The sequence below is a fragment of the Lichenostomus cassidix genome, chromosome 3 (assembly GCF_008360975.1).
Source record: "Lichenostomus cassidix isolate B80296 chromosome 3, HeHo_3.0, whole genome shotgun sequence".
NCBI lineage: Eukaryota > Metazoa > Chordata > Aves > Passeriformes > Meliphagidae > Lichenostomus > Lichenostomus cassidix.
The window spans coordinates 80,827,066-80,971,244 of record NC_139483.1 but is presented as its reverse complement, the minus strand read 5'-3'; the positions used below and the strand labels follow the sequence as shown (position 1 = coordinate 80,971,244).

Sequence of the window (144,179 nt, the reverse complement as noted above, 5' to 3'; positions counted from 1 at the left end):
AGATGTCTACTGTTTTGTCAATATGTGCTGCTTTGGGATCCTTCTCTCTCACAACAGCAAACTGAGCAGATTTCTTTCTATGTGATTAGAAACTTCCACAATTCTGCATGCTCCTTCATCTCCTCCATTAAAGCATGTGCTGTTTTGCTGAAAACTTCTCCCTCCTCTAGCCATCTCACCAACAGTTTCCTCCAGGCTGCAATCTCCTTGTTTCACCTTTCAGCTATATCTTTGATTTTTTTTTCTTCCTCATTGGCTTTTTGGCAGTCACACTATTGCTTTCAGAAAAAGTCTCCTTGGCACATGTGTAGGGTGTTCTTGAACTTTGCATCCTCTCATGTCACTGCATCATTCCTCTCCCTGTTCTTCCATCTGCACATTCAGAAATCAATCAGCACCGATTACCTACTACATCTACAGGGGGTTCAGAGCTGCAGTTTTGAAAGAAAAATTGTGGAGTTCAGACTTCAAAGGGGGTCTCATTCTGTTGGATCAATTTGCACTGAGAACATTGGAGTAACTTACTATTCACTGAAATGAATGCTCCCACCAGTCAATAGCTGAATAACTCAAACCTTGCACGACACATTTCATTTCAAACCAGAAAAATGCCTACTTTGACCTTTCTGGAAAAAGCTAAATGGTATCAGCAAAAGCAAGGGAAGGCTGTTAATTTTATTATCATCATTGCTGGCAAATAAAGCACTGGAGAAATCTAAAGGTTTGTGTTCACAATCTGGCATATTCAAATAATGCAGATGCTATCACAGAAAATTATTTAAATGCCTAATCAGCCTATAGCCCCAAAATAATAAGATACTAAGCCAAGGAATCTTTGGGGTCACATTGATTTGTTTAATAGTTGATGCATTTCATATAATCACAGCAAGCAAACAGAATTGATTTAGAGCTGCTATTTATGGAGATCAGCTCACTAGGAGTTGTAACCATTCAGTCTCCTGGAGGACTGTCTCACGCTGTATTACTAACATGCCATCTAAACTTCTGTGATTACGTACCCTGTTTGTGGCACCAAAAGATCCCTACCACTGTGCTTTTATGATCCTCTTCTGTGCTTACTGTCAGCAGATCATAAAGAGTTTCATATTGTGGGAAGTCCTGCTTGAATAAGAAGAAATCAAAATTCAGGGGGTGAGGGAACTTAGGAAAGCAAATTTTGAGAAGAGTGAAAGTTTGCAGAGATGAAAGCAGACCACTAGAACATGTTGTTCTTAGCACATACCTAATGCTTAGGAACTCAAACACCACTAATAACAGACATATTTAAAAAGAAATGCAAATTTCCAGTGCTTGGATCTCTCAGATGATTTTGGAGCATTGTTGAAAGTTATGGAAATTGACTTACCATTAAAACAAATATGAAACACAGAATTTTATAAACAACAGAAAAGGTGTGTCTGGTATATTGTATTATGTTGCCTTTGAAACCCAGCCATAGGGGAGATATTGTAATGGATAGGATGTACTGCTTGTTTAGCTTGGGAAAAGGATAATGTGCACTTGTTCTTGTAAGTTGTGTGCTACACCAGAAAATGCTAAAACATCCAGTAGAAGCATTTAAAAAAACACATTCTTTGAACTGCAGTTTGCAAAAACAACAGTTGGTGGCACTTTGAAACAATTTTTATTTCTAAATGCATTTGCTTATTGTAGATATGTAGAAGATTACATTAAAATATTAAATCACTAGTCTACAGTGATTCAGATCACGGTAACGATTCAGAACATATCAGCTGTCTCTGCATGGCACACAGACAGCTTGTTAAAACTGAATCTGAAGATCTGCATTTGTAAAGACAAGGGAAGATATTCAGGCAGATTAATTCCTCTTAAAAAAAAGTCATAGAGAAATCACCAGAAGACAAATAATGGCAAACAGAGAACACGAAGTCACTGCAAACAGCATGGGTTGCTCTGGTGTGCAGAGGCACCACGGCTTGAAGCTGTATCACATGTTTCTGTGGGCAGTTTGCTTTCACTGAGTTTACATTTTGAATTGTTTTTTGCCATGGCATTGATGTGCATGGTATGTAATGTGTATAGATTTCTGTTTTAACCAGCACCCACTAAGTAAATAGGCATTTCCCAGGATTTTAATCTCCAGAAAATGTGAGTGTGAAGAACAGAGAGAGACTGACATGGCCATTCCAGAAGAATCAAGCATTTATCTGTGGTGATCCTATCAGCCAAGTGAAATCACACCACCTGCACAGGAACTGCAATGTTTGATATCATGGATGGAAACCTGGGTATTACTGGAGGAAACTGATGGTTTGAAAGATATTCTCTCTCTGTTATCACACACCTTGTCTGAATACACGACATTTAAGGTAGTTGACAAGCAAAACCTCTTTCTCTAGGGATTATGTAGGAGCCTTTCATTCACCAGCCAGTTTCTTTTGAACTATTTCAATTCCAAAAGGGGCACATCACCAGTTGGTCACAAAAAGCCCTAAATACCAGGATGACTTGCTGTATTAGCTGTGGCCATTTGTTCAAAGGACAGAAAGACCAGAGCACAGCTGGTACTTGGCAATCTTTACTTGGCCAAAGGCATTTCAGTGCCTTCTGTTTTGTCTCCAGTTTTGCATATTGGAAATGAGAAGTCTCTGTCAACAGAGGGTAAGAAAACTGGAACCACTGCTGTTGCAAATGATTCCTGTTTGCCGTCTTGGCCCTGAATATGTTGATCTTGACAGTATAATCCATAAGTGATTCTTACTTAGCTTACTAAATGACATGTTTCCCAGTTATTAGCCAGTTTGGGTTCTGTGGCAAAATGTTTCTATCAGCTTCAGACACGTTGCTTGGTGTATTTACAAATATGGTCTTTCCTGGGAATATTTTGCTGCTTTTCCATTTGATTCCACAGGGCTCTTTGCACTGAGGGGAGAGCTTGCAATATCCAGTATGCTAAGGCAAACCTCCTTGTTGTGAACAGTAATGCTGCCTGGCATTCTAAATTTTCCATAATGTGCTGCTAGATTGGGTGTGTGTGCTAAATACTGATTTGAAGTGTGTTGGCTTCCATATACTTCCAAGTACCTCAGCTTTTGCAATGTTCTTGCTTCAGCTATATTCACATGGTGCTAAGGCAGCCCAGCAATGCCTGATCATAAAAAGTTTTGTGCCTTAGTAACTTTCTGAATCCTTGATACCCCTGTGTTCCCCTGCCTGCAGCAGCATACTTCTTTCAGTCTGAGAGCACAGCTCTGCTTCAGTCTGATATAATGTTTTGAAGCTTTTCAAAACAATTCTCTCCAGTGCCTAATCCAGGAATCTGTACCTGGACTCAAAAAAGGTGCTTTGCTAATGCTAATGTGCTGATGCTGATGCTGTTCTCTTCTATGCCTGATCTTGTGCTTGCAGAGGGCTCAGGAATCTTTGTTTAGGTATTTTGTATACCTGCCTGCATAGCTGATAAATTTTCACACACCAGTGCTTTCAGTTCAGGTGGGAATGCAGAAAATACCTATTTCCTGACTTCTACCTGCAGATAGACTTATGACCCACTGTTTACCTTGGCTGCTAACCAAGGTAGTAATTTTGGGCTCAGCAGTTGCTATCCTTCCATTACATTTCTGACCTGCAGGCTTGATTGTTTTTATTATGCTAGATATAATTCTTTTGGTCACATTCTCTCTTTGAGCAGCTGTATCAGTTGTACAATTGTGTATCTGTTATTAATACTGTCTCTGAAGTGCCTGTAGATGTAAATCAGTGTCCCCTCCAGGGCTTTCTGTCATTATATTAAATGAAGTGGATCACGTTCATCCTCCTTTATCCCTTCCTTCTCTTTGTCCTTTCTTCTCGTTCCTTCCTCCCTAGGCCAGGTGCCAAAAATGCTGGCAAGGCAGTATCTCAGCTATCAGCTTAAATTGTCAAACTGACATCCACTTCTTTCATTTCAGGGAGCACTGTGATTGAAATTCCTTTTATTTTAGGCAGTGCTAGTATTTTAAACTCACAACTATCTAAAGAATTGGCGATAACACTGAACTGCTTTGCTGTGAAGGGGTGGTTACAGACCAAGTGAGGAAATGTTTGCATAAATACTATGTAGGCAGATTCCCACCTAGAAAAAGCTGCTGTTTCTGCCAAAATATTCAGAATCTCTCTGGCATCCACCACAAGACAATTGTCAGACTTTATTGGTCTGATCAGGAAAGGCTTTTGCTTTCATTTGATGCCAGCATATTTCCCTGACAGTGATGTGAGAGGTGACCAGATGTGTTTGTTGACCATGGAGATGCCTGTGCAGGGATTCTCTTTCCTTCTTCTTCGGCAGAGGTGAGTGGAAGTCTGCTGTTGCTCCCAAGGAGAATGGGTTGACAGTGTGCTCAGCTTTTATGAATTCTCCAGGCTGCATGTGCTGTCATTAGTGCTTAAGCATTGCAGGTGGCAGAATGGGTGAGTCCAGGTTTTGCTCTAGAGCCAGAGCTCTGAGATGAGAACCCTGTGCTGTGTCCCAGCTGGGAAGGCTCACCTTGAGCTATGCTTTGTGCCACATTCATCTTTTTTTATCAACAAGGCTAAAAATCAGGAATTCCAGGGATGCAGGGGTCCAAAATTCCTGCTTAGCATTTTGTTAAGTAGGTGACAAGTAAAACTCTGACTCTTCACTTACTGAATTAGAGAAACTATTAACTTGCTGCACACTTCTGATTTGCCAGGCATCAGGGATTAATAGCAGGAGAGAGGAAAGAATACAGATTTTAACATTTCTGTATGGACCTGGCTGTGCTTGTTCATGGCTAACTTCCAGATGTGAATGTTCAGACTGTGGGACTGCAGTGGGAGATGTGCTTGGTTTTGTTCTAAAGGCAGAGTATTATAAAGAAAGTAGGAGTCCAATGACACATGCTTTAGTCTGTAGAATGTTTTTCTTTTTCAATTGTTATCAACTAATCAAGAATATTCAGAAGCCTAAGGATGAGGGCAAAAGGCTGACTGGACACAAAGATGGGACTGGTTTCCCTCAGATAACCTAGGTGATGGTCTGCAGTCTGAGTTATTGGCAAGGAGAGCAATCAAGCACAATGTTATCTAGAAAGGCTAAGGGAAGAGTTTTCTGAAGGCTGACTGTGGCATTGCTGGCCTTAACAAAGAGGGTTTTCTTATAGCATACTAAATGTGTAAATTGAAATTTATTGGACAACAAAAAGTGAAATGTGATATCTTTTGATTTGTTTATGGGGAATTGCTGCACAGTATGTCTCATAAGCAGTATAGCAAGCGTCACAAAGTACTGTGAATGAGAGGGAAAGCAGAACTGTCCTTTGGGAGATGGAGCAACTGAGCAACTCAGCATTTCTCATATGGGAAACCTTTTGCACAGAGTCAGCATTGATTGGTATGTTTGGTTTCAGTGTGAAAGGATTTTTTGAACATTTACATGTTTCAAAGAACTGATACTTAGTTTCTCAGCCGACTCCTAAACTGCTGTGTTCTCTGTCTGAAAGTATCTATTTAAACTCTTTGTTGCACCCTGCCAACAATCTTTTCTGAGGCTTATCTCCCTGCCTAGGTGATAACAGAGGTGTGTCTGGCTTTTGCAGATCCTAGAATGAAATATAAAGTTCTTTTTCCATTTCATCACAAATTCAGCTGCCAAGGCCAGCATCTTCATTATCCGACTTTAGCACACATGAATGCTAAATCCATTATTTATAGGCAAATTTCTGACGATGACTATTTGTATGTCATTGGTGGAAATTTGCTTATGTACTCCCTCAGAAACAGAGTGGCATTATAGAATCTCACCTAACCAGGTATAATACTATCAGTACATATATGCAGTGCAGCTCAAAAATAAATGAAAACATTTGTATGGAACATTTATTTTCAGGTAGCAGCATATGTTATGGTTGTGAGTCTGAAAGTGTTAAGAGCTGACTTACGAGGTGATATGTTTTTATCACTTACTGTTTGGGATCCAGTCTTAATTGTCTGTTAATGTGAAGAAAACAAGGCACTAATGATGTTCCAGTAAAACAACACAGATATAATAGCTGATTCCTGTAGGTGGTCGTACATTAAAAAAACTATGAACAGCTTCTTCCAGAACAGAAAACTGTACAGAATGTGCAGACCTAGCATTAGAAAACATGCTCACAGGTCCTATTGTCTCACCTGCAAAGGATTTCCTACCTGGGGTGGCAGTGGCCCTGTCACTGAGGGCTGCTCACACAAGTGAAGGGGTGAGTGATATCCAGTTGTCTCATGTCTATCTAAAACCCAAACAAGCAAACAAACAAGTTATTTGCATAGAAGAAGGCTCTTAAAAAAACACAATTAAACAAACAAAAACCCCACACACATGTGAACAATATTATATCTGTTGAGCCCAAAAGGTCAACAATAAAAACCCTAAAAAAGCTTCTGATGTCTCTCAAAAAACACAGGCTTTTGCAGACACTGTCAGATTTTTCATTTCACTTGTCTACCTGGGTGAGACAGTCACTCAAAAATGGGATCAATGACTTTCATCAATACCTCACCCAATATTGTGAAAGGTCATCTATCATTGTCACCCAGTGCTAGGGTAATTTGCAAACAGACATTCCTTGTGTTGGAGTCGTGCCCAGAGGGTTTTAGCAGGAAGAGAATACCTCTCTGTTGGTCAGACACAAAATAAAATAGTCCACACTTACTGCTGAAACAGGAACGAGCTGTGACAGGAGTAAAACAGGCACCAAAGGCTTGTGAGGGAAGGGGTCAGTGAAAATAATGGCAGAGAAATGGCAGAGTAAGGCACAGCCTTTGAACTGCTGTTCCCTGGGGCTGAGAAATGTCTGTAAGGGGCAGCTCATTTGAAGACCAAAGCTGTTTCCAGCACCTAAAGCAATAAGTAGATTTTTTAGAGGATGGTGCGTGAATATTTCTGAAAATCTCCTCATAGCATGACTGTGGGAGCCAAAAGCTCCTGAATGCTACTGAAAACTTGGCTTTTGCTTAGCTGTTGACATGGAAGCTAAGCCCACCCAAAAGTCTCTGTTTTGGTAAGGCTGTTTGCAGTCTGACTTAGTATATATTCCTCCTCCAGGTCCAATGCCTGACTCTGTTGTGTCCTAAATGTGGGAATTACTGATGTTGTCAAAGGTTAATAACTAAAGAAATAATTTCATTTGTAAGTATCCCCAGCTGACAAGCTGTTAATGATATCCCAGGAGAGCTTGCCAGCTTGCATTTTTGAGGATGCAAGGAAATGTTATTGCCTAGTATTTTTTTTATATCACTGTGTAATGAGAATGGGTGTATTAGTATTTTATATAGTGTTCAGATATGAAATATAGCAGTGCCTCTCTTGAAGTGTTACTCTGGTTTGGTACAAATTTCAGGAAAATGGCATAAATTTATTATAGGCTATACATACAGAAAGCTCTGATCTTTGATCAGGTTATTAAATTGGCTCATGTGCCAAGGGAAAACAAAATGCTTGCAGATGAAAATAAAAAATGAAATTAAATTGAGATTCACAGGATGGGATGGATTTCAGGGCTGGGAAATCAGATCTTAAAATTAATCATTACATCCTGAATATTATATTAATAATTATAATTGCTTTAAGTATAGCATATCTGGCATAATGGTATTGTTGTTTTGCTTTAGGACCATATTTAATTTCTCAATTGTCTCTTGATAAACATTTTCAGTGAAGTCAACATGAGAATATCATCAGGAAGGAATCTAAAATAATGCAATCCCTTTCATCAAATGTCATGAAATGTTTATTACCTGTACTTTGTAGAAGTACATTCACCTGACTGTCACCAGGATGCAGATACACCACAGGATAGATAATGAAATTGAGTTGTCTCTTTTTTTAAAAAATTCTCGTTAAACATTTCTTCTTTTATGGAGAAATCTTCTGTAAAACTGGAGAAATTTTCTGTGATGCACCTTATGTGATGGCACCATGACCCAAATTCAGAATACACGACAATGAGTTATTGACCCTTCTTGATCATCCTGAATATTGAAATATAGCTCATAGGGCTTACGTGTGCTCAAATTTCTTCAACTAGTGTGAGATACTGCCAAAGCAGCAACTCTGCACAGATTGCAAGAATTTTATCTTTCTTTACATTCATTGTGGGTAAATAAAGCTAAGATACTTTGCAAATAAGGAATTGTTGGGGCAAATCCATCAGCTGAATCCTTGGCTTACAGGCATAGTGAGATTCCAACAATTATATAAGCTGAGCTGGACTTATTTCTATTCAAAAGTTACAAATAAAAAAGGAAAGCAGATATGGAAATGCACCTTGTACCTACTCCTTTAGGTCAGTGTAAGTGTGAATATGCTACAGCAAATTAACTGTGAATGTTGCTCTTTTAGATTCTTAAATATGTTAGATTCATAAGTAAGTTAGGCCTATAAGTGAGTGACTGTTGTGCTAGTAAATTCTATAAGAATCTCTTGTTAAATTGTTTAAATCAGTCTATCAGTTAAGTGCTGTTAAGTTTAAGTGCTGTTAAAACCTTTAAGCCTAAACTGTTGGTCAAGTCCTGGTCTAAGTTTTCCAAGGGGGTCCACTCTGAACTTTATGATTCAACAGGACAGTCTCTCTTATTCCTTTTCATCCTTACCCTTTCCCATCCTTACTCTTTTTCTATCGCCAGCCTCCACATAAATCATTTTAGGTTGATTTTATGTTTTAATTGATTGATTTTAGTCTGATTATTTTAGTCTGGTTTTTCACTATGTGCTTTAATCATGTATAAATAATAGAGTGAACTTTGCCAATGAACTTTGTCATGCTTTCACTTTTATATTAAACCTGCTTTTGCTGATACCTTTGCCAGTGATTCTTTGAGCAACTTAAAATGCTCTTTCACAACAGTCTTGAAATTCCACATCATTCTTCAAAATAAAAGTTCTTTACAATGCAGCTATTAAAGCCTTTTCAAGATAAATTAATGGAACCTGAATCTACATCCCATCCAAGTCCAAGATGCCAACTCAAGTTAACATTGTTAATCTCTTATTTTGTCAGTGTGGATCTACTAAAACATGAAGGTCAATTCTAAAAATAAAAATCTAGTTGTCTCCAAAACTGAATAAGTAATCCCAAAATTGATGTTTGAATAATTCAGCAACTTTAAAAGGAAACTTATTAAATACTTCCAGATATAGAAAATCCTTATGTACCATAAATTTAAATCACCTTAGAAAATTTGCAACAAATATCAGAAAGCTCTTAGGAGAATCCTTCACCATTGCATCAACTTGTTGTCCAAGAGGATTTTGTTTGGGGAAGTTAGAGGTAAGAACTTTTTATTTAATCATGAAAAATTTATTGCAATTTTAACTACAAAGAGCCCACTCCTACTCCATAACCATTAAAATGCAGGAAGTCACCTATTCAATAATGCAGAATTGTTGTGTATTAAAAATTTAAATCTATAAATATTAATAGAACATAGGTCAGTCTCTTAACGAACAGAGGTAGTTGTACACACAGCTATTGTTGTAAGCCTTAAGGGGTGCACATTAGTTACGACAGAGAAAAACAGATATGTTAAAAAGCAGTTGCCCAAAAAAAGGAAATTTTGTTCCTTTTTTTCAGATGAAAGACAAGGACAATAAATCCTATACTAATCCTAGTGTCTGTGCTTGTCCTTTGGGAAGGGAAAGTTCCTATTTGAATCTAACAAGTCAACAAGTTGGAGTCAGCTTTACAAGGGCAAGGCATAACGGTGTTTGTAAGTAACAGCAGCCAGTCACCTTCTGCAGCCTTGCTCCTTTACACCTCTTTGGCTGTATCAAGAGGTCAGAAACATAATATGGGTTTTCAAGGGACTGACAAGGCACGGACAGTGTGTGCCAAATGTATCCAACATCAACAGAGAAGTGATTGCCGTGAAGAAAACTCCAGGTTGTCACAATCTGGATATTTACATCCCCCAGGAACTGGGAGGCTGAGTGGGTTGTGAGAGAGCTTTCAGTTATGCCCATCAGCACAAAACAAACTTGAAGTACTGGAAAGCCACATCTAGCTCCTCAGCAGTGAATCCTCTTAGATGTAGTCAGCTCTTGTAGTAGATATTTGTGGTCCTTTGCATTGTAAATGGAATTGACAACCCTCAAGCACTCTCCAGCTCAGCCGTGGTAGCTAGTTACCAACCCACACGAGTGGTGGCCTGCACCAAAAGCATGGATATGAGCTGACAGCAGAGAGGAGCTTGAACAGCATGCATAGCACAGGTCTGTCCAGGCTGTGTCTGGAGAAACAGGTTTCCTTCTTTACTTGCAGCTCTCAGCCACTCTGGCAACCCACTGGAACGTGGCCATGTTGTTATACAGCCTGATCTGTATTTGCCACACTGATGGCACTGTGTCATGTTGCAAATGGAGGAGGAAACAGATGTGTGCAGCATGCAGCTGAAGTGTGGAGTGTGTGTGGCTGAGTGTCCTCTCCAGCTCCTGGAGACAGGTCTGCTGCCTGAGGGCAGAGGCGCTGGGAACCCTATGATGCTGCCATGCCCACAGCTGTGCCATGGGGCTTTGCTCTCAGTCTTGCATTTCCCCTGAGATAACAGTGACCATGAGCCTGTCTGCAGCTGGGATTAGGAGCATTTGAAGGTGCCTCAGAGTGTACACTGGAGTGGGCTGCAAAAAGGGACCAGCATCTCATGCTTTTCTTTGAGAACCTTTCCCATTGCCAATGTCAGAAACAGACATGGTCTGTCCAAGGAGGACATCTTTCCTGTTCCTGTTTCCATCCCTGGCTTTATCCAAGATATCCTTGCCTCAGCTTTGTAAGAATACAAATGCAGAAATGGGAGTATCTGGCTGCAGTTGCCTTCTTTGGGAAATGCCTCCTGGGCATCCAGGATCTGCCTGACTTTCTCAGAAAGTGCACCAACAAAATTGCCTCTGGGTGAAAACACTGAATGGTGATAAAGGAAACGAGAGAATTAAGAAATCTTTGCCCTAGCAACAGGAAGACTTTAGAGGACCTGAGGGTCTACCTGCATTTGGTGGCATTGTTTGGGACTGGATGCTAGGTTGGACAGTGCTATATATCCATGTTGTGAAGGAGGAATATCCTGAAAGCCTTAGAGAAGGAGGAAAAACATTATCCCTGTGATATCCTTGTTAAGGAAGGGTATGAGGAGCACACAGACATCCTGGAGAGAGCAGGATATGCTCTCTAAGCCAAGGCAAACAGAATAGGCCATGAGCCAAGACCCACTGAAAAAAAAAAAAAAGGAAGGAGTCTCAGGTAAGTACATTTCTGCATAATTTCTTTTCTTTTTCTTACAGGCTGTCAGTTCTTCCTCCTGTCCCAATCAGGTAAAGCAGTAAGAAACTGCAGGCTAGAGCATAGGAATTATTCTCCAACACACTACAGGGAAAGCTGATCTTCTCACATGCATTATCCTTTGGCACCACATCAGGAAGGCACATCTGTTTTCACCATTTCTCACAATGACAGTGTGAAACACTTCAGGCTGCTCTGCAGGGTGCTCCTCCAGCCCTGCTCCCTGAGGGAGCACCTGAGGCCAGAGGACCCATGCCATGGCCTCCCTGCTTCAAAGCATGATTTATTATTGGGGCTTAATTCAATTTTAGGCTAATGATGGTCATAAATAGTATCACAATACCAGTGAAATGAGGAAAATAGAGTTGGTGGAGACAACACTTTAGTTAATGAAATGTTTTGAACTTAGAATAGTGGTTTGAAATTGAATGCTTGTTAACCAATCTTGGCCTGTTTAGAAATACTGTATTTAGTTGAGTCTGAAAGTGAAAAGCAATTTCCTAGCTGTGTGTTTGTCCTAAACTTCTTCATCTGCATTTCTAAGGGCTTTTGATATGCTACTTTGTTGCATGTTCCCTGCTTTTAATGATGTGATAGCTCTGCAAAAGATCGATGGCTGCTATTAATATATCAGAGAACATACAGGTCCCATCTGTATATCTGACTGTTTCAGAATAGAAATGGAATAGATTTGGGCACACAGAAATAGAATAGATGTGCCACAGCTAGAGCCAGATCTCCATTCTCCTGAAATTTTGCCCTGCTTAGGATGACTATTTCTGTCTCATTGTGACATTTATCCCATTTCTGATTCCAATTTTTTGAACTCTCCAACATCAAAGATAAATACGGCACATGAGTTGTTCTAACTTGGGCCTTGGCAAGAGAAAGAATTCAGGATGTAGCAGTTGTTAATAATTTTGAAGTACAAGGTTAAGTAGTCTGAGGTTAGAGAGGAACACATCAGGAAAGCACTTCTTATTGATTTTATACGAACAAGCCAACTGTATTCATTTGTAACCAGCATCCATGTGATGAAAGATATAAAGACAACATTAAAACCTGTTCTTGTATGTTTTACTCTGGGCTGCCCACAGGACTTCTCAGTTTGTTCTACTTCATGGTTCATTTTTACACACGCAGGTTCATACCATCTCATGCAATGGTGCTTGATTAACACCACTGCCATTTTTATTTCATCATCTCTTTAATTTGCTGCTAGATTTTTTTGTTCTATCATCAAATAATTGTATCCTTTTTTTTTTCTCAACTTACAGTCTTACCTTTTAGAAACACTAAGTCTGATTGTTCCTTATGCCTAGTTGCTTGTCGTCTCTTTATTTTTTGTTCCTTCTCCTCTTCATGACACATTGTGGTTTTTAGATATTACTGTTTGTCGTATGTCTGTTGTTGAACAACTATCATTAATAAATCCAGTTTTCTCATTCTGTGTGCCCTCACACAAAGAATGTGGGCATGGAAACAAGGAGGATGTGGCTTTCCATTTATGGGTGCTGCTTTATGGACAGATTCCCTCATCTCTGGAAAACACATATGCTTAGTGTTACCTCCCTAGAGAGACTCTGAGGGTATTATCTGGGGAAGCAAATTCCCTGCTAGCAAAACCAGTGGGATTGCTCCAGGAAAAAAATGCAGCTTAGTGTCTGTGTCGTATTTCAAAAGTGCACATTTTTGCATTCTCAGCATTTCTCCTTTGAGAAGAACACAGGGCATCTAACAAATACAAGTCTGTCAGTTTGTTGGGCCTAGTTGAAGGCTTCAGTGATGGAAGTACAAACCTTGTTATGAATCTGAGGAGTTTTATTGTTTTGTCTCTTATGGGGACTTCTGCTTAATTGAGCTATACCATCCTTTAGCTAAAGGCAAACAGTTTTCTTAGTATATGCCTGCACCAAAAGACCACCTAACACACGGGGGAACATTGAGCAGAGATAACTCAGTCTCCAAATTTGTGTGGACTTGTTAGTGATGGCCACACATTGTATTGAGTTTTCTGTGGCTTTTGCTTCTGAGCCAGCATGGCATCTCCTCAGCATCTGCCCTGTCTTTACAGGGTAACTGGGCACAGCTAAACTGAGCCTTGGGTTTAACAAGCTTCAGTTGTGTGTTTCACTAGAAAGCAAATCTTCATTTAAAAAATCAGGATTTACAGTGACAAAAAGAAGCAAAATGGACATACATTATTATAGAGGGTTATAAATACTAAGACATTTTATTTGGAAGACAAGACGTGTTTACCTATCTGTCCTAGACACAGAGGCAAAAATGCTGAAACTTTTGCATTTTAGCATGTATCACAGCAACTAAGTGGAAATTCTGTGTGAGGAATATCAGTAGGTTCACTGTATAATAGTTTTTATTTAAAATTTATCTGCAGTCTTCCATAGCATTCACAGTGATTTACAGGATTCCATTTATATGCTTTTTACAATTTACACTATTTGTTGTAAGCACTGAAAGTTGACTGGAAACTATTAACACCTATTTGTCAGAGTATTCTGCGCAGAAGTCAGATGGCAGCTAATGCTAATGCTTTTGGAAGAGATTTGTGTTGATATACATAGCAATTCCTCAAGCAATATTCAGAATTGATTCAGATGAGAGAGAGAAGTGATTTTTTTCTCTTTATCATTTACCATGGACAGAAAAGTCAATTGCATAAAATGCAGTTACCGAGGCTTATTTGACCAGCACTGGTGATAATAAATGAGAAGGGAAAAAAATCCAGGTTGCCATCCATCTGCACAATGGTTAAATATAAAGCCATCTAAACAATTTTGGCATTAGAAAAATGTTCTAGAGTACAGGTGGAATATAGTTGGTGTATAGCTATGTGGGCCCAAGATCAAGTTTGGCTTCCTGGTCTTACTGAAAAACACAGACGTGAGAGGCTAAGAAAGTTTAGTTCCACCTGATGCAACACTGTCCTCATTGTCCACCTCTTCTCTCAGCTGTACTACTCATATCACAGTATGGTAACTGTCAATGTGATCCGTCATAATCTGTGCCACTACTGTAAATGCTGTGATTTCCTGTGTATTGCCATTGAAAAATTTAATAGATAATTGCATATTCGATTTTACGTCTGTGGTTCATATAATTTTGTTTCACCAACTCAGCTATAAATACACTTAAAATTAAGTTACTGCATTTTGATCATAGGTTAAAATGTCACTGTGAACAATTCTACCATTGTCTCAATTAGATCTTACGAACATATTCTTGTTATCCAGTTAAATAATTCTCTTCTAAAAGATTGTGTAAACAACAATTGGCATGCATTAATTCAAATTTTTAGGGAGGTATTACCATAAATAAACCCTTCAGGAACACATCTCCCTGCTGTTGTGTTCACAATTCTTTATTTCAATGACTTCTTATCTCAAAATTCAGGACACAAGAGCTTGACTGAGGACATTTTAAGCTGCTAGAAAGTCTAACCAGTTTCAAAATGCTTAGAACTGGCCTTGCTAGTCACCTCTAATATTGTCACAGATTCATAGAAAATCAGAGCAGGAAAGTCCTTCATGGGGTCATTTAGTCATTTAAACAGAATCAGTCATTTGAACTGTGTTGTCACTGAGCTCAGTGACAACAAATCACATATTAGGAAATATAGTTCCTGGTGCTGAAAAATTATTCAGTATAAAAAAAATTTTAGGGGGTTTGGGTTTTTTGTTCTACAGAAAGAGCTATTTCTCATTTTTATTTTTTTGCACTTCCTGTACTACACAGTGGAAGCAGTGTTTTTCCAGATGTCAGGTTCTTCCAGTCAAAACTACTTGTTCCTTCTAGCCAGCTGTAAGCTCTGAGGGTACCCCAGGGTCATAGCAGACTTTTGCTTCTCAGAGCATTCTGTTAACCCCCCCAAGCACAGTCCAGGCTGTAAACATCCCATTTTGCTCATGTTTATGCCTGAGTCAGGAGCCCATCCACTTAACAGATGTGCTAATGAGGGGGAAAAAATTGAACAATACTGACCAGTGAAAAATAAAAGGCAGCTTTGAGTGCTTAGTGATTCCTCTTGGGCTTTTTTCTGTGTAATTTGTTCAGAGAACAAAAATTTTGTTCTGTGCTGGAAAATCTACCTCGGAGTTGAAACTTACCATAAAGGAGATTTGCTTTCAAGTGTATACTAACATTCATTTAGCTCCCTCTTGCCATTCCACTGACATGTTTACCTGCCTCTGAAGTATCCTTGCTAACTCTTTTGAAGACTTTTGTTAAGTCTGTACTATGCTTATTGCACTGCTGTTCCTTGCTCTGGAGTGCAGCTGCTGATTGTTGCTTTGAACTTCTCTGGCTTTGTAAAATTCTACCAATCCTTTCAGGCTTGGGGGGAAGCAAGCACTAAGACCATTCTATACTGTGCTAGGACACCTTGTTCAGGCTTGCAGAAGTCTGTGAAAATCCATATGCATACATAATTCATACATATTCATACATAACTTCTGGTTGCTAATCCTAAATTAAGCTGGTAAAGAGTTCCTAGTGAAACAGAAACCAGAAACTCTTCCATGAAAAAAGCTCAACTCAGAGTGCAAAAGACATGATGTGTGGCAGTGCTGCTCTCCTCTTACGAAATTTTTTTGCCCAGAATAAGTGGCAGTTCCTCTGTTTGTTCTGGATTTATTGCTAGCTGTGAATCCATCAGATTGACTGTGCTTGTAGCTGCTAATTGCACAGTGGCTTCATCTTGTCAGGGTTTGATGGACATTGTGCACCAAAGTCTCTTACACCTCATCTTCCAACCTGGCTGAATTCTCACAGCCAAGCCCAGATGGAATGGGTTTTGTGTCCTCTGCTTTAAATTTTAGAGTTTATGTGTAGAAACTTTGGATGATGTGTGCTTAACTGCAGGACGTTCATTTTGCTGGAAAGTTCACCTTGTATGTAGGACTCCCTGCACTGGCATGAGGGATGTTGACTACCATTTAGTTGCTTTTTCTTTTAGCATCATTAGTTACACTTTCAGCTTACTCTTGAACTTGATGCACCAATTTATCAGTACATGACATCTGCCTTCAGAAAAATGTACAGAAAATATTACTCTTCTTTTTTTTTTATTTTATTTTTTCATTATCTAAATGCTAAATATGCATTGTTTGGTGATACCTCAGAAAAGCCATATACAAAGTTCAGCTACAGTAATGATAAGAGGGCTGGAGCACCTCTCTTGTGCCTGGAGGAGGGAGGGTTCTAGGGAGACCTTGCTGCAGCCCTTCAGTACCTAAAGGGCAGCTACAAAATAGCTGGAAAGGGACTTTTCACAAGGACATGAAGTGACAGAACAAGGGGAAATGGCTTTAAACTGAAAGAGGGCAAATTTAGATTAGCTATTAGAAAGAAATTTTACTGTGAGGGTGGTGAGGTACTGGAACAGGTTGCCCAGAGAAGTTGTGGCTGCTCCATCCCTGGATCTGTTCAAGGCAAGGTTGGGTGGGGCTTTGAGCAACATGGTGTAGTTGAAGGTGTCCCCTGCACAAAGCAGGGAGTTTGGATATGAGATGATTTTTAAGGTTCCTTCCAACCACATAATTTTATGATTCTATTATTCTAATTTATTGTTTCAGAGTTGTATAGCATTGAGGACACAAAAGTATATTTGGCTTGTGATAAATCTTTTGGCATAGCCATCCAGAGCTCATACATTTTTGACTCATGCTACATTTGTTGACATTGTTCCTGGCTTCTAAATAATTTACTTTAGTTTCCAAATACAGCCTCACTTGAAGTACGCAGTAGAATGAAAATATAACTATGTGCAGTTAGAGCCTGTTAATTGATCACATTCCTTCAGGAAAGGATAACTAGCATTTTATTACTGAAATTTTGAAGGAAATACCTGAGTAAGCATTTAGCAGTAGAAAAATGCCACTTTCATTAATCCATGGAGTGAAAGGATTGGGGAGGTTTGGGTTATTTTTAGAGGGGGGCAAGCCAGGTGCTGCTGCATATAATGGTTGCCTGGTAACACATCTAGGATTACAAGATAGCAGGGTCATTGATGTAGGCTTATTTCATCAGTAAAAGAGAAAAGAAAGAAAAAAAACCCAAACCCACACCAGCAAACTGTTCCTTGGCAAGTAGTATTTCTCAGTGCTTTGTGAGCAATTCAGTAATGCCAAGCTTTCAGAAAGATGTGCTCTAGAAATGAAAGACCAGAATAGAGGCTTGTTAGTCATTGCTTTTGTTGTATCAATAAGAAAGCCAGTTTTGCCTTTGGGCTTGGATTAGGTTTATTTTCATTTGCCTCTTATGTCAGTTTACAAATATACAAGAAGCTTTATATGATTCTCAGTATGCTGTTCTACTTTAATAAATATTTGCTGATATTTTGATTGTAATATCTTTGGAGCTGATCCTAAGAGGATAACTGATACTGAAAGCAAAAATTATTTAATAGGATCACTCATGTATTCAGCTATTACCTCTCATTGCTAAGAGTGGCAGATTAGGTTCTACATAGCTGTAGACTGGTGAGCTTTTGTGTGCATGTGTATTTAAAGCTCTATTTAGGTACTCAACTGCTGAAAAAATACCCTAGTTTGAACAGTCATTGAGTACTTAAAATGCACATTGTTTGTCAAGGGCATTTTTGATCCTCATAATGCCTTGGTTTGGGCAGCATTCAACAATTTTGGCATCAAAATATGCTTGAAATTGTTGGTTAGCAAATATAGTTGTCACTGCCACTTTTTTTGTCTCTGAATATGTCCTATCTTTCTTCCAAATACACTTCTCCAGCCAAACTGGGGGCAGGTTCAGAAGTTGTTTTTCAAGTGGCTTCTCAGAGGTACAAACTCTTCCTTTGAAACCTTTCAGCTTTCCCAAAATCTTTTATTCCAGTCAGGGCTGGGAACTCATCCTACATCATATCTTGTTTGTTGTTTCTTTAAAGCTCTAGTGTAAACAGAAACCAATAATGACTGATGATGAAACACACTGGCTATTGAGTTTCTTGTGCAGTAATATTAATATTCCTGGGGCTTGCATGTATGGACTCAGCCTGTGACCTCATAGCTGTGACCTGTGCTGAAGCACAGCAGAATGAATGATAAAGGACCTTGTCATAGATTTGTCAGGGAGAAGGAGGAATTCTCTTTCGCTATCTTCTGGACTCTTTTCATGAGGAACCAAGGGACAGTCAAAGTGGGGAGTATTACCCTCTAGTGCAACTTACTCAAATAGCCAGCCTGCAAAAGAAGGGTGTTTTGTCCTAGGCACAGGTCCTGTGATTCTTCTCATTCAGGAGGGTGGAGAGTTTTTTTTGTTTGTTTGTTTCCTGATGTCAGGGGTTTGAGTACATTTAGAATTTCTTCCCATTCCTGTTACTAAGCAACAAATAGTTGTATGTTTAGAGCCATCAAGTCTTTTGTAAAAGACAAAAGCTGGGCTTGGGCAGGGCAGGGTAAGGGAAGAGCTGGCCCTTGGAAGGCTCTCTCATGGTTCGGACACTGAGAGGAGAGGCTGCTCTTTGCTTTTCGGCTGCCACCGGAGGAAATCCAACTGTGCCCTGTTTTTCTCTTCTCCTGGCTGGGTGAGCTTTTGATTCAACCTTTTTTCCCACTGGGAAGGGCACGTTTCCCTGGGCTGTGTTTTTCCTGCAGCTGCTGCCGGGAGAGTCCGGCTGCCTCTGCTGCCTGCCCCCACCCTCTGCCACATGAGACTGCGGTGTCTGCTGTGACTGCAGAAATCCTTGCTACCTCGCTGGCTGGCCGGGAGAGAGCCAGTGCCTGCCCCTGCTGCCCTGTTCTCTCACTGCCCTGAGCTGTTTTTCGCTGCCCTGCATGTTTCTCAGCCTGTCCGCCATTGCAGCTGCCTGAGGCTGACCTGACCTGCGCCACAGCGCCACCTGCAGCCGCTCGGGAGTCATCGCACCTGCCCTGCCTGGCCGGGAGCTCAACAGCGCCCCTGCTGCTTGCGACTGTGATTGCACCACACGGGAGAAGGCTCGGCAGCTCACAAGTCATCTGCTATTGGTTTTCTGGTTCTAGTTGTGGTTGCTATTATTGTTTTTGCTTGTTTATAGATACTAGTAAAGAACTGATATTCCTTTTTTCCCATACCTTTGCCTGAAAGCCCTTGATTTACAAAATTAAATAATTCAGAGGGAGGGGAAAAAATCACATTCTCTGTCCTAAGGGAGGGTTCAACCTCTCTTGGCAGACACCTGTCTTTCAAACCAAGACACCTGATCTATCCTCTTGTTCATGCTTGTGCATTCATAAAATCATTTAGGTTGGTAAAGGCCTCCAAGACCATCAAACATGATCACGTCAACTAAACAGTAGCACCAAGTAGCACGTCCAGTCATTTCTTGAACACCTCATGTTCAAGAATAGTGAGTCCACCATTTCCCTCGGTAGTCCATTCCAATGCTTGACCACCATTTCAGTAGAGGAATTCTTCCTGATGTTCAGCCTGAACCTCTTCTGGCACAGCTTCAGGCCATTTCCTCATGTCCTGTCACTGGTTGGCTGGGAGAAGAGACTGATCCTCACCTGGCTACAGCCTCCTTACAGGTAGATGGAGAGAGCAATGTCTCTCCTTTTTTCCAGGCTAAACACCCCCAGCTCTCTCAGCTGCTCCTCATAGGACTTGTGCTCCAGACCCTTCACCACTAGCTCTGTTATCCTTCTTTGGACTCACTCCAGCATGTTAATGTCCTTCTTGAAGTGAGGGGCCCAAGTACAATCACTGCCCTGGTTCCTGGCCACCCTGTTTTTGATACATTCTGGGATACCACTGGCCTTCTTGGCCACCTGGGCACAGCTGACTCGTGTTTAGTCACTTTCATCCAGTACCCCCAGGTCCTTTTCCATTGGGCAGCTTTCCAGGCACTCTGGAGCTATTCCCCTGTAGCATTGCTGGGCATTGTTGTGACCCAATAGCAGGAACCTGCAGCACTTCATCTCACTGAAGCTCATACAGTTGGCTCCAGCTTGCTGATCCAGCCTGTCCAGATCCCTCTGCAGAGCCTTCCTGCTCTCCAGCAGATCAACACTCCCACCCAACTTGGTGTCATCTGTGACAGTGTACTCAATCCCCTTATCCAGATCATTGACAAAGATATTGAACAGGAGTGGCCCCAATACTGAGCCTTTGGGAGCCCCAGTAGTGACCAACCACCAACTGGATATGTCTCATTTCATCACCACTCTCTGGGTCCAGCCATCCAGGAAGTTTTTAATCCATCAAAGAGTGCACCTGTCCAAGCCATGGGCTGCAGGCTTCTCTGGGAGAATGCTGTGGGACCCAGTATCAAAAGCTTTATTAAGTCCAGGTAGACAACATCCACAGTCTTTCCCTCATCCACTGGACAGGACACCAGATGCTAAAAGGAGATCAGGTTGGTCAAACAGGATCTTCCTTTCCAAGGTTCCTTGACTCTGCTGGAAGATGTTTATATCATCAGTAGTTTGCCATGTCTGCTAAGAACAATTTCAACATCATAAATGGAATGTAAATACAGGTTCTTGTGAAAAGAGAAAGGCATAAAATAGGAGAATCACTGATTTGAGCTATTTTCTAACATCTCACTCCTCTTCTCTGTAAGTGGTGACCTGCATTCTCCCTGAGAAGCAGAACCTACTCCCACTCACCCTTTTTTCACAAGACCAATCTTGATCCTTACATTCCACTAATGTTTGTGCTGTGTTTTGATCTATATGAAATTGCAACTTTTTATAGACAATATCATATCAGTATGAATAGGTAATATGAAAATTCTACCTTCATTATAAAAATGAAACAATTAAACCATTACATCATCCAGGTATCATCATTACATCAGTCCAGGTTTTCTCTGTTGGAAGCTTTGTGGTTTGTAGTTTTGGTTTCTGCTAACAAAAAGTCTTTACTATTTAAATTTGCTTTGCTGTTTTTTTTTCTAACCGGCATCCTTTAAGGTCTCATTCCTAACACTATTTCATAATTAAAATAAATGGGAGAATGTCTTCCCTGCTTTCTATCTCCATGGAAAATAAAAAGAAAGATTTTCTCTGGAGTATTCCAATTCTTTTAATTATTGCCTCAAATTTGATTTAGGATTTTTTTTTGTTGTTGTCATTGCTCAAAGTAATTTTGCTTGCCAGCAATTAGAGATAGGTGTTGTGCAATAAACACTGGGGGAAACCTCAGCAAAATTGTTTCCATGGTGTTTAGTCAGATCTGCATAACTGTTGCTTAGTGAGGAAAATAAGACAAGGGTACTCAAGAGCAGCAAAACAGAGGTCACTTGAAGTTCTGAGTTTCCAACTGGCCACACCTTCCAGCCACCCTGCTGATGTGTTGTGCCACAGCATGGATGGGATATTTTACCAAAGTGAATTTGCTCAAAATTCTCAGTATGAATGCCAGATTATTATATTATTCTGTTTTCTTTTTACTTTGATAGTTATGAAGAATAAAATATGCTGAAAGCATAATTTATGAAGGGGTAGATCTAAAGAACTGCCTCCTTCAAAGCACACCTTTCTTCTCTCAGCTCACTCTGGCATGCAGGAGGATTTCACTGTTCCCTGAAAAAGCATCCCTGAGCCTCTTTGGTACTGCTCCAAAGCTGCAGAGACACCCAGAATCTGGAGGCTGGGTACTGCTTGTCCTGGGGCTGCTGCTCAGGGAGACACAGTTGAAGCTAGTGAAATGTGTTGCAATTCCTTCAAGTTAGAAATACTGTTTTTCACTTCTCCTACTCAAGCAAAGAATGCAAGAGGGAAATATCTCTGCAGGATAATCTATATGTGGAGTAGGTTCACTTATAAAACTATACAAGAACCAAAATTTTGGGGGGTTTTGGATGAACTTGCAACCTGGACATCAAGCTGTACTTACATAGGGGTTGGATAGCTCAGTTCTGTTCTGTCCCATGCTCCAGTGGAAATAAAAGAGTATGTTTTTGTGGCTTGCAGCAAATGGGTGCTTGTGGGCACGCTTGTCTCTGCCTGTTCATCACTGTCACCAAGCAGAGCACCTCCAGCAGTACTGCCCAAGTGTTACACAGCCCTGGCTCTCCCCAGGCTCTTACCCATGTAGCTGTGGTTTTATCTATTGCATTACACTTCACATTATCAGCCCCTGTTAACTCCATCTTCTGTATAGACAGTCCTTCATTTCTCTGTCAAGCCAGCAAAAAATCTTTTATGCTTTAAGCCAACTTTTGTCCACAAATGCTCCATTAAATTCATCAAATCTATTTTGGTATCTTTTCTGCAATCAGTTCTGCCACATTTTGTGCCAGCTCAGACCAATAACTAAATTATTAAAGCTTGGAGCCCTAGTCAGATAATATGGGCACTTTCTGAGCAGTATAGGACAAAGGTTAACAGCAGAACAAGCAGTGGGAAATGAAGCACAGAAGGGATGTAGCCTAAAGATGTTTTGTAGCCAGTCCTAGCATTAATGTACTTACTATATTTTCCATGTCATTTACACCATCTTCCTCCCAGTTAATTTTGTAATTTAAAATCTGAGGACTCAGGCTGGGCAGGAGAACTGCTCTTCTGGAAAAGGGGAGGCTATTTTAAATATTTGAGAATTGAAGTAGAAATAGTGGACATTCAGAGAGAGAAGGCTTGAAAGTTTGGTCTGGTAAAAGGAATGTGTTTCATTTTACTTTTCTTGAGTAAAGTTCAAAATTAGTGCAATTAATAAGATTTGGGTAAAAAGTATTAGTCTAGAATCATCCCAAAGTTCTACACAAATGCAGCTGAGTTTGTTTTTAGGAGAAGCTTTATTTTCCACTGAAGAGTTATATGATGTCAAAAAATAGGAACTAAAGCCTGGATTTGCTCCTTCTCAATTAAGGAGCTAAGTGTCAAGATAGCATACTATAGCCAGAAAAGAAACTTTTAGCCACTGGTGTGCCTTTGCAGCTCATAACATCCAGAGTAGGGATCTTAACCCCAACTGCCTTCCCCAAGATCTCTTGCATTTGATTGATTCCCCCTGACATGAAGAGTGTGACCATTTGTATAGAAAGACCTCTCCTCGTCCTGACCTTTGTGCTAACTGGGGAGGGAACGAGCAAGAACAAGTTGAGTGAAATAAGCATTGATGTTTTTGGGGTTTTTTTAACAGGCAAGTGTGAGGGTAAATTAAACTGAAGTGGCTTGGAAGACATGAGGTTTTAGGGAGAGAGGTTAAACAGGAAATCAGCCCTGTGAATTTCTTCAAGAGTTTGTCAGCTAGTCACACTGTATGGAATGTTGGCAGAGACATGACCTAGGGGCAGGAAATAGTGTGTATGCCAGTGTTGGAAAGTTCATGGGGGATGCAAGGTCTAGCCAAAATACACAAGATCAGCTCTGTGTAAAAATGTGGCAGACTGCAATCTTCCAAGATTTTCTGTCAGTCCCCTGCCATCATAGTTCTGCATGGTCCAACTTTGGTTTCTCCATCCTCTTCATCTTCAGGGAATTTCCCAAATAGGCAGCTATTTCGTAAGAAAATTCTAATGGGGATTCATCATGTTTCACACTTAATGCTGCTCTGCATGGTGCTTGCTACTTTAGGGACAATGATTAGGTAGGTGCTCATGGGAAGACAACATGCCACCTTCTTTATCAAAAAATTCTGGTTACCTTATGAGTCTGTGTTTAATATTTATAGATTGTCACATTGTTTTATTTGTTTAAAAAATATATTTCTCCTCCACAAGCTATGTCAGAAGCACAAAAGGGAGAAGAGCACTTATTTGTACGATTAAATTCCTTTTATCTTCCTCACCAGCAATCTTCACTTGGATAAGACAAAGTAGGTTAGGAGGTATCTGTAAAGCATAGAGTTCCAGTTCCCAATTTACTTAGTGCAGAATTCTGAGTCTCTTTCTAATCTTTCTTATTTTTCCCATCTGAGCCCTATGAATAACTATATTTTGAGATAGGCTAACGTGGAGACAGTATTCCTAGCACACTAGATGTATCTTGATTTATAATGGGCTTGCAATCTTTTTATTCTTCATACCAGCCTTTTGTAGCCTAATATTTACTTTCTGATTCCCATCTCTGTTATGCAGTGATCCTTAGAGAGCTGTGATTAGTAATTTGCAACTGCATCCAGAGTTATTGTTGCATTGAATTTCTTATTGCCACCTCACTACACTGCCTATTTCCCCATATTGGTCCCAGTTTGGCCTGGGTTTTCTTGACGTATATAATTTTGCTATCTTGCTGTTTATCACTCTCCCCAGAACTGCTACATACAAACCTTATGAATATATTTGTTGTACCTCAGCAGTCACCTTTTTTAGACAATTTTTAGTCCATATCAACAAATTGCCTCTCACCTTGATCCTTCTGAATTTCATTATTGATGTAAGGAATATTATCATAGGCAGTTTCAAAATCTAAATAAATAGCATCAATTAATTTTCCTTCTCTTATAAATATTTTCCTGCCTTTTTGAAAGACTGTTACATAGGTAAGAGGACCTGATCTCCCTTCTAGCATATTTCCCTGTACTGTGCCATGTGGTCATGAAGCTTCAAAGGACATACATTATCTCCATAACCAATTTAAAAAGTACAAATTTATAGAATCATAAGAAGACTTCAGTTGAAAGGGACCTTAAAGATCATCTAGTTCTAAACCCCCAGCATGAGCAGAGATGCCACCCACTAGATTAGGTGCAATTATTCTAATAAAAATATATATTTGAGACATTAACATTTTATTTGAATAAGAATAAATGTTTTGTTTTATTAATTTAATGCTTTTGATTTATTTCTCATTAGAAAATAGCATAAAATGTAGGCATTGTGGAAACTTACTGCATTCAGAGAATAAGCTTCCCCTCTGCGAGTCATTTGTGCAGTCATTAAAACAGATGCCACATGGTGTTATGTTGATCTTTTAGAACAAGATAGCCACAAGGGAGAACTCAGTATTACTAATGTTTTCAGTTGCAGCAATCTTGTAAGAAAAATACTTCTAACATTTAGCAAAGATTTTCTTTGGGACCCCTCAGTTGTTACATCGGCCTCTTATTTTTCTTCTGATTGAAGAACACGTTAAAGCACACTGGCATATATAAAACACCTGACTCTCTCTGCATTAGTGTTGATTTGGCATTAAAGTGCTTTGATATACTTACTCATTTAGAAAAAGTTTCATTAATGACTATAAACGGTCAGTTTGAACAGTCTCAAAGAGTGGTGGAATGGATTGTCAGACCAAACAAAAATCAAATTGCTAAGTAGGAAATTAACTCATTAGATGACAATTTTCCTGCAGTTTACCTCTATAATACTAGGTCATTTTTACAAGGGGAAAGAAATGCCCATATCCTTGTTTAACTGGGCAAAATGTGTCACCTCAGTGTGCTGATCTCTATAGGTCTCTGCTGTGTTCTTGTCCAATTACAAATTTTCCACATTTTGAATTGTCAGAACATGTTAGTACAAAGAGTTCTTCTTCACCTCATTCTAAGCAATGAATAATTTTTCTGCACATCATTTTGCTTCCTTTCAAATGGGATAAGCTTTCCTAGGCTTTGGAAAAGTCCTGGAGGACCCAGAGTGAAGCACAGTCTTTGAGAGGGTGATTCAACCCATCTTGAGATAAGCATGAAGACAGATAACGTGCACTGCCTTTGGGAAGAATCTCTCTCCTCACGGACTGTGGAAAGTAAACAAAACATCTACATCGTGCAGTGCAGCAGAGATACCTGAGCTTGGTCTTAAAATGAGGAGCATAGTGGTGATCCACCCTCATGGATTAGTCATTCTGAAAAAGCACCAACGTGTCTAACCACAGGATCTCAACTTGCACCTCTGCTCAACACTGCTGTTCCAAACAGCCTGGTGACTTTCCTATGGCAATACACTGCAAAGGCTCAGGCAGATGTCAGATGCAGACAGCAAATCCAGGCTCAGAAGCAGTCAGGAATGTGACCATATTTTGTCTTTGACATTACTCACAGAAACATCAGGATCTCACATAAAGGCTGGGATAACATGGTAACACTAGAAAGCCTAAAGAGAATCTTCTGAGTTTAAAATTATTAAAATGGAATCAAAGAATAAAATTTTTCTAGCAATTTAAGGATTTTGAGGTTTTAACTGATTATAAAGACTTCTTATTTTTTAAACGTGTGGCTTCATTTCCCTCTTTTATTATTGAAATCCTTTCCACTTCAATGTGTAGATTTTCTTTGTGTGTATAGAAAGACAATTTAAAACAACTTTCATTTTTCATTCTAACAGAGAAAACCAGATTTGCGTGGTGGAAGGACACTAGAAGAAAAATCTATGAAAGAACACGACTTTTACAAAGCTAAGGCTGCTACTTATTTATTAATGCTATTGTCATTATGGATTTCCTGACAGAATTAGGTGCAACAAGAGTGGAAGCTTCTCAAATCTATCCCCATGTGCCATTTTACTGAATTATAACATGCTTGCTTGGAGCACAGGTTAGCTGTTTGCTCAAGCCCACCACAGATACTGGATGTATTCTGAACATGACTAATGCTTTTAACCAGATGGCTGTACAAGTAGCTCTTTTTCAATTTTTTTTTTCTCATTATTTGTTTCCTGGGCCTCTTGTTTATATTTATCATGAGATTTTATCACCATATGTCCATTTTTTGTACCTTTTAATTACTTGGACTTGGTACACAGCATATTCTTTTTGAATGACTCCACAAAACAGTGAAATAACCAAATTGTTACAATTCATGGTCATTTTCATACTCTAATGTCTTTTCTCATAATCTATTTAAAAGTAATTGTGGTGCCTTATTCAAGTAGTGCTCCATCCTCTGAGAAATTCCAGAGATATTCTCAGAAAACACAAACGGTTTGTCCATTCATTGAGCAAAATGCTAATGAGTTCTGCATCTATCACATTCCTGGTTTTAGATATGCAAATCTCATCATCAGATGGCAAAATTAAGTGATCTTGTTCCTATATAAAAATATCATAATTTTCCTTTATAATGGAAATCTGTGAATGAACACTAGATTTTGCAAATAATTTTTGTGACTGCACAAATATGTTCCTGGTTTGGGACTTGTTTCCACTCAGATATTTAAATTTATTTATGTGAATCATGTTATGGAAACTTTATTTTTTTAAAAATTTAAACATATTGCATGTAGAATGTCTCACTAAGGACATTTATACATAATGATATTGTCTCTATTCTGTGCACTGAACAAGAGGAGTTACAGATAATTGCTGAAGTAATGTACAATAGAAAGAAAACATTTTTAATATATGCAACCAATTCCTTCAGAAAAAATGCAGCTTTTATGGTAATTGGCTGTTTGCAGTTAAGTAGCCTGAACTGAACCTAGATGACATTGATCCAAAAAACATCTTTCTGGATGTTGCATGTGGCGAGTCTTCACTGCAGGAAGACCTCTCTGTGTTTGAGTCTTTAGCTCAGTGCCTCCTTCCATGAGCAGAATATTGGCACTCAGCAATGCTCTCATCACCTCCAAGCTGCCAGGATGATCATCAGATACATCTACATTATTTTTCTTGGTTCAGGCAATTTTCTTTGTGCTGATTTGAATAAAACTAAAATTGCTTCCCCTTTGGAGTTGAAAGCTCTTAAATCTTTCCCTTAATTTGCTGCTATAAAACTAGTACCTACCAAAAAGTCAAAATTTATTGTGCTCATGTAAAAGCTGTTAAATATTAAACACAGCTTAAATAAAGTATTCAGATTTCTAAAATACTTTATTTGAAGAGTTTCTTAGAGGAAAACACATTCATATGCAGAAAAACTAATTAATATTGGCAATGGATTCACCAAGAGGAAACAGCATTTCTCTTGTATAGTCAAATAAATGATACTTTTCTGCTCATTAAATCAGAAAGCTGTCATCTTGCCAAACAGCATGGTTCCGTGGTCCAAATACCATATTCTAAAACTAAATACAAACAGATTGTGGCACATATTCTGGACAGTTTGTTCCCAGATAGCCTGTAATGTGATGTGCCTTTTAACTGAGAGTGGTAGACTCAGGTCATGCCTACAGAGGCTTGGGAGATTGTTGTTGGCCCAAGGGCAAGAAAAAAAGTCTCTGGGTGACAGAGATGTGGCAAAAAGGCAGGAACTGCACCCCACAGAGATAGTACTGGAATGAGTTGAGAGACCTGAGTCACCTATAGCCCAACCCCTGCTGTGGCAGAGAGAAACTCTTTAGAGATTAGAGGGACCTGGCTTGAAATCAAAACCTTACTGTGATCACAGCAGCCAAGCAGAGAAGCAAGAATTTGCCTGTGAGTATATGATAGATGGAACAGATTTGCTTATATACAATTTTATTTCTGTTCTGTCTTATTTAGTAATTCTTAGTATTCTCTCTTTAAAAAGTTTCTTATTTTGGTTTATATTTTAATAAAATCTGGCTTTGAATTGAAAGAGCTTTTCAGTCTTCTGGTCTCCACCATAAGGCAGGGGTCTCAGAGATTCACCTGTCTCTCCTCTTACTCCCCTGCACACATATCCTTTGCTCAACAGTGTGCAGCATTTGAATCTATCATAATTGGATGTAAATTAATACTTATGTCTTGCAAAAAATGCCAGGGTTTCAAAATTTGTGCTGTGTCAGACAGAAGAAACATTGACACTTTTTTTGCACAGCTTCCTATTCTTTTATTTTGTCATTGTAAGATTCTAAGCTAAACACCACTTTTTGACATTTTCATGTACTGAGTTCATTGTGAGTTTAAGTCTTCAGTTTCATCTTCCTCTAATTTACTCTAGATTTTGAGCTGCTACACTGACTTCTGAAGAGCTGATCTTTGTGCCTCCTCTCTAAGTCAACTGTAATAGTAAGTTTTTAAAGTGAAACTTTACCACCTCAGTGTTGTGTAATGCAGCCCCATATAGCAATTATTTAATCACCCAGTGGCAAGCTGAAATATTTCAATGTCTGCTTTTGGGTTTGAGTTTGTCATTTAGTTGGTTCTTAATTTTGAAAAATTCCCAATAAAGGGAATCTATATGTAATTTATAAAAATATTTAGCCTAATTTAAGAAGATCCAAAGGAAGAAAATCCTCAAGTTATTTAATAATTACTATATTTTTTTATCCTGGCACTATGGGGCACTATTACTGGTATTCATTTATGGTTTCTCCCAATAGGCTGCTTTCCTGATTTGAGTTTATTCTTAGATCATCCAGAAACTTGGGAAAAATCTCCAGAAATTCTAAGTGATTTTCACTTGCAGAAATACTCCTCCCCTCCTTCTCTTCCCCCCACCCCCCATTTAATTGTAATATTATTGACTTTGTGAAGTACTAAGTTACGAACATGGGGCTGTTCTTAGGTACCAGTGAAGTCCTTGCATTTCAAAACCTACAGTATTATTTTCAGTAGCCTTCTCAAAACAGAGATCTACTTCAATTACTGGAATAACTGTGCTGGTTTTGGACTCTAACTCGATTTCTTTGTTGGAGTTCTCCCGCCTTATCTCCTCCTTCACAGTATTTCCTCTCTTCCCCACTAGGTTTGTGTGACTGCTTCCACTTACCACACAAGTACCTCAAAAACAAGCTCTTGAGAACTGGAGAGGGTCATGCAAAAAAGCTCCTTGGTACTCTGGGAAAGGCACAGATAATCGCAGGTCATCACATTTCGTTACTTGTTTATTTATTTGTAGGTTGAAATCCTGATTATGTAGTCAGAATTGATTCAAAGTGAGGTAAAGGTCAGACTCATTTTGGCCAGGCAGTTGAGATGATTTGTAATTTGTGTTTCTCCAGTTTTAGCCAGGGTCAAACACTTAAGGGAGCTGTGGCAGGGATGTTAACAGGTTCCTAACCTAAAGTACATGGGAGTATTTTTAGTATACATTCTTTTCTTAAAAAAAAAAATCAAATGAAGAAAATACAGGAAATTTTCTATTTCGGTTCTTTCTGCCTTTTCCTTCAAAAAAAAAAGAGTATTCAAATTGTGCAATAGTATGGGTTTCCTTTAAAACTCTGCTTTACTACTATATTGATTTTCTTTCTTTTTTTCTCCATAGTTACAGTGGAATTCTTTCAAGTCCAAACATATTTCCAAGTTGATTATTTCATGGCTCTTACACCATATTTTCATTATGTGTGTTTACTGTTTTCTTCAAACAGTAATAGTTTCTTTAAGAGCCTACACAACCCGTGTTACTGTTTATTTCTGATTAAAAGGTAAATGAGAACATCCCATTTCCTCATACACACACACAGAATCATAACTGTGTTATAACTTGGTGTGTGTGTGCACACAGACAGACATACACCTATATATCCATCCTAAACCTATTATTAGTAGAAGATTTAATAACTGTTCCATGGCCACTGGTGAAAAGTCTGAAGCTATTAAACAATGCATTTTTATACCGATACTATGTTAAGTAGTCATAGTATTTGTAGCATTTTCTATTCTAATTGTCTATAACCCATAACCATTATGTAATTAAATTATTATTTGTGTATAAAATGTTGTGAATACTGTGCTGTTCACAATAACTCTGCTTAAATCTGAGAAAAGGCAAACAAATAATTAAAAATATTTTGCTATAATCCTTTGTTTCAATGCATTGACATGACAACTTGACTTTAGATTTTTTATGTTCTCTTTTGCTTTCACAATATCAAGTCATGATAGACACCAATTTATTGAATGTAAAACTATTTTTTGGGAACCTCTGTTACTAAGTTCTCAGACTGAAAAATGTTCAATATTTCCGTGGAGAAGAAAAGGTATTTTTCAGAATGTGACAGACTGGAAACTATTCTAGTGCATAAAGTGCTTTTAAGTGTGTGGGTACTTCAATTAAAATAATATTTATCTGCAATGTGACAGACTTGTAATAACTGGATTACTTGTCTAGTAGTCTAATTTGAAACCCCAGAGGTAACCACAGGAAACAAAGCTTAGTTTGACTATGCGACCTCGTGTGTTGATCTATATTAGTTGTTTGATGGTTTTCAAAACCCTAATCAGTTTATTTAACAGCTACCCTATAATAAGCTCCCAGTAAACAAGTAGTCTACCTCAATCTACAATTTTTTATTTTCAAGAAGGCAAAAATTGGGGTGATATGGAATGAAAACAAAAAAAGAGTGAAGCAAATAAACAACTGGATAGGAAATAGCAAACAAATTGTCACACTACCCAAACCCCTTTTTCTGTTTTGATTGCAATTCCTAACTGCTTCATACATCTAATTTAAATGCAGAATAACACTGCAGAACTATTTTATGTATTGCTAGTTAAGAACTGTTTTCACAGTTCTTAACTAGAAAATTTCTTCACACTTCTTATTCCAAAGGAATAGATCTGTTCTCTTGCAAACAAGTTTAGATTGGCTGTTTTTGTGTTCTTTGTCTAATCTAATGCTAAGAATTTTAATGTACTTAATCTTCACTTGATTTATTAATCTTCTTGATTGGTTAAACAGTGATCACACATGAAGATCTCCCTAGGATGCTTTCTCTTTTTTTTTAATTTTTTATGAACTTGCAGTCCTGTGTGCTGAATACTTATCAGAAGTAGTCATCTTGGTTAGGTCTGTATTTAATTATACGACTGTTGTGTTTCACTTCCCTATTTGAGTAAGGTGATTCCATCCAAATGGTTATTTGGTTTGTCCATTACCATGCAAAATAGTATTTCCAAATAACTTTCTTCTTATCTATAATTTGCTTTCTCATGGCCCTTTCTGACTGCTTCCAAATTTCCTTGTTTGAATTCCCATGGTCTGATTCTTCCTTTAGCCTAAGAACAGGACAACCTGGACAATATATCTAAGTATTTTGAAATTCCTGGAATTGTAGATCCTGGTTTTCTTTCCCCCAAGCTTGGCTATACCTCCTTCTGCATCTATACCCCCCTATACCTCCCCCTGCATCTTTACTTTGGCAAACTTTTCTTTGGACATTTTTTAGAGCAAGCATCCTGTGAGTAATATGAGGTTTTGTGGGTTTTTTAATGCTATTTCTCTTGTCATGTTTCTTATCCTATTTCTCCACCTGGAAGACTTCCAGTAGTATAGCTCTGCCTCTAGCAATGCAGTTGTCAAGATGTTTAAAGAGTAGAGAAGTTACTTTTTAGCTCTTTACACTTTTAAATGAGGCTATCTTTCTTGTACTTTTTTTGTAGAATTTTTGAAGTACAAGGGAACTTTTCCAGCCTCTGGAAGTCATTACACAAAGGGGTAAATGCTACAGCCTCTCTGCACCATGAGCAGATTGTCTGTATGCCAGTGAAAGGCAAGGTCTGGGACACAAAAAATGTTAACTGGTAGACATAAATCTCTGTGCTTCAGGAGATATATTAGAAGTTCTTGAACTCCCAGGCCTTCTGATAGCTAAAAATAAAGATTTTGGCACTGCTTCTAATATCCAGCCATGAGAAGGGGTAATTCTCAGGAGCAAAAAGGAAAATATATGCATATGGGTGCTTTAACTGGAATGTAAATGTATAAGCATTATTGCAGCTGTATGAATTCAATAATAATTTATACAGATGCAATCAAATGTATGCAGGGATGAATTATTAAACCAGTCCCTGGCATATTTTGATCTGAGCATACCAGTCCCCCTCTGAGCAGCTCAACAGCACAGGGTGGTCCTCACCACGGTCCTTCCACATCAGACAGCCTGGAAGTGGACATCCCATTTTAGGTCTGAGGAAAATAATCAGTGTGGGAACAGCCAGTCAAAGCCAGGGGATTATGAGTGGACCTTGGGACTGGAATGTTTAGTGGTACAGACCCATCTTGGCTACTGAGCACCTGGGTATGCCTTACAGAACTGCAGCTGGACATTAAAATCCCCAGGGAGGGACAGGGGAAGTGGGGTCTGACAATCTCACCTGACAACCTCAGCAACTGCAACTTAACCCTTTCATGATAGAAGTTGCCCTGAAGTTGCTCCCCTGGACATGAGTGGGGAGTGCCTGAAATCCAGGCTTTTCTCACTGTTACAATCCATATGCAGGTAGCAACTAGAATCTGCATGAAAGGGCAGGGAGTGAACTTTTTAGAGGGGCCTGGTATTTGGGAAGTGAGCATTAGGAACCACTGGTACAGAACACCACAGATGGTTCAGAAAACATCTGCAGTTCTACCCAGACAGGAAGCTCTGGAGCTAACTGCTGGCTGGTAGTAGGCCTAGCACTGTAAATTTTCTTGCTCCATGAGATTTTTGCATTCTTTTAGAGGAAAAAAGCATTTTATGGACCACTGTAAACATAGATTCAACCAGATTTACCTATGAACAGCGAAAAGGAGACTGCAAAGACAGCCAATAAGGTGTGTCATACTGACTGACTATACAAACCAAAAGGGAGAGCATTATCTTTTTAGATGTTAGATTTTCTACATGGTTATTTCACATCTGCAACACTTGGCACCTGTGCAGAACAGGATTTGCTTTCAGTTAAGCGAAACAGACCTTATGGCTCTGATCACCCACAGACTTTCATTTCTTGTATCCTCCTGCATTCTTGGAAATATGTGTAAAATACTGCTGATCAGTCTGGATCTTTTAAAATCAACCAAGTCTTTCCTGTACAACAACCCAAAGCATAATGACAATACAGTCATTAATGGGTAATAGATTTGTACCATCCAGGAAAGACAAGATTAAACTGTGGGGCTGAGAATAATTGTGATAACAACCAACAGTGGAACAAAGGTGATGGCAGATGAAAAGAAAAAAGATTTTGGTCAGTTGTACTGTAGAGATTTCACTGAGGCAATCTCTGAAATACTGCACTGACAGGTGAATAGGCATCTCTGTATTTCCAGTAAATTCTTAGTACCATGATTACAATTTTTCAGGTATATGCTGGAGGACATGTATTAATAATAATGATAAGGCTCAGCTATTACTACATAGCCACATGTACAGAAATAAAAACCATAATGGAATAGCAACCATAGCTGGGATATAGGTTTTTGCACCGAAGAGTTGAGTTGATGATTGAGTTAATAGAAATGGGACAACATTCAGTAGCACAAAACACAAGGCCAAGAATTAAGGAGTAGTATCTAGTGTTTCTGCATCAAATCAGGTCCCCTTTTGGAACAATACAAAAAAAAAATCAAACAAACAAACAAAAACAACCCAAAAAAATCACCAAAAATATATCTAGTAGAGATTCTGTGATAGCCTGATGTGATGCAGCCATATGAAAGGAAAACATCTTCTCATGGACAGAAATGTAACTAAACAGTATTCTAGCAAGAGTTTACCTGGAGTAGAGTGTACAATTATAGCTGCTCATACAAGAGAGCTAAGCATGCTGAAAAGTAGAGAAAGGCATCTAAGATACTTATAGGGAAGAAAATTTTTCATGATCAGAGGGCTGGAGCACCTCTCCTACAAAGACAGGCTGAGAGAGCTGGAGCTGTTCAGCCCGGAAAAAATAAAGCTCTAGGGAGACCTTATTCCAGTCTTTCAATACATAGGGTGTGGGGTTATAAGAAAGAAGAGAGAGACTTTTTACCAGGGTCAGTAGCAATAGGTCAAGGGGGAATGGTTTAAAACTAAAAGAGGAGATATTTAGGTTAGGTGTTAGGGAAGAGATTCTTTACTGTGAGGGTGCTAAGGCATTGGAACAGGTTGCCCAGAGAAGCTGTGGATGTCCCATCCCTGGAAGTGTCCAGGGCAAGTTGGGTGAGGCTCTGAGCAACCTGATGTTGTGAAAGTCATCCCTGCCCATAGCTGCGGGGTTGAACTAGCTCCTTTAAAGCTCCTTTCCAACCCAAACCACTCTGTGATTCTGTCTTCAAAGAGGAACTTGGCTTTCACAGCCTAACAAAATGTTGCATATCTATAATATTGCATGTTTATACACCAAAGAAAAGCCATTTGAACTAATAGCCACTGCTGGCACAAAAACAAATGGGAATAAACTGGCTATTAATAAATTTATCCTGGAAAAGGTTTGTAAGCATCAGAGCAACAACATTTTGGAACAGCTTTTCTAGTTGCAGCGCAAAATTTAATGTGGTTAAACAGCACAATCACAACCTTGATTAAATTATATGATCAACCAAATAAGCAGAATTCCTGTGCTTTCCTATGGCCTTTATTACTAGAGGGAAACATTATACAAGGTTTTGGGCAATAGAGGTATAGATCCTGTATCTCTAGATAAGGTTCTGAGTTCAATACACAGTGAAGAACACATTTGCTGTTGCTGATTTTTTTGTGCTTCACTTAACACTTAGTTTGTGTGTCTGTTGTTTATTAACAACACATGTGAACTTGATTATACTTTGGTTTTGGTAGTGTTTAGGTACCTAATTACATTTCAATCATTAAATACACATTAATTCTTCTAATAATAATTTTTTAAAAGTTATTTCAGTAGATTAGGTCTTTCCAATATATTGTTAATCTTGTTGTTATGGTATGCTGGTGTGTAATGTCCATTCCCTCTCCTGTTAGGGTTTTATTGGTTGCTATAGTTACCAACCATTGCTCCATTCATACCATTTATGTAGACCAAATTAGACCTAAATCTGTTATCATGCACACCTTGTTGTTTCTATATTGTGAGATGTCAAGTCACCCAACATGTTATGAGGAAGACTTCCAAAGAAATTAGTAGATCTTGTCTGCATGACAGTTTGGATTCGCAGGGCTGAATCCCTCCATGCATTGCCATATTTTTACATCCACCTTAAGACTAAATCACCCAGGTCTTCTACATGCTGTAACACAGTCTATCTTGATATTTATTGTTTAATCTATTAAAACATTTGGCTGTCTCCACACACAGTTGGGGGACCAATTAAAAGTCCAGAAAAATTATACAAAGTTTCTCATGTAATTAGACGATTCAGGGCATGCTATTAAGGGCCATCTGTTCTCCTGGATGACTGAGTATGACTGAGAAATGAGATGTTTCCTTTTGTACTTAAGGTTCCGTCTGTCTTGATTCTATATTTTATTAACTCTGTTTGGGGGTGGGGGCTGAATTTATTTATAATGGTCTTAATCTGTATAGCAGGTTAAGTATGATTAGAGTAGGATGTTGAGCTATTCAGCATTTGAGACACCCTTTATTTATTTCAGTGCAAATAACTCTCTTGAACATTTTTCTAGGAGAATCTTCATTGCTTTTCTATCGCTTACATTTCCCCACTGCCTGTTTGTTCCCTTTGTTACCAGTGATCCAATTTTGCCGTGGAACAAATGGTTACAACTTGAGAAAAATCACTGCCATTTTATGCAATTTGAATTTGGCTAGTAAAGCCAAGAAGATCTGAGCAGTGCAGCAAAACATATGCTGCAAACTTATGAGAACTGGCTTCCTTTCCCCTCAGTAACATCTGTGCAGCCCCACCAAACGTAACTTAGAACATGCCAGACTGCTGCACAATGCAGAGATACCCAAATTAACTTTTAATTTAGGTATTTCTGCTGTTCTGCCAGCTGTGATGTGCCAATACCCTTAAGAGGAGATTTCAGTTGCTTTTTATCAGTGCAGCTGGTTGTCTACACTTTTCCCTCTAAGTGCCTCTAAATCCTAGCAGAGCAATGACATGCAGCAATACTTTTGTTTAACATTTCTAACAACTGATGGCTTTAGCTAGATTTTTGCATTAGCACACACACATTTAAAACTTAAACCTGGCTGTAAATAATACTTCTACTTCTTTGTATAAATTTATGCAAATAGGATCAAAGGTCTCTTGTGCTCTGCATGTAGCAAAGTATTTACAAATCTGTGCCGAGCCAAGACATCTGGTCATTGTGTTTTAGTTACAGCAATGTGGGTTTTTATATCTACTGTGCTTTCTTTGATATTTCATCCACTTTATGCATAGCAGCAAGTAGAGTTATATCAATATTCAAATAACATGTTCATTTATTCACTCAAATGCAATATGGTTTGAAAAACTAAACATGAAATAAGAGTTTATGATACCATGTTGCACTTTTAGCACTGCTAATGTCACTGCCCTAGCATCACCCTTAGCATGTAAACCCTGGCACTTACCCAGGCTTCCTGTTTGTTTTAGGAATGGTTATCATAAACAGTTTAAAACTAGTATTTGAAGTTAACTGTAGGCACTTAGAATAGAATCATGTCACCAAAATTTGGATATAGTTAGCTGTCAAGGAGTGAGTTAGTTATCTTTCACTCCCTTTAGTGGCCAGAAAGAGTAACAAGGAATTTTCAACTTGCAGTTATTTTTCTTGACTTAGGAAAGGTGTGTAATTAGGTACCTCACTTGAAGTGAGATGTATCACTATGAAGAGCTCAACCTTAACTTCTCTTTTAATTCCCTGAAGTTAACTTCACCACTCCCCAGTGTATGTTTCCATGGCCAACAGTGTGATGAACTCGGTATTTCTCAGCAATTAGTATCTGACTCTAGAGACTACTTTTTTTCTCTCAAGGAGAAAGTGCCTGCATCTTTCTGAAAGAAAATATAAGCGCAGCTACTGTGACCATGCAGCCACAGCTGTTAATGATGCACACCATAGTGAATATGATTCATACAGTCATCTGGAATTTATTATCTTCTGTGAGGGAGATGTGGACTTTTTTGTGTAATAAGAAAGAGAATTCAAATTCCTTTTTAAAGAATTCTTCCTGAAATGAAAAGCATAATTTCTTTTATTGTTATTATTATTCAAAGTGAGTGAAGTTGTTTAAAGAACACCACAAAAACTATTAAAACTTTGACAGATGTTCTGGTCAAATGTGAAACTGTTTTTTTAACCTTCAGAAATAACATTATTTCATAATTGTGAGAATTCTATGATGAAAAAACTGGAAAAATTAACTTTGATTGATTTTTTTTTCCCTATAATGTTTTTTTCATAAGAGAACTGCATAAGAGATCTGGAAGCATCAAGATTTGGTGAGAAATTAAATCATTCAGGAAGTGAAAATTTCAGCCTTATAGGAGTTCTACTTGAAAGGTCATCTCACAAAGGTGTTTTCATCTTGGGAATGGTCATGTTGGCTGTCTGCTCCCTTGACAATATTAATGTACGTCAGTTCTCACAATTTTCATAAAATGGAGGATAGTGCAAATCACTGCAGATTATTTAATTGCCGGATAGTAAAAATACTGGATTTATAGATGTTTTTACGCAGTTTTTTATGTATTTTAATGTGTGTATTGTTCATGTGCTACAGCAGTGGCTTTGCATTCTCAAAATCTAATAATAACAATCAGAAATCCTTAGCATGTTCCTTATAATTTTTCTCCATTTTCATCATAAGAATGCACATTATGTTACAGAGAACTAGAAAAAAGAGATATGCACCTGAAAGTCAAGGTTAAAAAAATGAAAAAAATAAGGAAAAAAACATATATATATATATATATATATATATATATATATATAGTTTTCCTGCTACACTATGGGCAGGATGGAGAAAGGTGAGATTTCTGGCCCTCTTGGCTTTTCTAGGCCCTGGTAAAAGTATCTGAGTTTCCCAGGCTCCTCCCCAGTCTCAGCAAACTTGTTTAGAAATGACTACATGGGACATGTTTTCTTATAATTAAGAAAGTAAAGTCTCTGCTACTCAGTGGTGAGAGTAATTTTCCATTACAATACTTCACCTATAGACACAAAAGATCCTTTTTCACTCAGGATCTAAATGAATACCAAGTCTTTATCATGTGTAAAAATTCCTTTTAGATAATCTGCTGTTTCGTGTGCTACAGAGGAGGTTACAGGAGATCACTACAGCCTGAACTGGCTGCAGGAACCTGTGGAAAGTTCAGAGCTGTTGGCAGTGACAATCCTGTCCATGGGGGAATTGCAGGCAAAGTCATTTGTCCCCCAATGACCCGTGAAGCCTGTGTTCCATCTGCCTCAGCCTGTGGAGCTCCAAAGAGCCTGGGTGATTGCTGCCTTGTGCCTTTCTCCACGAGGATGAAGCCCAGTGGCACAAAAGGGGTGTTCCTGCTTTGAGGAGCAGTTATGCAAAGAATACTTGGGGAGCTTCTGAATCAGTGGGGTTAGTAGCTTTTTTTGGGGTTTAAATCTTGTTTTTGTAGAGGAACAAATGAGAATGGATATGTGAAAGCTCTCCTGTTAGGAAGAATATTATATTCTGTGTTCAAGCTGTATTTTAATTAAGGCTATCAAAAACAGAGAGTGTCATACAGACTGAACGCTAGGGATGTTTTAACAGGCAGAAAGAACGATGAGTGAGATCTTAGTAAACTAATATAGCCTTGAAAAACAAGATTTGATGACCTTTTAATCACTGGCTTTCTCAGTATGTAGAGAAAGATCATTTATTTTCCCGATGCTTCCATCTTTTTCTGTACAGCGGGAATAATAAAACTGCTGGAAATAAGCCTTTTAGGGAGAAATGTTAAATATTGGCAATTGCTTACAGATTTTGATCAAAGAATCACACTAGCTATTTACTTTGGACAATTAAATGCTATGTATAGACAACAGAATTTCAAAGTACAATAGGTCATGAAATCATGATTTGGTAAGGCATTCCTCTCAGACTCATGAATGGAAAAAGCCAACTGGACATTAAAGAGCCTTTGACAATCTTCAGAGGAAAAGACAAGTTAGCACCTTTAAATCTGAAATTACAGATTAATACATTTTCCTTCCTTAAACCCCCTGTAGTTCCAATTAGGGATTCTACTTCTCACTTCCCTCTCAAAGTGTGGCACAATGGTGCTATGCATTATTGAACATGCTGCTGTGCCTTACTTGACCCCAGAGGTGACTGCTTCTTGATGCTGGATGAAACGAGTCACAAAGATTCCTTCAGTATTTCACTGAGACATTGTGACTGGCTTAATTAGAGAATGCTTAAGAAGTGTTATGAGATACTTGGATTAAAAGCATTATGTAAGGCCAAATTAATTATGAGCATTAATACAATCTTGATCTAAAGAGTAATTTGAATAAAGGCTGAAATAATAACAAAATCCTTTTGAGTCAAGTACAGCATGCTTTGCTTCTTCATATAAAATATCTTCCACATAATTTAAAATGATTTTGTGGAGCAGAGCAGGGCAGTGCCGCTCAGAAGTGCCAGGAAAATGCACTGCCAGATGTGAGTCATCGGTGAACTGCAGCACTTGTTTCTTTGTTCACCTTTCAAGTACAAGACAACATGTTCCCTACCACAGAGAGGCCTGCAGATACCTTGATGGAACATGCAATGAGGAGCCTGCCAGACAAGGGGGGTTGTTTGATTTTGTTCTGAAGTTTGGGGAAATATCTTCTTTCCTTGTGAACACCTGTGGTGACATGGCACAACCATCCTCGTCCTTGGGGGAAATCCTGGCTTTTTTGAAGTCAAAGAAATCAAAGAAATCTTCCCTTTGCTTTCAGAGAAACCAGGATTTCCAACATGTACACGTTTCAGTGCCATATTCTTTCAGGTAAGGAAACAATGAAATGCTGGAAATTACATGAATTTATGTAGCCATGTAGTCAATTTCCCTACAAAAGTAGAAAAATCAGACTGAATGTTAAGTGACTGATCTCCAAATCTGTCTTGACAGTTGGATGGCCAGCATGGGTTTCCACTGCAGCTTTTTGCCTGGTAGGCTTTACACATTTTGTGGATACCAACAAAGTTTGGTAGCAGATTTACTTTAATGAAGTCTGAACACATGGAGATCAGATTTCAGGCTGAAAGTCTAAATTCTGTATTTTGCTAGGTTAGATTCTTTTGATTAAATACATCCACAGTGTATTTTAGACATCTATTCTAGGATGAACTGAGTTGCTCCCTAGGTCTCCATTGACTCTAAGAGGAGTCTACAGTAACTGACTACAATTAGTCACATCAATTTTATGCTTTTATACTTACTCTTTTTAAGTACTCTAGGGTTTTAATGAAATGGGGCTGGAATACTAAATTATTTAATGTTACTGAGCTAGTTACCACAGAAACGTGAGCAGAGAATTGTATTTTAACTTTAGAAGCAGTGAATCTCTGCAAAATTTTCACTTTGATTATTACCAAATGAAATATTTCAATTGAATAAGCATTTTATTTTCAGGTATTGGACAAATATCTCTAATGACTACACTTCACACAAGTTCCACTTATAAGGCCAGAATTCCACATGCAGACTTCCCTTTTAATGTAGAACTTGGGACAACTGTCTAAAGCCAAGCATATAAATGGCATTCTCAACATTTAGTTCTAGTCCATTTATTTTTGTTTACTTCAGTGTTTCATTATAAAGAGACTCACGTTTTTGTGTATCAGGGACTATAATTACTCGTGTCCATAGAGCAGCTCACCAGAGAGTATAATTATTGCTCACATGTGGGCTCAAGGCAAGAATTAGACTCAAAAGTCTGACACAGTCATTACTCCTACATTTTAATTTGTTCACCTCCTGGTAGCACCTAACAGATCAGCTATGCCTGCCCTAATTTTTCAATACAAAGTGAGTAAACTCCTGCCTCTGTATCCTTTTTTGTGAGGGAGATACTCATACTTGAGCATGAAGTTGGCTGTGCTCCCAAACACACAGAGCTGGTGCAGGGATGGGAAAGGCACACAGGGCAGCTGGCCAACATCACAGACATCTCTGAGGTTACAGAGACATGACAGGTGGTTCTGGGTGCACAAGGATGGAGGGTGTTCTCTTTCTTTGGAAAAATCAAACAAGGTCTTGGGGCAAGCTATGCATCTGCCACAGCTGGAGAGATTTATTCAGGCTGGAAGTGACATAGCCATTGCTCATGAGCCATGTGTAGATCAAAAACTGGTTTGATGCGGCTGCCAAACACCCTTTCAAGACAGAGGCTGCAGCAGGGATGGCCAGCCAGCCAGGTGCCTCACATGCCCACCTATCTCCAGGGGCAACTTGCTCCAGAATTCAAAAGCATTTCTAGCACAGGAGGACACTGGACTGTCCCTTACTCACCTGAGGAATAGGAGCAGATGGGGGCTGCTGCACAGCACAAGTACCCATCCACTGCTGTTACACTGCCCTGTGCACTGCTGAAGCTTCTGGCTTCTTCTGGTTTCTCTCTGGGGTACTGTTACATTTCCTGAGAACTCTCAGTTCAGTACAACTTCAGGCTTTAACACAGGTTTGTGTTATATATTGACCTAAAACAAACAAGTTATGCCCTATAAAGCAACAAAAAACTTCAAACATCCCTACTTTGACTATTACCAGTGAATCCTGGGTCTCTAAATCATTGAAAAATATCTGGTACTGAGGCTTTTTTTGGGCTTGCTTACTCTGAGTTTGTGTGAAGACTTTCCTCCATAACAGGGAGCCATGATCATCTCAGAGCTACATTACAGGGTATGTATGCATAGTTCCCATTATTTTGGGAGCTGCAGACAGAGCTATAATGCTACAGCTGGCCAAGATTTCTCCACAAGGCCCTGGTAAGGTATGTGATCCTACCCAGAGATGGCTATCCTGCTCTCTATCCTATGACCGAGTGAATAAAGGAACCACTTTTTCCTCTGTATTCATACAGCTAGTTACAAAACAGTAATGTTTTCAAGAAAATTGTCTCCATTACAGCAAAATTGGAAGTGGTAAGGTGAGAGCAAGTCAGCTGTGAACATTAAAAATTCTGTTTTAATATCTTTTAGTAATAAATGTCCACAAACAAGCACAAATTAAGTTCATTCTGTATATTTTAAATTCATTTTTCCTCTTCAGTTTATAAGACTGATGTCTCACTATATGATTTTAAGTGGTTTTACAAAATTGCTTTGAAGGAAATGACTCTGTAGAGTTTGCATACACTTGATATATATCTTTGAAATTATTTGTTCTTGTGCATGTTTTTAGTTACAGAATAAAGACTGCCTAAACTTTTATTGAGACAATTCAAGTACTTTTCTTATAACTAAATGAAAAGCACATCATTAAAAGAAGATTTAAAGGCAAGAAAAAAATCTTTTCATGAGAGCACAACTCTTGAATAATTACTTCAGCGCTGGCAGTGAATTCTTATTTAATGAAATCTTAGTATGCAGTACTTTATCCCATATGTGTCAGGAGTTTTCAGTGAGAGAAAATGAACTTTGGTTCTAATGTGTACTTTGGGAGTGAGAGGCACTGGGCAAATATTAGAGCAGGGCATTTTAAACCTTATTTGCTCAGGAATCTTGGAAGTATCTTGGGTGCCAATAACAGCAATTTCTGGCTCTCTGTCAGGCCATACAGGAAAAAACGTGTCACTGTCCTTGCCTTCCTCACTCCCCAGTTATGGATCTCTCATGCTGATACACAGTTTGTGTCCCCAGCTCTCTCCCCCACATCCCTCACTGTGACTCAGCAGCATCTCTTCACCCTCCTGTCATGTTCAAGCCCTTCTCTGCCATTCTGTGCAGATGCTCAGGCGAGCACCGCAGTGGCTGCTGCTCTGAGTACCACCAGACTGCTGCCAGTACCTGAACCCCAGTGGGCAAGGTCTGCAGTAAAGTGTTAGGCCACTGAGGCTGCAATTCCTCTCACCTAACCTCAGCTTTCTAAAGGTTAGAAATATAGATCCTAGTCTACTGCCTTTCCAGCTAATGGAAGGAGACAGGAACAGCTGGCCAAGATTTCTCTGGGTGGACCTCACGGCTCTCCAAAGGTGTCTGTCCTGCACCTACAGGGACATCAGCTGGCTAACACTAACTGCATGTGGCATTGCCAGGTCTCAAGAGTTTGCAGAGACAGAGCTTGACCTTAATGTGCACCAAAATGATTTTAGTGTTAACAGAACCTTTTTCGGCAAGCATGTTGCTCTACATAAGGAAAGATCCACACATGGTCCTCCCAGCATCTGTGCCTAATATTTCAAATTTTGCAGATTACAAGATGCAAGAGCAATACAAACAAAAACAATGATGAAGAAACATCATCAGAAGCTAATGAAATAACTTTCTAAACCATTTAAAAACTGTTTGCCAATTGGTAAAGTGCAGACTAAGTTAATTCAAAAGGACTATGAATACTGATTTTGAAAATTAATAAAACAAATAAAACAACACTAACATTACTTGAGTAAAATTAAATGTGGAACCAAGAAAAATAGAAGCAGATTATGTATATTTCTCAAAGATAATTGCTGGAAGTATATTTATGTCTGTAAATACAAAAGGAAAATTCAAAATGATATTATTTATATCTCAGCATATTTAAAGTAATATTATATTGTTGCTGTTGAGCAGCTAGCAGAGTAATGAATGCATCGGTTCTTAGTGGCAAGAAGGAATGACCTTTATTGTTTTGATTTCATCACATTTATAGAGTTCTCAAAAGTCACCCAGATTGGTCAGTCAGAAGCCTTCCCCCAGGCCTGATTGGCCAGGCCTGCACTGTCCAAGTTCTGGGACACTGTTCCAAAACATCCAAACTTTATCTTTATTTACAAAAACACAAGAAAACTTCCCATGGGAAAAACTGTGCTAGCCACATTATATAAGTGATTCCAATGAGTGTAAGTCCAATTAAAAGCCATATAGTATAGAACAACAGTGCTCTCATTATGTGAAGTGCTTCCTATTAAATAAGTGAACCACTGAGCAAATTCTTCTCATTCATAACCTGCACAGAAGAAGATAAAGGTGGGACAACTAACATCTGTCAGTGTTCAATATGAAGTTCTTGTTTAGTGCCAAATTAAACTTTCCTCTGTCACTACACTTTGATTCTTTATGTTAAAGATATTTGTGACCAGAAAGCCATTTGTGAATATGAACTAATTTGAAAATTGATTAAATACAATTATCAGGATGTGATTTTAAAGACCTTACAGTTTAGTGAACAAATTCTGAGTTTTTGAGAAAAAAAAAGTTACATGCTTTCTTTCTAGCACTACCATTTACTTTTTTACAAATACACTTTCTGTACCTTATTTTTTTCATGATGGAGCTGTTTTGACTGATCTCACAGTTTTAAAAGTCAGTGAAGAATCTGTTTCACTGAAGTGGAAGCCCTGATCAGGCATTGTTTTCTGTTCTTAAAACTGAAACAAGTATAGAATCGTGTCTCTTAGAACATTTAGATCAATCTTTTTTTCTGCTCATGAACAAAGAATTCAGGAGTGGAGGAAAAAGATGAAAGGTTTCTCTATGACAGGAGACAAAGACAGAGGAAAAAACCCAAAACAGAACAGTACGAAAGCCCCACAGTTTCTCCTTAAAATCCTTAGAAGACCAAGTTGCTCTCTCACTTTGTGTTTTTTGGATGGAGAAGTTTGAGCCAATTGGTGACAGAGTTGGGTTAGCACAAAGACCATTTATTGAAGTGAGGAAAAGTAGCTCTTCAGGTCAATCACTTCGATATCTTTTGCTTTTTCCAGCGGTTCATCAGTACTGTTTTTTGAAATAACATAACTGTGATGATTATTGCTGCAAAGAGATTATTGCTGTAAAAATGTTCAACTGACAGACTTCAGAGTGTATATTATCAATTTGTATGAGTCAGACCTTTGTTGGCAAAATCTCGATGGATTTGCAAAATATGGTTTTCCAGCTCAGCAGACTTGTACCAGACATGTACAACTCTAAGCCCAATGCCAGTTCCATGCATCAGAGTAAAGGTTTTCAGCATGTTGCAAAACTCATTCCTAGTCGTTTCTGTTTCATTAACATTTCAGTATTTCTATTGTAGAGTTTTTGTGAGGTGATATAAAATTCCTTTTTTACATTGTGTTCATCCCAGAAGATGCAAAACAAACTGTCTAAATGTGAATGTGTACACACACACACACACACACACACATCCACACACGTGCTCTAACACATACATGCAACATCAGTCAGACCCCTAACATCTACATGCAAAATTAAAAAGAGGGACAGTTTGACATCAGAGCGTACAAATGCCCATACTGAACTGAAAAGGTGGGGGCATGTTTTTAAAATGTTCCTCTTAGTGTGACCACCGACATAACTGACAGAGCTCTCCTATCGATCATCAATTAATTTTTTAATTGCTGTAGGTGAAAGCTAGATTTAAACAAACATCTTGGAGGCATGAAGTTCCATAGTTATGTAAAACTTCAGTAAACAGCCAGCTTTATCAGTTTAGATTTCACTTACTTGTGAGGAAAATATCAGTGGATCTGGAGATCTTATTTGATCTGTTTATAAAAATTTAGAGATCAATGGCAAAAATCAAATTATAATAGTATTACTGATTGACAAAAAAGAAATAAGAATTAGTGAAGAAATTTGAATTAAAATGTCCAAAACCTCCAAAATTCTCAGAAGACTAGATGTCTCCTAAAAGCCTTTTTTTCTCAATTTAACATAGCAATGCTCAATAAAACTGAAAAGCTATTAAGCTAAGTAAATAAGCTATCAGAAACTATCCGCTTTTTGGTTAGTCAGCATCTTCACAACCAGATGTAACAACAGCCCTGGTATCAGAGTGGGAAAACTCGTGGCTCTAGATACGTTCTTAGAGGAGAAATTTCAATGTCAAAATAACAAATGGTTTCCATGTTGCTTTAAATTTTCATGTTGCTTCCTTAAATTATATAAGGAGATGGAATTTTATTCTCTCATATACTGAGGAGGAGCTAGGCAAATTTAGCAACATCCTGGATCGATGGTTACACATAACATACTGAATAGTGCAATAGGATGTGACATGCTGCACATTGCAAATGACATAAATCATTTAATGCTTTAATGTTAAAGGCCCTTAAGTAATTTATGCAATTTACAGGATATTCTACAAGTCAGTGTTTCAAGATTAATATTATACTGCTATGGGTTGTTGGATGATGTCAGTGGTTAGTTCCCTTCTTTTTCCACTACCTTATTTTGTGGTTGCCATTACTGGTATTACTTAACGCTTTATTGAACCTCCATTTGCCTGTTTTCTCACTATGTAGATATAGTTCTGTTCCCTGTAGCCAAGTACCCACAGAATAATATGAATACTATTATCTTTAAAATTTAGTATCATTACGAATACTTGCTTTAGCACACAAACATTTCTTGGGTTCAGAGACCAGTAAATAAGGAGTCAAGCCAATCTCTGGTGTGACTGTCAAAGTAATCTTTCTACTTAGGTTTGTACGTACGTGGAGTTATATGATTGCATTGCTGAAAAGGATACTGGGATCACATCCTGACTTCATAATTTCTGCTGGTTTTGTAACAGTATACACTCCACTTTATCAACTCAGAAAATTAAGAAAGGAAAAAAGAATTTTGGTTTTTGTTCATCACTGCTCAGCATACAAAATGTTACTCCAATCTATTTGAAGTTCTACCTGAAAATTTTAGTGCTGAGTGATTATTGAAATGCACACAGAACAGACAGGAGAATTCTGTTAGCTCTATTAAAATAGAAACACAGATGTTAAGCACAAAAATGCCACAAAATGTTAATTATTCCTTCAGCATCATCATATTCTATGGCATAGCTGTGAAAGTAAATTACCTCCTTGTTGGAGGAAATACCAAGCCAAATGCTATTACTGTACCCTCTGATTTTACAAGAAGGTGCACAATGTCAAAATGTTTTATTCCCAAAATGTACCTGACATTTTATTTTTCATTATGCCTCTTTGTATGTGTTACGAGATTTATTTTCATGAAATGAATGGAAAAAACCAGGACAGTAGAATTGAAAAATTGAAGTCAAGGCAAAAATAAACTATCTATAGTCAGCATCTCTCTGTAAAAATGCCAAATATCCCTGGCACTGGGATAATTAGCTGCTTTGTGTGACAAAGGATATGTAGGAGGCACTACCTCACTCACAAACTGTATGGGCTTTCATTGGTGGTATCCAGTCTTCTCAGGTCCATGCAGATGAAATCCATCTGGAGAGAAGCCTCAGTTCCAGCTCAGATCCACATCTCTGTGTTGCCTGACCTGGTCGCTCTTGTCACATGAAATTTTCAAGGATAGCATGAAGTAACTTGTTCTGCTTCTTTAGAGAGGTAAGACAGGAACAGCATGTCCTATCTGGGGCTGGTGCAAGCCGTGTTTGTCTCATTTTTTACATCGTGATTTCCTTTCATCACCTACTGATTCAAAGAATGTGATTAGACTAATCCTAAATAAGAAATCACTTATATTACATCCATTAGCATTGTTATTGTAGTGTAAACTCCTGCCAGTGAACAGAGGTTGGATAATCAGAGACATTTTTCTCACGCGCATTTGTCTTATTAGTAATATCAATGAGCAACATCAGTTCTCTTCTTAGGCAGGTTGGGGAATGCAAGCAACTGTGGCTGTTCATTATCTCATTTACACAAATAGTCTTTGCTAAATAGGCATGTATTCTTGTATCCTCACTGCACAAACAAGGCAAGATTGATGGAGATCAAAAAAACAAAGACAAACTCAGAGGGACTGCAGATATTTAATCATGGGACCATTTACCTGCTTTTCATAAGGTATTTGCTCACTTGAATTCAAATCCATTCAAAATAAGGAATAAGCAATTCACCAAAATTTGAGAATTAGACATCAAAACAAGTCTGTTTTAAATGCTGAAATAAACTGAAAGGAAAATTTCAGTCTCTGGCACATTCAAAGGTAAGAATACTTCCTTTTCCTTACCCTCCCTCAGACGCTTACACCTTGTCTCCAGGAATACATCACATGAGAAAGACACTTGTCAATTATCAAAACTTTTAACTCTAAGACTGGAATTAGACAGAAAATAAAACGTGTTTCAAAATCAATGCAGTAAAGAACTATGCCAGTAATAAAAGCAGCCTTATGTTTCATTTTAATATTTCCTCATTTTAGTTATTGGTTTGCAATATCAGCATCCCATTAGAGTCTAAGCTACAAAGACTTCAGTATAATAGATCTTCCTTTAGGCACCACTGTCTGAAGGGAAAGGGACAATTTAATATTCTAAAATCAGGGGAACTGTGTGGGCAGTAAGGAAGAGGGGCTTATCTGTAGATTTACTGTGAAACAATTACGCTCCTGCAAGCTCTAAATCCCTCTCCTACTCACAATTAAAGGCATAGATAACTTCCTAATGTACAGCAGCTGACAGATCAGATGATGGAAAGCCAATATCTATCACTCTCTGTTTACTTCTTACTTTGTATGGGGAAAATCAGCCATATGCAGAATCCATTTGGGATAAAAAGAGCTTGGCTAGCAGAGCATAGTATGAAACTGTTTCATCCATCAGCTCTCTCCAGAAAGATAGGACTGGATGTTTCATTTGCAGGGCAGAGGAGGAGATACCAAAGGAGGAAGCAATCAGTTCAATAACAAAGGGAAAACTCTCAAGCAGAATTTCAAGCTCCTAAATGACTTCCAGAAAGGCTCTTGCACAGCTCCTTAATGGTTCTTTTGTTTGTCCTCAGAAAGGCAATTGCCAGAAAACTTGATTTCAATTTGAAAGCTTTCATTTATAAAAGAATGCAGTGCCAAAGAAAATGGTGTGGAATATGAACAGGTACAGTGAATCAAATCTTGAAGACTTTCTTCAGAGTTTGTGCTTTACAGCCTATAAAAAGCCCTAACCAGACCTGGAAGAATCTTTAGCACTTCATGAACCCCTGAATTTGCTGTGTTTAGCTGTGAAGCTCTTACCTCCAACTTTTAAACAGCTTGTACATCTAAATTCAGTTTATTTCACTAGTAAAATTAATCCAATCTGCCAACAAAGCTTACTTTTAATGCACATTACTGTTCTCTTACATCAGAGAAAGTTTTGAAAGTGATCCTGCTGAATCCAAAGCACCCTATTGCTCTCCTAAAGCTCTTTGGAGGTAGAGAGACTTGCCCAACACAGGAGGAGGGATTTACTGCCTGGAGATTCAATATCTCTGATACTTGGATTGTCAGCTTAACTACTTTTATAACTTTCTTCTGTATCCTTATTTTTCCTATTAATCTCTTATCTTATGGGACGTAAAAGGAAGACTGACAAAATAAACTGTGCAAATAGGAATCCAAATGAATAGCTCGGCTTTCCTCCAAAATATCAGTAAAAACATCCCCACTTTCATATTACTTTTCAAATTTCTGTATTCTTTCTCCTCCCCTTCTCTTCACTGGCTGATCCTTACTTGTCATAAAGATTTTGCAAGAAATTTGTTTAAGGAGGATTTAATTAAGATGGCTAGTAATAGCTCACTTTTGTTAACTCAGGCACAGCATCACCAGCTGGGCAAGGGAGGGGATTGTCCTGCTCTGCTCTGCACTGTGGCAGCCTCAACTTGAGTGCTGGGGGCAGCTCTGGGCACCACAATGTAAGAAAGACATTAAACTATTAGAGAGTGTCCAAAGGAGGGCAATGAAGATGGTGAAGGGCCTTGAGGGGAAGCTGTGTGAGGAGCAGCTGAGGGCACTTTCCAATGCACAGATTTACCCTGTAGGTTTTGTGGAGGCTCAAAATTATTTTATGATCTTATTATTTATTTTAAATTGAAAATACAAATCCATACTTTATAATTTTTTCATTTTAGTTTGAACTGTTTTAGTCACCTAGAAATCCAATGTTCATGATTTTTCTGATATTAATGTTGAGTAATATTTCCTTTAAAGGATTTGCTTTGAAACCTCACTTTCTAAGCCCTTATAAAAGTTCAATTTGAGTGTCATTTATGATTTTATAGTGAAGGACCTGTCAGTTTTTGAATTATAAAGTTTTATTTTCAAGGCAATTTACATCATCTTTTAATTCCTTCAGAGAAAACGGAATGATCTTTTTAGAGTTTCCCATATTTGGCAGGATTTTGCAAGGTTTCTGGGAGCTACTTAGGTATTTCACAAGGTGCTTTCTTAGCCTTGTGGTGCAAGCTTACTGCATTTAAGTCATACAACTGTAATTGAAGCATAGAAAATCAGTATGGGATGACATTTGATGCAGTACTCAATAGCAACTCTTTCAGTTACAAATGGTGTAGTATCTTTATTTGTGAGTTCTGTTGGAAAAATATAAACACTCTCTCCTAGAACCATGCAAAAAATTTAGGTTTGAGGAATAGTGATTTGGACACATGTCAAAATCTATTCCATTTAATTTATAATCAATTTATCTAATCACCCAGTTTTTGAAAATGGAATTGACATCTCTGATGCATAAGTATATATTTTTGAAAGATAATAAATAGTGATATTGTATATGGCTGCAGCCTGACTTACAGCTGTCATTTTCCCAAAGAAGGAGAAAAAAAACATTGCATAATTTCAACCCATCAAAATAAGTCCTCCAGCAAAAAAGTGAAGTAAGGCTCTGTAAAATCTAGTTGATGAGCTTTGAGGGTAATATACATGGAAAGCAGACACTTTTGAGAAAGGCAAATTAATGGAAACGAACTTCTCTTTGATGTCTCCAAATTCTTTGTTGCTTCAAGTTCTCTGTCAGCTTTATTGAACCCCTCCCTTTTGCTTTACTTAAAAAACTGAAGACAGTTTCTTCATCTTACTATCTTTCTTACTCTTACTATCTAAATTTAAAAGGGTTTGGTATTTTCTGCTAATGGACTGTCCAATGGCTACCATGTAACCTATTTCCTGTGAATAATTTGCTAAAATCATCTTCACTATGATCAATAACACTTGGAAGGAGATATGGTTAAAAAACATTACTTATATTAGTAAAGACTATGTGTATAAATTGCATTTTTACTTTGAACAGAACAGACAAGAAAACTTAGTGGGTGACTTTGGAAATAAATATTAACACACTGAAGAAGGCTAAACAAATGAACATCTATGAAAGCAGCTAGGTTAAAAAAAGTTGGCAAAACTACAGGCCAAATTAGTTGCTAGTTAGTATTTTTCTTAATCACATGGGTCAAATAGGGTAACTGACCTTATTAGAATAGCATACTAGTAAAGAAGCTGGAGACAAAAGTTTAGTTTCTTTACTCTGTGGTTGATTTCCTGTGTCAGTCTGTTCAATAAAACTTAATCAAGGGCACTTTCTTACCAAAAAGATACAAGCAAAAGAAGGATCACAGAATGATGAAATTATAGAATAGCTTGGGTGGGAAGGGACTGTTGTAGTTTGACAATGGCCAAACACCAGGCACCCACAAAAGCTGCTCACTCACCCTCCCCTGCTACAGCTGGACAGAAGAGAGAAAAATTTAACAAAGGGCTCATGAGTTGAAATAAGGACTGGGAGAAAACACTCCAAGGGCAAAACAGGCTCAACTTAGAGATACAAAATGAGTTTATTACTAACAAAATTAGAGGAGGATAATAAGAAGTAAAATAAGCTCTTAAAGACACCTTTTTTCCCCTTCAACCCCTCTCTCCTCACCAACAGTGCATGGAGACAAGAGTGGGGGTTTTGGTCAGTTCATCACCGAGATCTTCTTCCACTACATAGGTAGAGGAATCCATCCCCTGCTGCACCATGGGGTTCTTTCCCACAGGAGACAGTTCTCCATGAACTTCTCCAGCATGGGTTCCAATCTCACAAGCAGCAGTCCTCCCAGAACTGCTGCAAACATGAGTCCCTCCTACAGGCAGACAGTCATTCCAAAAGTGCTGGGGCATGGGTCACTCTTCCATGAGGTGCAGTCCCCCAAGGACAGGCTGCTCTAGCCTGGAAGCTGGGCCCCTCTCTCTACTGGGTCTTCCACTGGACCACAGCCTCCTTCAGGCATCCACCTACTCCAGCGTGGGCACCTCCCCATCGGCTGCAAGTGGATCTCTGCATCCCCCGTGGACCCCATGGGCTGCAGGGGCACAGCTGCTTCACTGTGGTCTTTACCATGGCCTGCAGAGAAAATTCAGCTCCAGCACCTGGACACCTCCTCCTCCTCCTCCTCCTCCTCCTCCTCCTCCTCCTCCTTCTTCACTGACCTTAGTGTCTCCATGTTGTTTCCCTCACATGTTCTCACCTTCTCTCCTCTAGCTGGAATTAAAACAGCACAACTACCTTTGTTTTGATTTCTTCTGAAATAGATTTTCACAGAGGCATTACCATCATCTCTAATTGGCCTAGCCTTGGCCAGTGGCATGTCCATCTTTAGAGCCATCAGGGATTGGCTCTACTGGACATGGTAGAAGCTTCTAGCAGCTTCTCACAGAAGCCACTTCTGTGGCCTCCATGCTACCAAAAACCAGGCCATGCAACACCAACACAGGGACCTTAAAGATCATCTACTTCCAACCCCCCTGCCACGTGCTGGGACACCCCTCACTAGACCAGGTTGCCCCATCCAACTGGGCTTTGATGGGGCATCTTCAACTTCTCCGGGCAACCTGTTCCAGTGCCTCACCACCCTCACAGCAAAGAACTCCCTCCTAATATCTAATCTAAACCTACTCTCTTTTAGTTTGAATACATTCCCCCTTGTCCAATTAACACAAGCCCTTATAAAAAATCCATCTCCATCTTTCTTGTAGGCTCCCTTCGGGTACTGGAAGGCTGCAATTAGGTCACCTCAAAGTGTTCTTTTTTCCAGGCTAAATAAACCCAGTTCCTTCAGCCTTTTTTCATAGCAGAGGTGCTGGATCCCTCTAATCCTCTTGGTAGCCTCCTCTGGGCTTGCTTCAATAGGTCCATGTCTTTCGGATTCTGAGGACCCAAGAGCTGGACGCAGTACAGGAAAAAAATACTGACCAGGAATGAAGGATGATCATTTACTGCAGTAATGAAGAGCTCAACAATGTCTAGAAGCTGAAACAGCACACAATGGAGAAAACACATGCCAGCAAGGAAACTAAAAAACATTCTAACAGCCTTTCCCACTGCACTGTATGAGAGACAAAACTGGGCTAGATAGACTTTCAGTCTTGCTTACTGAGGTGTTCTTTATGTTTCCAATGGATGTGTGCTTCCCTCCTTGGCGTTACTTGCTACTTGACTTAGTAGTTAGAGAGACCCAGGTGAAATATATTGATTGACAGTCTAAGGAATGATCTGTGGGACACTGGGACTATCTCTTTGGCTCAGTATTGACTTTAAACTGAGCTAACTCCCAGAGCATTCAAGCAGTCTATCTGATCTGTTTTCCACAAATAAAATATAAGTAGCAAGGACAAGCTCATCTTCATGAATATTGGCAGAACAACTTTTAGCCCTGAAAACAAGTGTAGAAATAATTCCTTATGAGGAAGAGAGGGTTTTTTAGCATATGAAGAAACACCAGTGGCAGCATATGTTTCTTTGAACTTTGACAGTACTTCAAAAACTCTGGACAGTCTGAAGCATTTAAAAGCTGAAGTATTTAAATGTCTGAAGACATTTATTAGCAAGGAATAGTGTTCTGAGGGCTACATAAATGAATATTTCAAATGAGGAAACAAAGGTGAAAACATACTTTTTAAATTTTTTATGGAACCTCATTTGCAATGGCCACTGTTGTGGTTGAGAAAGTATTTAATTTCTATTATGACATTTAGAGGTTTAAGAACATGATCTGTTGTGCTAATACTGTTCAAGTTTGTTCACTACCCAACTATGAATTATTATCAAAATGTAGTAAAAACCCAGTCTGGCTGGTTCTGAGGTATGGAATATAAGCAAACAGATTTCTGAATACTTTGAAAAATGTTTAGGTTGCCCTTTTACACTCCAATTCATGTAACTTTTATCTTGACATATACCTGCCTTTGGCATGTTTGAAGAAACCTGGTTTTGAAATAAAGTTATGCATCTTAAAACTTCCAGCCTCGGTCACACATATGGTATATTGCACATTGATTGACAGCAACATTTTCTCTTGAGATAATTATATTCGTATGTGCATGGCTCTCAATGTATTCAGGCACATATCTGTGTGTAGGATATGGGAATAAAGCATAAATAAAATAGCAGAGTTGAAGAAGAAATAAAAATTGTGACAGCTATTGGAAAACAATGCCCCTCCAAATGCAAGGTGCACGGGAATACAAGAGAATCATCTCCATAAATACATTTCTTCATCCAATTTCACCTTAGGTTCTCACAGATCAGTGCAGAGCAAAACTTCTGATTAAACTTCAATTTCATTTTCCTACAGACCTTAAGGAAATTATATATAACACACATATATCAAGTATCACATGTACTCCACAGAACTCCTATTTCTTTATTCTCAGATTTGAATTATCCAAGTAACCTACATAAGAATGTCACTCTGCTGACTTGCTGCTCTGTCTTTGTTTCCTAAATCCTTGAGACATGAAGTTATGTAGGATATCAAGCTTATAGTAGAGAGCAAATGAATGTCACAGTTGAAATAAAGAACTGTGAATTTATTTTGCACAACATAACTGAAAGATCAAACAGTGAATTATTTCAACAAAAGTCTGGAATTTAGTTAGAACTAAACTAAATAGAATTTAGTTAGAAATTAATTTAGCTCATTGTGTGAACTAGGCTTATACAGCACTTTCCATGGATTTAAACGAAGTGTCCTTCCCTTTAACAGGGGGTTTAGTGTTGTAAGACATGACAACTATGTCTAGTCCCAAAATTACAAATGCGATAAAACTGAGGTTCCCATTCATTGCAGTCAATTCCTTTTAATCACTTGTTTTCTTCATAGTTACAGGGTTTGGCAATCCTGGTATCCTGGTTTGGTTTTGGGTTTTTTTTCCTTGGGGAGGGTATTGTTTTGGGATTTTTAAAAATATATTTTCTTCTGATGTTTTCTATTCATTCAGCAGAAACATGACTAAAGACAACACAGATATTTTGGCAGATGGGTGATTACCTCTTAAAACCTCCTATGGAATGATATTTGTGGCAACTTATGGGCACATGCAATTTTCTCTCCTTAAAATATGCACAGCCCAGACTTTCTGGTTCTAATGTGCAACCTGAGTCCCATGCATGAAATTTCAGATTTCTAACAGCTGCATCAGGACATAACTTGTACAGACTGACTTAAATTTTAAATTGTGTCACTTGGGTCACACCATGCAACTTTTAAATGGCATCTGCTTTAGTGGTGCTCACATTTGTATATCACCACCATTTTATATCAGGCATGGGAACCATGGTAATGTGACCCTCTCATGCTGCAAGCAGATGCTCTTCTCTGAAGCAACAGCCCAGCTGGTGGGAGAAAGGATTTATGTCAGCTCCACTGCCCTTCCCTGATGAATGCCTGGAGCCACAGGAAGCACAGGTTAAGACTTTCGAATACAATATTGATTGCAGCTACCTCGATCTGTTAGAATTATCTACAACCCTTCAGCTGAAAAGCTGAGTAACCACTGACCTAGGATATGGGATAGGATGGGATTTTTCTGAGGGAAGGAATGTTTAATGTAAAGGCAACAAAGTTTTATATTTGGAAGCAAGTTGTTGTAGTTGAAATATATACATCAGATAAATAAAAATTACTTTCTCTGCCTCTTTACCACAGCCTGGTCACCTTGTCACTTGTGTACCTATCTATCCATCTGTCTAAAATAATGTATATATATATATATACATATATTTATATATGTATACCTCTATATAAATGACCTATTCTATTTATACAGCATTTGCATTAGAAATTAATTTTACTAGTTTAAAATATTGAATTTTTTCTGAAGAGGGATTTTTTTCTTCTCCAATTTTCTTTACACAGTTGCCAGATACAAGGAATTCTGTAGGGCTTCAAAAATCTACATTTTTAATATTAACCTGAAGCCTACATTTCACACCAGGAAAAATGAATGAATTAATGGTTTAAGCTTGTAAATTCATTGGCACATATTTACAATTAGAGCAAACTGGCAAAACTCCTTTTAAATGAATGAAATGATGACAACTTACATGGCTGAGCAGATGGCAATCCCTCTCCTCACCCACAAGAGCAGTACAGCATGGTCATTTTGAGGAGAGACATTAGCGTAACTCGGAAGACTGAACTGGACTGCAGTCTATAAGAACAGATTTATTAAGGACTACTTATGTGTGCAGCCAGCCTGACATGCCAGTGCATGACTTCCATAGTGCCACAATATAGCACAGGCCCATAAAACAACTTCAATGTTGCTATGTAGTGCAAAGATTGTGGATATTTTTTAGTAGGAAACTTCTCAGCACTTCTGCCAAGGATCTCAGGAGGAATGAAGCTGGAAAAAGCAGCTGCCAAGGGGGAGATTCTTGCATGAATCAAAATTCTTACCTGTGTGTAAGACTGCCAGACCACATGCTATTTCCTCCAGTGTAGATTAGAGCATGTATGTTCATATATAGCTAACAACATCCAAAAACTCTCCAATGATTTTATGTCTGGAATACCAAAATTTTTACAACATACAAGAGCTACTCTAACCAGTTTCTGTCCAATAACTCAGTAGTGAGGCACACTCAGGCATATACTCCCTTCACTTCTGAGTCAGTATTAAAGCCCACCTCTCTCACATTGCAGCCCAATTCACCAGGTTACAATCAATCTTCAGGTGGTCAAGGAAAAGTCAGAGCAAAATAGTGGGTTTGGCTTGGTCTGGTTTGAAGGTAATAAGGTATGGTTTTGCTCAGCCGGTTTGCCTTGCCCCCAATGGGCTTTGGGAGCTCCGGTCGGGCCAAGCTGGACCCTACCGGCTCTCCGGGCTAGCGGTCCCAGTTCTCCTAGGCTCTGCCCAGGCAGCGGTTGCGGTCAGTCCCAGGGTCGCCCTTTGGGTGAAGAGACCCGGGCACAGAGGCCAGCGCCTGCCTCGCAGCTAGGCGAATTAGTCCGAGAGCCCCTCGAGATGAAACCAGTCCCAGACGGTGGAGAGGGTGCAAGGCGTCTTTATTGCAGGGTTAGCAAGCAGTAAGGAGCAGGAGAGACGCGTCGCTTCGACCTCTCCAGGCAGCTCGGGGGAGACGCTTCCGGCACGGAGTGCAGAGGGGTCTCCTAGCAACGGGCTTGCTGAGCCGAGCAGCCTGGAGCAAACGCGGGACACAATGTTTTAAGGGGCGCCACGGGGTTTCCCGGGGCGGGGATGCAGGGGCGGAGCCAACCGGGCTCGGGGACACTTTGAGGGACAACAGGGGGAGCAAATCAAGAACAACTGGGGTGGGGAGTACACTTAACCAATGGGAGCAGGGCAGCAACAGAACATTCGGGGGACTGGGCGGCAACAGAGGAGGAGACGGGGAGGGTACAGCAAACTTAGAACAAATCAACTTAACACAAACTTTTGGTGGGAGGGAGAGTACGGCTCAGAGCTCGGCCTCCTCCGAGCCCCATGAGATGGTGTCATCAGCGGCATCCGCTTGTACGGGACTGACCACTGGGCACTGGGACTTGGGATCGGCAGCCTCGGGCTGCCGTACTACTACATGAAGGAACTTCTGGAGGGTGTCTAGTCAGTTCTATGTCCCATTTCAAGTATGACTATCACCAAGACAACAGTGCTATTACAGATTTTCCATTAAAGGAATGACGCTTTGGCTGAGACAGCACAGGATCCTACAATCATTAGGAATCATCGGAAAAGACCTCTATGATCACTGAGTCATCAACACTGCCAAGTCCAATACTAAACCATGTTGTGAAGTACCACATCTACGTGTCTTGTGATATCATACACAACCCCTCACATGAAGGTATTTTGGTATCTTATGTGAAAATAGGGCAAATTTCAGTTCTCTCTCAAGAAAAATACATGCTACCTGGACCAGGAAATCAAAACCCTCATCTTCCTGCCAGGGAATTACTCTTTCACCATATTAAAGCTCCCTGTAGCCCAAATACTAATTTCATCCAAAGCAGAGCATTCTGGCAAAAGGAATGGAGACAAATCTCTTCCAAAACACCACTGTGATTGCTGGGTGAAATGCTCCTTTGGGAAACATGGTACAAACTACCTCCAGAAAAAAGAATTTACTCTGTGTCCTTTAAGCTCTGAGTTGGTTAGACAGGTGAAGTGCTAGAAGCAATAGCACAACCACTGTGTCTCAAGTGGGCACCTGGCCTTTTTAGTATGTGAAGTATGATTAAGACAGTATGTTCCAAGAAATGAGACTCATTTCATTGAAACTTAAAACTGACCCAATAGAGTCAATAGAAAGAACTGGACATTGTAACCCATGACTCAGCTGACACCACATTCTTGCACAGAGGAAAGCTAAGAAAAATGTCTCAAGATTCAGTCAAAATAATGTGGATATTTTAATGCACTCAAGTTTTCTATATTATGAGGCAGTTAGTGAGGACTGCTCACATGTTCTTTGGTTAAAGTTCTGCATATAGAAGTGTAAACTGAATTTTTTATATCCTAGGAGAGCAATATTATAGCAAATACCGGTTTACCTCTCTGTCCTTTTATAAACTTCATGAAGAAAACCTTGTGGAACAGCAATAAAAAGTGTTAAATCAAATGATAACTCTTTGTATGTTCTTACTCTAATTCTTCTTTCTTCTGAGATGTCAGTTGATGTATACACGGAAAGTCTTGCAACACTGTTTTGTTACTCTTGGGTAAATGATAAAATGCAAATGAAGAAAATTAACTGCTATACTGTCACATTATTTTAAAAATATCATTCTGATTACTTGCTAACATGCTTTTACCATTTTTCTTATCTAGTGGTGTGAGGATCTTTCAGTATTGATCTCCAGACAGTGAAATTCTTTGAGAAAAAAGGTTTTGTCTTTCTTTAGTATACACTGTATAGAAAGGAATAGAATCTATTGTCATTAATTTTATGTAAGTGATGACAAATAAAGTACTGTAAACTATCTATTCATAACTGCTGGTATGATGCCTATAAATGGTAGCAAGTTTTTTGTTTCCCTGTTCTCCTTGTATCATGTCTAAGTTTCTACTTTGCTTTTGTAGAACAAGGTTTTCATTGCATCAGTGGCTGAAATGTGATCCTTTTTTCCTGCTGGTAATGCTTTGTTTCTGAACAGAAAGAAAGATGTCATTGCATAATGCTCTGAACATCCTGAATCAGATGATTTGTTTAGAATTGCAGATTATACTCAAAGGGACTGCTTGAGCCATATTGGCTTCATCAGAATAACATACAAAATAGAACCATCATGAACACATTATAATCTGTTTTGAAAACAGCCTGATGCTGAGTAATGAAGAATTATGATGCCAATTTTTTAAATTTTTAATTAAATACAGCACTGTAACACAAGAAAAAAGGCTCAAATGAGAAGCTTTTGATGCTTCTGCTCATGATTTTCACATGCTTTTCTCAAAACAGTGTATCTTTTGCCCCACATCAGCTAAACAAAACTGCAGCTATGATAGTTGAGACAGTGCATTTCATATGTGTTACCTGGCATTTCCAGTTCTCAGGTTGCATCTCAGACATGCATTAAAATATAAAGATGTCTTATAACTCCTGGCAGACTGTAGGTCCCCAAATAAAAATACATTCTTTCATGCTCAAATTGTTGTTGATACTGTAGACATCCAGTAAGAACAGGGCATGCATGTTCCACAGCAATCTAATTCATTTACTTTTTAAAACTGGTTGGCGCCTGTGTGTTTGGAGTTTGTTCTCAGTTGACCACACAGTTATTTGAAATTATTCAGCATGTGGATTGGTTAAATAATGAGAACTCATGACCTCTAACGTGATTAAACACCTCACTGCTTTTATGTTTAATTATTAATAAAAACAGCTAATTATTTTGAATGACTTTTTGCCACAAAGATATCCTTTGACTCTTCTTGAGATCAAAAGACATATTCATATAAAGATCAAAAGAATTTTTGCGCAACTATAGAATCAGATTCCTTCATGAACTACAAACTCCTAATTTCAAACTGAAGCTTCATTTCACCATTGTCTCACTTGAGATTATGATACAGTGCTAATCATCCCATGTTTGGATAGCTTATTTTTTATTTATTGGATATAACATAAATTTGCACCATGCACAAATACATGTGCACATACACATTGATCATTTATGAAAAAGTAATGTTTGATTATGCTGCTTGCATGTCACAAAGAAATTCTTCACTGAAAAGGCAGTCAGGCATTGGAATGGGCTGCCCAGGGAGGTGGTGGCGTCACCATCCCTGGAGGTGTTCAAGAAATAACTGGACGTGGTGCTCAGTGCCATGTTCTAATTAATTAACAGGGTGCTGATCTGTCAAAGATTGGACTTGATAATCCCGAGGGTCTTTTACAACCTTAATGATTCTATTTCTCTATGTAATTACTGGGAATACTTGCTGAATAAAGTTAATGCAAGTTCTATACATTAGTTTTGAAAAATGTTCTTCAATAGAACAGGAGCACACATCTGAGTGATTCTGCAGCTGATTGTACCCAGATTTTGCTGCTTTCAGATGAATAAAAAAGTCATTAGAGATGCTCTGTTAACGGCAGGAGTACACCAGCTTTTTTCCACCTTGAAAACATTGGGATGCTTCAACTTATTTTAAAAGCAAACCTAAAAACTGTAGTAAGTTGTATCTTGGTTGGTATTCTGAAAGCTGTTCACTGCAAATTTTCAAGTTTAAGAAACATTCCTTCTAACTACTACTCCAAATAAAATTAAAAAGATGGAAGCTGAGAATCTAAAACTAAATTTATACAGCTCTTCTTTATTTTATTTATGTTGTTTAAATACAAAACAATAAAGTGAAAAAATCCTTCCAGGCAGCTGCCTAATGGCAGAAGGCCTCAGGATTTTTAGGTGCCTCCCAGTAAGCCTACAATTGAAAGCAGAACTGGTATTCTCACAAAAAGTAAAGCCACTTTCTTTTTTAGAACAGCAATAACTTTGCCCCTGCCTAATTCTACTGTTTAGATTCAGTTCTCTGTATACAGATGACAGGTTTGCAGGTAAAAGCACTGATGTCTCTGAATCTTTTATTTCAGTCTCAGTCAAAAAGATTATACGAAAACATGGACATTCCAATCTACATAATGACTGTCCAGGTTGCAAAGCATCTGCATAACTTACATGCACAAAAGATGCACACAAATGCATAGCTGCTGATATGTCACTGTAATAGAAGACTGGAGAATGTTTTGTTATTTTTTTCTCCCTGGGCTTCAGTGAGAAATATGTAGTGCTGTCAGAATGAAAGTGCTCTCTAACTTATTCAATCTAATTTATTTTTATTGTTTGAAGTCTAAAATGAAAGTTTCAATGTGTTAACAGTTTTCAGTAGTTGGAAAGGTAAATTTTTCAAAATAAAAAAAAAGGAAATGTGTATTAGCTCAGAAGTTTTCCATTATGTATATTGATAAAAAATAGTTTTTTGAAGAAAAGAATGTGATAAAAATAATGCTACTTAGATTATCCAAGAAATGGGGATGAGGATTTTAAAAGTAGGTACTGTTTGTCACGTCTGAATACTTGTGTTTAGAAAGATTGACCCTCCTCTACTTAAAAACTTGATGTATTGTGATAAGCCTAACTGCACCTAATGCATCTGACTTCATTACCCATTTCTTATCTCTCCTTCTGTCCTCCCTCTTCAGCCTCGTCAATTGAGTACCACTAAAAATTTCTTTGGGTTTTCAAGCGTTAGAACAGGATGTCCAGGGTACCGGTGGAGTCACCATTCCAGAAAGTATTTAAAAGATGTGTAGATGTGGCACTGAGGGACATGGTTGAGTGGTGAACTTGGCACTGCTGAGTTAATGGCTGGAATTGATGATCTTAAAAGGTCTTTTCCAATCAAAATGATTCTGTGATTCTGTGCCTCTATAGACTCCATTTCTGGCCAAGAAGCCTTAACACAGCCTTTTCAGCACAGTTGGTGTGAGAACGTTAAGTTTTTATACAAAGATCATTTCTTAACTGGTGAGCTTGGCTCACAGTGTTTCTGCAAAAAGGCAGCTCCTATTTCCAATGCAGTGTTAAAGAAATACTGCTCTGAAGTTTCATGATCCCATTTCCTCTTCAGATACTGTGCTGGTTTTGGCTGGGGTAGATTTAATTTTCTGCACAGTGGCTATTATGGGGCTATGTTTTGGGTGAGAGAAGTTTAAAGAGACCTACATTAATCAGCTAAACACTCTGAGAGACATTCATGCAATTTATAGCAGTAAAGCTTACAGAAGCGAGGGAGTCATTTCAGCTGACCCAGGTGATGGTGAGCTCCGCCAGCCAGACCCCCAGCAGGCCTGGTGTGCGGCCAGAGCCCAGGGACAGGCAGGAGACCTTCTCCCAAGCCTGCCCGCAGCTCCGCTCCCTTCCTCCCTCGGCGGGAGCACCACGGGCCTTCAAATGTCTCCTGCGGGGTTCCATGGCTTCCCCTTCCCGGCTGAGGCGGCCTTTACAGCAAGCTGGCCTTCACAGCTAGCTGCCCGTCGTGCTTCCCTCTCTTCACGCAGCTCATCCCAGCCCCGGGAGCGGGAGGCGAGGCCCACGAGCCCGCGGGCTCTGCCCACAGCCGCAGGGAACAACCGTGTTCGGCCGGGATGAACACGCGTGGGACGCGGAGGGCCCGCAGCGAGGAGCTCCCAGCACGGCACGGCGGGGCCGGGGCTGTGCCTGTGCCTGTGCCTGAGCCCAGCGGGGGCGGTCAGATCCCGGCCCGGGCCATGGAGCCGGGGCGCGGCCGCCGGGGCGCCTCCACCGCTGCAGGTGGGTCGGAGCCGGGGACCGCCAGAGCTGCCCGGAGGCTTGGGGAGGCGGTGAGGGAGGCCGGGAGAGAACTCCGAGCGGAAAGCGTCGGCCCGGCGAGATGCTCCCACCCCGCGGTGTCAGTGGATGCCTCCTCTGGCCTTTGGGGACATTCCTTGTGTGCAAACCCCCTGCCCAGGGTGCGGATCTGGGGGTGCCTTGGACAGCCTGTTCTCCTGATTCCCCTGGAACAGCCCCCTTGTTCTCCCACTTCCCCCGGGCCAGCTGCCTGCTCTCCGGGCAAGAGGTTTCACTTGGGCAGCCTCGGGTGATCAGAGCTCCTGAGCACAGTTTGAGTTTATTTGGTTTATTTGGGAGGAGGTGGCAGCCTTCCACTGCTGTGGTTATTAATAATGAAGAGTATCAACTGTGAATTACTTGTCTCTATTTTTATTCAGATTCTTAGTTTTCTGATACGTTAGAAATCTGAAGTTGTTTCTTTGTCACTTAAGTCACAAGGAAAAACACTGTATTGTTGTGAGGTTTATTGGATAGTTGCTGGGATTCAATTAATGTTTTTAGTGCTCTGCCTGTTAAAGATTGTGTGAATGAGCAGATATTACAGAATATCAAAGAATTATCAAAGTTATCAGTATTTTTACCTGGTTATTTCTAATGTCAGTGAATTGAAGTGATAGTTTCTGATCATTCTGACCTTAGGAATTTAGGGATCATAGGGCTTAGTCACTTGCATTTTTTTCATTGACTGATGGAAGAGAGTAATGATTAATTTCATTTTATCACAGAATGGCCTGTAGTTCTAGTTCCTTAAGATCATCTAGTTCCAGTCCTCTTCCATGGGCTGGGACACCTTCCACTAGACCAGGTTGCTCAAAACCCCATCCAGCCTGGCGTTGAACAGTTCCAGGGATGGACTTTAACCCCAGCTGGCAACTAAGTACCACGCAGCCTTTTGTTCAGTCCCCCCACCCCAGTGGGGATAGTCATAAAGAAAAGGTAAATCTAATAGGTTAAGATAATCTAATAATTTAAATAAAATATTATAATGGGGATATTGAGTATGCTAATAATGGGATTAACAAGAAGAATTGGCATAAGGAACGGGGGAGAGAGTAACAGAACCCAAGAGAAGCAAGTGATGATCAGAGTTGCTCACCTCCTGTTGACCAATGCCCAGCCCATTTCTGAACAGAGATCATTCCCCCACTATCCCAATATTCCTTTGACCAGTTTGGGTCACCTGTCCTGGCCTAATACAAACATTTCTTTTCTTTTGAACAATCTCATCTTCATTCTGCCTATGTTAAATTTTTGTAAGAAACCCCAAAGCAAGGTTTCTAAAATACAATGGATGCATTCTGGAAGGTGACCTGAATCAAACCTGTTCACTGAAAGATACTGTCTTTTAGATTTAAAAACTTTTAGATTTAAAACACTGAGCTGTTCAGGTAAAGGCTGAATGTGTGAAACTGAAAAGGAAATTATGGTGATATTGTAGTCACTATATTTTAACATTGGAAGAGGAGATATGCAAAATAGTCTTGATATAATCCTCAACTCTTGATGATTGCCTTTTTTGAATTCTGCTTTGAAATTCTACATTCAAAAGCTAATACAGTCATTGCAGTAAGTAGAACTTGGGAGATAAGCGCTGCTTTCGTGTTATAACTTGGCAGTATATAAAGGCTGGAATTGTTTTCCACAGTCCCTACTGCCACCTCTAAATTTACTCTTTATGTAATTATTATTAGTATGCATGAAACTTTGTAAAATAATAAGGGTCTGAATTTCATGGTCTCATAAATTTCATCTCATAAAGGTATAATGAAAAGTATATTCTCACTTCCCAAACCAAACGGATTTACACCCAGTTGATTAAGTGATCACAGTTTTGTTTTGGTAGGGGAAGAAATCTGTGCTGACATAAGAATATATAAATTTACACCACTAAGTTGTACTCTAATTTCTGAACAGCAGGTTTTATAGAATAAATTCCCTATTCTGGAAGCACATTCCTGTCTTTAGTAGTCAGAATAGTAAAGAGAAATGTGGTAATGGTACTGCGTGCCAGATTCACTATATATTGCTGTGAGTGACACATAAAAAAAGCCTGTTGAAGGAGGAAAAGGAGTGCAGAAGGAAGAACTCTCAGCTTGTAGGGAGAATATATACACAGTTTTAAACTACCAGAAGACTTGGGCTTAAATTATTTTTTTTCAGATGATCTCATTGAAGAGTGAGGCATAGAAGCTTTGAGGGGGCAAACTGATTTTTTATGCTCATATAATTCTGAACATACCTGATGTTTCTCATGTCTTTACTTTGCACCTGTCTGCTATTTGTGCATTGAAATATGTTCACAAGGTTGTTCTCACAAACTTTTTTCCATGACTTTTGGGTTTTCTTCTAGAAAGCTTCCCCCTGCCCCCCCACCCCCCTGAGATCTACTCAAAAGATCTAGAATTACAAACTTCTTCTGAAGGGTGCTGCTTTCAGCCTTGCAAAATTTCTCTTGTTAGTTAGGCACCTTAAATGGGTCTTTGAAGGTCTCAGCTTTAGCTGCCTGTGGTGCACCAGCTCATCTCAGTGAAGTTGGCTGTCCACAATACTTGTGTGTGCATCTGATGTAGACATTTTAACACTCTTTGTAGTCTGTGGGGGGAAACAAATGTTTCTGGGTCGTGGCTTCACCACAAAATGTACAAATGACTTGGCTTATTTTTAACATTAGAAATCTCTCTTTCTGCCCATTGGTAATGAAAGGAGTCCAGACAGCTATCTCAGTTGTAGCCATCTAAACTGTAGATTTCTGTAGTTAAGAGGAGATAAATCCCATTTGAAAAATGTTCCTGAAATCCTGAGGGATTATGCTTGCATATGTTCTTAAATTCTCTGAAATGGCTGTAATTGGGGAACATTAATAAGCTCTAAAATGTCTTTTCAACTCATTCATGTTATTTGGATTTGGAGAATTTATACGACTTGATTTTAGAAACTAAAATTATTTAAGAGTTTGAAGAAACAGACCATGGTACATTTAAATCAAGTTTCCTTGTGCTTTTGACATAAAGTATTTTAAATATTTATTATTTTCAGTATTGGTTTAGCATTTTTAGTCCCTTAAAAAAAAAAGCTAGAGTTATTGTTAGGCTTGTCATAGGAAAAGCAAGTTCTTCCCTCAATGAATGTGTCCACATTACATATCTTTGTGTATAATGAACACAGGTTGTTTAAAGATGACACTGTGGAGTAGCCTTGGTTTAATATACATTTTTACAATAAAAGCTGCATAATTAGAACACAAGGCATACTTAAGTTCATCTTGATTATGCAGCTGTCCCATTATCATTGCTTATTGTATACACAAATGACATTGTGCTAGGCATGCCAATTAAATCAAGTTTATTTTATTGTTGTTTAATGTTGTAGTCGTATGTGTCTGCAGCTCGGCCCAGTTCCGCTAGAGCACTTGCAGCATTTTGTGCTCCATCAGAATGAGTCAATGTCTTGCTTTGTGTTGTGTTAAGCAGACAAGGTTACAAAGATGTGGGTATTTTTTTCACCTTTATTTGCACTGTGTAATTGACAGGCTAGTTAAAGTAAAAATCATGGCAACAAAACAGTTTTTCCTTTTATGTTTATGCCTTTAAGGACAGGCCATACTCTTAAATTTAGAAGGAAAGGCATTTTTTGATATTTAGGGCTATCTGAAGTTTTTTAGCTGCATAGTAGTGGTGAATGGCAATTTGTTTCTGTCTGGACAAATCCTCTTATTTTTCAATAAAAAGTTCATACGTGAAGAAAACTGAGCCCTTGAATAGCCTGGAAGTTAGATGAATTACAGTCTTGTTTTGTGTCTTATGCTATTAATTTTTTGAATTATTTTTTAAATTCAGATTATAGAGATCTGCATAACAAATAAGTGCCCTGTTGTAAGCAATAAGGTTTTGTCTATGACATTTGCAGCAGTTTCCTCCATTATTAGCCATTAATTTCATGGCCAAACTTAGCAATTATGCCTAAGGTCTACAATTCTTTGATGTGAATGAATAGTCCTCCAGTACTACAGTACTATAGTACAGTTGAATTATTTCAAATGAGTTTAGGTTTTGGTTTTGGTTTTGGTTTTGGTTTTGGTTTTGTTTTGAGGTACCCTATAATTTTAAATCATAGCATAACTTAGCCACCTTCCACCTGTTTCTCTGACACTTGCCTGTTTCAGGATCAGTCAGAAAACTGTATGTACCACTCAGAAGAGTCAATTATATAAAATTCATCTCCTTTACTCATAAATACCCCTGAAAGACTTCTTAAAAGCCCTAGAGCTAAGGATTCATCTGTGCCAGATGAACAGCTCGTCTTTTGATGTGGGGGTTCCTCTTGGCAGGGTAACCCAGAGGTGCCAGAGGAAGATCAGTGGACATGGTCCCAAGAGCTGGAGGAAGCCCATCCCAAGATCACTATTTATTTTCCTCAGGAAGACATTTTGATGTGACTGCAAGTTTAACTGTACCTTTTTCTAGGTTAATCCTGTTTGGGAGGCCAGTTCCTCTAGCTCACATGTACCAATTTGAAGAATAATAAAGGGATCATCCCTATCCTTTGGCTAAAGAGAGAAAATTACTGTTATCCCTTTTAGCATGTTGTTGACTCTGGTGTAATTCTGGCATGGAGTAAAAAAAAAAAACAAAATAGTATCCAGGAGTGGTTTTTTTTTCACTTCTTGAGACTTAATTTGGTGTGCAGTGGTGAAAGCAACTGCTGTGCACTTGGGCTGGGCTGTTCAGTTGTCTGTGGTTATCGGAAAAAAAAGAAACATTGAAGTAAAAGGCAAAATAGTATCTTCTGACAGCTGAGAGAGTGCTAGGGGAGGAAGGAATGCTTCTGGGACTGTAGTGGGCTCCAGAAATTGTCCTTGTGTCTTAAGGATGTCACATGTTTGACCTCAGCTTCCAGATTTTGGCATGTTATCAGTATGAAAGGGGGACCACTAACTAGCAAGGTGCAGCCCTTTTGTGGGATTGCAGGTTTTTTGGAAATAGATTTTATAACATGCTGAAATTACTTTAATTAATGGCCTAAGTGTAGATGCAAGTTTCATGGTTCTAAAGGATGTTTTCATTTTTTTAATAATAATGAAATATTTGAATTCTTTATGTTTTTTAACCAATAATGTGAAACCTTTAACCTTGGAAATGAGGTTACATATCTGAAGTTTCAGACTAAGAAAGTGAACCAAAAAAGTGATCATCTGGAACTAGTGGGGTGAGCTCTTTTTTTCTAATTCGTGGGAATTAATTCTTTTTCACATGTTTCAGACCCTGTCAAAACCAGTGAGAGACCAACAAAAAAAAATCTTCTTGTGGTTAATGATGAAACATGATGTTATTGACTTATTGACCTGATTAGAGTGTCATGATGCTGAATGGCTGGTGTTTGTGTGTGTATATATATATATATATATATATATATAAAACAGGTTTATTTTTTCAGCTATTTGGTTGGAATGGAAAGAAGGTATGTAGCCATTCTGGATAATCTATAGTAATATAACAGTATAAATTATGAAAATATCACTTAAGAAAACATATAAGGAAAATAAAGAAGGAGAAAGAAAGGATAAGAGTAAATAGTGCAGAGGAAAGATATCATCACCCATGGATCCAGCGACCAGACTTGATCGTTGCAATTTTCATGTCCAAAGTGATGATCACAGTGTTGATCAGTCAGGGGTAGGGGAAGCCCTTGAAACATAAAGTTCAATGGGAATTGAATCCCTTCATTATTTTTCATATTAGTACACGTGAACTAGTGGAGCTGCCCCCCCCCCAACAGGATTAACCTAGAAAGAGGAAGCTTGCTTTTGATGTTCAAAACATATGCTCAGGTTCAGGTGGGAACACCCAGGTCCCTTCCCTTTGGGGGACAGTTTTACATTGTCTTCTGCTACACTGTGGACCATGCACAGTCTTCTGGAGAAAGGCCCCAGAAAGGAGTCTGGGGGCACTTTGGGGGTCTTTGATGGTTTATGACCTCTCCTAAGACATGGTCCCTGTTGTCAGCGTAGTTGAGGCAGTGATGTCAGAAGGGATGAAACCCTTCAGGCCCATGTGTGAATGTTTTGATACCTTCCCGGGGGACACAGGGGAGAGTTTTACACCCTGGCCAGCTGTGTAAAGGAGTGTTGGTTTGTCATGGACATTCTCCAGTGGTGGGTGCACACCTGGGCTGTTCTTACACAGATCAGAGGTTTTGCCACCACACACCCAAAACCTCTACTCCTCCCATTCACCTGGGTGGTGCAGACTTGGCCTCAGCAAGGCACCCACTGCTTTTGCAAATGGACAGTTCTTTGAGTTATTAACCCTTAACATTCCAGTCTCAACATATGAGCTGCTACAGCAAATGCAGCTGCAAAACAGGACTGGCAGGTTGGTGGATTAGGATGAATCAGATTTATCCAGGCTTTTTCTGTTACCCTTTTTCCTACTTGTATCAAAGGTCCTCAATGGATCTTACACCATGTCTCAGTTCCCCTTGGTTATGTTTCCTAGAGCTGTACAGGACAGTTCATCGCTTCTTTTGTAATTATTTCAGAAGGTGTATAATTGCTCAGTAGTCTTCAATGGCTAGGATCTCAGCAGGGCTGTGGATCCTCAGTACCCTCTCCCTGCATGAGAGTTAGAAGCCTGGAAAGTCATTCTTGTGTTGGAAATGTAAAGACTCAGCCCTGTTCAATGTTGCTGTTAACCCATCATGTCCTCTGAGTGCATTTCCAGTATCAGTGTGTGGATTGAGGGGTTTATGTAGGGAACCTGTCACCACATGGTATCTGTTTGTTAGCATGCTGAGCCCTGCTTCTAGCAGAGTTTGCAAAGGGTTACTGGTTCTCTACTAAACACTGAGTAGGTACACAAGGGGAGCTTTGAATAATTCTTGAACCTTTCTCTTTCTGACAGACATACTTTGGGATTAGCAGCTAGGATTAGACTGATGACTTCTTTCTGCTCATGGCCTGGTACTATTCTCTGTTAAGGAAAGTTTTTGGTTTGGTTCTAAAACTTTTTTCTGCCTAACCATTGGTGTATTTTCTGTGCTGATAGGAGCAAAAATATTATTGATAAAACTCTGTAGCTGCCAATATGCTTTTAGTGGAATGTATTGGGTGGTGCAGCACTTCCTGAGAACAACAGATTGCTGTGCAATTTTTGCTAATGCACAGTTGGCCATCATCCCCATATTTCTAATAGTGTCATTTGGTGTGTTATTTTCTAGAAGACTTCTACAGTAGTTTCTGAGACAGCAGCTGTCCCTTTAGGGGAATGGTGAAAAGCCTGAATCAACTTTTAGAATTTCTGCTTTTTTATACACAATCTTCTCTTTTCCTAATCAGAAAAGAAATTAAAAGAAATTATGATAGTGTCAGTAACAGAAAGCCGGTGGAAGAGCTGTATGTTCTCCATAAAATCTTTAAGAAATCCATTCTTTCTGGAAATGCATGCAGGAATATAGCTACTTGTCATTAGTTGTCTGTTTTTAAACAAGAGATTTTGTGATTCTAACAGAATGACTTCTCCAAAAGCTGCACTGTTTCTAAGAAGAACCAATTGTGTGATCTGCCCTGCTGTTGGTTTTTTTTTTTTTCTAACGGCATTTTTACAAGTAATTATTCCAGAAAAGGAGTGATTCTTTTTCTCCAGGGTAAAAATATCTCCATAAACACATTCAGTGTAAGGCACTTCTACTGTAGAGGTGAATCTGTGTAAGATGTTAAAGATTAAAAGGCCTCCCTCAAACTGCGAATTTCATTAATTCATTAATTAAATGTATGTCTTAAGTGTTAAGGTGGGATGCTATTTGAGATTCTCAAAGCAAAATTAGGTAGGACCGTGGTTTATGTGACTTACTAGGGATACATCTCCTTTAGAAAACAGCATTTTGGAATGCTGAGGGTGAAAGATCCTTTTGCTTGTCTCCATCGTGGTATTACCTTGTGCGCTTAGGTTTTCATTACGCTTAAAACTTAAAAGTGACTCTCTTTATTTTGGTAACGAGCGGTGAAAAGATTCTACCAAAGTAGCATTTCACACAAGTAGCATAGAGGTAATATGTCAGTGGTCAGACAGAAGACTTGTATTTTCTTTGTAATAGTATGTCCTGTAAGTAGACATAAACAGAGTACAATAGATAAGAAGGTATTACTGGTGACTCTAATGATAAAAGGCACCTGGGCATTCATGAAATGCTGGAATTAAATACCGCTCTCTGACCAGTACTGGAATGTTGGTTGTTTTGCAACTTCCATGAATGTAATGTAAAGGAAAATGCTAATAGTGACAAAGCATGTTATGAAACAGAAAGTAAATATGTATTTGTCCTTAAAAGGAAGGTGAATTGGAAAGCTTTTGCAAAGTAGCCGCTGGAGATACCAAATTGTTAAACCAGCAGTGCAAGACATTTTTCTGCCTGCCCTAATTTATGGTTCTGCTCTGCACAGGAACTTTGTAAGAATGGAGCTTGATAGACTCTGAGTAATATCTGGATGAAACTTCTGTTGATAACTTCTATTGATGAGATAATCTGGGAACCACCTTTCAGGTTCAAAGACAAGTATTTTGGATACCTTACTGTTTCTATTTAATCTTCTTTCAGTGTGGTTCCATGTACTTCATTTTATTCACAGCTTTGAAGGCAGTTCAATTACTTGCATGGTTTTGCATTTGTAAACATTTCCTTTGATGTATAAAGCAAGCAAGAGTCTTACACCAGTTAGCTGTCCCACAGAGGTGCTAATCCTTTGAGATTGAGAGAACCAACTTTTGCTTTTCACTGAAATTCTAGATATGAATTGAAAAGTTGTGTGAAACAGATTTTCTTTATAAGAAACTTTGCAAAAAGTACCATTTAATGTATAAGTGCTTTAAGTAATGGGTGTATATATAGTATAATTCACTTTCTAAAGGCTTGCCTTTTGATTAGCTTTAAGAATGCATTGATGGCTTAGATTAGTTGATTTTGCCCTGACACATGGCAGGAATGGAGTGTTTCAAGTGGAGAAGAGTAGCTTAAAATATAGCTGTAGGTAAGTAGATCCCAAGGAATTTTTGCAGCCTTGTCCTTTGTGCTCTATACAATGTAGTGTTAACTGGCAGCTGTGTTTGAGTGGACAGTGTGCAAGGGGTGCACAGGGATTGTTTGTGCATTTCAGAAGTACTTGAAAGGTGAAAGAAATACTTTAAAAACAGTGCTTTCTGTAAGTGCTCCTGATGGATGAATGAATATCTTATGATTTATGACTTATTATCCAAAACTGAGGAGAACCAAAGGAAAAAAGCAGCTTAGGGATAGCAGATGAACTGTGAAAGGATGACCTAAAATACTTTTTTCAAACCTGTGCTATGACTATTTCAGAGCTATTCAACACAACTTATTATAGTGCTTAACCTGCAGTTTTGTTGCATAACAAGAAAAATAAAAAAAGTATTGTGGAAAATTTGTAGATGTCAAAGCCAGGGCAAAAGTGTAGGAAGTGATTTTTTAAAAAAAAATTATTATTATGGAAGTGATATTTTTTCGAGAAAAGAATACATTAAACAACTGAATGAAAATGGTGTGGAATTAGAAAGAAAAGGTTATTTTGCTAATTAGATAGGCTAGTTATTTTTAGTTGTTTTTAATTTCATTTTTCCCTTCTCTGCTCCCAGAGGTCCTGTGCTGTTGCACATGACATAAACATCTGTTTAAATATTTTGTTTCTCTGACTCTTATAATGCCTTTAGCCCTGTCCTCACTGTTCTTAACAGCTAATAAAACTGGCTACTTCCCTTACTAGCCACTTGTGTCACTTTGAAGCTGTCTGCATAGCTTTCTGCAGGCTTGAGGCTTAATGTAAACTTAAAACTTCAAGGGTACCAATATCAGGTGTCCAAAACCAGAGACAACCTCAACGTTTTATCTTTTGAGCACTGGGGACCTTTTGGTACACTTTGAGAAAATTATCTGTATTGTGTTTAAGTATAAATAACCCCAAATGCATTCTTCAGTCATGGGTTTAGGATTCTTTTGCAGGGGAGGGAGTGTCAGGGTGGTTTTTTGAGGTTAGTATTTTTACTGTTTTTATCTTTGTTTTAGTGGAGATAACATTTGCATTGAAAATTTTGCTAAGATAAGCCTATTTGACGTGCTTGCTGTTTCCACAGTTATTCTCAAACACTGCCTGAATTTTATTGTTATAGCTAGAGTGCAGCTCATGGATGTTCTGTTCTCACATTGTGCACAGATTCTTGTATTTCTGCTCTTTTTCTTGATGATTTAGGAATGCACTAGAAATAAAAGAATTGGTCTCACAGTTGAACAGTTTTCAAAGCCAAGAAAATATTGTGCATAATTTCCTTAATGGAGTCATAGTGAAATAACCTTTTTGTTTTCTGTTTTTCTAATGCAATAGAAATCAAAGATGGAAGAGAAAATCAAATTTGGTATTTGAAAATATCAAAGCTAGCATTGGCTTTTGCAATTATCCACTCAAAACCACCAGGGAAGAGTTCCAAAGAATACACAGAGTACCTTGCCAAAGCAGTTTCCGAACAAGATTTTGGATGGAAATGGAAAGTGGAAGTGCTGGAAGCTGAAGTTCTTCGATTACGACAGGAACTTCTGTTGAACAGGATCTCTCCAAGATTCTGCTTGGAAAACAGTAAGTCACTCAAATAATTTCTGCCTATGTTGCAATAGTGAGGAACAAAATAGCTTTCGTGTTGCCTATACCATTTCTTGTACCTAGGCAAGTTTCAGTGTACAGTGTACAGTGTACAGTTTTCTGTTTTTCCCAAAGTTCTGAGGTGAAACAATTCATTTGTAGTGGAACTGTGTTTGAGAATTTGATGCTTACTCAGAATTTACATATTTAACCTTCAGAATCAATATGTATTATGCAAAATAATTGCACACAAAAATTGTCAATACAGACTGTTACTCTATAACATTGGAGATACTGATGTACTTTATTTACATTTGGATCATGTCTTAAAGACATATCGCATATTTTTTCACCACTCTGCAGATGTTTAAAATCAGAATTTAAGCCAAATGTGTTGGAAGCGTTAATCCCTAATATGTGCAACAGGAAGGTAGGGCAGGCAAAGGACCAAAGGACTGTATATGATTTTTTCTCTGAGTGTACTGAGGCTGTGGATACTGTGAATGTTTTTTATGGCATATGATAAAATATTGTGAGTCTGATATTATTGGATTCAGGAAAGCTTTTAGTCAAAGATGATTTAAAAAAAAATGGTCTCAAACAGCTGTTTCTCTGGCTTGTACATGTGGAGTGAGTCATTCTCAATTTAAGAGATCAGTGGCACTGTGTGAGCTTGGAAATCTGGCAGTGGAGGATGTCTGGCGGCTCTGGGGAGATATTTTCCTGGGAGACAGAGGTCAAAATACTCTGGGCTGAAGAAGAGAGAAAGTTCACTGTTGAGGGGATCTCTAAAATCAAGATGTACAGCTAATTGCTTTATGACTGGAGATTTTTAGAAGGTTCCCCAGTGGAAAACTTTTACTTTGTGGAGGCTTTACCACACTGCTTTTGTACTGAAACAGTAGCTTCTCTATTGCCTTATGAAAAGATTTCTATTTTCTAAATTTGACTCAGAGGGGGATCATTAGACTTTAGGTAGAAGCTCTAATGGTTTATGTATTTTATATGTACAATAGACCTTTCTCCACAGAGAATTGGTTTAGTGACTATTCTTACTTCATTATTGTCTGTGTGTCTGTTTTCTGCAACCTGTTCCAAACATGACATTTGAGACTAAAAGTAACATTTAAGATGCAGTTTCCAGCAGGTTTCTTATGTTTTGAAGAACTGGCTGCATATGATCAGGAGAGATTTATAAACACCTGGTGTCTGGAGAGGATATTCTAATTGTGGATTAAGCAGAACATAGCAAACAGTATCAATTAGCAAAACATAGCAAGCAAAATCAATTCATCTGCAACTTGTGTTCTAGGTCTAATTTTTGAAAGATTCTCTAAACTCTAAATTTTAGCTGTGAGATAGACAGGCAACTCTGTCCCTGGCAGATAACACACCTTGCAAAGGATGTTAATTTTCATTGCCCTGGTCACACTGCAGTTTGTTCACAGACTTAAAATGTGATAAATCTTTTTTCTAATTTTAGATGTCTTACAGCTGCACTGAGTTTCTGCTGTGTGGACATTCATGATTTCAGTTACAGTGACGACGAATGCTCAGTCACTTGCTTTTGAGTAAAGAAAGATTGTTACTGGTACCTGATGGAATATCTGTTGGTGAGATCTAAACACTCCTCGGGAGGTCAAGCTGATGATGTATATTAATATTACAACACCTGTGGTTGACATGTATGGGAAGATGGTCATAGAAGCAAGGCCTACCTGAAATAGGGGCCACTACACCACTGATATCTTCAGCCCCAAGGGAAAAAACCACCTTTCTATTGTGCCAGTTTTGAGATTTTTCAAGCCCATGGAGATTAGAAGCTAAAGGGTGGCTACTGCTTAGATACAAAGTCACAAGGAGCTTGAATCTAAGTTAAGAGAAAAAGTGGTAATAAGCAGTGTTTCAGCCTTTTAAGTGAAACTACTGTAGATCCATCAAGCCACTGTTATGCTCTGTTGTTGATGGTAGATGTTCCCCAAGTTTACCACCTAATATCACACCAGAGGTATGCTCTGTAGGGCTGAGGATGATAACTAGGTGTGTTCTTAGCACCAAGAACCATGATCTGCAGGTATCATGGGTCCTTTTCTCTTCCACTCATTTCTCTAGCTTCATTTCTGGAGTTGGTGTTCTGCTTAAAATAATGCAGCTTCTTGAAAAGATTTCAAACTCTGAGCTTTTCTGTGGCTTTCTTGTATTTTGATTAACAACTTTTTAGATAAAGGAATACCTGGGTTTCGCAAAATCAACCACCAGAAAATCTCATGCAGTAAGGATAAGATAATGCTTTTGTTTCTGCTGGTGTCTCTTGAGAACTGAAGAGTTTGAGTCCTTCAGCCAAGGTTCACTTTGCAGCTATATCTTCTCTGCTTTGCATTCCTTATGTGAGCTTTCCTCTCCCACCTGCTGTTTGTAATAATAATAGTAGGTCTTTCAGAGGCTTCAGGAATTATTAGAGACTGCCCATGGAGTTTTATTTCCCTGATGTGAGAAATTTATGAGCTCTTAAGCTGTGATACCTGTTTTCCCCCTCCACATGAAGTTGCACACAGTATGGATGTGCAAATACATGAAGGATAAAAAACAAATTATCCATTTTTAAAGGAGGTGGTGCCTAATTTTTTTTTGTCCTACCTGAATAGTTCTTTGTCCTCAGAGACACTAAAAAGGTTTGTGGGTTACTAGCTTAGGGGGAGAAGAATGCTTTGCTGCAGGTAAACTGCTTGTTGGTATGAGTTGTTACAGGTTTATGTGTTGTTTGTGAAAGCGCAGTGATGTGTATTCACTGACTGTGCTGTGTTTGGAAGTTCCTTACTTGACTTGCTGTTCAATGTCTTTCTGAATACAAGGACTCTATTCCTTGGTGGTGCTTTTGGCTGTACATCAATCATCTGAGGGGGAGGAGAAGCAAACTCTTTTGCAATTATCTGTTCATTATTTTTCACCTTGAGTGTATTGCATTGACAACTATGCCCATGGGTAGAAAAAAAGTCAAATTTCATTTTGAATCAAAGTTTCTTGCCTTTCTTTGATTCAGATTAAAATTTCACACAAAGGAGGATAGAAACTTGGTCTTTTTCTAAGTATATATAGTATTTCAGCATTCTGTTGTCACTTTGCTTTGGAACAACATGAAAAGATAAAGGGTCGTACAAAGCATTGATGAATTGATAGATTCATGGATTGAAGCACCTGTCCTCTAAGACAAATTCCTTCACTGTTATCAGCTCATAAAATCAATGATCATACTGTTTCTTGGCAGGTTGTGTTAAAGAGTTCTGAAAATCCTGCAGCTGTTATTCCAGCCCAAGAAGGCATAAATGCAGTACTCTACCCTTTTTTTGCCAAGCATGTATTTTAGAAATGATGATTTAGAGGATGGATGTTTATTGCCTTGGTTGCTTCAGGCTGATACTCTTGAAGGTTCCAAATTGATTGTCCAGAGTATATGTTTAGCAAAATGTGTATCAAAAATGCGTTCTGTCTTCCTTAGCTTCACCTTCAAAGTTTGTTCAAGGTATTCCCTTATGCAGTGGATAGGAATTTACTGAACTGCCTGCTCCTCTAATTAAAATAAAAACTGGATTCTCTCCCCCCCGTACCTTTTTAGAATTAGTCTTCCTTTTATAGATCATTTACAGTAGAACTACTTCCACCATGCCCTGGAGTCTCCTCCTGTTCTTAGCCTCCATAGTAGCACGTGTGCCAGCCCACCCTACCACAGTGAGTCTGTGTGTTTGGAGAAATGCTGAACTGAGTCGGAACGTGATTAATGTGAGTGTCTGATTTTTAACTGCATCCTGAGGCTGTTTCACCTTTCAGGATACTGTCCCCTAGATTGTCCCCTATACTGTCCCCTGTGTCAAAGGAGCAACTTATATCTCTTTCAGGAGTAAGACCCAGAGAAAAAAAGAATGTTGTATCTTCTGCTTCACTCCTTAACTTGGTGTGTTTCTTGAGGCATTTGTTGTACATGTGGAAAAAGGGAACAACTTCCTTTGTAGATTACTATGAATGAAGACACTTCAGTCTCATTTCTTCTCACTGGAAGCTGAGACTTGCTGTGAAAGTAGAAGCTTATAGAACTGAAACCAACCAGTTCAACAGGTGAAGTAAAACTGATTATAAGCAATATAGAACTACCGTTTACCAACAGCCTTGGTTTGGGCCACAGAGCTCAGGACTTCTCTTCCCTTTCCATTTCCCTTTAAGTCATGGCTTGGGAATTTCGTGCTCAAAAGGGAGAGGCAGAAACTCTGGGTGCTCATCCTGTACCCCAGGATTTCTTGGTTGGCAAAGACAGGATCAGATAAGTCCTGCTGTGATAGCAGGAAGGTGATAGCCAGTCAAAATATTTTCTGAAAAAATTGATTTCAAACTTATGAAAGGGCAAAGATCTCCATCATGACTTAAATAATGTAACTTGTGGTGTTTCCTTTGCCTCCGTACGTTAAAAGGAGTGGTGAGAGAACATAATTGATAAGAGACTTTTTTTAGCTGATTTTCAAGGAGAAACCAGTCACATGAATTCAGAAAGGTCAGACCAAAACATGAAGATTTCCTCAGTGGCTATGTTATCTGCAACCTGATAAAGGAGTCTAACTTGTTAGTGGAAATAACATCAGTCCAAATCTGACTGAATAATAGTGATACAAACACATTAGTCTATCAGGAGAAATTATTTCCCTCCCCAGGAGGTAGATGAAATAGTTTGAAATGTTTACATCTGTTGTGAATACCGCTTAGCAACAATTTTAGTTTCCGTTGCATGGTAGTAAGGTAGAGGACTACAGACTAGAATTTCCAAGTTATCATGGTATGTTTGGGGAAAAGCTATTTTTTCAGGTTGGTATGTTTAAATGAGCTGCTGTTACAGATTGCTGTGTCCTGTCATCACTTTCCCCACCCACCCCCGGTATTTGGAAGGAGTACAAAAGCATGACAGTTGCAGAGGAACTCAGCCTCTGAGGGTATCTTTTACTTCTTCCTTTTTCTAACTTCCTTTTTCTAAGGTGAGAGGATTCTCCATCAGGCAGCAGTCAACTCTTAATTTGATGTTGCCATGGGTAACAGTTTTGATTCTTTTTGTCAGGTGCTTAGGGATGTGATGTTTCTGCATAAAGACATTCCACCTCCCCACTTCTTGCCTCCCCATCCCCCCAAATAAAAATTGATGTCCTTCTCTCCATATAGGCTCTCCATAAGGACAGCCCAGTGTGTCATCTCAAGATTATTTTCTCTAAGGCATAGTGGTGTCAGACAGACAGTACTTCTAAAATGTCATTTGACATCTTAAGTGTATTGGTGTACTCCCATGCTTCTACCAGTGGTAATAATGCAAGTAGTCAGCATGGCAAAAAATGTCTCACAACCTAAAAAGTATTTTATATTTTTATGAGGAGAGCAAAGAAATGAGAATAGATCTGTGAGATGGCAAAAATGAAATTAAATTGTGCTTTGCAAAGATTTATAGGAATATGGCTCTTGGAATATGATGATGAGATAAATCTGTTCTCCATAATTGTATTGACACAATAGGGAACTTTATGAAAGCTGAGGCCTTTTCAGGATAATTAAATAAGTTAATTTGCAATCTGGAAAAAGCACCAGCTGGAGTGTAATGATTCATTGAAATCTGAGAGTACTGCTTCTTCCATGGATAACAGGTCTGTTTTGGTTGTGGAAACTTTCTCCTTTGAAAGCAGATGCTGTCTCTCTTAGCAGATGGCATTGCTACAGCTGTTCTAAGCACATACCTGGGGCAAAGGGACCCAAGAAGCATCCTTTTCTTTTCAGATTTCTGTATAAGAAACCCATTTAGAGGCAAAAACAACCCAATTTTCCCAGCAGCAAAAAGGGTTTGTTATTATTTTATTAATTCATTATAAGATGCATAGTGATTATTAGGAATAAGGTTCATAAAAACGAGTGGGATTCATAATTTAGTGAAGATTAATTTCCTTTCTTCTTTTCTTCTGGGTAACAGAATGATAGTTTTGGGGAAAACAATGTATGTAGTAAAAACAGGTTAAGTAGTGTGGCCACAGCAATTAGGATCTTCTTGCCTTTAAGTCTACTGGGGGAAGCTAAGAATCAGTCAGTTTTTTCCCTGGAAATACAGAATCACAGAATTGTTGAGGTTGGAAAGGACTACTGAAGATCATCTTATCAAAGCCCCTTGTCAAGCATGGTGACCTAGAGCCAGTTGTGCCAGACCATGTCCAGACAGCTTCTGAGTATCTCTAAGGACGGAGATTTCACAACCCCTTTGGGCAACCTTAACCTAACTCAAACTTAGAATCTAGTTCCTCAAGCAGATCTTTGTTTACGTCCTTCTGGATATATAAACAGAAGAGCCAAGTATTTATACCATGTTGTATTTAAAAAAAATTATGTTTTTAGGAAGGCACACCCTAGCTGATTTCTTAAGGAGTCCACCTCATTTCAGCCTTCATCTCATCAAGTTGCATCCAGATCATTGCAGTCTGCATTGGCTGCTATTTCCTGTGTCTCAGCAAAGCTCAGTTTGTTTGATAATGCAGAGCATTTTTAATAAGACATAATACTTCCAGTTCAGTACTAGCAGTTCTGTCAGGTAGTCTTCAGAGGTAACATTAATTCATTCAGTATTTTGAAATATCTCCTATCTGGCTTACAATTCAAATTTCAGTCATGTCATTGAGATGGTCAATATTGTAAAGCTTTTCAGCTCTTTTGTTGTCAAAACTGCTTGATGAGCATTAACTGACTCAAATATGTACGTTTGTCACATGATTATTTATCCTTTCATATCTTTACTGCAAGTATTCTTTATTTGACTTGAACTACAAAAGATTTGTGCTGTCATCTACAGAGATCCCTTTAAAATGAATGTTTGTATCCTCAAAATCCTTCTCAGTTCTTACTGAATTCTAAACATTTAGATACTTTATGTAAGCAAAATCCCTAACAAATTGAAGTATATGCTTCTAAGCCTCTAGAGAAGCTTTTAAATCCTAGCATTGAACAATTTGAGAACTTTAGATACTCAGTCCTATATTCATTTCTGTGAAATTATCCCTAAATGGGATAAAATATGTCAGCATGCATCTTTATCATTAAAAAGCATAAAAAACTACCTTACATTTAAGCAGAGGACCTTTCTTTTCCCAGCCAGTTACAAAAAAACCACCATGGAGATGTAGAAGCAAAACATGGGATACAAGACTTCTAAAACTTCTTATTTGGAGAATTCTAGAATCTTTTTAATATTTCAGCATTATTATTTTGGAATAATGAAAATAGTAGTTTGGCTTGGTTCCAGGTCAGGACAGAAATGGTGTGCTAAACACATAGGAGTTCATGAGCAGGGGAGAATCGTTTTTTCCTCAACCAGTCATCTTAGTTAGTAATGAAAACAGAAAAATAGAGACAGAGTTACTCATGAAAGAAAGGCAAAGAAAACATATGGGTTTTTAAATAAGAGAATAAACTTGATTCATTGTTCATAGAAAGTGCACTTCAAACAAACCAATCAATGAAAATTAAATTAAGAATAACAGAGCCCTGAAAAATGTAGACAAGGATATAATTTCACTTACCTTTTCATTTCCTTTTAGAGGTTATTGACTGAACACCTACATGGAAAGCAGAATGCAGTATCATCAACGAGGTTTCTAAGAATGTCTCATTTTTAATTGTCTGTTGCTTTTTCTTTTAGTAGTGGAACTGAGAGTAGCAATTGTAACTGAGTTTTAAGAGAGCTTTACCTATCTGATGTCAGTGTTTTTGATTTTCAAGTGGTAATCCATGTGTCTGCTTATGAAATGAAAGAATATAAACAATGTCTAATGCTTGAAACTGAAGTAATTTTTTCTTAGCAGAATTCAGATTACCTCTTCACTCTGTTTCTTGCCTCTGCTACCTTCAAGCCTGTTTTCCATTCCGCAATCCCTGTTGGTAGTGGAGCTGCAGGTAGATTAAGTTTTTCAAAAGACTTGAAGACCATTTTACCATTTCACAGCAATTTCATCAGCTGAGGACCCTTCTTAAGTTTTTTAATTTTGAACTGCATGTAGCATTTGGCCTTTCTCATTCAAGTCTTCTCTGGACTGTGGCAACTATTAACAGAGTTGTCTTAAAGCATCTTCCACCATCCCTGCTTCTGCTACATGGGTATTACACAAGCTGCCTCTTTTACTCCACATTGGGTACTGAGAGAATGAATTTGGGAGATGGGATTGACTTTGGTGTTTTCTAGAGTTCTGCTTCCTCAGGACTAGCTGAAGACTCCCCATTCTCTGATCATTAGGCTGGTTGGCATCTCACTGCCTCGGTGAAAGCCTCTGTTTTGTGGTCCCACAGCAGCATGTACATCTGAGTTCTAGTGCCCACACACCTTGCTGACACACTGCATATTATGCAAGTCACTCCCTCATCCCTTGAGTGGCTTCTGATTTTGAGGCCATACTTTTTCTGCAGTAGTGGATATGCATAGAAGGATGTGAGTTTCTCAGCCTTTGTGCCCCAAGGCTCTTTGTGTGACCACATCTTGCTTTGTTTGGGGCTCAGGATCTTGCTTTGTTTGAACATGTGGTTATCTTATTTAAATAGTAGGTAAGTACAAAGTGATGAGTTTAGCTTCTTTCAAGAAATAAATTACAAGCTATTTCTAGACATTTTGAGGGAAATAAGGAGTATTTCTTGATGGTTTGTTGTTTTTTTTTTGCAAGATGACTGCCACCTCCTCCCCGAATGACTGAAACATATGAATGGCTTAACATTTTTGAGCACTTTGTATTACTCATTTAGCTGTAAATTTATTGATATTGGAGACTTACTGTAACAGGGTTTTCTGGAAGCTCACCATGGAACAGGAGTTTGACATCTCAGTGAATAGGAACCTAACAATAAAGGCAACATTGTTTCCTACTAGAAGGAGTGTTTCATTGAATACCCTACCTCTTTTGTTTGGGGACATCTGAAGTTTGGCTTCTATGGATATTGCTGTACTATTCTTCTCCTTTTTCTTTAATCTTTTTTTTTTTTTTTTTTACGTCTACAAGAGAGTCAGCAACATGCATATGGGGTTTTTGCATTAAGTTCTTGCTTTGCTTCTTTTGACTTCTGGCATTAAATCCTCATGAGCAATTTTCATGTTGTCCTATGGGACTAAGAACAGGAACAAAATACCCACATAATGGAACTTGCAGTAGATGGATTTCCTAGAAGGGCTTATTGGCTTATTTTCCTTAAATGGCACCAAAAACAACTTTCAATTTTTTTCTTCTGAAATGTGTTTTGCTCAAAACCCTAGGGAGAGACGACATGAAAGATGGATGCCTGTTCTTGTTAGTCAGACCATGGGAAGCGTGCTCTGATTCTTTGCTTGTTTCCCCAGTTTGGGTATGCAGGGCCTTTGCAAACAGTGTTAATCTATAAAATGCTAGGCTGGCCTTAGAAGTCCAGTTTTTCCTACCTCCTGGAAATGGCAGTTGATCTCCCTACAGTTATCCCTTTCATTTTGAGTCAAGTGCTACCAATACGGTACAATTTCGCATATGTCTGAATGTTAACGACATGAAACTCAGCAATAAATAAATAAACTGTGTTTTCAGTTTTGATCTTGGTAATAGTACTCTCATTGATACTGGTATGTTTTCAAAGACTGAAGTAATGGTCAGAATTTAATTTGAAATTGAGAATTTAATGAAGTCTGTAGTAATATTTTTGATTAGTGTTTTATTAGCATACAGAATACTGTAGGTTGCTGCTTAGGGATGTTTTCTGTACTAAAAATGCTTTTTTTTAAACTTGCTGTGAAATACAACATTTCTTTTCTGTGAGGCCAACCATCTATAATTTTTTCTTATTAATTTAAGAATACAAAGAGAAGTATGGTACTGCTTTGGATCCTTGTGGAAAATGTGAATGCTGTAGGTGTGTTTTCTAAGAGTGAGAGGGGAGGCAGTTTGTGACTCTGCCTCAGTGAGCAGGGCTTAGCCAGGAGTTGGTCAGATGGGGTGCTTGCCTTGCCTCATGGCACCAAGATGTTTATGTGTGTTGGTGTTCCACTGCTCTGCCTTGCTTTGACTGTGATGTTTTGGCATAGGTAGCATGTAGAATAGGTGTCTTTCGTCACATGGAGCTGAGTTTATGTCAAGAGGCATTGCCTTAAATGTATTTAATGTGTGAAATGGGATGAAAAAGATTCTACAGTAGTACATGAAAATAATTTATTGGTGTGAATGTACTGCATACCTCTTGTAATGTAGTCTGTGTGTCTTTGAAGGAGATGGTGTGAGATAGGTGATGACTGAAGAAGCTTTTGATTCTGAATGTTTTTCTTTGTTAAATAATGAAAAAATCAAGTCTTATGTTCTGTTCAACTTTGACTGTTAGAATTTCTTATCTGACTGGGGAGGAAGAGTATACATAAAGAAGAATATTTTATTTGATGCAGTTATAGTAACAGACTTTCACTGTCTTTTAAAAGCAGTCTGAGTTTTTGAAAATAAAAGCAGTGAAAATGTTTGGAGGACCAGAAATTTACATGCATTTTATTACCTGGAAATTAATGGGAGTATAGACATCCACTTGAATTGTTTGGTTTATGTCTACTTAAATTATATATGTGAAAACTTAAAATTTCTGACAGTTTTAAACTCAAAATTACTGTTCATATTACAATGAGCATAAAACATCTTCTTCACAACTAGACATTAACTTCTGAAGTTTTTCACTTTAATTAAAAAATACCGTCTTCCGCAGCTAAATTCTAGTCATGGGAAGTTCTTGGGGAGCAAACATACACATGTATTATGAGATTTTTGCATGGAAGCAAAAAAGGAGAAGTATATATGGCACTGTGAGTAAGGACGTATTTAAGCATTGCACAAACATAATTTTCATGTTTGCTTTTCAGGAAAACAGGATACTTCTGCTGAAACTCTTCTGGGTCATGAATCTCTAAACCCTACAAATTACTCAAGCCAGCTGCAAGACTCTGGATGTGATGTTGCTAATGACTCGGCATTTGATTCTTTAGGCCTGGCTTCAGATTTTCACCAATCTGAGCATAATATCAACACTTTTAAGCATTGGTTTGAAAGAGCTCCCCCACTGAATCTTTGCCATACTAGCAAGGAGCAATCTCTGACTGCTCCAATGCAGTTTTTGCAAAATTTGCTTGAAATAAGAAATCTGTCAGAAGGAGGAATTCTTCGAGCAGACTTCTCAGAGCTTGAGAATGATTCTTTCACCATATGCAATTCGGTGTCTCAGTTGCTAGATGGACTGACTATTTTTTACAACAGTCCTAAATTCCCAGCTCCAAGTTTCCTTACTGAAGCAGTTTGTGTTTTGATCAGTTTAATAACTGATACTAAATTATCTAATCATGTTTTGAAGAAGTGTTTCAAGAAGATGGAAGAATTTAAGAAAAATCTAATTCAAATTATTTTAAGAAGTAGCAGTGTCAATAGGGTAAGTGTAAAACAGTTTCCGTCTTTCCTATCCCACTTCTGTATACTGTAATATTCTCCTGGTTTTATGCACTTTTAAAATACCAGTTTGTCTTATATTTTAAGGAGTGCTACTCAGAGATTTTTGTGATTATTCTTTTCTGCAATAGGGACAATAAATGCTCTGAAGCGCTTGAAGAAGTTCTTTGCTCGTGCATGCAAGAAGTTCTAGCCTATTCCCGAGTATAGGACTGTTGATAAAAATGAAGTTTAAAGCAATTCTGTAGAAAATATGAGAGAAAAACACATTGTTTCTCTTGCTATATGAAGATATATAGTAGATATTCATTCATATGTAATGAACATACAGTTTTTTATTCTTTCTTGAGCCCCTAGATAAAATAGTTTGTTTGCTTCAGATATCCATCATTCTCTATCTACTTGCAAATTTGTTTTTTAAAAATATGTAATCAAATGAGTGAAGTGTTCAAAAATAATATATCCCCATCACAAACAGCAAATAGGACTGAACTGCATTTTGTTTGTATTCATCAGTGTGTGTTGTTCCACGTATCACATTGTTAATTTCCTCATTCAACTGAAATATCCCTGTCTGTCTTCACAAGATGCCCTGTAGGTAATGAATTTCACTGCCTGTCTTGGGATTTTTGGTTTTCATTCTGGCTTTTAGAGTAACTTGGAACAGACATGATGGTGGTATTTTTTGGCACTTCGATGTACCAGTTTAGTGTCCCTTTGTAGACAACAACACTACCATTAGATTAAATGAAGATCTTATCCCTGTAATCCTTGGAGCCTAAAAATGTTGACTGGATACTAGATCCCTATTTTAAGATAAACTCTAGAGTTGCCTTTAGCAAAGTGAAAGCCTGGACATCTGGTATGCCTGTGGATGGATATACCCATTTGTCTTAATTTAAAGTGAATCCTGCTCACTGTGTATTGAGTATTTACCCCAGAACATGAACATCAAACAATTTCCAAATTAGGAGGGCATTGGGTGAAAAGGATGTACCTGTATTTTGGTTAGAAAGCATTCAGAATGAAATCTCTCCAGGACTAGAGCCTTGTGTTTCTAATACAGAAACATTTCCAGTTCAGTGTCACCATGGTATGACACTCAGTTTTTAATTAGAGGTGTCCCTGGTCAGTGTTTTTATTAGGATGAGACCATACATTCTATTTGTATGGCATCAGGAATGGAGTTATACAGCTGTTACTGCTTTTTTGTGTGCATGTGTGATGACTGGATACAGAACAAAAATTTGAACAGTTCTTTGTGAAGGACTTCTTTATAGTTGATGATGTCCAGTATTTCTACCCTTTCCTCTCCTCTCCCTGAATGGAAAATCAAGAAATAATTAAAGTAAGGTTAATTGTGGAAGAGCAATCCAGAGATTTTCCAGAGAGGGATTTTCTGTTGAGTGGAGGAACTTGCAAAAGTTTAAGTGAGAGGTGTCACATCTTAAATGAGAGAAAATACTCTGATAGATCAGGGATGTTTCAGGTCTGCAAAATGATTTTAGAAATCATTCAGAAGAGGTGAAGTACATCCACATAATTTGAAAGTGGCATGTTTTCTCTGAATAACTTCACTAAAACAGATGGCTTTTTACGAGATATGTTGTATCTTGCTTCCACCAAAATATTGACTTAACAGTCATTACTATTGGCAGCCATTACTTCAATCAAACAGATTAAAAGAGTTTAAAAATTGTATAAACCAATTACTAAGAGATAATCTTAGAGGTTTCCAGATTTGAGGTTTGGTTTTCTTTAAACTGAATTGCAAATGGAAATGAATACGTTCAATTCAGAATTATTAGTGTAAATTGTATAACTAATTTTTTATGTGATGTATACCAGATATCTCCCAAGAATACTTTATACAGGTGGTGATTTAAATATCAAAATGATAGGTTAAAAAAAAAAATTACCATTACTTAGAAGGCTGTCTTCTGGAAGAGTGGCAAACTGTATGAATTTAAGTTCCAGGAAAATGCTTGTATCCCTCCTGCGTATAAATATTAGGAATTTTATTGTTTCTGACCTTACTGTCAAAATGCATTTGTATAGACAGCCATTGATGCACCTGTATAGTATTTGACAGGTTTCCCTTTACCATCCTCACCATTAAAACTCAGGAGCATTCAAGAAGGACAAAGGGCTATGATAAACACCTTCAAAAATTGAACAGAGAGAAGTGCCTATGGATTAGACTTAATTAATTAATTAATTACATCTTTAATAGCTATCTCAGCATTTTTCAGAGCAAGTTAAATAACTTTAAATAATCTTTGAGAATTGGAAAAGGAATAATTATCTCAACCTTAGATGTACAGGAAAAAAGCAGTAGAATTACTTGCTATAACTGTTGAGTCCTATTGCTTGAAATGGTTCTAATCATAAAGCATTGGAAGATGTAAAAACCAGCAAACACATGTACTCAGCATTTTTTTCCTGGATTCATTTGACTGAAGCTGTGCACTTGGATAGAGTTTGACCTGAAACTCCAAATTGATGTAAGTATCAAAAGGAAAAAAAGTATGTCTGTCAGTTAAAGTATGTGACAGACAATAAAAAGTAATTTTACTTAAAATATAAAATTATTTCAGTCCAAAAACTAATGAGTGTAGCCTCTTGAGTTTTCCTTTTTAAATTTTCTTCTTTCCTGCCATGTTTGGAGAGCAGCTTAGAAGTATGCACATAGTTGTTAGACGCACAGTCTTATGGAATAAACCTTCTAGAAACATCTCAAAAAAAGGAACCTCAAGTCAGAGCTGCTAAGGGTGAAGCAGAAATGTTCAGAGGTTCAACCATCTGTGCAAAGGCCTGACTTTGAGCCTTCTGCTGGCATGGTCTTTCGTCCCTGCATGGCTGCCACAGAAAAGCTTGTGAGGATCCTGTGTCTAGCTCTGGTACACATGACCTGTTGCTTTCATGCTGCAAAATGTGTGACAGCCACTGCTGATCTGTGTAGCAAGCACTTTGCTCATCCCCGATTTTTGAGTCCTTAGCACTGAGACCTTTGGGGGTTTGTAAGGTCTATTGCCTTTTAATGTGCAGATTGTTCATTTGTGTTGTCACTCTGCAGACACACTCTGCTGTGTCAGCAGAACCGCTGTTGTATTTATGTAGGTTCCTTGCAAGTCCTGCTCTCAAGCAGACCAGTGTACTGTAAATCTCTGCAAGACTGTATTCAGTTGGCAGAGCCACTGACTCTGCCTTTCAAATGGACTCTGCTACCTGACAAAACATGAGAAAACATTTCCCACGGAAAACTCTGGTAGGAGCTATGGTATGTAATTACAGCCCCAGTGGAGTAGAAACTTCAGAAAGGAAGCACTGGAACTTTTAATTTTTTGTTGGTTAAGCTACCTGTTTGGGATTTGACAACGGCTGCCTCCATACACCTCCACAGAGGTAGTTGTTTTGAAGTTATTAGCATTAACAGCATCTGGATGGACACTGAGACATCAACACAGCTTTAGGAATTTGTCTTACCCTGTTTGGGACTTTACTGCACACTTTGATTTTTCTCTCATGTTTCATGTAAAAGTGAATGTGCATTTCTCCTGCTCCTAGTTGCATCACTCACTCACTGGCACTGAATTATGCCTGCTCTGTTGAGGTTTGTATCTGTTGTTCGGAATGTGTTGAAACAGGGGATCGTTTCTCCTATACCAGAAAAATGCAACAGTTGGAGGCACTGGGGATTCCAAACCCTCTGTGCTGTTTAGGGTATTATATGTGTTTTACATTTCTGGTGGAGGTTTTGGACAGCTCATGTCAGTAGGGCACTTCAGAGATGACACCCTGGAGCCTACCTGGAAGACTGCTGTGGTAAATCTGGGCTGGCTGTAGGTTCATAATATATGGAATTATCTTTAGAAGTCAAATCCATTTAACAGAAATTAGGACGCTTTATACGTGTCGTATTTACATTTCTTGTATATACAGCTGTGTGAAACTTCAAATGTTATTGTTAAAGAATCCAGAGTCTTGCTTATTACTTTGGAGACAAAAGATACATAGGTTTATCTTTGGCCTCTCTCAGTGCAGTTCAGTTGTGTTCAAAGCTGTCATGGCCAAATGCATCACAGGGTGCTGCATTATGTGGGATTTCTGTCGTATGATGTCTAGTGGTGTCACACTAGTTTGTCAGCACTGTAGACAATTCAGTGCACTGATTGTACTTCTTTTAGTTGCAGTGGTACTGTAATTCAGAGCATGGCTAATGCATCAGTTACAGGTCAAATGATCTCCTGGGTTTTTTTACAGAGATCTGTGGTTGTTTCTTGGACCTCTTGTTTTAAGGAGCTCACCAAAACACAAACATGGAAGACACTACTTTTAGGATTCTAAAGCTGAGCTGTGTTGGGCTCCTATTCAACAAATGCCTCATCTTTCTGGCCCATCTCGCTCATAATCTCTTTCAAACAAGACCCAGAAGGAAGAGAGATGTGTTTCAGTGGTCTGTTGTTTGATTCTTCTCATGCAATGTTTAAAACATCAATACTGACTTTGAAGATGCTGTTAAGTCATGAATTGCCACTCCAATCAAACAACACACACAAAAACCAGGTTATGTGATATTTTCTTTGTCTTTTACTTTTTTTTAACCCTTTCCATTTCAGACATTGGCTACCTTTAGGGTAGTTGTTTTGATGTTATTAGCATTTACAGCATCTGGATGGACACTGAGACATCAACACAGCTTTAGGAACTTGTCTTATCTTGTTTGGGGCTTTACTGTCCATTTTCCTTTTTATCTCATGTTTCATTTAAAAGCCTGTATGTAAAATTTTGCAAGGGCTCAAAGTAATACTATTGATATATTTAGTAGAAAAGCAAATGCAGGAGTTCTGAGTAGTAATTTCATGCCTTTAGTGAGTTTGTGTGAGAACAAATTCACAATTCTTCATGAAAATAACAAGTTGAAAAGTAATACATTGAAAAGCAGAAGGAGAAATGTTTAAATCTCATTGGCAATTATATAATGAAATGAATAAAAGTGTTCTGTGCAGTTGAAACAGTATACATTCATGAGAACCATGGTTTTGAATCTTTTCTTATCTAGGATGCAATTTATATAATTCGTTAATGACTGATTTTGTCTGGAAGAGAGTAATCATAAACTTACCCTGATGCTTTAATACATGCTACAGTATGCATTTAATACATGCTACAGCTAGTTGTGGGTGCCAATAAATTCCCCCCACTGTATATAGTTAGCAGTGTATTTTGTCAGCCAGGACAGTACTCTACTCATCAGTTTGCAAGAGTCTTTCCTGCTTAGGGAAATAAGATTTAAAAATAGTTATTCATGTCACTGGTAATTTTCATGTGTAAAACTAGTAGGTTTCAGTTTTCTTAATTAATTGAGTCCCAAGAGGAGTACCATGGGTGCATTTTCATCAGCCAAAAAATTTTGCTTTTATAGGGGAAGAGCACTTCATTTGTGTGAATATTAAAACATGTTGCCTGAATTTTAAGGTCTAGTAAGAGTCAATGTTTGAATCTCTTGATTATTGAATTAAATTTTCTCAGCAATCTGTTGTCCTTATTTAGAGAGTTGTTTAAGTCAAATGGTAATCAAAATCCATTGTCATGTAAATTACTACAGTCTAAAGCAATCACCAAACTGACTGACCCTCATTTACTTCAGTAAAGTGGATCACAGAAGTAACTAGACAAGAATGAATGAAAGAAAATTTTGTCCGTCTTCCCTCCTCAGCCAGCCTCAGCTGATATAGATCAAACACTAAAGTTACAATTATGGAAGAACTACAGGATGAAGTTAGCTCGTCCAGCAGATGTTTGGGCAGGCTGAATTTCCCCATCAGGACAAGAGCCTGTGAGCACAATGCCTCCTGCAAAAAGACTGTCAATAGGCTCCCCTTGATCAGGGGCCCGTAGTAGAACACAATTACAAGGTTGCCTTTGTTGTCTCAATCTCTGGTTCCTACCCACAGGCTTTTCAGCTGCTTGTGGTTGTTCTTCAGAGACAACTCTCAACATGCAATCCAGCTCTTGATGCAGAGGGCCAGCTTTCCACTTCTCCTTCCTCCCCTGTCTATTCTGATCACCCTTTAGCTCTCAATAATCACGCTCTAATCATGGCTTTGTCCCACTGAGCTTCAGTAATGGCAACAAGGTTGTATCTTTTTAACAGCGCAGTGCCTTCCTACTCCTCCAGTTTCTGCCCATGCTGTGTGCATTGGTGTAAAGGTACCTCAGCTGAGCTGCTGTCCACATCACCTTCCTGGAGGAGCACCCCTTAATTCCTCTGAGACATTTCCCTGGTGTTTCCCTTTTGGCTTCTGTTACCTCAGGAGTCCCTGGCTCATCTTCCTAAGACCAAGTGTGCTTCAGTGTGGCGAGCACATTTCAGAGTCAGCAGCAGAGGATCCTCACTAGCACCCCATCCTTCTAACCTTTACATATCACCCCACAGCTTGCCAGGGACACGCCTGATTCTGACAGCCTGCAGCAGTGAAGCCAACTGATGGTTCTAGTGCAGAACATCAAATTAAGAAGAGTGGAGAAAAGCATGAACAAGATTGTAAAAGAGGGGAAATTTGGTCTAGGAATTAAAAAGAAATTGTTTTCTGTGAGGGTGGTGAGGCACTGAAACAAGTTGCTCTGAGAAGTTGTGGATGTGCCAGCCATGGCAGTGCTCAAGGTCAGGCTGGGTAAGGCCTTGAGCAACCTGGTCTAATGGGAAGTGTCTCTGCCCATGACAGAGAGGGTTGGGACTAGATGATCTTTAAGGTCCCTTCCAACCTTTACATTCTATGATTTTATGATTCTGTTAAGGGGTAAGGCTGAGTAAGGGCTTGAGATGGGGCCTGCAGAGCAAAGAGTTGAAATAATATGTATCCATTCGCAAGACTGTTAGAAAAAATATTGGCATGTAAACAGGAAGAGAGAGATATATGACAACCATCAATTAACAAAAGAAGCAATGTGAAGTAAGATAAGAAAAGGGGTGCTAACATTCTCTGTATAAAAGTGAGCTTTTCAATTGGCACTGAGGAATTGAAGTCAGGTTGGACTAAATGGGCAAGGGTAATGTGAAATCAAATGTGAAAATATTTTTGTTCATAACATCTCAGAATTTTTTAGGATACCTGTAATAATTACTTGCCTGTCCTGTATTGCCAAATATGCCAGTTGCTTGGGAAAGAGAGCTGTTACTTGGCACAAAAACTATAAATCAGCAAAACAGAAACTAAGACGCAGTTACCATAGTTGTAGGGTGTAGTGAATCATGCAACTAATGAAGGAATTAAACTCACAAAATTTAGATATCCATTAATAAATAAAATCTAACACGCTGATAAATGAGTTCTAAAAAACTAATTAATAAGTTTTTTATGCTGTTTCCTGGGAAACAGGGCTTACTGGAGTGTGCTGTCTGCTTTGGTTATCAATCATTTCCTCTGTGAGTAACTTTTGGTAGCCACCTTGAAATCACTTAGAAGGAAGTGGAAGGTCAATAATACCTTCAAGTAAGCATTAAAATCTGTAGCTGGGTGGACGAGAGATGAAGTTAGTTTGCCTGAGATAAGCTGAGCATTGACATTATATATTCATTTTGGCAACAGCCAGGTTGACAATCTACACATGCTTCCCAGCTGCTGTCACAGCATTGCTCTCTCTTGCTCTGCATCCTGAATAACATGGGAAGACAGTAGAACCTGGGGTGTGGGAGGAGGGCTAGTGAGAGGTGATGCAGGACTTGAACAGTGAACCAAGCTCCATTATTTCCTGTTTCTAGTGATATATTTTTTACAGTCTAATTTTCTGGCTAATTTTACCTGAGGATTCCTGAAATGTGTAGGTTTTATTTAATTTACACCATTAAAAAAGGAATTAAAAGATTTCTTTTCCTTTTTAACATTGGATAGATTTGAGAATTGAACATATGCTTTTATCTTTAATGAGACTGCAATACAATATGATTTTATTTTAGTTTGAATGTTTCCAGAGCTTAATTAGCAATACATGAGCATTGCTCTACAACAAGGTCCTACTTTTGTTTGCTATTTACAGATTTACTGTTTATATGCTATAAGTTTGCTCTGCATGCATTTAATGCATACAATCTGTGAGCATCGTTTTAACCTTCTTTGTTGTCTCTTATTTTCTTAAAATATACTCAATTTCTTAAGATATTCTTACCAGAATGTAAGAGATACACCAAGATAAAATGTGAAATTGATGCTATTTAATAAATCAGTGGGGTTTTTAAAAATCAGTATTAATATTTATTAAATATAATTATACTACAGTTTCTATAATATATTACTGTGAAATAGTTGTATTATAAGGATATGTTTAATAAGAATATTTATTAAATATTAATAAATTCACCAGTGGGATTTTTCAGTGGCATTGATGCCCATATCTCAAGTTCCCTAAGTGATGTCATTACAAAATACAAAATACCTATTCACTTTTCTTATTAGAGGTTTAGGCATTAAATTTCAAGGTTATCTGTTATCTAGTCCTCCAAAATTCCAACTAGAAAATGGCAACTCTTGCCAAATCATAAAGGATATGGAAAATTTTTTGGAAGATCCTGTTTTAGTTAAATCTCAGCTGCTAACATTAATAATTGCACAAAAGAAATTTCATTGCTTCACTATCTGTCAAAAAATCATGTAAGAAAATAGAAGAGAGCTTAAAAAAGAACAATAATCATGTTTTTGTGTGATCTTTGGGAGAGATTACACTGGAAAACTACTCTGGATTGCCTAGTTTACTTGCCAAAGGGAAATTAAATTAGCAAGTATACTCACTGTTATACTCTGAAAATACAGAACTGTAAAATATGTGTCCTTCCTTAATTTATTAAAAGAAATAAAAATTGATGGCAACTTTAATGAAAAATGTGCTATTTTTAAAGCACTTTTTAAACCTTGAGTTGAAGCAGTTATACCCTTTGGAAAATGGCTACTGTCAAGGCAGAACTATCCAGGTGCTGCAAACTTGTTTCTAGTAGATACTGCGGAAGACACTTTCAAAAACTGTAATTTGTGTTTATTTTTAGCAAGAGGAGTCATTGTTTTGTTTGGAAGGGTATATATTTCCAATATATGAACTTCTCATTTTAATTCGTATATACTCAAAGCACAGGTAGGTGCATGCATTATCCCTTCATATCATTTTAATTGTTCAGAAACCTATTTTTATCTCATCTTCATTCACATTTCATATTTATAGACTCTGTGGTGTATGTGTTGATGAATGATTTTAATTACACAGGTTTGCAAACTGTATGTGTGCAATATATGAATTCTCTTTAATAGGGGGAGTTTACTGTGTATCTCTTCCTGCCTGCAGACTTAATTCTGAGTTTGAGACTTGTGTGTCTTTCATAGATTTCTTTTGATATTTGCTTTGGGATTACATGCAGAAGTGAGATGATTGTGGGCAAAGTTTTATTAAAGTTAGATTTTTCTGACTGTGAGTAGGAGTCTCATGTTGGGTGGATGATAACCAAGCTGATCCAACTCTTCAGCTGGAAGAGGCTGGTAAATAGGTATTGCATCAACTGCTGATCAGGCAGACAAGCAGGAACTGTAACTGCAAAGCTGCCTAATTAATGGGTTTTACAGCAAAAGTTTTCAGTCCACCTTGCTGTCCACTTACCTAGCCCAAAATTTGGTCAGTGACGATTTTACGAGAGACAGTGTTGAAAGCCATGGTAAAGTCAAGGTAAATGTTTCCCCTAAATAAAATCATGCTGATTGCTCCTGGTTTGCCTTCCTGCCTTTCGCATGTTTGGAAAAGTTTTCCAGCAGAATTCATCCAATCAAACTTGTAAATAGTGGGCAAGTATTTTTATTCATATATGTGTGTGTGTAGATATATATACATATATATATAATCTGTGTGTGTATACACACGTGAGTCAGAGGTATAATCTAGATTGTTAATAGGATACAGTGATCTGCTTTTGAGTGGTTAAGACATAATAGTTATTCTTAGGCATACAAATTCGGGTAAGAATATCCTTTTGTCAGTCAAAACTACTCATTTACAAAGAATTACTGAATATTGGTGCAGTTGGTGTATGCATTTATATAAAAATACAAGTTCTAGTAATTGTATTTAATGTCTTGCTTCTTTTTCCGTTGAAAGAACTCCAGTATATTTATATGTAGAAAAGTCGTGTATACTTTGTAGAACAGTATGCTTCATTATATAATAGCTATTCATTTCAATTTCAGGGAACAAAAAAAACAGTTTTCATTTTTTCTCAGTAGAAAAGACTGTGACAAAAAATTACTAATATAATTCTCATGTAAGTTTGTATCATTCCTCTTGTGGTTCAGGAGAAATGCATTGTTAAAGAACAATATGAAAGTGAATTGTTTGAAGTCGAAAATACCGTTTGTCTCCTAGCAATTAGCATTTATTCAAGCTTTTTCCTGATGACTGTATTGACAGAACACCCTAGTACAGCTCTCAGCTTCCATGTTTGAATTTCAAGGAGTTTTTTCATTCATTTGTCTAGCTGTGAAAAGCAGATGAACTGTATGTACAGGGTAGTCACCAATTTTCTATGTCAGCAGATGGGCATGATGACAATCTGATGCTGAAAAGCTGTGTCCTGGGGACTTCACACTTCTGGAGGAGTTTGTTCACATGACAGTTTCTTCTAGGGTTAGTCTTTTGAGGATGGATGTTGGTTTCTCATAGATCTCATATGTATGTAATCAATAGAATTTTAAACTCTAATATTTTGAATTTGACTTTTTTCTTTAATATTTTAGGATGTAAATCCCATTTCTATTTGAGGTAATTGTTTGGGATAAAAAGGATAGAGATGCATTTTGAAAAACTGAATTTACTGTTATTTCTCTTTAGTTTCAGGCACTGCATTTTGTTTCACAAACCCTGGGTTTGCTAGGAAGGAACAACATACTAAGAAATTCTTTAATATCGCTTCTCCTGTTGGAAGTCCGTCAGTTTGCTGAGCAGTTGTTGCAGGCTCACCAGGTACTGCCATCTTTTCTTTTTGAGAAGGGCCAAAGAATGTTGGGGAGTATTTGGGCTGTATTTAGTTGTTTCTTAAAATATAAAAAAAGCATCATTCTATAGAATATGCAGATTTAAGGACCCAGAAAATGCTAGGAGCTGCCTTAAACAGCAAATTCAAAAAAAGAGGCATAAGGTAAGAGAAAATTCCATATGGAAAAGTAAATTTATAAGACTGTACAATAAATAAAGTGTATAGGTTTTTAGATCCTACTATATAATTTGCAAAATACTTGAAATAATTAGGTAGAACACTTAGTGTAATGTATAAATTGTTGACTATGCAGGCAATACAACTTTGGTATTCAGCTGAACACAAAGAATTATTTATGCCTCTAGCTCATGTAAAACTGGAAAGTCAGCTGCTTTATTTTGTTTCAGTATTAGATTTCATGTTATCCAGCACATAAGATTGTATTTAGTTTGTTACAATGAGTAGGAAATAAAAAGCAGAGTAGAACTTTTGGTAAAATTTGTTCTTAAGTTAAATTTTTTCTGGCAAATTATAGAGGAGAGAGGGATGTTCCTTTAGCATTTTAGAAAGAGGTGCATGAAATAAATATGATTTTCATAGATTTTTCATATATTTGTATGTGTTGGTTTGTCTTTTTATGCAAAGTGTTCAGCTTCACTTGGGATTGCAACTTGATGTTACACTATCCTAAAAACTTTTTATTTGGTGGCAAATAAATTTATTGATACACTTCAAAAATATTCGCCATAGTTTTCTTTTGCAGTGGTCTAATTTACCAAAAGGCTTAATTTTTGCTCTAGCAGTCTTAATTCTTTTTCTCTCTAGGATATGATATAGTAGTAAGTTTGGACTACTGGAGAGGGAATATGTAACTTCTAACCAAAATTTCTAGTATGTTTGAATCATATTCTAAAAATGCCAGTTTTGAAAGAATTAGACAATGAGCTGTGTCTTATTTTAGGTCACGGGTAGCATACAAGACTTACTGATGGCAACCACATGTCAACAGACTTTTAACAAATGTAAGGATAAGGAAGTGTGTAATTAAAAACAATAACTGCTTTTTAAGTTTAAAGAAGTTGTTGATTTTTATCATTGTTAAATCTCTGTTTACCAGAATTAGTCATCTTTCTTTTCAGAGTTTTGCCAATGGCAACACAGAACATTTCAGTGCCCCACAGTGATGTCAAGCTAACGCTGAACATTGCACTTTGCTGAGTTAGTTACTGTGGAACTGCTTAACCTTGCCATTCTGTAATTATTTTTACTGCTTTCATATTTGGTGAAGCCTCAGGAGCTGGGCATCTGTCAGTCTGTGCCTGACACTCTGTAGGACTTTGAAAAGCTTCTGGTATATGTAGGAAAAGTAACTGAAGTTCTTGTTTGATTAGCTTGCGGTGAAGTCAATGTTTTTAAAGTTCATGCATTCCTGCATTTAGTCCAAATAGAGGTATTGTGTTCATTTACAAACCACCAATATGTTTACAAACCACCCTCATATGTTCTGTATGTGATAATATTCTGGAAATATATCACAGTAGGACTCTGAACTCTAATTCTGACAGACTGATTTACAGATCTGCTTCTAAATGTTTCTGAATTTGTGTAGCTTGATTTTTGATGGATATGATTCTGAAAAGGGTTAAAATATTTTTTCTTGTTTTATAATCAAAGCTAATGATACAATATCAGTTTGAAATAAACAAAATGCCAGCTTTAAAAAAACCCTCCATAAACATTTAAATTAGAATTTGCGGAAAGATAATACTTCATATAATCAAACTTCATTAGCTGACAAGTAGACTGATTGTGTTTTGTTACTTAAGCAAAACCACTGTTAATTGCAATGGGTGTCTCCCATTTAAAACAATCCAATTAGGCACTCTGAATTTTAGTTATAATTAGAGGTGTGGAAATACATGTGGTTTGTTTTGCTTCATTGTTAGTTTATTGTTGTTGGCAGGCAGGAGAAATAAAGAATTATATAAGGCATGTATTCAGGTTTGCTTGCAACTAATTTTTGAACATTTGATGGAAAACAGAAATTGAAAAAATAGCTTATTCATCCAAGCAAATTTCTGTTCTTTTTATAGTAATTTTTTAATTGTAGATGTTTTTCAACACTGACTTAGATTGAAAACAAAATTCCTTTTAATTTTTCTGGATGAATCATCTAGATAGCTCAACATTTCGGTTTTAACTTCCTCATTGAGACTTGGGCTAAGCTCCAAATAGTTTGTCAAATGTATGCATTCAAGAATATGCAACATTATATTCAACCATGTCTTCAGTAGGAAGTGTGCTCAGCTCAACCCCTTGCAGGTTTTTATATATAGCTTCGATAAATACTGAAATTTTTTCACTTTAGAATTCTGACTGATTTTAGAGTTTGTAACTGTGTCCTCTTGGAACAAGCTTATCAGTCTATGACCCACAGTTTTAAAGAGCTATATATGCTCCATGCTTTACAAATTAAAAAATTAGGTTGGCTATAGGAGAGTGTCTCTAAAAAACTACAACAGAAAAGTACAGAGATTACTCTGAATATTTTTATATTGTTCTCTAATTGGTTAAATCCTTTAATCTTACAATTTGGTAAATTAATGTCAAATACATTAATAATTTCATATAAGTATTTCTACATATTAATATAGAAAATACAAGTAAGGAGCATGTAAACCAGTATAGTTATCCAGATTTTCCACCCAGTTAAGATTAATTCAATGTTACTAAACTCTCCAGTAAGTTTGTGGTTTGCTTTAATTCAAGTACTTCATTATGTGCTCACAGTAAAGCTCATGCTTAAGTGCTTTGCTGACACCAGCATGCTGAATTCTAGGCAAAAGCGTATTAATATAGACTCAGTTGTACCCCTTTATTTTTACAGATGTTGTAGATGAGCTTTTCAGTTTTATCTATAATAGGAACCTTTCATGCTTCATAAATACAATTTATAAGAATACAGTAATTGAACCTTATCTTGCTATGAAATAGAAATGTTCTGATGCCCAATTGGATTCCTACTGCAGAACAGATAGAATTGTAAGATAGTAGGATTTCTGAGTGATACTGTGGAAGATGGATTATTTTTCAGATGTTGAGCTCCTCTCCATGATAGCAGATACTCCTTTATGATAATTTTCAAAAACAGAGGGCCGGAAATGGAAAGCACGTATTGGTTTACTGCCCATTTCTAACCCCTGAAGTGTTAATTCCAATAATTCTGAAAAAGAAAATAAAAAACCAGAAAATGGCTTTCAAAATAGGAAAGGAAGACATAATCTGAGTGTATTGGAAAGCTCTGTTATTCAATAATTGCTGATGCATAGCTTATCTAGCCTTACAGTTTCATATTGCATCACTTTCTGTGTATGATTTTTCCTTTTTAAAAACTTTAAAATACTTTTATCAAAAACGCTGTACACTGAATAGCTGTTTGTTTGGGGTTTTAAAATCAAAACACCAAGTTATATGTAATTCCTGATATTATATGTAAGCATTTAGTCCAAATTCAAATGTGGGTGCTAGATTCTCACCTGACATGAATGACACAGGATATAAAGGGTGAGATTTATCCTCTTTAGTTTAGGTGTGTGCAGTAGACATTGCTGTCTGCTTCTTGTAAAAGGCAACCAAGCAGCTAAAGTTAAGTAAAAAATGTACCAGCATGAAGATAGATAGTCATGCAAGGCTTTGTTAAATGTTACATAAATTCTTGAGAATCAAGCTCATTACAGCAAAACAGCTTTGACTCAAAAGAGCCGAAGGAGTTAGACATAAGGTGGGATTTGTCTCACTTGAATTCAGATTTCTATGATGTTTCCATCTGGCTTTCTTACTTTAATTTTCCATTGTAGCCAAGGGAGGGGAAAAATAATTTCTTATCCAACCTATGTTCTCGTACATAATTATGATAATTGGCCCTGGAGTTGTTTGCTTTTTTCTTCTGGCTATGAGAAAGGACATTTAAGTTGATAAGCTGAAATGCAGATATTTATGTTGTAGACTTCCAAGTAAAGTGACAAAAATCCCATAATTTCTCTAAGAAAATGTCCTTTTGGATGATTTGGGCAGGAAACGTTATTACAGGGATGACCTGATCTGCTGAACATTGTAACACATAGTCGTACAAAGCATACTTCTGTCTGTATACTGACAAACTTACATAAGTAACATTATTAGATATTTGGAACAAGTAATATTTTCATTGCTGTAATTAATAAGTTAACTTAGTTAACTTAGTTACCAGGTATTCAAATTCTATCAGTGTACACAAGAGGCTGATGATTGATGATGATTGATTGGGATGTGGATTGGAGTTTCTTGTAAGATGCATTCAGCTATGGTGTGTGTGATGTGGCTCTAAATAGGAAGACCTGTAAAACAAGCAGTCTATGCAGGCAATGTATTGAGGAAGAAAAAGAGCAAAGGGGAGCACAGAAGCACTATGATTTTGAGCATTTTCCAACATTTTTGTTGCTATTCAGCACTGTGTAGCTAACAGTCATGTCACTGGAATGTCAAACTACATGGAAACAGCTCTATAGGGAAGCAAATGAAGGGCTGAAATATTCCTGTGGTGGAGAGCCTTTTTTTTCCCTAGCTGGCCTGCAAATTAGAGACATTGCAAAAGTCAAGAAGTTGGACTAGCTTGGTTGGTAATCAGTTCATCAGGTAAAAATGGAGTTTTCCTGTAGCTGGGTTCAGCTAGGTAACCCAAAGGTTTGAAGTGCAAAGAACTGAGCTATTAATGTCAGAGCTTGTCTTCATAAGCCTTTCTCCATGCATCCATTCTGTATCTCGTGGTTGCTCTGGGCAAGTGTGGTACACACACCACATAGTTTTTCCAAATGCAAGTGTGTCTGATGTGATGTAGAGAATTCTTCAGACAAGCTCCTCTCTCCGAGTAGTTTACTTCATTTTCGCAGTACGTCTAATCTCTTTGACCATAAGTTTATAATCATTATAATAAAGGTTTCTTATGGAAATATTATAGAAAGAAAGCTATACTATTTTTTCTCAAGTATGGTAGAAAATGGCTAAAATCATAAGAAAAAACAACTATTAATATTATGCAGCTAGAGAAGCTAAATACATTTTGCAGTCTACTGTTGTTTGAGATACTAAAATGGCCATCAAGTATATTTGGCTTTTTGTAATTTCTGCTGTTGACTTTTGTTCATGCATCAGATTAATAATACTTCACCTAGGTAAAAGAAAGAAATTGGTGTTATGTAGACCATATGAAAAGAATTTAACTTGTGTTTGGACATTTTTTCATACTTTTTAAGATGTCATTTCTTTCCTTGTTATACCAGTAAGCACAAATTGTAACATATTTCAAATTGTGAGTGGTTAAAGATGCTGCAAAATAGTGCTCTGGGTAAATGTATGGTTAACTTTTATTCCATAAAACCTTTGATACTACTGATAACAAAGGAAATCATGGATGGATAGAATAATCAGTGTATCTGCATTTTTTTTCTTATATACCTAGTGTGGAGATACAGATTTGGGAAAACATAAATCTTTTCCCTGAAAGGCAGGAATGAAAGAATCAGTCAAGACTTGGTGTATGCCAAAAGAGTGCCATACACCTTTGAAGTGTATACCTGCCTCTGCTGCATATGTCACCCTCTGTTACAGATTAGATTTTAAGATGCTTACATGTCAGACAGAACTGGAAAATGACAAATGGTTCATGCAGTTTTCTCTTCCCTCTCGTATTATCTTGAAATGATAGCATTAAGGAGAAAGGAGTTCAGAAGTATTCCTACAGAGCTAAAAGGTAGCAGGGCTTTGACTACACTTAGGTGCTTGGCAAAATTGAGGATGACATGTAATCAGAAAACCTCAGGTGTGTTTGGGAACAGAAGCAGCAAATATCGATTACATGAGGATAACTCTGTCAACTAGATTATTATTACCGTTAATATTGGGGAATCGAGTCATTCATGGAAACATACTACTGGAAAAGGAAAAATGCTTAATTACAGAAATGAAAATATATCATACCTCAAAAAGCTAATAAGTAATATTCCTGGAAATCTTCTTGTTCCAAATTGTGCACAAAATCCAGGCTTAAAAAAAAAAAAAAAAACCCAACCCCAAAGCCAAGGTCTATGTCTTCAAATAGATAATTTTAATGCTCCTGTTAAACTTTCTTCTTCATGGAGCATTCCTGCTTACAGACAAGGATTTGCAAAATGGAATGATGTTACAGAAAATTAAGCACTGCTTCCTTAATGCTTTTTGGATATTGCAGTTGTCTGTGTGAATAGCATATATACCATATGTGCTCTTAAAAGTTCAATTTCCAGGAAAGGTAACAGATTTCATGACAGATTTACCTTTGCCTTTTAGCTGGGGAGAACTGTTTAAAGTCTTCATAATGCATGCTTTTAACACAGTTTCACTTAATGTTTTTTTGGGATACATTACAAATGCACAGTTCCTGTGTCAGTGGCTTTGGAGTCTATTTGCTGTTTTAGTATTTCATATCTTCATAATGGGAAAAGAGTTGCAGCCCTAGAATATCTAAGTGGGAATTACTGATATAATAATTTTTTGTTTAAAGAGTAACTACAGCTAATAATTAAAACTGTCTTTAAGATCTTAGATAAATACAGTAAAGTGTAAATGGAAAGTATGGAATTTTAGGGGATACTAGTGTGAAATCATAACTTCGTCTTTCTTTCAAAACATTCTTTTCATTTTACAGAACACATCAATATCTTGGATTTCTTAGCTTTGCACACACTTGCCTCTCCAAACATCTGTGATAGTCCTGTACATAATGACTTAGAACATCAGTTTGGCCCATTGGAATCTCCTTTGTTGGTTTTGTTTGGTTTTGCTGAAAATACTTTTGAAGCTGTGTTTATCTACCTATATAGCTTATGCATAACCATCACTATTTTAAAGACCAGGAAAACCAACTGATGTTTGTTTGGTGCTTTCTAAAATGTTTGGGTGCTGCCACCACAGTCAGAAAGAGCTGCTGTCCCAGCTCTGAAACAAGCACAATTTTTTTTCTGTTGGATTTAACTGATGTAAAAGTCATTAAAAGAATAGGTTTATATCTGGGATGAAAGGGATTAGCTGTCTAGAGTTTCTTTTGCAGCTAAGGTTGGAATTATTATTTGCATGGCTGAGTCATGTGGAAGATGAAATCTGGTTCCACAGCATATTTTAAACTGAGTATATATTTTGGGTGACAGCACTACCTGGCTGGTTGAGGCTTGATCTGGCAGGACACCAATCCACTATTAATTCTGTGCCCAGAGGGGAAAGTGGGTTTCACAGCTGGTGTCAGCAGCAACTCCTGTTTGTTGCTACATTGACAGGATTTCTGGTGTGGATTTAGTTTAGGGAGATAGGTTGTGATGAGCTAAAGCTGAACATCTTTATAGAAGGTATCAGAGATAGATTTAAGGTTGTTGTGCTGAGGACTTAAGAATCTGGGGGTTCAATTTTAGGTAGGCACTGATGATGCAGCCTCAGTCCACAACTGATTCAGTGGGGGTGATGTATTGGTGAGCCTGGGTAAGTGTCAGAATAAGAGTGAGTTTATTGAGACTCATAGGGGCCTTGGAGATTTGGGAATGGAATACTGGACTAGGTTTGTGGTGATGGAGAAGGGGAGCAGCAGCCGAGTGTATTTAGATCTGAGTGTTAGTTATATGAGTTGCTGGATTGGTGTAAAGCTTGGATGTGCAGGATTTGCACAGCGGAGAACATTTTGCTGAAGTTGGAGGTGTTCCTGAAAGAGAACCTGAAGTATACTCAGGCAGGATATATGATTTATATGGCTTGATTAGATTAAGGATTAAGACATTGATGGTTGCAGGCTTTAACGTTTATGAAATGCAGGTAACCAGATACCTCTGCTGAAGTGAACCTCAATTGTAAATGCACGCATGCACACAGTATCACAGAAGAATTTATGGCAGCACAATATGCATTGCATATCTTGTAGAATTATTTCTTTCCTGCTGAAGTATACATTTGAAATGCATGTAGAACCAACATTACAGAATTAAAAGTAGTTTTAGAAAATAACTTTCTTGAATCCACTCCTGTTTAGCTTCCTGGTATATGACATTGGATATTTTCACTTGATTCCAATAGCAATTCACATAGGGAGAAGTCAAATGCATAAAGCAGGAAGATGAGAAAAAGAGAAGAAAAATGTATGTGTATTTCTCCTTTCTTGTAGACAATGGCATCCCAGGTTGCATGATTATAGTGCAAACTTTGAAAATGAAGCTTGTATGTTTTGAATGTCTTGGCATCTGTCATTCCTGGGACTGAGTTGGCAAAGCACAATTAAACCTCTGTGTGTATTGTCTTGAAACAAGATCGTTTGGGCTCTATTTCATCTTTATAATTAATTCTTTCATTAAAAGTTAGTGCTAGTGTCTCTTGAGTTTTAAGATTATTAAACTTCTAGCTGAACTTGCAGTTTTCAAGAACTCTGTGTAGCCTTATCATTTAATCAAAGCTCTTTTACTAAGCCTAGCTACAACATTTAATAGAGAATAGCATAGTGAATTGTGTATGAGAAATATAAAACAGAGACTGGAGTAATAGAGTTAAAAATCTAAGTTGTATTTCTGCCTATTGGAATAAATTATAAAAGAACTTGGTTTAGAGTAACTGAATGAGTTAACTATTTTTGAGTTCTTCCTACACAGTTTTATTATGTTAGCTATGTTATGTTATGTTAGTCCTGTTGATTAACTGAAACAGAGTGAATTCCTTGAATGATTGTAGAATTATGGAATGGAAAAGGTTGAAAACAACATCTGGAGATGATCTAGTATAACAACCTGCTCAAAGCATTTTTTGTGCTTCCCTTTGCGGCAGCTCAGGATTTCTCTTGGCCAGTTTCTCCAGCCTTTTGAGATTACTCTCAATGGTAGCACAATCTTATGGTGTGTCTATCACTTCTGCTGTTGTATCATCTCTAAACCTGCTGAGTTTGATGAATTTTCTAGAAGTGAGATTATAGTTGCAAATTAGTTGAGTTCCTAAAAGGAAACCTGTTAAGTTATATAGAGACAAGTCATTTTTCTACCAGGAAATACTATTCAGGAAAGCTTATAGGAGCTTCACTAACACTCCAGGAGTTATAAATTTGTGAAGAAAATAATTATCATTTTATGGGAACATAAGGTGAATATTGAGAAAAACTCTGAAACTCCCTATTTTTCTCCAATATCCTGTAGAAAACATTTCTTATACCTGAGAAACCTGGAGGATAGCATATAGCCCACAAAGTTATCCCTCAGTCTTCCAGGCCTGAAAAATATTTCAGAGGGACCTTAAGTAACAGCTAGAACTAATTTAATTATGTTACAACTAGAACATTTATTTAGGTTCCATATCTATGCTGTTGTTATTTTTAAATTATTTTAATGAAGGAAACATTTTTAAAGAAAGCAACACATTAGCTTCTCTATCTGTTTAATTTAGAACTTATCTGATTTTAAGAAGGATCTTGAATAACTTGAGCAAACTAGCAAAATTATTTCTCTAGAAACTGTAGTACCTGGACGTTTTAGGAGCTGTTTTGTTTTTCACCTGCATGTGTAGTTTCACTGGGAAGCTTGCACCTTATATGATAAGCTTGAACCTTTCTTCATGTCCATTCATGTGAGTGGACATACATTATTTTTGCTTCTGGGGAAGGTAAAGTACTGTTTAGAACATGCACAGGGAATGGGGAAATGGCAGAGGATTACTGAGGATTCAAATTACATCTGAAGCACTGCTTGCCACTAGCAGGAGTCATCAACACAGTGATCCTTCACTGTGATTAACCTGTCTTCTGTGTCTGTCTGGATATCTTGTATTCTCATTGTCTAGTCATTCCTGTCTGCTACCATTGTGTATTTGCCAGGTCTTTGATGTTATCATACCTCCCTTCTAGCTGCCTAAACCTCAACACAATTACCTCCCTTTTACTTCTCAGACCTGGTTACCTACCAAACCTTGTCTGTCTTTCACAGACTCTTTGCTCCAGAGTAGCCAGGAGAAGGTAACACCAGAAGTCTGGGGCTGAGGAGGGCAAGGTGCTTTTAAGCTTGAAACTCTTTCTCACTAAAAATAAGAAGTAATTCTAGATAATTGGTATGTTTTTCTCAAAAGTAAATGGTGTATAATTCCAGTTGGTATTTCCAATGTTGATAGCAAAATTAGACTAGTGAGTTGTGCTTCTGTCAGATAAATGCTGTATTGTTGAAAGACATTATTGTACCATCTGCTGAAAACAGAATGAATTTTCAGGTATAATGTGAAAAGAATACTTGTCTCTCTCAGTAACAAGACAAAAGAATCAATTCTCACACAGTAAAATTCACCTACACTGTAGATCAGGTAAATGATAGTGTTTTGTATCATAAGAGCTTTTTTTCAATTTGTAAATTTTGGAAAATGTTTACCATTCAGACTGAAACTTTTTTCCTGTAGATTTCTTTCTCAGGGCATTTCTGTATGTGAAGAGGAAGACATAAGTGTCTGCAGTTTTCACAGAAGACAGCACGGGCTTTGCTTTGAATTTATTACTTTTCTGTGTAATGGCAGGCTCCTAGACAGCCAAGAATAGATTAGCACCTACATTTAAAGATTTAAAAGACTCTTTCTTAAAAGTAGGAAATCATTACCTCTCTCTAAAAGCATTTATGAAGTTAAAGTAGTATTTGTGGTATGTGTAGAATTATAGCAATGACGGTCATTAAAAAAAAGAAAGTATCATTTCTGTATTCAGAGCAAAGACTGAATGCTACACATTTCATGCCAATGCATATAACAAGAGCAGAAAAAATACTGGATAGCATTTCTTCTAATTGAGCATCATCCATTCTCTATTGTAACAGAAGCAAAAACCCTTTGCAAAAAGAAAAACAAACCAAAAAACCAAACAACAGCCAAACACAGGCATAAAAGAACCAAATTAGGTTTTTAGCATCATTATATGGACTTAAAATTGCCATTCCTAATAAAAGCATGTAGCTCATAGTACATTGAGAAAATATATAAAATAAGTAAGATCATTATTTACAATATTAAAGAACATAGTCTAAATTGTAGACCGTAATTTCCTCAGTGTTTCATGATTCTGCTAGTGAATGGTTTGGCCAACCGTTGGAATGCATCCCATTAGTTTATTCTACATGCTGGTTGCTCAAGAATTGCTCAGCTCTACTTAGCTTTGAAGATGAATCTGCTTAAATTCAAGTGTCTGAATTTAATTAATTAAAAGTTCATACCTATGTTTTCTGTCTGTAATGTAGGAGCTGATTCCAGTTTGTGGGTTATTTAAGATAGAGTTTTCCATGGTCATGGGTTCTTAAAATTAATTACCATGTAAAAGGCAACTCTTTTTAAACTATACTTGTCTGTTTCTCTTGGGTGTAGATATCACTGTAGAAAAAGTGGAGGAAGTTAACTTTCAGGGCAAGCATAAAGCTGCTGAGGTTCTCCTCATACATGATTTAAGAGTAACAAAAAGGAAGAGGGTTTCTGCTCCCCTAATGACTTTAGAGTCACACGGGAATTAAACTGCTTACAGAATTATCTTTTTTATGTAGTACTATTTTGCTATTTGCTCTACAGCACTACTAATCACCTTTAAAGTGTAATTTCTGAAATCATGGAAAATTTATTAAGATATTTCTCAAAATTCATCTGTTTTCTATAGATAGTGTTGCTAAATAGGCCAAGCAGTAAAAGGTGCTTTGTGATGAGGACTGTGAGATGTTGCCCAATATTCATTATAATTGTAATGTAAAATTCATTATAATTGTGCTAGTGTATAGCTAGGCAACATATGATATATGAGAAAGTTGATAAAAATGTCAAGAGTAAATTATGATTACTAGAGAAAATTATTGGTAATTTGTAGTTTGGGTTTGCTTTTAAAGTTTTGCATCTCTTTAAAAATACAATAAATCACAGAACAGGGTATTTCCATCTTTTATAGGTAATCTTCATGGGATTCTTTGTGTGCATGTTTGATGTGTTTTGAGATATTGTTGACAAAATGCCAATTTCCATAAAATAATCTGGAAAAAGAGAGGACTGAGGGGGGAGAGCAGCTGTAACAATCTTCCAGAACATTAGAAGTTGTTATACAAGGAGTAGTCCTTTTGTACTGGAGTGAACAAAAAGAAATGTACTTGGTGACTAAAGTTAGATGTCAAATTTACTGAGGTACTGAAATATGTTCATGATGAGCATATTTTTGTATATTATATTAGCATTAATAATAATGGTAAAAATTTTCACAGAAGGGTAAAGCAAATTTCCACTGCGGAACTCCTCTGCTTTTGAGTTCTGGAAGAAATTGAAATACTATTCTAAGAGTGTGAATGTAGTTTTGGGGAGATTGGTATAATAAGGATGTAATAATTAATGCTATTAGGTCAGGAAAGAGGCTTTGCAGAAAATTTACAAAATTTGGCTGATTTTAGAAAATTACTAACACATCCCACAGTCAGGATTTCCAATTGCAGGAGGTTAAAACTCTTTTCTTCAGGCAGTAATAGAAATTCAGGATGTATATTAGATGTGTCCTGGCAGGCATTTTAAACAGGTAATTTTTGCACAAAGTGTCTGGTTTGCATCAGAGGAAGCCTGTTGGGGATTTCATATTTGGAGTCCTGTGAATTCTGTGTTTCTCAGACAGATTATTTCTGATGTCCCTGCTTATATTCAGTATTCCCTGTAAGACCTGTGTATAATATAATTTATGTATAAAGATGGAGGAAATGGTAATCGTAAGAGAGAGCTTGGAAACTGGGAGAAAAAGGTAACTGAAAACTGCACCATTGATTGAGAACTTACAGAGTTGTGCACAGTTACACGTAAGGATTTGAGTAATGATTAGATTACAGCTGTGTTCACTTGAATAGCATTTCAAAGAATATGAACTGTTCTGGGTTGTTTTATGCTAATGACAAAACTATTAATACTCAAGAGCCTTTTTGCTCATTTTTAAATATGTCTATTTATTGTAAGAGCTGTTCTTCAAAATGTATTTTAGCATACATTTCAATTTCAAAATATACTTTTTAACTTCCTTGCCAAATGTTTTAAATGCATTTGAAAGTTAAATTATATTATTGATTTATGGATTCTGAGGTCAGAGGGAGTCATTTAGTCCAAACACCTTTCTACACAGGCAATAGATTTTTCAGATGCTGAATTTAGGAATGTGTTATTAATACATCAAATCTGAAAGCTGTTATTGATTCTCTTCATTGTTTACAATTATTATTCTCCTCATTCTTTAATAATAATCTATGAGTTTTGGTGTTCTCTATCTGAATTTTATTGCCTAAAATCACGTAACAGTTAATAAAAAACCAAAACAATGCAAAACCCAACAAAAATCCCTGATCAAGATTGGTAGAATATGCTGCAATAGTATCACAGCTGCATAAAGTTATATAGTGCTATATAAAAAGTATAGTTGTATAGTAAGTTAGGAAAATTATGAATGAAGTGTAAGCAATTGTCCATCCAGGTTTATGTTGAATCAACTCAAATTAATAGTATTGACTAAATATTGTTTTGTTTTGTTATTCATTACCTATATGTTAAAACATTTATTTCAGGAAGAAATCCATCTGCAGGAAGCTAAATTTTTCCTAGAACTCATGGTCTAATAGAAATTCCATATACTGCTTAATTCAAAATTTAAAGACCAGATCCAGAACCTGTTGCAATCACTAGAGAACTCCATTTTTCAGTCAAATCAAATTAAATGTTTGGATTTATACTGTGATAGTATTATACAGTTGCTCAGTTTGGGTACTCTTGAAATATTAGAATTAAATTAGAATTATTAATATTTAAGACAAGAATTAAGAATTTGTTCAAGTATAACAGAATTTCCTTTTAGCTTGTGATTTATAATTTTTGCTTCTTCTTCACATATAGCCCTTAATTTGTATCACTAATTTTTATTACGGCCCTACATAAGGCACGATTTTGTCATTTTTTTGTTGTCTATGAAACAAACTCTTACATAATGCTACCTGTACTTTGCAGTTGTCTCTTCTACCTGATTCTCTGAAACACGATTCTCTCCTCTGTCTTCTCATTCACAAAGTGTACCACATTTAGCAAACCTGTAGTACTCTATCTGCATTTTCAAACTTTTTATTGGCCATTTTTGTTATGATTCCTGTAAGAAAGGGTCAGTTACAGTAATATGTATTCAGAAACAAACACAAATGTCTGGTTTAAGGAGAAATGTTAAGAGTTTAAAATATCTGTACTATTTTATTATTGTTTTCATGCCATCCACATTTCCTTCTCTCACTGCTCTTGTTTGAAGAGTTTTAAATTGCAGTGTAAGATATTCAAAGAAATTAAGTAGAGATTTGGAGGGGTCATGAGGATACAAAAAAAAGGATATTTGAGATTGTTCCAGCAATTCAGTCTTATTGATTCTTAACTCTGTTGGAATGGGGAAGAAATTTTATGTTTTTAACCCAACTCCAAGAAAGATATATCCAAAATAGGATGTACTAAACATAGAAGAGTATGTAGCACAGTTGCCATGGCAAAGCTGTTCTTTCTGTTGACAGGAGAAGCAACTGGGAAGATTCCTGCTTCTCTGTAACCCTGGTAGCCCATCCATCTTGGGTCCTGCAGGGCAGCACCCTGAGAGCTGCTGCCAAGCCAGAGAGCAGCAGTTCTCCTTTTAGAGCCAAAGGATCATTTGCTGACTTGGCACCCTGGCACGTCTTTCATCATCCTGAGGTGCTTCTGATTGATTCTCCTGCCTGAAAAGTGAAGGCAGAGGAGCCAAAGCAGGGCATTTTAAAAATCTTTGCTGGCAGCTTTAAAGACACTTTACCTACACTGTTGCAGATATGAGAAATTCTGTCAATAGCAGATAGCATGCAACATTGCTATTAACTCTACATACAGCACCACCACCTCTCCACCCAAAAGATCTCAATTTTTCACTGGTTGTATTGTCTTTAAAGATGCATTCCTCATCACCGCTTCTTTCTTAAAATAAGCAGTTGAGTGTTAGGAAAGAATGCAACTTTTTTTTCCTCCTTAATCAGTATCAGTATGCACATTTCAATTCCCTGTGAACAACTGAGTGTAGCTTATGTGTGCAGAAGTGATGGCTCCCAATGAATTTCTGCACATACAGGAACTGGTGTAAAATAAATATGGCAAATTTTATTGTAATCTGTGCACAAGGCGATGATTTTTTTTTCAATTGCTTTTGATTTAGCAGGAGACAGATTTCTAGAATTTCACTCATGAAAATAACATGCCTATGGCCATTTGATCAGTAATATCTTACTTTTAAATTATCAGCCTATGCTAAGTTCCAAGTTCCAAAGAAGGCTTAAAAAAGGCAATTAGAAAAAATTTAAGACCAAGACTCTAAAACACCAACTTACTACTAAGGAGCCTGTTTTTCCAGTAGGAATTTTAAAGAGACAGGATTTTCAGTTAAGTGCATCATGTGAAATAGAAAGATTTTCAGAAGTTTTTTAGCTATCAGCGTAGTTATTAAATAACATTGACAATGCAGTCTGTGGATTTTTTTATGGATTTAATTATATTTAAATTGAGGCATATTGATTTCATTGCCCTTATGATATATTGAGAGTCTGCAGGAGCAGCAGTGGACAATTCTCTTATCCAATCATAATTGTTTCTATCATTGGCCAATGATTTTTTTCCTGAAGTCTGAATAGTTAAATGTAGAAGCGTTGCATCTAAAAAACAAACTAAGAAACAGAACTCCACTTTCAGTTGACATATTTCTAACAAGACCTTCAGGGCTTTGTTGCTTTGGGGAAATACTAGCAATTAAATGTGAAATTCAGTAAGTGCACATCTGTCTGCTAAGTTAATAAATAAAACATACATGGGTTTTATTAGTTGCCAATTTTATCCAGGAGCATAAGCAGTGAACTGTGATACTTAAAATAAATTGGCATCTTACAAATACTATTTGAGAAATAATTATATTCCCTGAAATGATTAGCCATAATAATAAATTTTCTTTTTCCATTTCTTCATGCTATTTAAAAATTAATTAACTATGTAGAAGTAAACTTATGTATTTGTAATTTAATCAAATATCTGTTATTGCCAAGAACTTTCTGGGGTAGAAGAGAGGTCTGCTTCCTTTGATATTCTTTATTTGCAGTTCAAAACACGAAATACTGTGCTTGCATTGAACATAACGCTTTTTACACTGGAAAATTGCAGATGATTTTTCATATCCCCACTTTTTTAGTTCCATCCACAATATCATATGGAATGGAAATGTCCTTTTCTTCTTCAACTTCAGAATTGGAGCATAAACCATTCTGGACTATTTCTAGTTTGGGTTTTTTTTCGTAACTACTTAAAATTTTCTTACTTACATTTAGTAGGGTATCTTTCTTTTTATCTGGGGTTTTACTTTTACTCCTAACGTCCTTTAAATTTCTTTCTTGTGTTTTGTGGGGTTTTGGATTTGGTTTTTGGGAGGGGGGATTGTTCTGGGATTTTTTTTTGTTTGGTTTTTCTGTTTTGTGGTTTTTTGGCTGGTTGGTTGTTCAGTTTGATGGGTTTTTTACTCTAGCATTTACTGATACGCTATGATTCCTTTAGCTTCTCTCATCGGTTACTTGCATTACTATATTTACCTTACCTTCAATGCCATTCATTACCACCTGTTGTACTTCCTACAGTTTTATCAGTGCTTTCACATTTTCTATTTATAGATTCACTTTTACTTAAGCATACTTTTCCATTTCCAGTGTTGTTACTTGGAAAATTCAGCTGTCATACCAGCAACTTAAAAGGAAAAAAAAACAACTTTTGTAGTTTGTCATCTTTAAGATAAAATTATGTATCTTTCTGAAAGAATTAAATTCACTTTCTGGGAACTTTCAGATCAAGCATTGTGGTCTTTTTGGTCCTTTCTTGATTTAAAAGTAAGTTTATGTAAAAACTTCATAATGCATTATTTAATTCTTTCAGATACATGATCATTAAGAACTTGGAATTACTTTTTAATAGAGGCAAAATTACTGCTCTAGTTTGGTTTTATGTTTTTTTGTTGTAAGAACTTTAAGTAAAAATATTTCATCTGAAAATTTTGAACTTTTTCTTTTAGTTTTGTTTTACATACTCTTTCCAAACCATCAAGGGCAGTTGTACTGTAGAAATACCAATTAATAGATGTTAATTTGTAATTAGGAAGGTTATGTCTCATGTCATAAGATATAAGTACAACAAAAAGAAAGCCTTTGAGAATTGATTTCTAAGAAAGCAAGGTGGGTTTTTTTTTTTAATACTATGGATGCTGTAGAATTTCAGCCTTCTGCAGTCTGATATACACACACAAATACAGACATAATAATGCTTGTCACAAACATAAGGAAATGTACACATAATACACAACCAAGGAATATCTAGTTATAAATTCTAAAAATAACTAATTTCTTACCATCTTACTGTTTCTGGTACTTTATTTGTGTGCCTGCTTGTACATAACATTTGAGACTGAGCAATAGATGTGGTTTCCTAGTTAGGGTGTACTGCTCCAAGTGGGCTGGTGAGTCACTGCCATTGTTTGGCTTTTTGATGTCAGACAGTTTTTGCTGTCTTTCTTTAATATTTCTGCAACTCTGTCAGCTTTGCATTATTAATAATTTTCCCCTACTATTTTACCATACAATTTAACGCTGTTGATTTTTCTAGTTTTAGAACTTCGTATTTTTGATTGACTACTTTCAGAAACTAAACTGCTATTCATCTAGTTTTTAGTAAATATTTATATTTGTTTCTTGATTTAAAAAACCCAACAGTATTCTTTGTACTGTTAGTTAAAGAAATCTTAAATTTTGTTTTTCTGTGCAGTTTGCCTGCAGTATTGCAGTTCAGAAAACCTAAAGTGGTTTCCATAGTGAAGCACCTAAACCTTTTATTTCAAGTTGGAAATGGGAAGGCGATTTCTATGTCCTTTTAAATGAAGTCAGTACATAAAAGTGCTTCTGATGTCTCATTTTCTCACAGAGAATTACTTTTTTACAAAGAGATAGATTTGTGCAGCCTACTCACTGATTTGGACTAACAGATTGTGCTGTTCTTCACAGTGTACTATATTCTTTACTGTACCACTTGACGTACCACTTACATAATATTCACATTTGACAAATAAGCACAGTAAAACCAATCTGGAAATAAACAGGACAAACACTTGTGTCACTTTCCGCAGCACTTGGACAGCACAGAAGGGTTAGCAGCACAGTATGTCTTCTGTCAGACACATAACATTTTCCCAGTGTCCTGGTCCTGGCCAGGACAGGGTTAATTTTTGCAGTAGCCTGGAATTGGTATGGCCAGGAGCAGGAGGTTCACCTCACATCATTTCCAGGAGCAAGGGGAAGGGCATCTCTTCTGAGGAGAAAGGGGATCCTTCCAGATCACCATAGTGGGGCAGAGGGAGCAGTCGGTTATTGTTTGCATGTGAACCATTCCCCTCTTTCTTGTACATTCTGTCATTTGTATTGTTGCTGTCACTATTCCTTTTCTTATCTCATTCCTATTTCCAGTAAATTGCTCTTATGTCAACCCATGATCTTTAGCTCTTGCCTCCAGTTCTCCTCTCCAGCCCTCCGCAGGGTAGGGGTAGAAGGGAGCAAGCCAGTTGGCAGCATGATTTCAGTGGGAGCACTGAATTGGAGAATACCATTCCTAAACCACAGCACCCAATCTTGCAATCTCACGGTTTCTCATCAAAACTATCCTTAAGTATTGTATTATGCTAATTTTTTTACAGATCGTTTGTATTTGTATTGCATTTCCTCCTCTTTCATTTGCCTTCTCACCATGTTAACATCCAGAGTTCATTCTTAAAAGAGATTATAAATTTGCATTAGTCTCTTAATCATGTGTGTCAGTGTGTTCTAATCATGTTACTATTATGCTGTATCTTTCTAAAACAATTTTGAGCTTGATTGTATCTGCAGTGACTACTGCATTTACTGGAGTAATCACTGTACATGAATTAGTTAACTTTTTTAAAAACAAATACCAAAGAAATACTTTCAGACATGCACAAAGTCAAAGTAAATCTAAAGAAATGTACCTGTGTTCCTGCAAAATTATTCCCACTGCTCAATGACTGTCTTCTCAAATGCTTTTAATATAAATGCGAGGAGAGCATTTCAAAACATGAGTATTATAAAACCAGTGGAATGGCAATTACAGTCTGTGTAGAATACTAATGTGCTACTTAGCGTGAAGCAGGCCTTTGTTACAAGTTCATTTTATAGGTGAGCCAATGTAGATTGTTTTCAATATGAAATATGACAGGCAGTGATATTAATAAAAACTTGTTGCACATATTGCCATCGCTTAATATGCAATTAAGCACAATTTTAAATCCTAAGATAAATCATACCACATGCAAGAGCTGCAAATTAAAAAACACTCGGAGTATTTTGCCAGTACTCTTTCATCAATTAATGAAGCAAGGTGGTGCTAGCTATTGTAAATTTAAATTTTGAAGATTGTGGTTAGTGTAATTTTTATTCATTAATGTAATGAATTATTATTTTGCTTAACCGTCGAGAGTTAGTTCTTTAATGTCATTAACCAAGTACAGAAAATAGGGTTTTAGCTATTGTTTCAACACAGAGCAATTGTTCTTAATGTCTTCTCAGAAAATACAGAACAGACTAGAGAGTTTGGACAAACAACAGATTTAGATGCTTATAAAATCCTTTATTCTGAGAAAACAAAAGATTATGATTTGAAGGGCAAACAAATGACGGTTACAACAGACGTATATGAACCAGCCTATGATGTAAAGAAGATAGAAACTGATTTTTTTTTTCTGCCCTTCATTATTATGGAAGAACTAGATTGAAATTTAAAGGTAAGAAAAATCCTTGCATCTGAGAAAGAGACACCTTTGTTCAAAGGTAATATCTAGTATATCTTCTTTCCTGATCTTCAGATCCTGCACAAGAATGTTCTAGCTACATTGTCTGTGTGAATATTCCATGAAAATTCTTGTCATATGAGCTAATTCTCTGTAATCTTTCTTCTTTCTTTAACTCACCTTTTATCTTTGGGCTATTGATATCACTGCAGGTGTGCTTCACTCTAAGGCAGAATTTTCAGCCAATACTTTGTATTTCTGTGAGGATCCACATCTAATGTATCCTAAAGGGTGAATAAGAAGACAAAATTCAGAAGGTACTGAGATTCTAACCTCTGTCTTCTCAGAAACTCTCAGAGGATGTTGCAATTTAAAAAAGGAGTCCTAAATGTAGTAAAAAATTTTAAAACTGCAGATTTTCTGTGAAAGTCCTCACTTAGTGTTTCTGAATGTTTCCAAAACTGTTTTGGTTTTTCAGAAGGAGAATGGGGCACCTGTTGGCAAGGATGGGATGATCAGGTATGAGTGTAATAACTTACTTCCTTGTCACAATAGTCTCCCACCTTCGAATGCTGGTTGCTTTTAGAAGCAATGCTTGTGGGTTACCCACCTGACCTGTTAAGCTTTTTTTTCTGGTACAAATGTGGTGAGAAAACATTGATTTAGGAAGAATGTTTTCTTGACTGTCGGAATATTCCAGTTCTTACAGATCTGCTAATCCCTAAATATAGTTCACCTTTTTTTTTGCTGTTGTGCACTTCTGCTTGACAAAAAGGCAGTGTCTTAAGTCAGGCAGTATGATCTTAATGTTCAGAGTGGTGAAATGAAAGATATTTGCCCCAAACAATGATTATTTCCAACTGATGAGTGAAGAAAGCAGAAAGCTGACTTTTCAGGTTCTACTACGTTTTTCAGTGTTTAAAAAAAGTCAAAAGCTTTGCATAATTTCTGCTCTAAGTAGTAACTTTGTCAATTAACTCCAGTAAAGCAAAAGAAAGACAGCAAAAGGCATTATCGTAATTCAGAAGGAAGTCTTCAGTCTCATGTTTCAACACCAGCAGGAGATGCACATACATCTCTCTGCTAACAAGGCTATTTTAAATCTGGCAAAGTCATTATAAAAATCTCCAGTTTCAAGCTATGTAATTAATAGATAAATTAAACCAAAACAAAACCATCAAAAAACCCCAAACCAACCAACCAACCAAAACCAAAAATAATCAACATAGCTTGGTTTACTTTTCATTTGGTTTCACTGAAGGGAGTTTGTTGTTACTTCTGTGGCCTCGTGGGAACAAGTGGCATATAAGTGTGAACATAAGATAACTTGTAGGCATAAGACACAAGCATGACACTGGGATTGGTAAAAAGTTACACTTATTTGCCTCATCAGTTTCTCCAGCTAGTTATTAAGCTACCTATGCAAACTTAAAGTTCTGCATAAACTGCCCTCCCTCACCAATGTTTTTGTACTGACTTCAAGAGTTTTTCTTCCAAAGTTTATTCATTCATCACATGGATGTTACAGGCAGTAACAGTGCAGTGGTTGTGTTGATATTTCCTGTCAGGCAAAGTGTTGTACAGTTTTCATAAGGAGCACCTCTAAGTTTGAGTCTCTATGCTTACCTAGAGAAAAGCTTTTCCCTATGGTCATCTACCTACATATAACTTCATTCTTTCAATTACAGAGTAGGTGAGGTCTTTCTTTTCACTGTAGATTTTGGAACCATCCCTTGCCTTAATGACAGTTACTTTTCAAAGGAATCTGGTTCTGTGGATCAAACTTAGTGAGGCTATACTTCTTCAGTGTTCCAGACATACAGCCAGAGTTGGCTCCACTGAAATAATGGTGTTAGCATCATCCACACGAAGGCCTAGTTTGAAAATAGTTTTATAAGACACTTACTCTTACATTGTAGTAGACCCAAGAGGCCTAATACATGCCTCTTATTATTTATTATTTTTTCCAGTTTTGAGTATAATCCCTAATTTTACATTTTTTGCATTTACTCTACATCTTTGCATTTTCATTTGTATTACAACAGCCAGAAGTGGTTCCATTTGGTTTTCCATGTTGTCACCTGGAACTGCTGTTAACTTTGCCCCTTTCAAGGAATGATGCTCATGAAGGTCTTTCACAACAGCTTTTCTTCTGATCCTAAAAACAAGTAAAGGGAAGAAGGCTCTTCAGCTGAGGTTTTTGCTATTTTTTTTTCTTTTTCCTAGAAAGGAGTGGAATTAAAATCACTCTAGAAGCCAGATACTAGGTTCCTTCATCTGCACATGAGTATTTGAGTTGATAACTGATACAATCTCAGACATTCGAGAACTGGGTTGGGAAAAAAAACAAACCCAAAACTGATTTCCTTCATGTTGCTAAATCCTGTGTCACTTGGGGACAGAAGTGTTTGGAACAAATGATAGGCCGTGTTTTATTCTGGAAAGAGTTTACAGCTATCGAGAAACTTTCATGGGAAAGTAAAGCAACAGAGTAGTAATGGTTCATGGTTGACCTTGCTGAACACTAGACTAAGATCCCACTGAGAGAGCAGTAGGTGGAAGGAGCCTAATTAACCCTTTGGGATGAATGAGTCAATGTCTTTAAACTCATATTATCCAGAGGATTGAGAATCAAAAAGAGCATTGAATGAGCCATAGTTCTATATAGTGGTAATCCTATCTCCTCCCTCTCAGAAAGGAATATAAAATACAGAATATTAGGGAAGAGAGATGGAACTGGGACAAAACCAAATGAGAAATTTTTATGTTTCAGGCTGGGAAGCTTAAAAGCTTTACTAAATAAATGACTATGTGCCCATATGGTACCGAAGAACCTTAATTCAATTTAAATGAGTTAAATTCAGTAGCAGAAACAGTCAGAGCATGAGTTCCCTATTGGCTAATGTGTTGTCATCAGGGAATCTTGAAGGAATGTATTGCATGGCTACCTTAGAGCCATAAAAATGTAGCAGTATTCTCATTCTTATTTGTTCAGTCTGCAAATTGCTGTATTATCCCAGAAGTTTCCCCTGTGCATACATGTTTTCTACAACAGCATAAGTACAAGAATAGTGACTTTTTTTCTAATAAAACAAGTTTGAGCATTAAAATAGGAAGGTTTTTTTATATTGTAGCTGATGTCTTTCACTCACTTGTAATGTAACAATTACTATGCCAGATAGTCCAGACCTTCTAAAAACTAGAAATTTGCTAGGAGTCAGTTACAGCATAACGAAGATGATCTGTGTATCTCAATTCGGGTAGGATTTGATTTTGTTTCTTCTCTCCCCTTTCAATGAGTCAAGTCTCTAATGATTTTCTGCCAAAATTTTTGTTAATGTATTCCTGCAGTCATCTGAAATAATTTTGAAGAGCTAGGTGGCCCGTGCCTTTAATATGATTTGTTAAAATGATCTTTTAATATCTTTCACAGTGATTTAAATCTTGCTTGATAAATTAAGCAATTATGTTAAACTGCATTAAATTTACAGCAAGAAAAGAGTTGTGTTACTAGAGGCACTTAAAAAACTTTGCTAGATTCTTGTATGTATTGCCTACTGGTAATTATTACCTGATTGTAAATAGTGGGGTACATAAAATAATGATTTTGAATTCTTACATCTGGTCCACAGTTATAAATATGTTATAAATATGTTTTATTTCTTTTTCCAGACCATTTAATTAAATAAAAAAAAGTCGGTCTCAAACTGAAGCTTAGCTATCTTTTTGAAAGGCTAGTCATCTTCTGAAATATTGAATTTTTTCTAATCTTTTCAGGCCAGTTTTTTAATAAATACTGTACTTTATCTAATGTTGCATTCCGCTTGCACAGTAAACCTGACATGTGTGCTTGCAGCTGCAGAAAGAGCAGAGTTGTCTCTGAGAACCTTGGCTGAATGTTGGTTATCTTAATTTTGGTAGAATGGTCATATTTGTTGTTTTACACAAAAGGTCATATTCTGTCTTAATGGTAGTGAGGATTAGGGACTGTTTTCTGTAACCTTCTTGAAACACTATTAAGCTTTGAAATTGTTTAGGTAAATACCATATCCTAATTGCATTTTTAAATTATACTTTCCATAGAAGCAGGTTGCAGTGTTTCAAATAGTGCTAATTATTCTGTTAGTCCAGTTCCCTCAAAACATCCATAGTTTTGTAGTGAATGTAAAGACATTTTTATCTTTTTCTTTAATTTGAAGATTTTCTCATTTGCCACTCTTGCATTTTGTTTTCCCAATTCTGTGTTCTTGTGGGAAGATGAAATTTAAAAAAAAATTGTGTTTTGTCCAGATTCCAAAATCAGAGACATGGCTCAGACTCATGGTCAAACCAGTGGGGCATTTGTCTTCTGCTTTCTGTAGATGGAGGAGGGAAAAAATAGAGAAAAGCCAAAAGGATGGTGATGGGACTACAGCAGGGAATGGAATGGCAGAGCAGTTTGTAACTGCTAAGGAAGACAGGAGAGGTTTTCAGATGCAATTCATGTAATATCATTGGTTCAGGCCATCAGAGGAAATCATAGCCTTATCTTAGCCTTATCACAGCCTTACAGCCTTTCAGTGGATTCTAACTCTTTTTTTACAAAAAACTAGAACTAGATTATCTTTAAGGTCCCTTTCAACCCAGGCCTTGCTAAAATTCAGTTCCAACAAGTGCAAGTATGTTTTTGACTTCCAGCAGCATCCCTGACATGTCGTTCCCTTGCTGCCATTGTTTATGTTTTGCTCTGTTTGGTTTCCTCGATACTATGACATTTCTTTTATGCAGCTGTCATAGCACATTCACATGAGTGACAGTGTGTTTCTGGAAACTGTTGCTTACTTGCTGTTATCAGAGCCCCACATGGGGCCCTACAGGTACATTTGTGTCAGCTTCCTGTAACAGCTCCACTAGACACATCAGCCATTTGCCTAAAACACTGTCTTTTAGGTTTCTCAAGTCAGGTGTTGTTTCACTAGGCTTCGTTCCAATCCTTTTTGACTTTGAATGTACTGTGAGCTCCGATTGGGTTGGGTTTTTTCTGGTTGTATTTTTTCTGGAATTTTTTCTTCTTCACATTTAATTGCTTTAAATTTCTATGATATCTCTGTAGTTTGGTTGTAATAGTCTCCTTTTGAGTGACTCTGTGCAAAAGGATGCACTTCTGCTCATTTTTAGCTTTTTTTTTTTTTTTCCTTAGATATTTGTCTTAGCAAAGCTATTTGATAAATCATCTGTATTTTTTGCTAGGGTACTCAGCTCTAATGTATCCAATTCGACCTCAGAACATTATCCTTCAAACAGATTCTGTGAAGAATAAAAAAGTCTGTAGTCCCCCACTACTTTTCAGTTCTAGTTAGTTTTACTGAGCTGTGTTGAAGCTTTGGCATAACAAATTATACCAGAGTGAAAAATTACATGCTTGTCTTGCCATATATAAATCTTAGTAAATTTTCTTCAGCTTTCCTCTAGGTCATTTCAAATCCTGGCATTCTCAGATTCCTTTCTTATGGTATCCTTCTAACACAAGAAATGGTGCCTGCTATTAACCACTCTGTGCTTGCTGAAAATAGTGGTGCTGTACATCCAAATTTCGGCTTGACTTTGCATTTTTGAAGGCATTTGCCTTTAGTTAAGGCCAGTTGCACCTTTGTCAGCCAACATATTTGAGATTTACATAATCATCCAGGTGATAGGTTGGCCATGTGAAAACTTTCACTTGCATAGCACAGAACTTCCCCCCTGTACTTCGAATGGAAGTCAAACTAATCTAGTTTTACGTAAAGGAAGCCCTTGGACTTATTATGACCTAGTATATTACACTAAACTATAATACTCAGACCACAGAACTTTCTTCAATAATTCTTTTTTTATTTGTTTCAGTTGATGTCATAACTTTTGGAATTATAAGCATTTTCCTGTAGATAATCCTTCCTGTATATTTTTTATATTATTTTCTTCTTCAAAGCTAGAAAAACTATTTGGCTTCTGATGGTCAGTTTATATTTTAATCCCTTTCATGTTTACTCTGCTTTTTTTGTGTTCTGTCAGGATGCTGCAATTTTCACACAGGTTGCAGAAGATTTTCAGTTTCAAAAGGATCTTTCTAAGTGTTACTGTCTTTAGAGTTACTGCTGGCATGCTGAACTTTAGAGGGCCAATCTTGAACTGCATATCACTGCTTTCCAGCACCATGACACTCACATGTTCTAAACTGCTGCTCTGGAGCCTTTAAAAACCTGTCTTTTTACACTACGATTCTGCTAAAGCAGTTGAAACCAAAAAACAAATTAAAAAATGTGAAGTTGTCTAGAAAATTACTCTTTTTGAGGCTTTCCAGAAGAGTCTACTAGATAATTAATGGAAAATTAAAATTTGAAAGCAAAAACTTATTTGCTTACAATAATATCCATTTGGTTTCTGTAAAGCCTAAAAAGATTGTAGGGAGCAATCTGTTCCATTTCCTGTTTTGTCATGTTTTAAGTCAAAAACTCTAACTGCTTCCAAAATTAAGTTTTGACGCATGTAGGCAAACTTTCAGATAAACTCATGTGGTGTTCTCATGATTTCATGACATTTTATATTTTGTGTAATATTAAATTAAATATGTTGAGTCTGTAATTTCTCACAGATTTAAGGTGAATAAGCAATGTTTTCATATTGTTAAATTCTATTAACCCACTCAAGATTTGTTCTACATTCATATTCCACATAGTTTTCAATACAATAAGTAAGAAAAATAGCACTTCTTTTCAACCCTGTCAAATTTTCATGGAATTACATGTCTTGATTATATCTTCCATGTCTCCCAAGTCTCTTGAGTCTTATTGTTAGTTTGGAAGACTCTCATGGTATTCTCTGAAAATTCAGAGGTTGTTACAGGATTTGGTGACATAATTGTAGTGGAAAGTGGGTGTTTGAGACAAATGGTAGAATCACTGCAAAACTATTGTTATCTTGTTTCAGTTATATCTAAGGGAAACATTAATCCATTTTAGGAAAATAGTTTGTATTAATGTGAAATATAAATACTTTCCTAAAGACTTTTTATCTGTACAAGAAGTAGAAGATTTTTTTCTAAAACAAGAAGATAGATAGATAGGTAGATAGATAGATAGATAGATAGATATAGATAGATGATGATAGATAGATAGATAGATAGATAGATAGATGATAGATAGATAGATGATTAGATAGATAGATAGACAGATAGAACACTTCTTCCTAAATCAAAGACAAAGGTTGGTTTAGTTAAATAATGTCTTGAACAGTTACAGAATATTCAGCCTCTAACTATGGAAGAGGAAAAATAACTGCATAATTAGATACCTTCTTTAGTGGTATCATTTTTTATCTATTAGAAGTATATGGAGACTTTGATTCCTTGGATGAAAGTAATTCAGAAAACAGATGTCAACTTCTTTTTCTTACAAATATTAAGCTTGTGTTTCAACCAGATTTGTCCTATTCCTCACATAGAGGGCAATGCCTAAAATCACTCCTTTTTCTCCTTCTTATGTGTTTTGTTTCATTTTGTTTTTTCATGGATTTTCTGTTTCCTTTTGCGGCAGATGAATACAAGCTTCAAGCACGCGTTAGTTTTCAGTTGATCCAAAACCACCTAGGTTTGTTTATGTTTGGACTTTTTTTTTCTTTGATTCTGAGCCTGGAGTAGTAGATTCTGTCTCTGGCTTTGGAGCAAGGACTGATCTCATTGAAACTGAAGAAGTGTGCCACTGGTTGCAAGCTTCCAGAGCTGAAAAGAGGCTTTATTTGGCCTGAAAAGGGGAAGATTTTTCTTCTCTGAAGTAACTTAACATTGGTAGAGGGTGGGGCAGCAAATTAGACTGGGAGACAGGAGAACATGAGAATGGCCATTCTGCTTCTGACAGTGGTTATGGTAGATGTTCAGAGGAGTTTGGAGATGTTTTCAAGAACATTCTCCCAGTATCCATCAATTTATGCTATCCAAGGTGAAGTGATTGATTGTTTTTACATGTGTATCAATGGGTTTCACTATCGACTGTTTACTTTTATTTCACCCCATACAAGCTTTCAGCTTTCACAGTATCCTGTGGCAAGAAATTTAAGTGCATGTTCTGTGACAGCCTTCTGCTTTGGTTTGTTCTTGGACCAGCCACCTGCCACTTGCTAGGTTCAGTTGATTCTTTCCATCCCTAGTAATGGAAGTGATAATTTTAGGAAGTCAAGCTCAATGAGAGGCAAAATTGTCATGCTTTTGGGGAAAAAAAAAAGCCTTATGAGATGAAAAGCATGCTGAAAAGCTTCTTTTCAAAAAGAAATGAATTATGATTAAGTACAAATAAATGTGTATCATGCATTACTGTCAGTATTGCCTGCCCAGTGCTAGAGTCACTAAAGCAAAATGATTGCTATTTATTTTCAGTACTTCTGTGCATTTTCCAAAATAGGTAAGCTGTCAACTCTTTTGAAACTAACATAGCTGTATTTTTCAGCAATCCATTGTTTTCTGATGTGATTTTAATTAATGGAGGACTCTTTATTATTGCTATTATGCAAAACTTAATCTTATTGCCTTAGTGTTCTATTACCTATAAAAATGTTATGTATGATGTTTATTTTCAAGACCTACTTAGATCACCGTCTACCTTACAACATTTCTCACAGGACAAGAACATGATTTCTTATGTCAACAAACAACATCTGCTATTTCAATTGTATGGTTATTTCATGTGGTACTCTTACACTTGCAAGTAGGCAAGTCCTCCAAAAACAAAAACCACAACAAAACCTTTTCTCTAATACTGAAGTGTGCATAACTGAGAAATTTTTTTAGATTGTTTTGTTGATTTCTTTCTCCTGATAGTGACTTTACATGGGATTGTCTGATCTATAACTTCGTATTTAAGTTAGAGATATTCTTAAGTAGCCCATTTAAATTGGAAAGACCCACACTATAATAGATATATTCCCAGTCTTTATTTCAGATTCTTTTCTGAAAAAAAAAAGAAACCAAAATCAAACCAACATATTTCACATGCTTCAACTTGTAAAGAATTAATTTTTATAATTTTAGAATGAATTTCAAAAATAACGTACATGAGAGAAGCCAGATTTTAAGTATATGCCTTGTAGATTGGAATAAAATATGTTTATAAATTTTCATTATCTTAAGAAGGTTCATACATTCATATTTTTTGGCTGTTCTCTCTAAATGAGATAGCTTTGTGACTTATGGTTTAGCTTTCTTTAATAGAATAAAGGGGATTAGAATTTGTTTTTTTAAAGCTTTGTGTGTCTTTGTTATGTTACTTCCAATACAGTTTTTTTGGTTTTTACTCCAAAATGGAAATGTCAGTGCTCTACTGCTGACATGTTTAATTTCTTACAATATGTTGTGGAAATTGTATTACTAGATAAGAACAGTATTGCTGAAGATGTCTTGGAAATTTCTCCCAATTCAGTGTGTCATAGTTAAGGGCTAGTAACAGATGACCCTCCTATGTGATGTGTGGAAGAGGCACAATGCATAGATGCCTCAGGGATAAGTATTTTCCCCTTGGGTGATAGCAAAAAGAACACACACTTTAAATTCTATCAAAAGTATTTTCAAGAGTATGCCAAATTATTATGTCTGGACAGATACTATTTTTGCAAGATTCTAACTGTTGCTTCTGAAACCTCTCTGGCATGAGGCTGTCTGGGACTTCTAAAGTGTTGTTGGAGCATCTCACTCAGGACTTGTCACTGTACCTGCTGTAGATTAAATTGTTCCAAGAGTTTAGCTAATGGTCTCTGCTTTGGAATTTAACATTTACAAATGTTGGTAATTCCTTGACCCTTTCTGCAGTCACATTTGGTCTTGATCTGTAAGCAGAATAGTTGAAACTTAAGGAGCTACTTGAGAGTAAAGTGATACTTAGCATGAATAAAGATACAAATAGAATTCCCGGAACCTACTGAATAAAAGATGAAAATATTTTGAAAATTCAAGGACTGAGGGCATAAATTTAAATAAGGAATTGTACATGATGTTAATTTTGCTAGAGATACTAGCAAAAGAGGACATATATTAGTTTAGACTTACTTGGCAGGTGAATAATTGACATGGTTATGAGGATTATGATTATTGGGAGGGTTATTCAGAAAACAGGCATTTCAAATCACAAAACAAAAAGCTCTTAAAGAGAAATGCTAATCAGCTAAAAACTGAATCCTGCATCATGACAATTTGTAATTACCCTTTACCTTAACACAGTAGTATTAAAGACAGAACAAAAATATTTCTAGTAAAGACTTTCATGCATGCCTGCCTTAAATATTTTAGATACATATCTGCATGTTATTTAAACACTAAACAGCAATTATAGATAATCTATTTTATCCTCCTGTGATTTCTTATGCTGTGGATATTGTTGGATTTGTAAATTTTAATGATCACATGGAGGTTATTTACATGTTTGCAGGACATCCAGTTAAGAAGATTTCTGTGCTGTTTTGAAATAAAATGCCTACCATCCAAATGTTTTTAATTGTACTCTGAAAAAAAATTTTTCTCATATTTAGCATTTGAACACAGCAATAAGCAACTTGGATAGGGATTTCTCAGAGGGCAACTCAAGGGTCAAGAACAGAATTCCTTGTGAGAAATAATCTTCTTTATTCATAAAATGAGAAACTGTTGATACTTGAGGAAACAATTCAGTGATTCTGGAAATATATTTACCTTAACATCCAACCTAGACTGGATGAGAAGAGTAAAACAATACTGATTTTACTGAAAACCTAGGTTTTCAGCATTCCCTTAGTAAAGACAAAATGTACCAAATGGTGACAGTTTATAAAGTTTCCAGTCATTTTTTTCTTTTTTTTTTGGTGCTAATTTAGAAATGTTTTTCTTAAAAGGTGATGCTGTCAAATATCTCTCAATTTAGGAACTTGTACATTTTATTATATACTTGTTAGAACTGTAGTGTTAAAATACAGAAAACCATTTTAGACAAGCCTCCCTCTTACACGCAGGCATAGTGAGCACAGAAGTAATTTTTTCATTTATGTGAACATCAGCAACTGCATTTAGTATGTCACTTCCTTGTTGGTTAGTTCCCAAGTTAGAGCTATTCTTGCCACATTCTGAGAGCGTACAGGTGTTGCTGACACTTTGTTCATCATCCACATAAGCATCTGAGCTCTGCGGGACCATGACCATGCTCTTTCTCTTCATCTAATTTTTATTTACCCTGGTAAAGTATTGTCTCTGTTCTGTAGGTCCTTTGAGATGTAAAAGGAATAAAAGTTATTTGCCTCTACTCAGAAAGTGTCATCAGTCTTCTGCACGTGAAAATTCCAGGCCCAACAGACTGCATCACTAGAAATATGACTTGTGGCTGGTGACGTGGCTTAAGAATTGTAGAGAATTGCTTCAATTTTTTTTCTTATTTTGTATTGCTGTTATTAAGGGCAATTGAATAAGTTATGTAAATGTGCATGAACCACTAAGACCAGAACACATAAATATTCTAAATACAATTTGGAATCTGTTTCCTATTCTATTCACAAGACTCCAAATCTGTCCAAAAAGGCAGCAGTAGCTTGGAATTTGATCCAGGGCCGTCTGATCTGTTGTTTTGCAAAGAGAGAGTATTCTAAAGGGCCAGGGACCTGGAACACAGCAGTTGCTTTTAACGGGTTGTGATAGCATTCTAAAGAAGACATGAAAGAGAACTTCTACCCTGTGGCTAGCACAGGTCTTTCTCGTGAGAACATTCCGCTGTGTTTTATAAACAAAGATAAAGTTTGGATGTTTTTTAAAACAGTGTCTCGAGATTTGGACAGTTCAGGCCTGGCCAGTCAGGCCTATGGGGAGGTTTCTGGCTGACCAATCTGGGCGACCTCTGAAAAGTCTATATATATTGAAATCAAAATAATAAACTTCCTCTCTTTCTTGCCACACTAAGAACTTGGGTCCTTTTCTCTGCTAGTGGCTCAACAGCGACACTACCCTGCTTGCAAATTATGTTGTAAATATGTGTCCTATTCCACGTGGTCACCATGTAATGTGGGAGAAGCTTGGATAATTAATTTCAACGAAAAGTTTTGACACTTCTTGCATTCTGAACTTGGTGATGTAAATACAATTAATTCTGATTAGCAGATCATCAGATCCAGCCAGGAGATCCTTGTAACTGTAACCCCTGTTTTCATCTTATGTAAAGCTAATTTTATATAAATGGGGGTTTTTTTAATTATTTAACTCCAGACGTTTATTTGTATTGAGAAATCATAATAAGAAAATAATTTAAAAAAGTTAAGTTAAAAACTGAGGTACATGAAAAATGCATATTACTGCCAGGAAACACATTTCCAAGTATTTGGTGAGGTAAAATTGATGCAGACTGATCTCATAAAAAACAGTGTCCAAAATCCATATTGCATACCTGTCTGATCTGTAAGAAGAGTGATTATCCTAAAATTCATTTTGAAGAACAGTTAGTATTAAAGTTTCTTACAGTTGGTATTAATATATTCTGGTATAGCAGCATATATATGAGGTTTGCTTTATAGACACACCCTCTGAACTTTCTGGACAGCTCTGTATGCACACATATGTGCACAGCTACCCACTCACACATATTGGTGGTCAAGATTAATAGGTCTGTTATCTTACTATGCACCATTAGAGAACAATAAAGATATCCCTTTACGAATTATGTCACATAAATTTGCATTGGTAGTAATTGCATCAATTAGTACTACAGAAGACATCTAATGGAACAGAGGCACATTTTGGTCAGATTATTAAATGGATTGGAAAGGTTAATAATAAGCCTTGAGCCAGAAAATATTCTAGACTGATTTTTCCGCCCCTGGTTTTATAATACAATATTTCAAAGTGCATTTGTCTCCAGAAAAGCAATTATCTCAAAAAATACTTCCTCCTTGCCATCATACCTACCCATTCTCTTCAAAGGCAGTTGTGTGTGACTGAAGTAATTTTCTTTTAATGCAGTAGTATTTGTAGAGGAAGTTAATTAGTTAACTTGTGGTTTCTATTATCCATAATCAGATGGTTTACTAAGTTGCAATTAGTTGCACCATTCAAGACCCACTGAAAGTAACCCAACTGCTTAACTGCTTAGAAGAGCCTAAAAGGTTAAGGAGTAAGTGAAGGTACATAATTTGCCTTTCTAAAACATTTTAGATTGATTCCTCATGTGAAAGGAGTGAATTTTCAAGCCCAGCACTTGAGAGTCAAACAAAGATTTTTGTATGTAATGTTGTACATCTAATTTCCAAATTACAGGAACTAAAAGCATAGAACTTCCTTTTGTGTTTCCACATAGTAATTTTTTTCTGGGCACAGTCACACTTTATTACTGTAAAGAGTACTAGGACATGGAATATCTGAGGTTCTAGTTTAGAGTGGGATGAATTACATGCTGAAAGACTCTGGGAACTATCAGTTGCAAAACCTCAAACATCTAATACCACACTGGATAACCTACGGTACTCCTCCTGCTTACAGCTGCTACCCTTGGGCATGTGAAATAGCAATAAATATCTACATTCAGACAACTGTGTCCCACCCCTGCTTCCCTCTGTCGACTGAAACAGGAACCAGGGATTACTATCTCAGCTTGTTGATGCCTGTGTTTGGTCAGATGACCCTACACTGAAAGTCTTAGGAGCAGACTTTGTAGAGCTTTAGGATAATCTATTTCCTAGAAAGTCAGTAAATCATTAATAACAGTTACTTTCTCAACTTAGAAAGCAGTAATTTAGTCTAGTAAGCAAAGTAAATACATTTATCTCACCACGATCAGTTAATATTCAAAGCAATCAGTGTATAGGCATGATTGTCCAAGAGTTGGATGTTTGATATTTGAAGAAAACAGACCGTCTTGTTTCCTCTGCTTTGGAAGGAGGTTTTCCCAAATTAAACAGTTTGATTTAACTGGACTTTGGAAGTATGCAAATACTTAATATTGTCCTTCTGCATTTTTTGCTGTGTATTCTGATAAGAACATTAATACTGAATTCTTGGCAGCAGCTTTTGAACTGTACATTTTTCTTACAAGATTCCAGAGAGACAGAACAGGAGTATGCAAGGCCAGCAATAATATGTTTTGGCAACAAATTTAATTTTCAAGATTTCTAGAAAAGTCAGCAAAATTTCTTTGCTACACTGAGGCTTTGAAATAGGATGGCAGTGGTGTTCTAACCTTGTCTCTGAGGTGGGAGGCTAGCTCCAAATAATTACCTGTGCTTCAACACAGGTAATTCAAACAATCTGTGCTTCAACACAGATTTTAAGTTTAAGAACTAATATCTCAGAGAGTTAAAGCGAGCAATCTCTGAGCCACCATCTTCCACAGTTTTAACCGGAGAAGTTAAAGTGCTGTCTTTTTTAGATATTAGTGGAATCAAAAATAACTTACATTTTTGGCAAAAGCAATGATTAATAAATAAATAAATGTCACACTTTGGACAGTCTTACAGTATGTAATTTAGGCTGAGTAAAATGATTTGATGCTTTTTCGTAGACCCATGTTGAAGCCTGGACCCACCTGGCTTTGTACCACAGGTCTAAATGTTTTTTTAAATTTGCTAGAGCTATTGGTCCATTTTCTAAAATATATAATTAATTTTCTAGCAGCTATGATTTTACATTTCAGTTCTAATCATCTACCTACTGTAATTACAGCCTTTTTCAGAACAAGGTCATCTCATATTATTGTTAGATTTTGCTGTTAGGGAGAACACAGAATTTCATTCCAAAGAGACAAACCCCATGGTTTTTATCTTACCAGTTGTTTCCTATGTACAGAAGAGATTCTGAAACCTTCTGTGTAAAATTCCAATTTCCAAATACAGGACAAGTAAATTTATATTGGAGAAAGCTGTCAGACTTCTAAAAAATGTTTAGTTTGGTCAGTGTCCTTGTTCCAGCTTATTTGACAAACTGACTCTTCCACTTTAACTGGCTCAGAAATGGCTCGTGCATTTTCTATTGAGATTGATAATTTGAACTTTTAATTTGCCTTCTGGAGGTATCACTTGAATAGATGAGTGTCTATATTTAGTAGTAAAAAATTCTTTTTTTGCTTGTTATTTTATTTCTCAGAAAACGGAAACCCACCAATTCTAATTATATGCCCAAAACAAACAACGCTGTTATTGTAGATGTTTTTCTGTGCATCACTGTGGTCTGTCACAGCCCGTGGATAACTGGGTAAAGCAAACCCTCTCATGAAGAGGAGGTTATGTTGACTTTGCATTTGGTAGTATGATGGAGTGTTAGTTGTTTGGCTTTTACCACAAAAAGGAAAACATTTTTCAGAAGTAATCACACTGAATGATATATAGCTGTTCTGATTATATAAATTTTACTGCAGATTTTGACAGTATTCCTTAAACTGTCATCTGAGCTGTTGGGCTGCAGAAATGTTTTCACATTCTACTTATATACTGATTTTTCTTTATTCCCAGGTCCAGTCTGCGTATGACATTACCCAATATGAGAATATTTTTCCTTTGTGCATGATTCTGGAACAACTTCTTCAAACTGAGACACAGGAAAGTAACATTTCAAGCTCAGACTATGAAGGAGAAGAAAAAATCAAATTTCTGAAGAACCTTGATCAAATTATTCTTCATCTCTCAGATGAATTCCCTTTGTTTTCTTTATATTTATGGAGAGTGAGTGTTCTTTTGAACTCAGGTCAAATGCAAATTGATTGAAACAAGCAGCCTACTTTTTAACAGTGCATTTGTTGTGGGATTTCATTGGAAAGTTTTTGAGACAGACAGGGAAATTGTGGTTATTGGAAAACATTTACTTTAAACCACTATTCTGTATAGCAGTTTCAGAGATAATACAGTTTATTTCCAATTTTGAATATAGAAAAAGGTAATAATCCAGGTGCCATTTTGAATAAATGCCGTTTCTTATAATGGAAAACAACGTGTTGGTGTTTGTGTGCATAGTGAAAATGTAACAAAGAAAGTTGTTTCAGGTACTGTTTCAAATAAACACTATGAATTTTAAAGTAGAGTCATAATATGTGCATAGAGCTTCCAAGTTAGGAGACTAATGCCTGTCCTTTAAGTGTTGTATAGCTTCTGTGTGATTTAGAGACAGTGTCTGGTTGGCTGAAATAGGAAGGTTTGTTTTAAACTTGGTAACTTATCAGTGCAAATTCTTGTAGGACAGACTTCATTACTGATACAATCAAAATAGTCATTACCTGAGCAAAATAAAATCTGGTGTTCAGTTTTCCAAGTCTCTTACATTCATGGTATATTGCTTGGCTTTAGTTGTTTATGCACAAGTTTAGGCACAATAGGCCAAATTCACTCTGAGTTGAGTAATGATTTCAGAGATCTAATCTGAGTAAGTGTAACTCATTTAATGGTTACTTTAAACCTTTCTGTTCAAAATTAATGAATATTGATAAAATCCCCTTTTGTATATTTATATATTATCTGATTTTTAAAATATATTTTTATATATAATTTATATATTTTTATATAATTTTTTCTGTGTGATGGTATTATATTCATTGTACTAATTAAAGTACCATATTTTTACAGAAATTATCTTAAACATAAAAGGTCTTTAAAGTGTGAGTTCAACAATACCTTAACTGAACCAGAGTCCTTGATAGATCTAAAGGGTAACTGTTGTGATGAATGGCATTTTTTTCTATTAGGTAAACATTTTAGTTTTATTATATCTCCTAGAAGTGTATATTCACTATAAATACAAAAGAGTATTACTCCTTGTCCTTCCTCTTGAACTTGTTCCATCAGATCAATTTTTATGTCAGGAAAATCCTCTGAAACACCACTGTCTTGTTAATTTGAATGCATTTATTTCATAATAAATGTTTGCTTTATATATATGTAAAATACATTGATATTTAGAAAGGAAGTTGCTTTGATGGTGAATTGGCTCCCCAGAGAGTGTTTCTCAGTTAACTGTTCTGTTTCTTAAACTTCATATTTGATATGTCATATGGTAACATTTGTTCAATGCTGTTTTCTAGCTAACTTTCTTTCAACAGAAACGTTTGATTTGCAAGACAAGCAAGTAGTCACGTGAGAAAAATCAGATAAGTTTAGCCAAAGTAAAGAAAAGAATCAGTGGGTAAGTTTCGTAACCACTCAGGAACTCTGTGCCCTTTTTGTTGCTGCTTTACTTGTTTGCTTGTTTGTTAGTTTTATTAAGGTGGAGGATCAGTTCCTCCTCCTCCTCCCTTTACAGCACTGAAAGCATGATTACAAAAACAGCAAGGAAAGGAATAAACAAAATTAACTACTATTTAACTGATATAAAAATTTTCATTTTACTTTTTTTTAAAAAGCTTCATTCAAAAGTAGTATGTAAGCAAAAAACACAAAACACAGAAGGATACTGGTATTTATATAATAGCAAAATGTGTATTGTTTCAAGACTGTAGTTCTGAAGAAAAGTTTTAACACTAAATTGCACACCACTGCATACTTGCTTATGGCAAAAAATATTTTTGTTGTTAGTAAAGCAACTCAGGCAGAAAGGGACACATATTTTCTTCTTTGTAGATTGTAGCATTTTCTCAGCAGCAAGCTCTCTAGGCCACTGGAAAAAGCAATGGATATTTTGGGAAATATATTCATCCTTTGTAAATTTTGAAGTAACTACTCACTTGAGACATGATTTTTGAAATCTTTTTTTCATAGCATACAGCAAGACAAGGGTTTGTATCCAACTACATGGCACTTATGCTCTGTCAGGGATTTGGGAGAGTTGCACAGCTTTGAAAGTGTTGGGGCAGAGTGAGAATTCACCCTTGCGATGCCGCTGCAGCAGTCTAGACCCACGCTCTGCAAAAGTGCTGTTAACTGGTCACCTGGGCTCTCTCTATCTGTTTAGTGCAAAATTAAATAGTGCAGAGAACCACATTAATGAAAACCACAGCTTTGCTGGGGGCAATAACCCCTGCAATCAGAATACTTACTAGATTATCGTCTCCTGTTTCTTGGAAATTTTACACCAAGAGGGGACTTGGCTCAAGATGAAAATGCACAAAGGTAGACACTTACATTTAGATGTCTCCATGTGGTTGGGATATCTATTCCATTAAACACCTCAGAGTAACCCAGTGTTTTGATCCGGATATGTAGCTGCTGCCCCAGAGGACTCCAGAACTTCTCTAAGTCCTGTGTCACATTTTCTTTTTTCATGTAGATGCCTCTGATACTCTGGAGCGTCTTTAGTGGCACTCTCACTTAAAGTGTCTGCTTAGACAACTGAACTGAACAGTGGTGATAGCATGAGCTTAGATACGTAACTCACCACCATGAGCATGCATTTAGGTGTCTTAATCTGAAACCCCCACATTTGTGAAATCTTATCTGATTTTTAGAGGAAGAAATCCTACGTTTAAATCCCTGCTCTTCAGACAATTTATGCTCTTACTAAATGACTGTTAGATGTAACTTGAGCAAACACCACTGTCTTCAGTTTTGAAATAAACAGGATGACTGAGACAGTCCCTGGAGGATTTACAACCAGGTTACAGGAAACCTTCCTACACCTGGGACTTAGTTTAAGTCTTAAAGTACTTAATAAGTAGATACAACCGTATCTATGTTTTACCTATCTGGCCTCCAGAGAGGAATACCAGGCTTTCTCTCTTTCCAGAGAAAGTACCTGTGCTCTTTGCTCAGTGTAGGCTATTGGATGTCTCAAAAGAATAATCTTAAGGCCTCATGTGCTGAGTATAACATCTCTTAAACCTAAATAGGAAACACTGAAAATAATTTGGTGTGACCTGTCATTGCTCTCTGGAGTATTTCACCAGAGTTACCCTTACAGTTTTAAAATAAACAGTTCAGGGATATTTCTTCTGTCTTGCACATCTCTTTTTTGTAAATACATGTGCTTTAGAATTTGGCAAAATTTTAATGTTCTGCAAATGCAAATTGTTCAGCCTTATAAATACAAATCTATATATAAGCACACACACGGAGTTAAATTACATATTTATATGGTTGAATTAGCAATGCTTATTTATTAGTAGCCTAATAAGAGTTTATGATTTTATAATTTGTTGTTCTGCCACATTCTTAGCTTTCTGGGTGCCTGTCTTTTGTACTTGTCTCTATCTGTTTGAAAAAGAATTTTGTGGTAGAGTGTCTCTTTTTGTGAAAATAGGATAATTATGAGACAAAGAAAATAAATTTTTGTTCTAGTGCTGCTCCATTGACTATTCTATTCCCTAAAGTTTTGCATGCCTACTAATGACAGCAGTGGGTGGGATTTTTAAGTTAACTGTCTCAGAGTGTTTTTGTAACCTTAGTTTGGAATCTTTCCATATTCTGTTTGTAATTTACTGATTTTACAAATTGCTGTTTTATATGTTGGTAACAGTGAAAATTAAGTTGTACCTTATTTTAATCCTGTAATAATATTTTTATTCAGTTATCTATGCATTACAGTCTGATACAGTTTATAGTTTACTGTGGTGCAACATTTAGCTAATGTTCAAAATTTGGGTTGGACAGAACCTCAAGGTCTCTAGTCCAACCTGCTGCTTCAGTCAAAGTTAGCTGTGGGGACAAATCAATGTTGGCCAAATCAACATTGTCTGTTGCTATTTCAATATTCAGTCAGGTATTGAAAACTCTCCAGGACAGAGACTGGATAATCTGCTCTTTTGCTTAACTGTCTTCATGGTGAAAAAATGTTTCCTTGTGTACAGTTACTTCATTTATGATCAGTGTCTTCAGTCTGCACAACCTAAAGCCTGTATCTGTCCCCTTGATACCTTTCCCATAGACACTGGAGGCTGCTGTTAGGTCTCCCTGAAACCATCTCCCTCCCAGGCTGATCAGGATGAGCTCCCTCAACCCCCTCACAGCACAGATGCTTGAGCCCCAGGCATTGCAGTAGCCCTGTGCTGAATGTGCTTCAGTTTATCAGCATCTTTTTACTGGGGATCCAAAAGGGGCAGTAGTAGTCTAGATGCAGATAAATGAGTGCTGATTAGAAGTAATCCCTTCCCTTAAACGGTGCTCCTGCTGACATAGCCCAGGATGCCCTTGGCCCTCATCACTGCCACGGCCACTGCAGGCTCACAGTCAGCTCATTGCCCACCAGGGCCCCCAAGGGATTTGCCTGCAGAACTGCTCCCCAGCCAGGCATTCCCAACCTGTATCACCGCAAAGGAGCCTTCCTTCCCAGGCTGGACACTTTGCACGGGTCCTTCCTGAAGTGCAAGTTTCAGTGATCAGCTTGAGATAGAAGTAGTCAAGAACTACAGTCAGATAAAATCAGAGGGCTACATAACATTAATATCTTACTGTTTCAGTTAAATAATGAAGAGCAAGTTTTAAAGTATTTTTAATTATTCATAATGATCAACAGAAATACAGAAAAAGCAAAGGATATTTGTTATGTTTTCATTCCCTGAGCAGCTGTCCATGTATGTTTCCCTTTAGAACTCAATGTTGTTTCTATAGCTAAATACTAGCAGCTTTCCTGGATTGTGCTTTTTTGTCTGTCACATGCCAGTAATAGTCTTTTTCTGCAGTTCTTAATTGCCTTGATTTGAGACAATTTCTGCAACTTCATCCAGATGGTCTGCTTCACTTAGGCCTTTATTAAATCACCTCCCCCTTACATAAATTGTTTCACCCTCTTTATCTTTCAGTTTTTCCTTTTTTGCATATAAGTAAATTCACTTAGTCTGCACCTGCTTCTTTAATTGGGCAAACCAAGTTAGTTTACAGCCTTGCTTTAATTAAACCATTCTTTCAGCACAGTTTCTTCTGAATTTGCTGATTTCAAATTCATCTTGAATTCTTATGGATTATGCTCACCCTTAAAATAGGTATGCTAAAGAGCCTCATCTTTGAGAAAAGTGCTGTTTGCATATCACCTGCTTACAAGGCTCAAGTTCATGTTGAGACAATCTTTCAAATTATACTTAAAGAAACAGTCTCTGCAAACCAGTAATATATGCCAGAGAACAGAAATAGTTCCAAGACAAGATCTTTGTTTGGGGTTGTTTAAAAGGGCAGTCTTTTTTTTCTTTGCTTATTCCCATAAATGCCAGCAATTCATGTGACTTAATGAAGGCCAATTCTGGCACCTTACAGAATACAGCTCTTCAGTATATGCAGCTTAAAAAGCAGCACACATGCATTCATCAACAATTTCTCCATCAGAACATCAGGAGAAGCTGTACATTGCAGATTTTAGCAATGATGCTGGTTACTCCTCCAAGATGTCTCAGTGATTTCTTGCTTTCTTCTGTCAGCTGCTGTTTCTGGTTTTTCTCCCATCAAAGCATAGGTTTTTTTTTTGCAGTTATAATTACTGAATTTAGTTATATTCTTTGAAGAATTTCTTTCCAGTCTGTGGAGACTGAAATTCGTCTCTGTCCTCCAGCGTAGCTGACCTCCCCTGACCCCAGCATGATGACACGTACAGATTTCATAAGTATGCTCTCTGATGTATTCAGCTGAGTTTGTACAGTCAGAGGAATATTATGAAGTAAAACCTCTGGAGGAAACAGAAATTTAAACTCCTGTAAATGATTATTATGTACTGAAAGAAGATAAAACATTGAAAGCAAAGGTACCATTACAGAGCCTAATCTGTTTTCTTGTAACATAAACGAGCGCATTGCTTTAGTGAAGCATTTGCCGCTGAATGCAAGAAAAACTGTGTCAGCCCAATTTTTTTAAGTCTTTTTGACATAAAGAATTAACAAGAAGGATTTACAACCACAGAAGGCTGTGAACACAGTTATATAGTACACTTTTTAATCTGATGAAGATACTGGGTCATTTCTGACCTTCACAGCCTTTCATTATGTCTTCCTCTGGAAAGTTGTTACTTTTGGCCATTCCATATTTTGAGCTTTGTCTTTTGAACCAGAGATTAAGAAATACATCTTAAACCAGAAGAAGAAAGAATGAAAGATTAATCTTGTGGCTTGCTATTTTTCTTAGTGACTGATTCCTTTAAACTCTTTTTCTTTTGGGGAGATGGGATGGCAATGGAGAAAAGAAGGCTAACTGTCCACAAGGGGGATTCTGAATACCTGTTTTCAGGAATTTTACAGGATATAAAGATACCTCATTGGCATTCCTTATTAACATGATAATGAATCCCATCAAGATCAAGGTTCTCCAGGCCTTAATGATAACTGAGTGTTTTTCAGTTAATCTTTCCATTTATTTTAATAGCCACCCATAAAAACAATTCTACGGGCTGAGATAATTCCATATTAACTGTACTCTGAGGCTGTCTTACCCTCACAATACGAGGGAAAGGAAACATGATAAAAACCAAAGAAACAAAAGGACAAACCCCAACAGACCTCCCAGAAAGTGCAAACTCCAGCGACATTTTCTAAAATCCTTCAGTGGTGTGTCATCCTTCTAATTGTCCAAGCAGCATGAACAAATCATGCCTTTCAGGGTCCCAGCCATGAGGCTGAAGTGAGCACAGGCAGTAAGAAAAACGTTCCCCCCACCTCTGCAGTGTCCTCAGCATTACTGGTTTGGATCACCAGGGGCAAGCACCTGAACACTTAGCAAGTAGCTCACTACAGGTCTTTATAAAACTAAGCATCATCTGCTTCCTAAATAAAGAGTCAGTTGCAGGTTTTTCATATGGGTTTTGTAAAAAAACAAAAAAAACAAAAAAAACAAAAAAAAACCCAAAAAACCCCCAAACCAACCAAAAACAAACAAACAAAAATACCCCCTCATAACTAGGCAATGTAGTGTCCCATTTGATATTTTTTCTATTAAAGTATTAGTTTGAAAACAAGCCAGCAGGAGATCACTAGCCAGGATTAAAATTTAATAGGAAAATTAAAAATAAGTGCAATAATACACGGAAAAGCCCTGACAAAGTCAGATGCTACCTGTCACCTGGTTAGGGTGGTAGTAACACTCCAAATGAAGTAGTTCAGTTCAAGCAGTGATCCTGTGAAGGATCTCCAGCTGAAGATCCAGTAATAGCTCTTGTCCTTTGGGAGCCCAGTAGACAGGTCTGATTTGGGCAGTTCCAAGGCCAGGTTATATCCAGGTGGGAATGCTTGGCTCCTCCCTCCTGGGTGGAGCATCTCACAACAGGATGAGATAAGTCCATGAGTCATGGGGTGGTTTCTTGATGGCCCATTGTCTGTTATCAGGGGTGAGTCACAGCAGGAGGTAACAGCTAATGGCTCACAGCTGGTGGGAATAGAATACTAAATACATCTATATTGTAACCTAGGACAATTAATTATCACTTTTTAAAGCAAACAAGCTAACTCTTTCAAAGGAGACTTTGTTTTTATATAAAATGCTCTTTTCAGTAGAGAGAATTTATAAGAAACTATGCAACATTTTAAATGTTAGGCTACCACCATTAGAATGTAATAGATTTTTTGGTAGGTTTTTAGTGCAGCAATTTATTCTACTATTCAGAAAACAGATTATACTATTTGAGCTGTCAAAAGCCTACTCGTATATTAGAAGCTAATAGAAGCACAAAGGAAGCCTGTTCCACATGGATACTACCACAAATTCCTTGTTGCACTAAGGTATGATTGCAAATGCCTCTGTGTGACATTAATGTACACACTTGAGCAGCATACTCGTGTTCATTTTTTTCCTTCTAATGATTATATAAACCAAAATTGACATCCCAAAGTGTAAGAAGTAAGCAGACTAGAACTTTAGGATTCTGTTTGGCATTTCTAGTTTTTGGCTCCAAATGACAAAGAAAATCTACTTAACATTATTTATGCTGTAGTATTAAAATCACTTAAGGCAGAAAGTGAAACAAATAAGTTAAAGAAATATATGCCAGTCATGAATCTCATCAGAATTATTTTTGACACTTTCTGTTCTTTCCACTCATTAGTTTCTAGTAAAGTTGAAAAGGGTACTGGAGGCAGGTTGTACTCAAATCATTTCACTGCTAAGTTAATGATCCTGTTCCACACAAGGTTCCCTTATGGCTATTTTGAAATAAACTAAGGGTTTTCATTTTTAACGAGGGAAAATGTTGACGGCTGAAAGGCTTTGTTGTGTTGTGACTAGACTGCACACCAATATCTCATCTACCCTTACTGTTAACACCTTCCCTCATGTCTTCAGCTTTGGTTAGGCAGACCATACAGTGAGAGCTAACTGTACCTGTTTGGCAGTTAATGAGAATGCTGAAAGGATGATATTCTGAAATTGTGTGATCACCTTTAAAATGAAACAATGCCAAAGTTTTCTTATCTATTTTATTTTTGCAAGATCTTTCATCTCTGTTTTATTGGCTTCAAGCACATAGATGTAACTAAGCATTAGATTCTACATTCTTTACTCAGGGCAACTCACAGTGAGGTTTTTTTTTTGTTCCTGTTCTGGTTTATTAGTTTTAACTTCAGGGTGCACCCATGATGAGGGAATTAATACAAAAGCAGAAGCATGGGTCCCATAGTTCCCATAGCACTCTTGTCCCAAAGAGCAGAAAAGATAAAAACTTTATAAATTACACTGATGAAGAAGCCTGTGTAGTTTTTGAGAGGCTTTTGAAGGGGTTTTATGTATTTCTTCTGGATGGATTATTTTCAAAAACATTTTGAAGAAAAGAGCTTATCATAACCACACCATCAAATCCACTTTCAAGCTCAGTGACTGAATTCACATGAGCAGCATTTTAAAGGAAGATGAGAAATTGTAAGTGAGCAAATATCTTACTAGTTTCCAGACTGATAAATATCAGAACATTTTACATGTTGGCTTGGTAATGTGCTATGAAGTGTTGATAAACAGGAATACATCGATTTAATATTCCATGTCCCTGTCAGATCTTATATTCTTCACTTGCTTTCATTTAACTCTCTGGGCTCTCCCCTATGATTCAGTTTTTCCAGGCAGCATTGTGTTGGTATCCTGAGCTGGTTTGATAATAACTTTCTGATAACATTATTCTGCTTGGAGAGGAGTAATTCCAGCTGAGAATGTACTTGTTCTGCTTTCTATGATTGCAATCATTGAGCCTGTTGCATATGCTTGTACAAAATACCGTACATTGTGCTGGATATGTTAGACACTTAAGTCCACTAACTCTCCTGTATATGTTTGTGCATTAAAATTTAGATGGGGGGGGGGTGTTATCTTTTTCAGTGGAAGAAGTGGCTAAACTCTTCTAACCAGTCTCTGATCACACCTATATAGGTGTTTGGTTTAGATGGCTCCGTCTGGCACAAATGTGTTTTTTGTGGTAGCTCATTTCAGCTGAGGTGGTTTTTGGCTGTGTGGAAGGGCAATTCAGTAGGCTGTCAGGATCCCAGGCAGTTGCAGTCATGAGCAGCTAGAAGTAATTTCGGGAAGTGACCTTTTCAGTCAGTTCAGATGCAGTCAGGAAAGCGTGTGTCTGCAACCTGACCAATTCCTGGGCTCTCCTTCCTTCTTTGTGTGCTTAACTCCTTTCTCTTTCTCTCTTCCTCTTCATTTTCTTCCGGTCATGGGTGCCACTACTATTGGCACCACTCACCACTTAGATTTATCATAGAATTATCTTAAGCCAATATGATCTGTAGGACTTCTCCTAAAATGCATTTGAGTCTCTCCTGATTCGAGAGGTGGCCCCAGAAGGCAGTAGAAAGAACATTTGTTCATTCTTCTTAGGCAGTATCCAGGTGGGTCACTCACCCAGGTATGGAAAATCAGTGATCCCTGCTCAGTCTGACATTTCAGCAATAGGTGATTTAACATCTCTATCCTCACACTCTTCTAGTTCTCTGGTACAGACAAAGGCCTCAGATTTCAAAGGCCATGCAGAGATTGAAATAGGTTTTTTCACAGGCATGACTGTTGCCAGAAATTGTGTAGGTGTGTAGGCTTTGCCTAATATGTAGTTATGTGTGTTTACAAATTCCTTTACAAGGCTTGTGCCCTTTGCTTTAAATGTCATCCTACCCTGAAGGAAATGTCACCAGAGGTTCTTAGAAGCTCTGGAGAGGGTGTCAGGAAAAGTCCTAGAGGAAGCAGGGGAGCAGAGCATTAGATGGGTGACAAGCCACGAGGCCTGAACTTTCAGGAAGGAGAATAAACAGAAGTCAAAGCATTCCTGAAAAGTAGAGCTAGTGCCTGCACTTCTAAAGTAGATGGCACGTGAGAGCTAGATCATAAATCAGCAGCTGGAGACAAGGTATCATGCTGGGCTGAAATCTCAAGTACATGTAAGATTATTTCCTCCTGAAGACATTAACTTTATTTTTTTCTATTAACTGAGATTTTCTGGTTTGTTATTCCTCTGATTAATTTTGCCCGTTGATTTCTTCTCCACGTTTGTGATTTTCGAGTTCTCTCCTTATTCCCTGCCTGTGTTTGAGAGTGCCACTAGTACAACCTGTGCTCCTTCTTATAGATCACCTATGACAGTATCTAACGCTGTCAGTCTTATCATCATCCTCTGCAACGCACTCCAGGATAGCTCTCTGCAGTCGTTCACCAACATTTATCATTACTTTTTGCTAATGCTGCTTTTGTCAGTTTCTAGTTTACTCAAGTAGTAGTATGTCTTAGCCATGGATAAACTTCCAAGGGGAAATTTAAATGACAGTCCACATATGGTCCCCACGGTAGAGGAGAACAAGCCAGGCTTAAAGGGGGGATCATCAAAGCTGTAGGTCCTGTTAAATATTCAGATTCCATCTCCAGCACCTGTGTAAATCTTTGATAGCACCACTGATATTACCCATTTATCAACTCTGGTGTTTATCATCCTGAAGGAAATAGTAACTGTAAGGGGGAGCAGCTGACAGTAAAGAAATTAAGACTCAGGGGAGGGTAAATCACTCAGAAAAAGAAGAGCATCTTGGTTTGACCTTCAAAAAGACAGCTTTAGTGGGAATTCAGCCTCGAAGTATACTATGGAAAAGAGACACTTATAAAAACCTGTAACATTTCAAAAAGTTACAATAGGAGAGACCTGTTTTTAAGTAAAGACTGTCTCCTGAAACAGCTGAAGATGAATTATTAAAGAAGAGAGAAGCTGAAAGTGAAGATGGATTCAGTACTGTGCAAGAAATTAAGAAGGTAAATAAACCATATAAAAAAAGAAAAAGTAATTAGTGCAAGTAATACTGATTTATTCAGCTTTCATAAGTTTATTAGGAATTATGTTAAAATTGTGATTATTGTGAATTTATGTTAGTGTAGATTTCTGTTCACAGCAGTTTCAAGATTATCCTTTAGAATGCCAATATCATCATGAAATCAGGAGAGGCAAGTTTTCATTCGCAGATGTGGAGACTAAGGTAGATACATTAGAGTTAGTGGTCTGTATTTCCTGTGATTAAACTATTGTATTCTGGTCTTTTATTAGAATTATCAGGCATTCAATTTCTATTTTTATGTTGCTCTATAGGATTTTTTTCAAAACCCATTAACTTCATAAGATTCTTA

General features: G+C 37.3%; 1 protein-coding gene across 1 annotated transcript; it reads left to right on the top strand.

The window, feature by feature from the left end:
* The first annotated feature begins 63,173 nt into the window (after nucleotides 1–63,173).
* Nucleotides 63,174–135,782, top strand: MEI4 (meiotic double-stranded break formation protein 4). Its single transcript, XM_085056467.1, has 5 exons — nucleotides 63,174–63,645; nucleotides 74,093–74,341; nucleotides 85,251–85,810; nucleotides 96,691–96,822; nucleotides 132,213–135,782. Exons 1-5 carry the CDS (start codon nucleotides 63,480–63,482, stop codon nucleotides 132,462–132,464), a joined length of 1,359 nt encoding a protein of 452 aa, XP_084912593.1. The 5' UTR covers nucleotides 63,174–63,479; the 3' UTR covers nucleotides 132,465–135,782.
* Nucleotides 135,783–144,179: the final 8,397 nt, after the last annotated feature.

What these genes read in the sequence shown, in the direction of transcription:
- MEI4 (XM_085056467.1), top strand. Translation starts at nt 63,480, where the DNA reads ATGAACACGCGTGGGACGCGGAGGGCCCGCAGCGAGGAGCTCCCAGCA. An exon ending in GGGCGCCTCCACCGCTGCAG is followed by an intron (nt 63,646 to 74,092) that starts GTGGGTCGGAGC and finishes CTAATGCAATAG; the next exon opens with AAATCAAAGATGGAAGAGAA. An exon ending in GAAGTAGCAGTGTCAATAGG is followed by an intron (nt 85,811 to 96,690) that starts GTAAGTGTAAAA and finishes ATTTCTCTTTAG; the next exon opens with TTTCAGGCACTGCATTTTGT.